This window comes from Phalacrocorax aristotelis, chromosome Z, assembly GCF_949628215.1.
Source record: "Phalacrocorax aristotelis chromosome Z, bGulAri2.1, whole genome shotgun sequence".
Taxonomy (NCBI): Eukaryota; Metazoa; Chordata; class Aves; order Suliformes; family Phalacrocoracidae; genus Phalacrocorax; species Phalacrocorax aristotelis.
The window spans coordinates 27307379-27437127 of NC_134311.1; the positions used below are offsets into that span (position 1 = coordinate 27307379).

Genomic DNA, 129749 nt, shown 5'->3' on the forward strand with positions numbered 1-129749 from the left:
CTGGCTTTCCCGGTAAAAAATAATTTCCTGGCTCCCTTCCAGGAGAACTGAACTTCCTTGGAGTCCCCAAGATCAGCCTGAGGGTGGATAAGGACCAGAGCAGTATGACCTCTCACTCAACACATTTTTCTGAGCAAGTGACAGAGATGCTGAGTGACTGATACTTGAGCATCTGTTTTCCTTTAGTGAAAACCTGTGGTAGGAGCACCTGTGGTTCTTCTTTTGCAGCAACTTACCCTGGAGAAGAATGACACCAGCCCCCACCTTGGGACTGCACTGGAGCACAGAGCCTCGACCTCAGAGCAGAGGCAGGGTGCAGCAGTATGCTGTGTGCCCAGCTTCTGCCTATTTATTAACTGTTGGTCATAACACCCACTGAGCTCCTGCTCAGTGCTCCAGATGGAGCTGGCTGGTTTGTCTCTGTGCAGAAGGGAAGGGAGAGCCAGGTCCCAGCAGGTCCTGAGCCATGAGATAATGCCTGAAGCCTAGTGGTGTCTCTCAGCAATAAAAGGCAGCAGCTACAGCAAGCTTACACTTCAGTCAAGCTCAGCAGGGAGCATGGGGTGCTACCCTTTCTCCTCTGGGGCCAGCAGGCAGTCAGCAGCTCTGAGCTCAGCAGGAGCCCTCTGCCCACTACACTCAGGTCCGGTTCAGGATCTGGCAGTGCATTCCACAGCTGAAAGACTCAGAGCAGCAACTGGGCTAAATTGCCCAAATCCAATCCAACAGAGTTATTCAAAACCAAAGCCTGTCTGAATTGCCTTTTCCAGCAGCCACTGTAAAAACTGGGCATATGCACAGAAAGGCAATTTCTTTGCTTCCAAGCTTTCCTCATTTCCTAACAAACATTTCATCCAGATCAGCAAGCAGGGCAGTAACAGCATCATGAAGGGAGACATGACTCCAGGCCCATGTGCAAATGAATTGAGAGAAACATACCAAGAAGTGCCCAGAAAGCATGCCAGAAATTGCCTAAGTGTGACTCTTCTCATTGCATCTTGCCTGCCTGACTTGTGACCTCACTCTCTGCTCAAATGACCCACAGCCCTGCCCTAAGCAAACTCAGAGAAAGCTGTGCAGCCATTTTGGGGGGGAGGACAACATACCACTAGCAGCATCCCGTCTTGCTGGTATCTGCTGCAGGAGCTGGGGAAAAGCATGTGGTTCTCACACATGCTCTGTCCTGGGACAAGGACATGAGGAGCTGAGAGAAACCGAAGGATGAGACTGCGCATGGAGCTTAACACATGCTGATGACAACATTCATCAGCCACTCCAGACCAAGGTAATTAATGGTGGAAAGCACTCTGCCATCAATACCTTGCTTCCGCAGGGCACCTGGGGCAGGAAAGGAGTCACCAGACCTCTGTCACAGTCAAATGTGTTTGAGGAGGCATTGCTGCCTCCTACATGTCAGAGAGAAACTAGCACTGAGTGCTTCCACTGTCCCCAGTTCCTCACCACACTAATCTGAGACACTTAGACAAACTGAAGACCCAAAGACACTGGCACACAATATCTTTGAAGTACCCAAACCATTTCCAGACCAGGCAGACTTAAATGCTAATCTTTGCCAGAGCTTCCCACTTCCACACAGAAGTGGAAGGGAAGAAAGTTCTCCAGAGGATCGCTGCTGCTGCCTGTAACTCAGCACCAGCTCATTCGGCTTCCCTTCAGCCAGATTCTTCCCAGAGAATTTGTTCTCCTCACTGTAACTCATACATACTCACAAGTGTAAATGAAGCAAGTAGAGCAGGACAAGATAGCTTATTTTGTGGCCACGGATGCCCTGTCATGCTGATAGGGCCCTTTTTTGTTAGGGTCTGTCCCTTTAGGTTATACCCACCACACTCACGACGTTCTTAATCTGTAGGGTGTGAATCAGCTCTGCCTCTTCCTAGGGCACCACCAGCAACAGTGCGACAAGCCATGCAGTTGCCTGTATTTGGCAAACCACACAACCCCAGCAAAGCCCAGCTTTTCACCAGCCACAAGCTGAGCTGCAAGGGATTATCTCAATGGACAGATACAAGATCCCCATCCTTTGTCATGCCCTTGCACCCAACCCTTGTGGATAATAATTTAAAATCACAAAAACGAAATCTATATCTGATGGCAATGTTCTGCATAAAAGATACTATCCTGGCACTGGTGAATTAACTGCTACATTTCATCTCTTCTCTTCACAGACCCTTGGAGGACAAAAAGGTGATGTCAGTTCATCCATTTCTTCTTCAAACACCATCTTCAGTGTTGTGATGGCAGAAAAAAAGGTTATCGTGAAAATAAACATGTTAGTTAAAAAAAAATCTGCACAATGAAGTGATTTTTTTACTTCCCCCAAAACAACCACTAAAGAAAATGGATCCTGAGAATACATCACCCACATTTTCCTGTAGAGAAAGAAACCCAGGCAGGTCTTTGTAAGCATGACTAACATGCATGTCAGCACCGCCCTGACCCTCTCTCCTTCTTTATGACCCTCAGGTTTACACAGCATCTCCCGCCCTATCTGCTCAGCTAGAGACACCCTTGATCTGCATTTCTGAGACAATGCTTTCCCACAAGGCCAGGAATACAGGGGTTAATTCCTGGACATGGACCAGGGGAAATCAGTGGTATATATACAGCATCACCTAACTGAAGCATGAGAGTTGGAAGCAGGTACGCCGCAGTCATTAGACAGAGACAAAGGCTCTTTCAAAGCACAAAGCAAGGCAGGAACCTAATCTAGTGCACTGAATTGCCCTCTGGAAAAGCATAAGGTGCTTGCTGATAAATCAGGAAGATAATCTCCCTAGATAGCTGACAATTTACCAAAGATACCCAAAATGATGTGCCATGCAAGCTCACAGGCACAGGGAACTCACCGAGTGCTGAAATGGAGACTGGCTGCTCTGTGCAAGGTTTGATGGGGAGCTCACCTGCAGGATGGGACACATCTCTGCCCAGGCATAGCTGCCATCTCCCAGCAATCGAGAGGGGAGGGCCATTTGCAGCCCCTGATGCCTCCCGTGCCCTGGGATGGCCAGCAGCATGCATGTGCCCATCCATGGCCATGTCCCTTAGCATTTTAATTTTCCTGAACTTCAGCTCAGAGGAGGTCTGCACTGCAGCATGTGCCACCACACAGTGCTCAGAAATCAGTCATACCTGCAGGCAAAGCACAGCCCTGGTCCTGCTCCATGGCTGCTCAGAGGGTGGCTTCCATTACTGCCTGACCCCTGTGGGCAGGGAAGTGGAGCTTGGCTAAAAATAGGAGGAGAGATTTCCCTTTCTCCCTTTGGCCTGTTCCATGAAAGCTCTCCACACTAATTCAAGCCACTTTAACAGCTGTCCGCCTCTTCCCTTCCATTCTCTGCCCCTACATTTCATACCCAGCTTCACCACCTCTTCTCTGCCCTGTCTACAAAAGGGAAGCCTTTGCTGTCTTCCCTTGCTTCTGCAGCTGCACCCTACCCCTGTGAGTTCCCATTCCCCATCAGGATTCGTACTGACATGTTTAGTGCATCACAGATGCAGGTAGAGGATATATGAACCCATCATTTTTGAGTATAGCCTTATTGCTACCATGTCTTCTGATGGCAACGGCTGGTAGGAACCTATGTCTGGTGTAGGCATCTGAGCCAGTGATTCCAACCTCTGCAAAGCTGCAGAGCAAACGAGGCACCATGGAGCATGAGCCCACACACAGCAACCGTCTCTCTGTGGCCAGCACATGGGGCTAGCATGCTGCCTGAGCATTGGAGAGGAAGGCTGAGGGGGATGGACTGAGGCATGTGGCAGATTGGAGCAAACTCAGGCTCTGCTTACAGGAGCTGTACATGAACTGATTTCAGTTCTGTCATACCAATCCACAGATCATGTAATGCTTGACGAGCAGATTCCTTTAATCTCCGACCCAAACAATCCTATGATAGGACCTGTACATTAAATTTACTTAGAAGTATGGCAGCGCTTGAAAACATATTCTGAATAGTAGCTGGACATAACCCTCAACTCTTTTCTTGAAGTACCAGTTTCTGAAGTATTAGGTTATCTATTAGTCAGACTTCTCACAAGAAACCCACAACCCGCTGCATATAATATACTACGCTACTAGCTTCAGGATCATTCATGCCCCCTACACCCCTAGCACAACTTGCGCTTTTGTGCCTCTGGTTCCTATTCGGGGCCATAACTTGGCTTTTCCCTACTTTCCCACTTTTCTCAGAGTCATCTGGTAGGCTATTTATCACCATTCTCCCTCTTAATCGTGACATTGGGTGGCCTCTCCTCTTTTGGTTCCCTCTTTTTTGGGGGCGTCTTCACAGGTTGCCCTTCCAAGTGAGGCAGAGAGAATACAATTTAGGTCTGAGCATACATGGTATTTGTCCTAATCCTTGCCCTTGAGAATTGATTAATGAGACGGTTGACGTATATGGGGGATCATTCTGACACTGATGCGCTTTGTTTTCCATTTGGTTATGGAGTAGTTTACACTAGCTGTACATGAACTAATTTTGCCTAAATTCATGGATTTGCTCCACATTAAAATTAACTCAAATGAGTTCAGAATCTGGCCCTATTTTCAGTTTTTGCCCTATATGTTATTACATCATCCCTTCCAAAAGTCTTTAATTGCACCTGTAAACACAGCATCTGAGATACTAGAAAACTCCGGTGGTGTATCCAGAATCAGCTGCTCCATGGAAAGACATGAAAGCCTATAGCATTGGGCTATTACCAGGTAACTGGCTTGTAGGTTGTTCCTTCCCAGCCTCCATTGAGGTTGAAGGTTGATCTATGCCTGAAAAAATACATGCAGCACTGAATGTGCTGATTACTTTTTTATAACTTACAATTTATAATCTATAAATTTTAAGTTATAACTCAAGGTGAATACCCATTTTGGTTCTGTTTACAAAAGTTGTGGGCACAACGCTAACGAACATTTGGGAATGCAGTCATCAGCTCAGTACATGTCCTGCTTGCCAGCTTTGTGCCAGAGTGGCACAAAGGAGTCATTGTGGTATTTCACTGTTATTAGAGTTCCTAACATAAAAATTCCTAAGTAGAGAGACATCTTCAGGAGCCATTTGTATTCTGGTCCCAACGCTGCCACATCATGCTTATATAAGATGTGGAGTGCTGACCACTTTTACAGAAATTAATCCACTCTTCTAATGTTTTCCAAAACACAATAGTGTCAGAACTGTGCTATTAAAAAAAAAAAAAAGACAAGTTTATTATAGTAACATGGCATAATGGAATTATTCTACTGAAAATATGAATCACTGCATATTTATTCTAGGTGAACATAGCAGAATCTGTCCCACTCCTTTGCAAAAAGTGCAGTGAAAAGCAGAATTTACACTAGCTGAAGCAAAGCATCCCTGCTGTAGGAGATGCATAATTACATTGAAAATGTATCTCCCAAAGGGAAAAATACCCTACAACTTCTCATTAGGTAATTCCAAATACTGTTATGAGACATGTTATCTACCCAATGACTAAATGGCATTCATCCTTCCCTGAGGTGTGAGGGTAGAGCTGCATCTTAGAGTAGCTTAATAGGTTACCAACTCTCAGGAGAAAATAAAAGGCTACCCCTATGTGGGCTGTACAGTACTGACTCATGAAGGCAATTTTCTGGAGTCTCCCATGCAAACTCTCCCACATGCGCAGCCTAACAGCCATACATGGGCTGGTGCCTGGACCCATGCTAAACATCTAACTACGCAACAGGTTTTTAGTGATGTTGGAAGGAGGGGGGTTTTCTGAGGGAGGGAGGAGTTGTTGGCTTTTTGTTCTTGTGAGAATGAATGTAAATGAAAATAGGACCTAAAAATTTGGTATCCAGATGCTTCATGTTGTTACACAAAAAGTACAGTGCTAACAGCAACAAACGCCAGTGTGGCACTCTCACAGGGATAGTGGTAGTCACACCTCCAGGCCCTGTTTTGTCCTTGTTTCTCTAATACACTGCCTCATTTGCATCAGGTGACATAGCCTGGGCAGCACAGGAAACTGGCCAGACATAAAAATAAAGAGTAATGTCCTCTTCTAACTGGAAAATCGGTAAAATCCAAGCAAGGCTTCTCTTGAACAATCAGAGTTTTATCAAGCAATGAGATACCAGCTGTCCCAGGACAGGAGTCTCTTCAGCTAGAAAACTACTGCATAAGAAAGCAAAGGAAATAACAAGGAAAAGATAGACAGCCCTGACCAAGGCAAAGGGGACTGGAACATAGTGGTAATGGGACAAGCAGGTTTTGTCTCCCACTTTGGACGTACGTTGCAGTGACTCTACAGTTGCAGGCTGACCATCTAATACCACCTCATAGGCAGCATAACCTGCAAAATTTCATGTCTCTGGCAGGTGAAAGCCAGAATTCTGCTTTGGGAAAGTTGTCAAACATCACCTCCAAGCTTCTAGTTCAATACGGGGAGCCTGGGTAAAAAAATAAATTAATGAAGGGTAGGTATTAACCTGAGGGTTATTTTAATTTCTTAGTTTCAGCCAAATAAAATGTTTTGGGAATTTGCAATATGATACCTACTGTGAAAAAGAAGCATTTTTACTGGCACCCCTATATATCCTGGGATTTTGTCGAGGGATTAAGTGTTTCTTTTTGATAGTTTGAAAATCAGGAATTACACAGGTATGTCTTTTGATCTCAAAGTTTCTAGCCTTTATGCTGTACATTAAAATTTTAAAACCTTTATAAATCTCTTTCCCTGTCCTCTCCCTGTCCCCAACCTCTCACCACACAAGACAAAAAAAAAAAAAAAAAAGAATCCCACTATGAGTTTTACATCTCTTTTGCAATATTTTGAACACCACGTTAACAATATTTCTAGATGGAAAATGTATAAAAAATTGTTTCTACTGCTAAACTTACATCCCTTGATAATAACCTAAGCTATTAAAAGAGATTTTTTCTTACGTGAAAGAGACTGGAGCATTTAAATTAGCCTTAAATATTAGATTGAGATAATTTTCTCTAATTAACCATTCCAATTTCTTCCTAAATGACTTCCCCAGTAAGCCAAAGATATTTCCCTTCTTAATTCTGCTACTACTGTGTCTAAAATAAGTCTACACTCAGTTTTATATTGCATTTTCTGCTACAGTGGATCTAATACAGCACCTGATTTACAGAACAGAAAGCACAGTGCTCTCAGGCCGCAGGGAGAGGTTGTCCAACGCATTGGAGTAATTAAAACTTACTCTCTCATGTCCAGCTCACAGCAAACCAGGGACACTTTGCAAGCTCCCTTGCCAAAGGTCAGCAAAGAGAGCCACAACTGGAAGTACCAAGAAGATGCTTGAGCTGCCATGCTATGGGGATCAGAGATTAAGAGCTGGGAAAGTGGGTGGGAGATGGTTGCAGTCACACAAAGCAACCTGCTGTCTAGTGCCACAGTGGTAGTGGTAAAGGGCAGAGGGACCAGAGGCAGATGGTGGGGCCGAGGAAAGGATAGATCCCCTGCGTGAGGACAGGTGACACAGACTTCAGCCAAGGAGGGACAACTAGGGGAGGTGAGGATAGTCATGGAGCAATGGTTAGGAAATCACTAATCTCACAGGACAGAATGAGAGCCGTCACTTAACTCCACAGCAGCTTACCTCCCAAACAGGAAAAAGTATTTTTCTCCACATAACTTAGCTGTCAGAGGTGTTGAGACCAGGATTTTAGATGAATTGTCAAACTGTCACCAAATGTTATCTCCTATATTGTGCTCGTCCAGTAGAGCATTTGTCACTGGTCATAGTCAGAGACTGGATACTGGAGCTGCATGGTCTGTCATCCCATCAAGTGCTCCTCTACTTATGTTTGTAGCTATCACCTGGAAAAGGGACGTCTCAGCTTTAAGGGGAAGATGATCTCCCTCATCTTGCCAAGCAGAGGTTTTCAGCAGCCTGCTAACCATGAAAACACTTTAATTATTCAGTCTCATACACCTCCCCTCCAAACAGGGCTGCCATGTTTCTCCCCATGGAGGGTTTTCCAGGACAGAAATCACACAAGTGCATCTCCAGCTCACTGCACAGCACAAGTCCCACCACAGATATGCCGATGCAATGATCCCCTGGCATCCTGAGCACATGACCCTCACCACATCATGTACAGAAAATTCAACACATCCATTTCAGTGTGTAGCAAATAGGTCACCAGCACAGGACACACCAGTTCATCTGCAGTTCCTGGACTCTAAATTTCTGCATAACAACTCTGACCAGGCCACTGAGCACCTGGAATTACAGGCAAGCATCCAAAGATGGCAGATTTCAGTGAAACACCACTTCCAACAAAGACAGCGTATCTGGAAGAGTTGGAAGCATAACAGTTTTATGAGCCCTGAGCCAGCCCCTAGTGTCAGAACTAGAATCTCCTACTCACTCATTATAAAATCAGTTTTCCTTACAACAGAAAACAAGCCTTTTTTGGCTTTTATTGCAGGATCTTATATAGAGGAGAAAAGAAGAGCAATCCTGCCTCTCTTTCTCTTCACCCTCTCCTGCTCAGGTACTAGCTCTCAGCTTTTCCTAGTTTTCATCACTGGCCTTTTCTCCTGTGCCTCATTCAGAACCGAAGGAGTCACTAAAACTTTTCTGCTGATTCAAGCCCTGAGCAGACATGCAGTCTCCAGAGAGTTTGGCAGGGAAGGATCTGCCTTTATCCAGACCAAAGCCATTTGGATTGCAAACTCAAGAGAGGCCTCTGGAGTCAACAAAAGGAAGCTGCAGGTGTCCCCCGAGGATCACTTTGTGGCATCACTTGCTGAGTCCTCCCTGCCTGCTGCGGAAGTACAGATGTGAGCAGGCCCCTGGGGAAAGCAGGCTGCCACCATGGGAAACACCAGGAGTCAAGAAAAACAAAGGAAATCACAAGAGCTGCAGCCAGGCTCCCCACAGCCCAGATCCCAAGAGAAACCTGGAAAACAGGGAACATGTCTGCCTCCAAAACACAAAGTTGGCACACACAGCTGTGGGGCCCCTGGAGGTGCACATGCAGAGGGGACATTGCTCAGGTCTGCAACCTTTAGTCCGAAATGTTTATGACAGAGTGAGAGCCAACGATAGACCTCTGGTTAGAAGAGCATTACAGCTTTGGGTAGTAAATAGTCCCTTCTTGTTATCTCAGTGGAATGTGTTAAGAAATGGAAGAAAAATTGGTATAAAAGCAATTCATATCAGGCATGCAGTACTCTTCTCACCTCCCTCCAAGGGAGGAAAGGTTGAATCCAACTGAATTTTAAAGCTTTTCCTTTGCAAGCAGATAATGTCCTCTTTAGAGGACTTCAGTATTACAATACATATTTCACCAAGAAGAGCAGAAAATGCTCTGCTAGGGAGAGGGGGTTTTCTATTAACAAATGCCATGTGTTACTGAGCAGTGGAGCAGAGCAGCTTGCAGAAAATCTCTGTGCTTTCCCTTTTCATTCAAGAAGTCCTATGGTCTCTCAGAGACAGTATCAGCTACTTCCATACCTAGGAGAGAAAACTGCGCAGCTGTCTGAGCACTAGAGTTAATCCATGTGATAACAATGGAAATTTGGGCATTCAGCTAGCAAGGAAAACCATTCTGAGCTTTCATACAAGGTCTTATAGAACATTAATATAGCCAGACATAGTGATAGCACTGAAGCAGTACTTCAATGCAGCAGTAGGCAAAGCCATGTCAACAGCTCAAGCCTAGCTTGAGCTGTTTCAATCCCAGACTCCAATCTCAGACTGATAGCAATGATTTCATGCATTCTAACTTCCTCTTGGAGGACACCTGTGCACAGCTGACAGGATGATTTTTCCGTTATCCTTTACAGATGGACAGACAGACAGACACTCTTGGGTGCCTAGTGCCTAGGCCAGTTCCCCATGATCATCCTCTGTATTTCCACCCCAAAAGGTTATCCTGTTCCAGGGCCACACAGACAGTGCATGGGATCCAGAGGGCATGAGAGTCACCTTACACAAAATGTGGATGTGCTAGTCCCGAGCAGGAGAAACACAAGTCCGTCCACCTAAGTTAGCTTAGAGATGCTGGGGTTTTTTTCTGCAGACCACCTAGAGTGGTGGCAACACAGACAGCCCAAAAGTATGTGCTACCAAAGCTAGGCTTTGACTTTATGTTGGTAATTACATGTGCCTTGCCCATGCTTCTTGTGTCCTTGGCCTTCCTTGCCTGGGCTAAGGAGATGTTCCTGCATGGCCTCTCCCTCCCTGAGGGAGAGAAGGAGAGAGGGGGCCAGGTATCCAGTTGTGGACCCTTCCCTACCCTCCCTTCCTCCCTCCCTCCCTTGCTGGATCACTCCAAGAAGAGACAATGCTGCTCCCACCAGCAAAACCAAAGTAAGACAGACTAGCCTTGCACTTGGATCAGCCAGGTTCAGGGGCCAAGGGGGAGTAGCAAAGGGCTGTGCTGTGATAAAGGAGTGAAGGGATATGGTGCTAGATCCTGAATTTCCACGTAGCCCCTACCCTAGTATCCAAGTGGCTGGGCACTCTGGGACCCTGTCAGCAGAGAGGCAGCACCTTCACTTTGGACCCCAGGAGAGCAACCTGTGCCGGGCAGTGAGTGCTTCCCACAGTGCCAATGCCATGGAGGGTGCCAGTGGTCTAGTCTGCCCCACAACCCCAGCGAGCAGTAAAGCAAGACCTGAGCTGAGCCAGCAGGGGAGAGGTACTGCTACTGTGTTCCAGTGTGATTCCTCCACTTTGGAGGATGCAACACCTGCAAGTCATTGTGGTGAAGAAGAATGAGCCCCAGTGGGACCATTCACAGAGCTGCACAGCTCTGAGGGTTAAAGCAAGCCCATGCCGCACCGCCAGCCTTCTCCCAGCTGAATTGCAAAGCAGGGATTGCTCCTCTGCTATCTCCCCCTTCCAGCTGGCAGAAGGTTCTAGGGCAACCTCTGGAGCGAGACTGAGACCCCACCACAGCCCTCAATTAACCCAGCTGGTAAAAGCTACTCTTTGCTTCTGCTTTGAATTTGTTTTGTTTTAACCTGCAGCAGCTAAGTCTTGTTATCCATCTGCCTGCTTGACCGAAGAGCCCTCTGTCATCACATCCCTGTACCCAGCAGGTACTTACAGATGTGGATCAAGTCAGCCCCTGGCCTCCTGGGTGATAAGTCAAATAAATTGAACTCGCAACTCTTTCATTACAAAGGCAAGTTTTCTGGTCTCCTAATTGTTCTCATTGCTCTTCTCAGAGCCTTCTCCAAATTAGCAGTGTATTTCTAAGCTGCAGGCTCAGGGCTGGACACAGCATTTCTGCTGCAGTCACTCCAGTAGCAAGCACAGATGTGACACTGTTGCTCCACTTCCACTCCGATGCTGCTGTTTATATCTGAGCCTTGCTCTGGGACATTCCTCCAGAGAAGTGTCCAGGATAAGTTCTCTCACACTGAATACGGACTCCATTCTTCACTGCCAGCAGAAAGACCCTTGTTTGTTCAAATGGTTTGTCTGCACTCAGCTCACATGGGTTCCAGGTTATTTCATAGACAAGTGACCTATCTCAATAATTATTTCCCTTTCCCATCTGTGTTCACCACAACCTTTGTACTGTAACTTCTTTTATGCCCCCCTAATGCCTCTATCCAATTCAGCAGTGTGCTCCCCAGTTGTCTGTCTCTTTACAGTGGACGGCAGGACTCCCTCTCTTCCTAGCAAGGGCATATCTATCCAGCAAGGGGCAATGGGTAGACATACATCCTCGGCCGTGTCAGCAACCTTTGTCCCATTAGTTGTCAGTCTGAGCAAGGCTCCCAAGGGGATGTAGCCAGCAAGGCCATGTCATGGTTGACTGAAACATACTGAACCGGCCTGAAGAATCTCCTGGAGGAGACAGGCTCTCCAGGGCAGCATGGTACTTCAGCCCCTAGCTCTGCGTCTCAAAGAAGTAAGCAAGGAAGATGGGCAGCATGCCATTGTCATGGCCTCACCACCACAGAGAAGCAGCACTGCAGGTAGGATCCATGCTCCTGTCCCCTTGCCATGTCTGTCGTGCTATTCTGTAGCCATTCACTGAGCACTGACACAGCCCAGCAATTTCAAATCATGTGAGTGCTGATGTCCACACAAGGACACAGCATATCCCAGCTCCCACGTTATTTTATGCTACTGCATCATGGCTAATGTATACTCCTGCTTTCATTTACATGAGCACCTGGGGAAACCAGGATTTGACCATGGTGGCAGGCTGCTGGTATCCAAACCTGTGCCATTCTTTCACCCAGCATCCATCTGCAGCAATGCCACTATCACTGCTGCCAAGTTCAGGGTGACCCCTTGCTGAGTGTGGGGAGAAGGATCATTCTCTCTCTGTGCCCAGCTGCTGGAACAAGCCTTGAAGGTATTTCCAGCTGTTTGTGAGTTTAATGTGTGAAAGGTTCTGCCCCAGCTCCGCCCCATACTGAAGATTTTGCCCATATTTGCGTCCTGCCAAGAGGAACAGGAGGGGGCCTCCATGTCAGTGAAGCTGGCTGGAAAGCTAGACTTAGCCACTTGGGCTGTCATCAGGGGCTGTTAAAAAAAAGGATGACTCCATGAGCCCAACCAGGGCTAAAGCTCCCACTATGCAGGTGCAGACCCCAGGTGACACCCCCTGAAGGGCTCAAATCCAGTTACTGTCTCACTTTTCTTCCTCATTATGTGTTTTCTCCAGGGTACTAATTTGAGCGGTTACTACAGATTTAGAGATTTTGATTAGCGCAAGTGTAAGCCCCAAATGTTCTGAGGCATAGGGCAGGAAGGGCACTGGGAAACATTTTTTAGACAAATATTTGTTTAGTGTCTCTTCATTTAGGAGACATTTTGATTAAAACTTCCATGGTGGTGTATTTAAACATCCTTTTGAAGTTCATTTAACATGGTCCAGGTAAGGCATGAGCGCCATGGGTTTCAATTTGATTTGAATTATTTTTACTGCCTTTCCAGCAGGTACCAACAACCAGTGCTTTTGTTTGTTAAGAAATCTCTGTTGTATGAATGCTTCAAATTAGAAAAGTATTTTGACACCAACCAGAGCTGTCTGGTTCCACTATTACTCAAGATACTCTGAAAAACCTATCATATCCTTTGATAAACAGTGGCATCATTGCAGGGCACCAAACACAACACAAAGGAGCTTGAAAAATTGCAGAGGCAATTTTGTGTAAGGAGAAAACCCCAAGTGCAGATATTACCCTTTGTTTCTAACAGCATAGCTGTTAGCAAATTGCATAACGAAGATAAATTATTAAATTCAGTAGACTAGGGGTTATTTTTTAGAATAAATGCAGACCAGACATGTTTTGGTTTTTGGATGAAGAGCCATGCAGAGTTATCAAATTTTGTGTGTGTGTGATGTGTGTTTGTGTTGAATTCCTTGGCTAAGTAGCAGCAACTTCAGTAATAAGGTGGGCTTAGAGCTGCAGCAGTCCAAGCAGCAGACAGTAACCTCTGTCCTTCAGAACTGTGTAGTTATGAGAGATATGCCTAAACTTCTGGCTCTAAGCAGCAGGATAAGCAAAAAGAAAGAGCACGACATTTTTACTATGCTGTGGCTCAAGCCAAATTTTTTGTCATGCACCATTTTCTGTTCTTTGGGGGGAATTTGCATCTTTATGAACGCACATTACAGAAAAAGTGCCAGAAATGGGGATGTGCTCACATAAATAGAGGAAGGTTCATTCTAGAAGCTGCAAGCAGAGCTGCAGGAATGGCCCTGGGACTTAGCAGAGAAAACGGGCACTAGTTTTATGATCCCTATAGGCTGTCCCTACTTTGTGGTACTTCTTTCTTTTCAGAAGAGCCCCCAGAAGCTTGCAAAAATACGCTTACAAACTGCTGCTGCTCCAGCCTGAAATACAACTGCCCCCTGCCTACCCCCCAAAACCATTTCACTCTGCCTTACCATGCTGGTCTGAGATGCCGGTCCCTCTTCCTCCCACCATTCTGTCTGCTCCATGGCCTGCTTCACCCTGGGGGGGAGGCAGGCATTTAGTTATCAGCTGCTTCGGCTGCCAGTCGCCCCACAGCATCACTGTTCTGCTTTCCACAGGGTCATGCAGTTGCCACCTCCTCATGACTGCAGGCAGAAAAATCATCTCAAAGCGTGAAGGTGTTACTGCAGTTGCTACCTGGAGCTCCGTTCCCAGATCAGCTGGGGATCCTGAAACTCCCTGAGTTTTCCAGAGAGAAATAAATATTAATGCTTCCAAAATTATGGGGGTCCTAAGGGGCAGCAGGATGGCCAAAGCCACACCCGACAGAAGCTCACCGCTGTGCATGCCAGCCTGGTGTCACGTGGCTTTCTCTGGCACATGCCTCTCTTTCCAAAATGAAGACATGGGCAAAAGGTTGTTCTCTCTGCTGTGGCAGCAGTGGTTATTTTCCCTTTGAAAAGAAAATGTCTTCCTGTGTACAAAAGAAGGAAACAATAAAAACATCTATACAATAACAAATAACAACATTATTTGCTTTAAATTGGCCAAGATTAGTAGCTCCATGTGAAGTTCTCAGATCACAGAAACAGGCTCTTAGAGTGAATAGCTTTTAAATCAATTATATATGGGTGGATATTAATAATGCTATAGCAATGGGCTGAAAGGGTGCACAAATAAACACTTAATCCTAATTCAGAACACATACACATTGCCAGCTCTCTATATTTCCTACTCTATGTCCTTCAACTGCAGAAATCACATTATGATCACTTCCAACTCTAGGTATCTTAATTTGGAAATAATCACTTCAAAATATGTTAACACTTTAAGCATCCCACACAGAATTGATTGCTCTGAGACCTCCATTTTTCTTTTTAGCATGGTGAATGCACACTTAATATTTCCTAATAGGTACTAAGGAGCTCAAGGCAGAAAAGTCTTCTAAAATAACTCATGCTATTTTAAGAGGATCCAATTTAAACAAGTGCCAGCTAAAATATTTCTGGATTGAAAAGTTTTCTATAGTAACTTGCAAGTGCAAAATCAGTCACCGGGACCAGTTCCAGCTGCCGTCTCTTCTTGTCACAGATCTACACTTCTGTCCAGTTAAAAATTCCTAGTTTGAAAATAAGAAGGGCTGAGAACATTTTGAGCACACACTAGGTTATCATCTAAACATTTAAAAAACATATTCATGTTTTTAAACCACAGCTTACAGAGAAGGTCAAATAATTATTATATTCAGGAGCTAGTAGAAGGTTTGCTCCAGCAGCTGCTGGGGGAAATTGAGATATAACTTCTGAACACAATATTGCTGGTCAGGCTTCTGCGACTGCAAGTTCAGGCCTATCACAGTCAAACACAGCCCTCTCCATGGATCTCACAGAGCTTATGTCAGGTTGCAGCATCCCAGATAAGTGCATTTGGAAGATCAAGACCGGAAGACCCAATGCACCTACTCTATTTTTCATCTTGGCTTCTCCTTTAAATTCCTACTGCAAAGCATGCAAAAGCTTCTTCGTAGTAAAAAAGGAGGAAAATGTGGACAGGGACATAAGAAGAAGGTGAAACTTGATGTCAGGCATACAGATGACAAATCTGTTGGGTAGTTTTGTTGTTTCCAAACAGTTCTATTAAAGCCTGTGGGAAGTGTCATATTCTCTGCCCATCTGAAAGTCAGGTTGTTGATGTTGGCCTCTACGTGCATTTTTAAGCAACTGCCTTTCAGCAGGTAATTTCTCCAGTGCAGCATCAGCTGTCATGGAGCAGAGCCCAGCACACACAAAGATTTGAAAGCCTACACCTTGATGCTAGAAACTCAGCGAGATCAATCCCACCAGGGATGGGGGAGCCAAGGCAGAGCAGCAAAGCACTGAATTTCAGGCTTCCACCCACAGGTGTCACTTCTTCCTCTGGCTGAGCTGGACAGACAGAGCACAAGCTGTTGTGGAAGTTCATACATTGCTGCTTTAAATAGCAGCTAATCCCCAAAGTCCACAAACTCAACAAAAAGCTGCCTGGGGAAAAACATTCGACAGCCTGAAAATCCCAAATTAATTCATTCTGATTGCTGCTGCCAAATTATCTCAAGTGGATTAATGGCAGCAGATAGCAGACAACCAAACATAAGGGCTGGTTTTTGGTTTGTTGTTTGGTTCACCAGAAGGCATGGGGCTGGGGCCCCGATTCAGCAACATGTGAGAGTATGAGCCTGTTTTCAAGGACGTGGTGGAAATCCACTGAAATCAGCCTGCGGAGAGACCTTGCTCACCCAGGGCAGAGTTTGACACCCTGCTCCAGCAGACACTTGCCCTCGTATAGGTGCAGTGTGGCTGCTTTGGCATAAGCACCGAAACTTGACTTAGGCCATCCATGCCTGCAGAATGTGGCCTTCTCACCAATTACCTCAGCAGTGTCCATGACCTGACTGCTACATTCAAGGTGAATTCTGCAGGGCTATGTGAGGCAGAAGCAACTGTGACATACAGGCAGTGCTAGTGCCCAGCATCATAGATCTGGGATTTCTGTCTTCTCTCACAACCCATCTGTGCCAAAACATCACACTCTGAAACATAAAATCTCTCAAACCAGCACTTACACACCTGGGAAAACAGTGGCGGCTTTCTGTACTGCAGAAGCCAGCTGCAGAAATTAAGAGTTCCCCATCTGCTATTTCAGATGGGAAGTCTCATCTTTTGGTATCTCTGGGATCCTCTAGCAATGTCCCCATCAACTCACCTCATTGACTGACTCCAGATAGAGAAAAATTTTTCCTTTTTCTCCATAAATCTGTTTTAAGTCATGAAAACACTTGCTCTTGAGGTCAGGAAAGTCTTCAGCAGTTGGAAGGAACGATTGAAATGTCATCTCTCACACATCAGAGGAGCAGACACACCAGAGAAATCATTCCCGTCTAGATACTTACATGAACAGGGACATTCACAAGTCTGATGGGACTGCTGAGCCCTATCTCAAAGGACAACAGTATCAAAGGACACCATCTGAAAGCTCCCTGCAGAGCTGCAGGGGCTGTGGAGCCCTTCCCTCCTGAACATCAGATGAAAGGGAGATGTTTCTAGGGCTTTGCCCAGCCCATCTGCAGTCAAGTAAGTTGGCTTCTGCCACAAGTCCTTGCAGAAGACCACACATCAGGAGACATCATTAGTCAGGGTTTCTGGAAGGTTGCACATGTTTTCCTTTGGCGCCCCCCTCCCCACACTTTTACCACCAGTATTTCCCTCACATGTATATCCTTTGTGTACACATGCATACAAGAAGAACTTGCCTGATTTTTACCTTAGCTGATAAAATTTGTTCTCTCTCCCTGCAAGCTTTGCCTCTCTTCTTCTAGCCACATTACAATAAGTCATGCTTTTTCCAGATCTGACCTGCAAAGGCTGTCCCTGTGCATGAGGATGTCTTGTCTGGATCTCTGCAGGTCACGCTGTGAGCTGCACTAAGGGCAGCTCTTCTTGATTTCCTATGAAGCTCTCCAGCTTGCATGACATGTAAATATTCATAACATGCAGAAGACAGCTCACTGTGGAGAGGGACCTCATGTCCAATGGACACTCAGCTGCCTCATACGAAGGAGAATGGGGTCAACAGAAGAGGGTAAAAATACATACCAGTCATACTGGCATAAGTGATCCTGACCTCCTGGGAGCTGGACAGACTCAAACAACTATGCCCTCATCTCCCCCATGTTGAGTGCTCTAACCAGAGAGCTCTTGCGAAAGAGCTGCCACTGCCACTTTTCAGACCCATTTTGTGACTGTTCTCCAGGTTCTCCGCTTCCACTCCAGCCATAAAATCAATGGCAAATTCAGCCTGAACTAGGGAAGCTAAGCCTGGCTAGAGGCTCATTTCCTGTGAATACATTACTCAGACATGGCAGAAGGAAGGATAGGCTAACTCTTCCCTTTCTGCCTTCATGCCTTCTCCTGCAGCACTAGTGCCTGGGCCAGCTACTGTTGCCAGGCAGTAGCGTGCCATTGGCCTCATCAGTTACTAAACTCAAATACTTGAGTTTTCCTAAGTGATGTCTCATACAACAGAAAGCAGTTATGAAGAAACATGCAGAAGGGGCTGAGTTTGAGCACTGGCATTTAATTTACTGGAACAGTATCCCAGACATACCCCCCACACTCAATGTGTGTACATACCAACAAGGCAGTAATTGCGATGTGGAGGTAGAGGCACAAGACTATTATCTAAAAGAGCTTTTTCTTCTCTTGAAACCTAGCTGTGTTTCTTTCAACATAGCTATGTGAAATGTTGGAGATGGACAAACAGATACACAGAAAGGCAAGGACAAAGTTGTCCTTGTACCCTGAAAGAGGCACATGATAGTGGTGCTGACACAAGCTGGCTTGTGTGCAGCTGAGTAGTGCAGGGACTCAGCAACTGCAATAGATATAGCAAGAGAGAGTAGAAGATGCGTGGGAGGTAGAGGGAATGTCAAAGAGATAGTCAAAACAAGCAAATACACATGCTGCCTTCCACGTGCAGTGATCTTGCATGAACCTGAAGAGGGCATGTCCAGAAAAGAAAGGATTTCCCAGTTATAATACCTCTTCATAGATTGCTGTGGGTTTTCTTTCACCAACAAAACCATCTGTCTTTAAAGCAAAAAAACTCTTAGCCAGTTTCAAGACTTTTGGCTTGGTCCTTCTTAAAACAAGCTTCCCGCTTTCATTCACAAGCTATGGGAGGGCCTTTCCTCAGACATTACCTTCAGGGAGCAAGCAGCTCAGTGAAGTAAGAGCCACCAAAAGAGTGTTTTGTAAAACATTTGTATATGAAAAAGAAATTTGTTCTGTGCTATCAACTCCAGCAATGCTCAGGCTGTAATGTCTATGGATATCTGTACATCACATTTAGAGCTTTCCAAACCCCTCCCAGTTTTTCATAGAATCACAGTATCATAAAATGATTTGGCTTGGAAGGGGCCTTTAGAGGTCATCTAGTCCAACCCCCCTGCAGTGAGCAGGGACACCTTCAACTAGATCAGGTTGCTCAGAGCCCTGTCCAACCTGACCTTGAATGTTTCCAGGGATGGGGCATCTACCACCTCTCTGGGCAACCTGTGCCAGCCTTTCACCACCTTCCTTGTAAAAAATGTCTCCCTTATATCTAGTCTGTCTCTACCCTCTTTTAGTTTAAAACTATGACCCCTTGTCCTGTCACTACAGGCCCTGTTAGAAAGTCTGGCCCCATCTTTCTTATAAGTCCCCTTTAAATACTGAAAGGCCAGAAGAAAGTCTCCCTGGAGCCTTCTGTTCTCCGGGCTGAACAACCCCAAATCTCAGCGTTTCTTCATAGAAGAACTGTTCCATCCCTCTGATCATTTTTGTGGCCCTCCTCTGGACCTGCTCCAGCAGGTCTGTGTCTTTCTTCTGCTATTTTTCTACCTCCACTACACAAAGACACAGTGGTCTGAATACATCTGTAGCTGCAAGGATGACCATGACAGGATCCCATGAAGTCCTGGCTAAGCCAGCAAATCAGGCTGAAGAATAATAGGCAACACAAAACACTATGGATTATGAGATCTCAACACCCGAAGTTTGTAATGTGAGTCACTGCTGATGAGAAATAATGCAATGTAGAACTGAATGAATGTTCTCAAAATGGAGAGGGAGGGTGCTCAGTAAAAGCAGGCAGTTTGAATTGGCAGCTGTTATAAATACTACTGGTCTTCAGATGGTCTCATTCCTCAGCACTGCTAACAATGCTCCAGACAATCTTTCCAATGTCCCCTTTGTTTTCTTGGTATTTCATTTCAGGAATACAGTGGAGTGAAGCCAGTCAGAACAAGCCCTCTACAAACACCTTGAAAATAGATTTCAACCTGACTTTTTCATGTTGCTACCAGTAAGTTGAAGGATCTGTGCCTGACCCTGTATTCACACATTTCCTAGTCTTCCTTTCTTTTTCTTCTGTTCGTTTGCCTTCCTGGTGTTTTCCTATGCCCCACCTGGCTACTTCCATTTGATTCCAAACACTCCATCCACACTGCTGTTCTCCTACCTGCACCTGTCCTCACCAGTCCTTATCCTTCTCTCCTGCCAAGTGTCTCCCTCCAGTGACCAGTACTACTCAGGGATAAGATGCTGTGTGTTTCTGCTGGCTTCAGTCTGCTCAGTGAAGACCCCAGCCTTGAACACAGGAGTAGCTGCATATCTGTGTCATCCCTTGAGAGGGCTTTCTCCACATGCTTAAGCATTTGCATGGTTTGGATCTTTGATTCTCAGACCCTTGAGTCAGCAAATGCATCATTCTCTTTGCACGATCAACAGCACTTAAGGCAATTACACTCAGAAAATAATACTCAATATGCATATGCCTACATAAAAGCAGCATGACACTGACATTTCAAATGCAGAATTAAACTGATTTGGCCTTTATTTTCTAAGAGTACTTAAGACATTTTAAACAATACAGCATCAGGCAAGCAAAAGATTTCAATGATGGGAACTGGAAATGATTTGCAAGTTAGGGCTCTCTTGGCAGTATGAGCAAAACTCCCCTGATTTCAGTGGGACTGGAGCAAGGCCATGAAACAATAATATTAACAAACCCATTCCAGGCAAACATTATCTTTACAGGGTTTGGGCGGAGCGGGGGGGGGAGTGTGTGTGTCACATGTAAGAATGTAAGAAAATCTAATTGTTCAGATGAACAGAATCCAGTAATTTGAGCACAGCATCCAAGAGCAGGTGAAACACTTCCGGAGAAGTTACATTTGCTCTGTATTCAGCTAAGACATTTTCAAACCATCACATGCAAAAATACGAACTAATTATAATCTTTGCATCAAAGAGGAAAACTGCCCAATCTCGGTGCTTTTGTTTCAGCTAATCTATGTTCACTGCACTCGTCATGCAAATGAACACATTTGTTGCAAATGGAGTAAAATTACTTTGCTAATCATCTAGTATTTTATCATCAGAATTTCAGGCTTTAAATAGCTTGTTTGTGCTATACCTGTCTGCTAGCCACGGTATAGTACATAGTATACTTTTGGCATCATCATGTTGGCTCTGCCAAATCCACCCTAGGGCAAGCGAGCAGGCTATACACAAGAATTTTCCAGGGAATGCAGAATGAAAGACTGACATTTCTTCAACTGTGTGTCTGTGCTGGTCTGCAAGCTAGGAGAGTACTGTGTGTCCCTTCTGCAGCAGACAGCCTGCAGGCATGTCCCCACAATATCTTGTGAAGAAGAAAAGGCTTCCACCCCCAAACCACAGTCCAAGTCCCAGGCAAGCTGCGTGGCACTTCTGGCTCCGTTTCTGTTGAGGTGAGAGTCCAGTGCAGCCAGTCTCACATACACTGACCGATGCAGCAGTGTGGAAAATGATGGAAAGTGTGTCTCATTTCTACCCTGCACCTGTAGTCAGGAGACAAAACAGGCCACAGCTGTCCAGACTCCACCACAAGGATGCTAAGGCAGAGCTGCAGGTGTTGACCATAGTCTGAGCTAAGAACCCTACATCAAAAGCCCAGTAAAACTCTGCTACTGAGACACATTTGCCAGGTGACTCCAGCTACTACTCTCTCTGGAGTGAATAAGAAGGAACTTGTAGGAGCTTCTTCAGTATGCACTGAAAGAAAGCTATTCCAGGACCAGGGGAACTAGCAAAGCCTGGTTTCAACATCCATCCTTTGCCCAAAGCACACCGCATGGACGGATCAGACAGCTGCTTTTATGTGGTCTTAACACTAGCTAAGTCCTGACTGCCCAGTCTTTAGTGGGGGCATGCCCTGAGATCCTTGTCCATGACACATTGCTGATGTGTAGCAGAGAGATACAGGAACTCAGGTTATCCTAAGACCTCTGCTTAGCTCCAGGTTTGTTTGAAACAGGTAAGCAGTATGGATAAGGTCACGGAAATTTTGTTTCCTTATGTCCCCTTCCCCCCCCCCCCCCCCCCCCCCCCCCCGTAAAACTCTTTCTCTAAGTAGGACGTTGAGATGAAAGCATACTGAAAGTCAGATATTGTGAGCTTATGTGTAGGTGAACTACCACTCTCAGTCAGACAGCTATCTTGATTTTGTGGGTTTTTTTCCCCATGGGATTTTCATAAAATGGCTTCATTTTGACTTGCTCAGAGACACCGCATGTTTCACAAGGGCAGATGGGGTTTACAGCACTCTCCCCTGGCCCTGTCAATCTTACAGAAACTATCTCACAGCAGGAAAATCCCTCCCAGTTGCCTCCAATAACTCTTATTTTGTTTTGCCCCTGTACCTCCTCACCACAGCCTTTACCTTCCCTGAAGTGTTCTTCCCATCCTACCTGGGAATCATCTCAGCCCTTTACTGAAAGCCTCAGAAAGGAGCCTCACAGGACTTCTCCAGACACCCCTCAGTTCAACCAGACCTGAAGAGGGTGAAGCTCCTAACCACCCTGCAGGGACCTGCTTCCAGGAGGCCAAATAGGCAAGTGAGAGGAGAGTGGTTCCACATGTTCATCTTTAGCATGCTTCACACTTCAGGCTGTGCTTTGTAAACCAAAGCTGTATCCCATGCTGCTGTTCACTGAAGGATTTATCACATGCAGGCATCTCAGTGCAAGTGCCTGCATGAAGTGCTGTGCTGTGGTCTCCTTGGCAGTACGCACATGTTTACCTCCTGTGGTGTATCTTCACAGGCTAGCTCAGTAAGTTTATAGGAAAGCAGGAGGGAAGCCTAGGATTTCTGTGCTGCAGCATACTGACTAGCAGGATTGAACAGGCAATGCTGGACACTTTCTGTCAACACCCACAGGCAGAAAGGAGGTGTTCACATCCCCACAAATATGTCACTGGCAGACCTGCAGACAGCAAAAACCCAGTCATAACTGCATTTCCAGCTGTGGCAGTCCTAACAGGCCTCTGCCTTTTCTCAGCAGCTGTCTCGTGTGTCCCAGTTGTGAAAGAGGGCCAAGGACTTTCCTCCATTGACAAGACACCTCCAGCATGGCTTTTGTGGAGGAACTAGGCTTTCAGTGCCACCGTCAAAGTCCTGAGTAGTGCAGAGGGAGTTCATGGACAGCCAAAATGCAAGAGGCTGCTCGCCCTCTCCTAAGCTGCTGCCCTGGGCTGTTGACTCCAGCCGAGAGAGCTGCACCAGTCATGTTAGTCTCTTTTTTAAGCATTTCTTAAAAAAAAAAAAAGCCACCCACAATACATGTAAATGTTGCATCCTAACCTCCCTTCGGTCCTCATGCCTTGTGTGTCTCATCAGTGAAGCACCTCTGGTAGTCTACAGCCAACTGTAGGAAGTACTACATACAGAGACCGAGGCAGAATTGGGGCCAGTGGATCTGTTTGTCATTTTCTCTTTTACAGCCCACTTTTAGAGAGTAAGCTGTTGATTTCTATGGGCCTAAGTATCATTCAGTGGCATGTTTTCTTTAATTTGGTCTTGTGCCCTGCCACCCAAAGGATCTACAGGGTAACTCTGCTCAGCAACTGCTGTACACAGATGGAGACAAACTAACTTGTGCCAAACCAGCAAATGTAAACAACTGCAGACCCTACGCTGCTCTCCGGTGCTCTCTCTGGGACCACAGACTCAGCTTTTATAGGGAACCACTGCACACAAAGAGCTTTTGCAGCTTGGCAAAAGCCTGGGACCAGGTGGGGCTATTTTGACCCACTGGAAAGTCCTACAGCCTCCAAAGACAACGCTCTTCAGGCAGCTCTCATTTTTTTGTATCAGGAAACGTTCAGCTCAAGTCTTCCTATCTCACAAGATATAACCACCTCTCAGGGTAACAGCTGCAGGGGATTTTGAGTATTCTGAACCTCATATCTTTCTGGTGGTGACTGATACACCAACCATGCAGTACTGGGTGCATATTTGCTGTGTGAGCTGTGCTGTGTCATGTTCTGCATCACCAGTGGTCTCAGCAGATACCGCACACAGCAGTGGTAAAATCAGAGGCATAAAAAAGTCACAGGTGATGAAAATTTTACCATGTATAGTCTTGAGTCTAAGCATTACGCTGAAGTCCCTCTCTAGTGGCTAGCAACCTCATTCTTAGGTTGACAACAACGTCATGCAAAAAAGGGCATGCTTTGAGCTATGGATAAAATTTGAGTCACACCTTAAGGTAGTATCACACTGAAAATGTGTCCTCAACACCCTGGTGGCAGGGAGGACAATGGTGTTACACTAAGTGGGGAGACAGCTGCTGAAGGAACAGGGCTACTCCTTAGAGCAACCCAAGATTTTTATCAGATATTGGGAGATAACGTGTCCTTTGAGGTGAACCTATGTCCCCCATTGGGAAAAATGCAGGAATTAATGTTCACAGGGCTAGTTCTCAGTCTGAAGCAGAAAGTAAGTCACCTCTGTGTAAGTGTCTTACCAAATGTACCCAGCATGGGCGTGCAGAGATCACAGCAAGGCCACAACTTTCACTTCAGGCCTGATAAGCAAGCTGAATGTTTTAGGGAATCATCTGAAGTATAACAGAAGTAATGGCAAAACAGGACCCTTTATCATCCAACCTGGAATCCTCAAGCTACGGTGGCACTGAAGCTTCCATGGCTGAGCGCAGATGGCATTAAACTTCTCCTTCCAGTGACACTTACTTTTTGTATCTAACATATAAATAAACAGCTACCTAAAGTAAAATAAAAATTAACAACAGATTTCAGCTCTGATATTAATCCCTTAAAAAAAAACAGTGACATGGCTTATTTCCTGTTGATTAATTTTCTTATTTGTGTTATGAAATCAATGGCAAAGCTTTGACTTCAGGAAATAGCCTGTGAAACAGTGAGTAAAAAAATGGCAGAGTTAACTTTAAACACAACAAAACCACAGAATCCTTGAAAAATGTTAGCTGGGAGACACCTCTGGAGCTCACCCAATACAACCTCCAGCCCACAACAAGGCCAGCTAAATGAGGTTGCTCCAAAGTGGGAAGATCGCCAAGGGTGGAGATCTTAGCCCCATCCCAGACAGTGAACACCCAGAGAAGAAAAAGCTCCTCTGACCTCCCAGCAATGTCCCATACTGCAAGTTGTGCCTGCTGCCTTTGGGGCAGTCACTGTGCCTCTCTGAGAAGAGTCTACCTTCAGCACCTCCATGCCCTCCCTCCTGTGAGCTGACTACAACCAAAAGGGCTCCCTGATGCTTTCTCATCCCCAAGTGAAACAAGGCACTAATCACTGTGAACTTACGTGATTAAAGACTATTCACGGTTAACACAAAGGTCTGGAAAGGGTCAGACGCATAAGGACATGCTGAGGATCCCTACTAACCTAATCGCTTAATCAGTAATTTATAGTAATTTATTTAGATGATAATCTAATCACTCACTAAGCAATTAGGCAATTGTCCCTGGTGTAAGCCCACCAGGATTAGACAACAAAAGAAACTCATCTCCTGGAAGACTATGAAAACTGAAGGAGCTTACTGCCTGAAGAAGCACTGGACTCATTATGGGATGAACAAGGAAGAGCACTTGGGGGCTCTGTAAAACAAAGGGGACATTTTTAAGGGGATTGATGGGACATGTGATGCTTAGGGAAGGGACCAAAGGAGGGGAAAAAGAAGGGTCAGGATGGATCAGGGAGGAACAAACACGGGAAAGCAGAGGAAAAAGTGGATAAAATGGGCTGGCTGAGTATAAACAGGCGGCCAGTTGGCATTATTTCTCTGATGGAGCGCTTCACTTCATGACTGCTGTGTGCCCCATCCTCTCATTAAATCCTACTCCTTCGAGTGCAGCCTCTACTCTTAGTAGGTACGTGTGAACACAAGTGAAATTCAGACTGGACTCACCAGTAAGATAAGAGGTCTGAATACCAGCACCCGGAGCATGGCTACAAACTTCTGGGGTTCCGCTGTCTGGGTGCCAGCGGCAGGGGAGGCCACTGGGGTTTTGGGCCAGGTGTTGAATAAACTATCTATGCAAGCACGTGTGTGTGTGTGTGTTTCTTGAATACTGATCAACTGGGGCACAGTATCAGGCTGTCAATGCTGCTCATGGTCCCCCTTGCTCTGCCCACTGTGGCTCCAGAGCTGTTCCCTGGCCCATGGGCCCCACCCTGAACCGCTACCAGGCTCTTCCCAGTGAGGGGCAGCAATCAATGTTTGCCCAGGCTGTAATCATTTCTTCAGCCTGCCAAGGTCCCTCCAAAGGTGGGCCTCCCCTCCAGCATATACATTGCTCCCCCAGTTTGGTACCTCCTCGCATGTCCAGACTTGACCTGGTCTTGCTATCCCCTCATCCAGCTTAAGATCTTAAATTGCCTTGCCCTAGCATGGCCTCCCAGGGGCACCACTGCTCACCAGCCAACCATGGGACCTCAGACCACTGAAGACAACCCTCAGAGCCCAGTGATCCAGTCCACCTTCAAGCCCACTGATATATTGCTTACCACTTAAATGCCAAGTACACCATGCTGAAGGCCTTGCTAAAGTGAAGTTGTCCGACACCTGGTGCTCATCCCTTCTCCACAGAGCCTGTCATCTCTTCACAAAAGGCAACTGGGCATCAATGGGCCAGGCACAAGTTGTTCTGGTAAATCTCTCTTGGTCATTTCCCCTCCATCCAGTTCTTAGGAAGTAGTCTCCCTCTCCATCGTCTGCCTAGGGACTGAGGAGAGGCTGATGGCCAGTCGTTCCCCAGAGCCTCCATACACTTCTGGAAGACAGTGCAGTGCTAGCCTCATGAATGTCTCCTGATCCCCCAACCACAGCCTTTCACAGTTAGAGAGTGCAGTGTACAATGAGATCAGCCACCTCCCTCTCCTGCCCACTCATCAGTGGGACCACAGTTTCTTTCCCCACTCTGTGCTGCTGAAGCACTCCGGGAAGTCTTGCTTTTTCTGAGGAAGCCTTTCACTGCAACTTGTATCTGTGGCCCCTCCTCCTCTAACTGTGCAGTTGAGGAGATAAATCTTGTCTAATTTGCAAATGTTTTACATGAGGAATTCCAAAAATTGCCCTGACCTTTACAGACAGCACCACACAGGATCAGCGGCTTAGCACACATTCATCACCTGCTGCAAAGGCTGGGGTGCGCAGTGTGGATGTTCTGCTGGCTTATGTAGAGCCAAGGAAAACTTGGAATTTTTTTTTTTTTCAGAGCAGAAATACAGATATATAGTATCTGAAATATTAATAGATTTTTTTTTTCTTAAACCTGAATTAAGTTACAAGAGTCTCTTCTTAGCTCAAGCTTCATTGCACTCTGGATCTTTAGGACCATACTGGACATGTTACAAGCTTTGAGTGGCAGTGAGCCACACTGACCAATAGTGATCTAGTGAAATCTAGTAGATGAAGCTATAGATGACTGTAACTGGCTGAACCTGGCTCTGACCAGCAGCAAAGATGTTGAATGGGAAAATTTTCCATGTGTCAAACCTTTACCCAAACAGAGAGGTACACAATATCCCTGCTACAGAACCTATTTAAGGAGGAGTCTTTGCCTGTGCACAGGGTACTCCTGAGGAAGCTGCAGCCCAGCCTGATACCACGCTGGCACAGGGACCACAGGGGACTTGGACAAAAGAAACCAGAATGCTCAGAACAGCAGAAACCATCCCATGTGGCATTCCTGCTTCCCACGGGGCTTTTCTCCTTGTCGGAGGATTTGGGACATGCTGAACGTGACAATGGGAGGGAAGGAGAGCAGCTAACTAGTGAGATGAGAGTTGGCATTCAGGCATTTGCTTTCTCTGTACATTCAGATCAATTGCCAAAACTTTGTGTTGATTTAAAATAAAATTATTTTTACATAATTCCCCAGTTCAAGTCTGTTTGCCTGCGGCAAGAACCAGCTGGTTTCTTCACTGTGTCACTTTGCATTGCCGTAACCCAAAAGCTGATGAAGTTAAAATAGTATTTCATTTGCCAATATGCAAAGAGAAAATGTGAAAAAGAATAAAAATGGCAAGCCTGAAATTGAAAGCACCAAGTTTTCTTGAGGTATCACCCAAACTCATGTGTTAACTTGAGACAGAGATGCAGTCTAAGTTCCTCCTTCTTCCTTCCTCTCCTGGTCTTGAAGACCTAAATAACAGAGTTTTTCCAAGCCATTTATTTTCTCCTGCAATCAATCTAGACATCTTTCAACTTCAGACGAGAAAGTGGACAGTATGATTATTTAACTAAGTAATCTGAAGAAATGCAACTTTAATATGCACACAATAGTTTAGATTCCACTATTTGATAAAATGTCCAAGAGATACACTAGAAGCAAAAAGTATCAGAAGGAAGGAATAAAAAAAATCTGACTGTCACCACGCATTGTCCCAGGATTCTGTATGCCAGAAGCAACTTCCCCTCCACCTTGTCTGTTTCTTTATTAGCACCCTTTCTCTCTGAGTCAAATCGCTTATAAACACATTCTGTATGAACGTTAGGGAGGATTGCTTAGGAATTAACCAAGTAAGCAAACAGAGGAGATATTGATAATCCCCATATGGTTGCTAGGCAACAGGTAACCAGAAAAATACCGAGAATGATGAAAATGGTAAACGTGTATGACACAAACTGTTTTAAATATTCCATAATTTGCAGCAAAACCCAATTTATTAAAAGTATATCATTTTCAAACTTCCAACAGATCACAGTGAACGACATTAACATCCAGTAGTTTCTTCTCCAGGTGAACAGCAATATGTGGCCAGAGTACTGAAAATTCTGTTTTACAGTCGAAAAAAATTTCATTACTAGTGATCAAGATGGCCTATTATTAATGTATGAAGACTAAAGGCTTACTTTTTGAGACTTGCTCTATCTGAAACATAAGATGAAAAGTGTATCAGTGTTCCTAACAAATGTGCTGTCAGCTACACAGGACTTAAAAGCTTTTTATTGTCAGATGTATAACAAAAGTTGAAGTTCCCTGTATGCTTCTCTCCTGCTACACCTCTAATACATTTAGATTAAATCCTATTGGCTGCTAACATGGACAAAAATATGAGGCAAAAACAACCACATAAAGAATACTGATACTCAAGATATCCAATGTATATCTTCTTGACAGAAACAAGGAAAACAACATTGTTCTGAATTAATTATAGCACATTCAAGTGAGGTGACTAGACAGGTCACTAAGGGCAAGGCAATACGAACACACCTTTTATTCTGCTGGTAACTTAGCCCATTAAACTATTTTCCTGCTCATGGCTCATAACTTTCCAACCTAGTGTAGAAAACATGATCAAATGTTCCGCACAGCTGCCACCAACCCGATTTAACATTTGTACATTAATAAAAAGAACCACAAAATTTTAACAGTGAATGGACTCCATGGAAGATTCATTACTTTGTTAGCCCATTAGCTTTTCTTATCCAGTGCCTGAAGTGCAGATCAGATTCCATTACAGGTAATGATTGCACTCGTCTTCCAAAGAAAATACTGCCTTTAAACAGAAGTGCTGCCTATGCAAAACAAACAAAAAATCTCTTACCTGGGATATTTGTACAATAATTCAATAATTTAATAATAATTTCAATGCACATGCTAGAAACAAAAACAAACACCACCACCACCCCAAGGCTAATGAATAGAAGATCATCTGGTTAGCACCAAGAAATCCTGCATATTTTTAGGATTCTGTATCCTAAGAAGGTAAAAAACTTGTATGTGCAAGAGATTTTTTCAGTGCCCATGAGGCACTGGTCTGTATTTATATTAAGATGTACATTTTTAAATTCAAATAATGTAATATTGCCATTCTGTTATTTCGAGAGTGCTATAACAACAGCTATCGAACAAAAGTTATCCATGAAAAAACAGTTTATTTCAAAGTCAACGTTTTTAAAACAAACTCAGTTTTAAAACAAGACAGGCCCTTCAAGTCCAATTTTGACTAAAATAAACAAGGTTACTCTTCAAATTCTGCACACCAGTTTAAAGCCATTATTTTCCTTTTTCCATTCCAGTGTCACACTGGACATTGCAATGCAGAAGTGCATACTGCACACTTATTTCCGATCTTGCACTTTTTGAGAGTAGTTCTGATCCATTGCTGTGAAGAACAGGCAGATAGCGGCTGTGATGAACACGTGCACTCCCTCATAAAGTAGTTTTGGTGAGAAGACGCTCCATATGAACAGGTGGTAACGCAGACCTGTTACCAAAACAATGTAGATGGCAACTGGAATTGAACGCATTAGAGCATAGCAGAAACAGCCGTGACCCACTGCCGCTGAATTCCTGGTAACAAAAACAGAGGTGTTCATTCTCAGGCAGACTTAGTACAGACATACAACTTCCTCCACTCTTTAGTGGAGTGTTATTTCACAACACAAAGAATACTCACAGATCTCCACCTTGTGCTAGAAAACTGATTATTGATGCAACAATATAACTAATAAAACTAGTCCTTATCACCGATATATATCCTACAGCATGTAAGTATGTTAAGTGTAAGCTGAAGTTACGTCACAGCACTAAGGCACCCAGTAGTTCACCCCAAACTTAGAGGGTTCAGTGCTTTAATATACTTTGTTTGAATAGTCAAAGTCTCCATTAAGCAGTTTCAAGATAGCTTTGTCTCTTGGCCTTCCAGTGCCTTTCCCCAGAGGCAGAGAAGACAGACTTTAGTACTCTTCACAAAGTTGCCTAACCTGTCTGCTCTCCTTGGAAAGGGCATAAAACTTGCCAGGGTCACTGGCCCATAGCCAGTGACACTGTACAAAGCAACATAAAAACTGAGCTATTAGAAAACTTTGCAAAGCTAGCTAACAACATTACCCAGAGAATACCATATTCTTAGGCTTACATGAGCAATACATTGCATTCTTGTCACAGCAGCTTAGCTCAGCTGGGCCCACTGTATTGCAAGAAATGTCTGCCCCATGTGTAACCTACATGGTCCAGATCTGCCACATTGAGGTATTCTGGTGGGTGACAGGAGTCAGATTAAAATGGAAGTGAAAAGGTTTTCTGCACTTCGATTTCTCTCCCTCCCCTGAGGTGCCAACTCACAGCAATGATGCTGGGTTGGCATGTGTCCACTTCCCCTAAACCATATCTGCAGAGACTAATTCACACCAAATTCAGATGCTTACACGTCCAGACAAAAGGAAAGAATAAAGCTATTTCACTGGAATAATAAGCAGAATGTTTTCCTCTCCCCATAAAAATACTTTACATCATCATTCCCGAAAGAACACATTGGCAAAAAGCGGAAGTGATTTACACTGAAATCTTGATCGGAGAATCTTTTCTCCTCCTCCTGGTCTTTAATTCTGATCTTGTTCCAAGTAATAAAAATTTAAGATGACTAGGAGTTCTGTGAGATGTAAATTAGTCACTTGTGGCTAAGTAAGCTACAGAATGCAGTATTTTACATAAACCATTAAGATTCTTATTCTTTAAATCAAAATAATTAGGATATAGTCCTGTTTTCCAGCAAAGTCAAGAGCAAAATTAACAAGACTTTCAGTGGAAGGAAGAACAGGCCATGAAAGCAGAGTTGAAAAAGTCACTTAAGAACAGTAAGTGTGAATGACTGCAAGCCACACATTCGGTTCACAGAAAACTATTTCCCTTGCTGCTTAGCCAAGGAAACTGTGACTTGGGAGTGAACTAGGAGCTCCCTGCTTCTGCCTAACTATCTTAGTCTTCAGTGAGCTTGTGTAAACAACCAGCTTTAAGTTTACTAACTGATTTTGTTGACAAAGATTAAACAAACTTCAGTTCATTCAGTCTTAGCTGTTTTAATGATGATATGAGTAAAAACAGTATCTGTAGTAGTTAGATGACACAACTGAATAAACAGAGGAAATGTTTTTTGAGTCAGATAGGCAAACAGGCAATTTTTAAACCATTTTCTAGAGTAAAAAAATGCACTTGACAGACCAGCTAGATGAAGGCTATCGGTGGTTGTGGCTATCACATTTATTAAGCTCAGTTACGGGATTTTCAAAGTAATCCTAAAAGACAGGAGTAAGAATGTCCACAAACTTCCAAGAGCCTTGCATTTTAAATTTAAATTTCAGTGCTTATCTTTTTCGCTAGTTCGTACCCATCTAACAACACATTTAGTAACCTATTGTGAGAAAGCTCCTAATCGTAAATAAATGGTGTTAAAAATTTTTAAAATGGTTGCATTTTCATTATGAAGAAACTGGCTGGAAGTTATTTTGAATCGAATCTCTGTGTGTTTACTGCTTTGGCTCAAAAATTAGGTAGAACATAATGTTTTAGATACTCACATTTTATACTGGAATGAGAGCACACAGTAAACTTTAGTAGTAACACTTAAATTCTTCATTTTCGTATTATGATTACTAGCAAAGAATCCCCAGTTCAGTAAGTAAATGGTACAATTTTTTCTGTATTCTGATATAGTAAAAATCATGAACTGTTTTCTGCTTACCTAATACTTTTACTTCCAAAAGGTCTCAGCACTTGCTTCATCTCTCAACAAAACATAGACACCTATCTCCAGAGGGAAATTTTGGATGGTTTCACAGTATAATGTGGTGGTGCAATTTAGAGAAGGCAACAGAAGCATACTACATCCACAAAACTAAACTGTTAGTGGGGTTCAATAGCAGGATAATTTGGTTTATTTTGGAGCTGGTATAAGAGTTCACACTGACGTTGTGGAAACAGCACCAGGATGACTTGAGCTCAAGCAGTTAGACCTACTTGGCTATTCTGATGTTAAGGATACAACTGAGTTCTTCGAGCAGAGCACCATTTTTCCCTCTTGCTGGGGACCCAATTTGCTGAATAGCTAAGAATCATGACTTTGTGCTCTCCTGCTCATTCTATGCACACAGAATGACCACAGGGTGCAGGGCTTTGCCAAGCCACAAGGAATGCAGTGGCCAGGGATCAGGTTGCTGCTGCTAACACGACCAAGACAATTCAGGTAGTTCAGCTGGTTCACAAGTTATTCCAAAAGCCACCAGGAGAGCACAGAAAGCTGGCTGTGGCATGCCACTCATGTATCTTACTGTTTATGAGCTGGATCAGCCAGTAATGAATAATCTGGCAACCTCTCAGTGCTGTTTCAATGAAAACAATGGAAGATTACAGGATGCCTCTAATGCATCAACCTGTAACTACTCCATACTGAACTGTTGCTGCAGCAGTTAATGCCTTTTCTTATTTGAAGGAGAAGAGCATAGAGGGATGTAAACTGCACACACTACCTCCATGTTCGGACAGAACCAGCCCAATATTAAGGCCTCCACATAATGCAGGAACAGAAAGATAAGTACTCAACTTCTAATACTGAGCTCATTTAGCAAGTTAGCTTCTGGGGACTTTAATGAGAAAAGCAAATGTGTTAAAGATGACAAAGCATATTCAAACTTCGTGAGAGATTGATGCTGAAGATTGCTAGATCCAGAGAAAATAATGCCTTTGGAGACTTTTGAAGTAAAGAACACTACAGACTCACATCACCGAACATGCCATATTTAGACAGCAAACATCAAGTATATCCTAGAGCACATATTGGCTTTCAAGAAAAATCCTCTCTTTTAACTGAATATTTAATCCACAGAAAAATATGGCTAAGAAATCATGCTATTAATAGGTTTTCTGCTTCTTTGGAACTCCTTAACCCTAACTGCCAATGCTTTGTCAACATATCTCTCACCACTCAATCCATCTCTAAGGTGCTATTAAAACAGGTAATACAAGGTTTGTAAAATGAAAAAATTATGATGCCAAAAACAGGAAAGAAAAACAACTCTTTTCTTGCAAAAGCATGTCTCCCAGCTATATAGAATAGTTGGCAGATGGTGGCACAAGTTTTGTAGTCTAAAAATCAAGCAAAAAACCTCCACAGACCGCCCTACAAATGCTTCCACAAGGAATTTTAAAATACACTACATTACATTGTTCCAAACCTTTTTCTAACCCACCAAATTAAATAAACATCTTAGAAATATGCAAGCATATGAGTGAGGAACACCCCAGGATTGTAATTTTTCTGGGATAGGAGAAGTGGAGGCCATGTCTGGAGAGTTTCAGTATGAATGTGCTGAATCCTTTCAACGTAAGTCATCCTCCAGCATTTCTGCCCTTACGGCTCCTCTTTTCTAGCTGAATATCACTGCCTAGGTTACCTCTTATTGGGGATACTGAATTTGCATATTTGAAGGCAATTTTTACTGTGCTAACATTTTTTACTATATTAGTGGCACTTTTGTTTCAAGGCTTTCTGCAGTTTCAGTTTGCAAGATCTCCCTGTTTAGTGCTCTCTGAAAAATAGTTGGCACTTTGTTAATCTGTCTGTTAATAAAGGGTTGCAGTCAGAAATGAACCCCATAGTTCTCCAAGTGTCTGTGACATCTTAGAGTATCTGCAATCTATAAAGAATTCATCTGATCGAAGCAAATATCAATTAGTTTAGCAACAAGGACAGATTTGCTCTCTCTCTCCCACATGCCCTATTCTCACCTAGTATAATTCTTACAGTGCTTTTTTAGATTACAGCATAAAATCCTCTATGGTCATGGAAAAACACTTTATATTTTTAGCAGATGCAAGGGAACCAAGAGTCCTTTGGAAATTTACATGATCAGATCCAGGGTAGACTATTAATCAGTACAGCATTAATTCTATAGAGCCACAATTTTTGACACCAGACCCTATCGGATGGACAGATGTCAAAAAGGACAGTTGCCAGCAGGCTAAAACGGTTGTCCAGTGTATGCTACAACCATGGAAATGAAGGAACTTGGGGATGACCACTGATTTTCCTGTACATCCTCTTTCCCAGTATGAAAGGCAGAGAAGCTACAACTACTTGAGCAAGTTCAAGTGTCCATGGCAGTGCACTGTAGTATAGGGTTCAGCAAGATCTCATAAAGACTTAGCTGTAAAAGGCTATTAAGACTTGAAACTTCAATTCTCTTCATTTCAGCATCAAGAGAAGGAAAAATAGGATCATATCAATGGTTTTGCCTGTTTTCACTGCTGGCATAATCAGATGTACTGGGACCTTGCTGTCAGAAAGAGTAGTCTCAGTCACCCGGCAGAGGTAACTTTTCTCATTGGCATCCACTACCAGCTAACCTGCTTAGAACAGAGCTCTGTCTAAAATACAGGGCATATACTGATTAAGTTTCAGATTCCTTCTTCCCTTCTTCCATCAGGCTTGGACCCTGAAAATAGTTCCAGAGGAACTCCCTAAATTGGATACCTAACAAAGATTTGTATTACATTGCAAGTAGGAATTCAATCATGCCGGCATTGGACCAGAAGGTCTGAACAGCCACTCTGAATGGCTACTATTATCATTTAACTACTAGGGCAAGAAGCCAATTGTACCTTTAGTAAAGGCCTCTAAAAATCTTGGCAACCGAACAGGAAAGATGTTCACTACATCCAATTCATCCCCTGCATGTGCTTATTTTCCCAAATACTGATCTGTGGCAATCAACCTACAACGGTCTGGAAACTCTCTCCTTTTCAGCTTCACTTGATCAGTCCTCACCTTCCGTTATAGAAAACACTTTACAAGCTCAAACATGTCTATTTCAGGATTGCAAGCAGAGATAGCTAAACTGCATGTAATCTTTGGATTTCTTCACCACAAGGAAGCTACTCCTTTTCAGCAGGTACCTTTGACCCAGGAAAGCGGCTTTCTCCATGTAAGCTACGATGGATGTTGATGAGTTCCAGCAATTCTTCAAAGACAGGATTTGCATGAAATCCCAAGTGCTCTGCTTGATATGTCTTTCCTCACTACTTCTGAGGCAGGCCATACTGGTATATATGCAGTGACTGTTCCTGTTTGTTATCACTGCCACAAGCTTTCCCATAAGGCTTTGTTCAGGTTAATTCTTAGCATGTGTTACTCTGTTCAGCTCCAAGAAAACCAAAAAAGTTAAATCAGTCTATTCCTGTTGACACTGGCCGAGACTTCAAAGGAATAAGATCATTAAAAACTTTAATTTTAAAAGCAACAAAATAATTAAAATTCCTAGCAAGCAAAACATGAATCATAATTATTTCAAAGCCCAGCATTAGTCAATTTTCTACAAGTATTTTTCCAAAATCCACGTAGAACTTCTGAAGACTTCAGGTAGAAAAAGGCCTGAAGCATTTTACATCAGCGTCATACAGGCAGGAAATAACAAGGAAGCTTATAGCTTGATTTTCTGTTAAGGTGTAACTACAGGCATTCCTGCCCACCTTTGTAAACAAACAGCTCTTCATCATCTTAGCTAAAGGTGTAAATAAAAATTGCATCCGACGATTGTTCTGGACAGGCAGGCTCTGAAGAGACTTAAATGAGACTGTTATACCATGTTATTTAATTAAATTCCGACTTACCAGTTTAGAATATACCAGTCTAACCTGATACATGAACAGTGTCACAAGGCATTTCTAGAGAGGTGAGGCTCAAATCATTTGAGTAATGGTAGGAAATTATTTAAGAATGGGTAGAAAACTGGCCAACAAGGCCACACTCAGAGGGCGGTGATCAATGGTTTTTACTCAGGCTGGCAGCCTGCCACCAGTAGGGTCCCCCAGGGACTGATACTGGGCCCCAAGCTCTTCAACACCTCCATAAATCGTCTGGATAACAGGATTCAAAGCACCCGCACCAACTTTGCTGATGACATTAAACAGAGTAGTGAGGTGGACATATCAGAAGGAAAAGCCATCTTACAGAGAAACCTGGACAGGCTGGAAGAGCATGCTAGCAAGAACTGTATGAGGTTAACAAAGACAAGTGCGAAGACCTACACCTGGGACAGAATAACCGAAAGGCCCAGTACAGGCTAGGATCTGTATGGCTGGGGAATAGTGCTGCTGAAATGGACCTAGGAGAGCTGGAGGACAAGGTGAACACGAATCAGCAGAGCTGCAGCAACAAAGGTAAATCAGGTCCTGGGCTCCATCCTCAGGGGCATTACTAGCAGAGATAGAGATGTGATCATCCCACTCTACTCAGTGCTTGTCAGACCACACCTCGAGTACTGTGTACAGTTCTAGGCCCCACGATTCAAAAAAGACACAGACAGACTGGAGAGAGTCCAAAGGAAGGCTAGAGATGATCAAAGGGCCAGAGAGCCTAGCCTACAAGGTAAGACTGTAGGCGTTAGGTCTCTTCTCCCTGAAGAAGAGAAGGCTCAGGGAGACCGCATCACAGTATTCCAATACTTAAAAGTGTCTACAAAGAGGACAGAGGTGCTCTCTTCAGCAGATACCACAGGGAAGAGACAAGAGGCAATGGGTACAAATTGACCAGGAGAGGTTTCATCTCAGCGTAAGAAAGGCTTTTTTTTTTTTTTTTTTTTACGATGAGAACAATCAATCACTGAAACAGTCTCCCCAGGGATGTGCCAGAGTCCCCATCACCGGAGGTTTTCAAGATGCGACTCAACAGGATGCTAGATGAGCTCATTGAGGCTCCTTTTCCCATGAAAGGTTAGACCAGATGATCTTTTGAGACCACTTCCAACCTGGGCTGTTCTATGGTTCTGTGAAGCAATGCTTGCTCTTCTGCACTGAGGGCAGAGTCAGTTCTTTCTTGTATTTTTCCATTACAGTAACTATTTTTAAACTTGTGACTTAACTAAAATAACAGCTCTCTCCTCAAATTACTCCTGCCACCTCAGTAACAAATGCATTTGAGAAGAACTTGTGTACTTCAAGAAAAGGTGTGAGAAAAGAAGATAGAAAAATCCTGGATAAATGCAGAAAGATGGCATCCCATGTACAGTCCTATCCACAGCTACCAGAACCAAGCTACCAACGGCATGTGTTATCCGCAGAACGAAAAAGGACAGAAAACTAACGGTGAACAAGAAAAAAGCCTGCAAGTAAGAACTGTAAGACAAGGCCATTAACAGCAAGAAGTACAGGTTACATCTAGAACATTTCTACAATAAAGAAGTATGTAAGCAAAAGTCTACAAATATGATCTCTCTTTCCAGAAGTGCCCTTCTGAACACCCCTGCTCCTGCTTAAGCAGTATTATAAGCCACTGAGAATCCAGCATCATCATGAAGCCCTTACTAATTGTAAAGAAGAAATAAAGTTGGTACTATGCTTCAATCTGAAGATTTCTGTTTCTGAATTAAGAGTAAGGAATATCTAAAGTACTGAAGAGAAAGTGGAGAGAATTCCTTCCGTGCACTGTGTATATACTTCCTGCAGTGTATCAGAATATTGCCCCCAACTTTTCTTCACAGCTTTTTCTGGTGCAGCAGATCAGTTTTCACAGATCCATTCCTTGTGGTGCAATGAGGTGAATTCTGGGACTATGCAAGGATACTCTTACAGACCCCAAGCATCAGACATACTTTTTACTTTGGCAAGTTTACAGGAACATTGGACTTCCAAATAATTTGATAAAGTTGAATAATTAAAAACAATACTCAATGATAGCATAAAGATTGAAGCGCTCCACACACTTTCTCTTGCGAGCAAAATGAATTACTGCAGGTCCTGTAAACCCATACCCTAGGATCTCTGCAAAGGATGAGACAATGCTAACACCATGAAGCACAAAAGGAACAGGAAAAATAGTTTCACCTTGGCAAGAAATTAAGTGCAAGACCAATTTGATTTTTGAGGCAGATACCTTAGTATACTAGCTGCAGACAGTCTTCCTCACCAGACTCCAGATGAGGAGAATGCAGAAAAATCAGCACAGGATTTTTCATGCCATAATTTTGGTGATACTGTAATGCTAACCTTGGCTCTGACACAGAAAATGTAAAGTAAACAGACAGGACACAATTTTTGGTGTTAATCTGCAGTTTGAGTATGTTCAGTGGCCAAGGAACATAAAACCACAGCTCTGAGGAAAATGTGGACATCACCTGCTGGACACAGAGAGGGGGAGAGAGAGAAAAGCAGACAAAGAATGAAGGCAATAGCAAGGAAAAGCAAGTGACTGGGAGCAAAATGGGGAAAGAGAAGAGCAGAGACAGTGGAGAGTGCAGGAGGGAGAAAGCAAGGGAGACAGAGGAAGCGGGAGTAGTGAGAGGGAGAAAATAAGTAACAGAAATGGAGTGTGAGTCAGGAGACGGGGTGCAAGATACAGGGAACAAGGAGAATGAAAGGGGATGAGAGAGAAGGACAGAGACAGAAAGGGAGGGAACACAAGAGAAAGGGAGAGGTGGAGCAAGATGGAGACACAGAGAGAAAGAAAGGGGGAAACAGCACATGGGGAGAGGAAAAGAGAGAAAGGGAGAGACAAAAGGAGAGAAACAAGACAGCGAGAGAGAAGTGGGAGGTAAAGCAAGAAACAGACAGAAAGGTAGCCTAAAGAGAGAGACAGACATGAAGGGAGACACACAAAGGGAGGGGGAGAGAAGAGGGTCGTGGGAGAACAGGAAAGAGGCAAAAGGCTGGGGGCTTTACAGAGAAAGAGAGTGTGAAAGCAGAGAAAGGAGAAAGAGATATGGGTGTGGAGTGAAAACCAGAGAAAAGGAGCAAGAGAGTGACAGGAAAGCGAAGAGACAGATTGGGATGGAAGGGAGAGAGAGTGACACGGAGAGAGACTCAAAAAGACTGGGAAAGAAATTGACAAAAAGGTGAGGAAAAAGAGAATGAGAAGGGTAAGAATGAGAAAAAAGAGGAAAGGGAGGAGAGAAAGCAGGAAGGTGGAGAGCAAGCAAAAGAGGGAAAGAAAGTAAGCAAGGCAAAGAACAAGGGGAAAGAGGAATGAATGAGACACCAGGACAGAGAGCTAGTGAGAAGGGCGGAGTGAGAGAAGACTAGAGAGGAAGTGAGAGGGAAAGCAAGTTGCAGGGGAATATAAGGAAAGTGTAAATAAGAGGGAAAGAGTAAGCATGAGAGAAAGAGGGAAAGCAATGAGAAAAGGGAAAGCGCGCACGAGAGAGCAAGCATCTACAAGGCAGAGAGCATGCTTTAATGAGAAAGCACACATAAGGGATAAAGACTGTAAGATAAAGAAAGTGGGGGAAACAGCAAGAAAACTCAAGAGATTGGGAAAAAGAAATGAGCAAGGAAAAGTGGATGTGCAGGAGAGGGAAACCATGTACAACAGAGGGACAGCACGTGACGGGGTAAGCATTCATGTGGAAAAAGGAAAGGGGATGTAAGAGGGCAAGAACATGCAAGAGAGGGGAAGAACACATGCAAGAAACTGCATGAGAAGGGAAGTACAAGAAAAGGAAAGCATGTCAGAAGGGGGAAAAGCATGTGCAAAAGAGGGAGATTCGAACAAGGGGGAAGAGTGCATGACAATGTACATGTGAGAAAGACGGAAAGCTCATTAGGGGAAAAAGCAAAAGGAAGGAAGCAGGAAAGCAAGATGAAAAGAGTGAATGACCAAGAGGGAAAGAGTGAGCAAAGGAGAATTTGCAAGAATAACAAAAAGCACATATGAGTGGGAGTGTGTGCAGAAGTGTGGAAAAACATGCACAGGAGCAGGGGGAGGTGCATGCAAGAGCAAGAAGGGACACACAAAAAGAGGGAAAGCCCATAAGAGGGAAAGCATGCAAGAGAAAAAGCACAAACAAGACGACGACAGCATGTGTATAAGAAGCATGAAACAGGGGGAAAGCGTAATACAGAGAGGGAAACTGTGTAAGACAGAGTGACAGAGAACAATCGTGTTCTCTAGAGAAGGAAAGAATTCTCAAGGCAGGAAAAAATGGGGAAAGCAAGAAGGAGCAGGGAAGCACATCTGTACATGGGAGAGGGAAGACACAAGACAGAGGTAAGGGACACAACAGAGAGAAAGAAAGCAAAATTGCCCACAAGGGAAAAAAGAAAGTGGGACAGAGCATGCAAGAGAGGGGACATGCCTGAGAAGACATGAGCAGACATGCAAGGAAGTTTGGCAGAAAGAAAGAGGGGAAGTCCATCACTGAGAGACGGGGAGAAACCACAAGATAGAGGGGGGAAGCATTGAGAGAGAGAGTACAAAAGAGCATGTACCAGAGGGGGAACGGGTGTGAAAAAGAGAACGCAGGCAAGACAGAGAAGGAAATTGTGCAAGACAGAGTAAGTGTTGGGGGGCATGGGGGTGTGGCGGGGAGAGACAGAAAGCACATCAGTGAGAAAGGAAAAGCACTAGAGGCAGAGGGAATACACAAGACAGTGAGAAGGAAAAGGCACGCAAGAGAGGGAAGGAGCACGTGAGGAGGAGAGATGGGAAACGCCCCCAAAAAAGGGAAAGCAAGTAAAAACAGAAAACAACACACGAGAAAAAGCAAGCAAGAGAAAATATGAATGAGTGAGATAAGCAAAGCATGTGTTACAAAGGGAAACCGTGAGAGAGAGACAGTGTGAGCAAGAAAGACACAGCATGAGATGGTGGGGGAGCCAAAGCACACAAAAGGCAGGTAAAGCTCACGACTCCAAGAAAGATGGAAGAGCAAGAGAGCAACAAGAAAAGAGTGACAGAATGAAAAGTGCGCAAGAGAGCGAGCTTGTGTGAGAATGAAAGCAAAAGAAAGAGAAATAAGAAAAAAGGCACATGAGATTGGGAAAGTAAGCAAGACAAAGTATGGGAGAGGGAAAGGTGCAAGCACGAGAGTGAAAAGTATGCAAGAGAAAGCGGGGAAGTTTGAGAAATTAAGAAGGGGAAAGCGCAAGGGAGAAGGAATGAGATGGTGAGAGTAAAACAGAGAGGGAAATTGAAAGGGAAAGTACATGAGATGGGAAAATCACGCACAAGAGAGGAAAAGAACACAGTAAGAAATAAGTGTGAGAGCAGTAAAGCCTGCAGAAGCATGAGAGCAAAAAAGACATAGAGCAAGCACACAAGAGAGGAAAAGGACATGGAAGAGCAGAAGTACATGGTGGGGGACCATGCAGGAGAGAAACCACAAGTAAGAGGGAAAGCACATGAGAGAGAGCGTGTGTGTGCAAGAAAGAGGAAAAGCGTGCATGAGAGTGAGAGGACACATGTCGCAGCATACTCACTACAAAAGGAAAGCGTGTGCAAGGAAGAGGCAAAGCACCTGGGAGACAGAAAGCCCAAGAACAGATAGCACATGTGAGATGGAAGTGCACAAAAGAGTAGAAGAGCACATGTGAAGAGAAAAAGCATGAGTGACAAGGGGACAGAGGGAAGGCGTAGACATGACAGAAAAAGGTCATATGCTAGACAGAGAGGACATACTAGAGGAAAGGGAGAATGTGCAAGGCAGGGGGAATGCATGAAACAGATGTAAAGAACAAAAGAGGGGTAGAGGAAAAGAGAGAGAGCGGGTAGCATGTCTGCAAGAGTGTCAAACAGCATTAAGAAGCATGAGACAGTGATCGGGAAAGGTGCTGCAGGAGAGCGGGGAAGAGTGCGTGAGAAGGGAAACACGAGAGAAAAACTGCATGCAAGGAAAAGAAGCTCCAGACCACAAGGAAAAGACAGAAAAGTGAGAGGGCATGAGGAAACAAGCCATAGAGAGGGAAAGCATAAGATGGCATAAGAAAGCATGCGAAGAGGGAAAGTGCACATCAGAATTCCTGAGAGCTAAAGCATGAGAGCGAGCATATACTGGGTCTGGCTGGGGTGGAGTCAACTTTCTTCATATCAGCTCGTATGGTGCTGGTTTGGATTTGTGATGAAAACAGCGTTGATAACACAGTGATATTTTAGTTATTGTTGAACATTGCTTGCATCATCAAGGCCTTCTGAGTTTCTCATGCTGCCCACCCAGTACGTAGGCTGAGGGTGTGCAAGAAGTTGGGAATGGACACAGCCATGACAGCTGACCCCAACTGCCCAGTGGGATATCCCATATGTTTTGCTCAGCACTGACAGTTGGAGGAAAAAAGGATGAAGGGCGTATGTTTGTGGTTACAGTGTGTCCTCCTAAGTAACTTAAGTATGCTGAGGCCCTGCTTTCCAGGGAAGTGCCAGTGGGTAGCAGTGAATAAATTCCTTATTTTGCTTTGCTTACACACAGAGCTTTGCTTCACTTATTAACCTGTCTTTATGTCAATCCACAAGTTTTCTCACATTTGCCTTCTGATTCTCAACCCCATCCCACTGGGAGGGGAACAAGTAAATGGCTGTGTGGTGCTTAACTGTAGACTGGGGTTAACCCAAACCAGAGGGAAAGTGCATGAGAGGGAAGGTCTACACACAGCCAAGAGGAAAAGGATGAGAGAGACTGAAACATGCAGGAGAAAAAGTACAAGCAAGTAAGAAGGAAGGCACACAACAGATATGGAAATGGCATGCACAAGGAGGAAAACATGGACTGGGGGAACAGCACATGAGAAAGGGCAAGAACGCCAAAAAAAAAAAAAAAAAGGCATGGGGAAGTGACAGAGAGGGAGAGAAAGAGTGCAAAAGAGGGGAAATTGCACACAAGAGACACAAAAAGCCCAGGACTGCAAGAAACAGCATGCAAGAGAGAACATGCACCAGTGAGAGGGAAAGCCCTCGCACACAAGAAAGAGGGAAAGAGCATGACAGAAACAGGAAATGGTCACAACAGAGGGGGAGCACAAGAAGGAGAAACAGAAAAAGTGCATGCAAGAGAAAGGGACAGTGTGCATATGCAAGAGATAGCAAATGCCTGAGATTGAGGGAAAGAGTACACAAGAGAGGGAATCCGTAAGGAAAGCAGACACATGAGAGAAAGAGCATGCATGAGCGGGGGAAGCATGCGAGATAAAGTGTGTGCAAGAGGTAAATATGAGATACAGGCAATGCCTGAGACAGAGGAACTGTGAAAGATAGGAGGGGAAAGTGAGAGTGTTAGCAAAAGAATGTGCAAGGCAGACAAAGCATAAGAGAGAGAGTCAAGCACATGTAAAATGTTACGTGCAGGAGGAAGTGCTAACAGAGCAGGAAAACAGGCAAGGGAGAAAGAGAATGGATGATGAGACAGAGGGATAGCACTTGTGATTAAGCGTGCAACAGAGAAAGGGTAAGTGTGCCGAAGAGAAAGAAAGCAAGGGAGAAACACAGCAGAAGTGCATCTGTGAGAGAGGGATGATGAAAGAGACAGGGGAACTGTACCAGGGAGGAAGAGAAATCACACACAGTAAAGGAATAGTGCATGGCAGAGAAGTAGTGCAGAAGAGAGAGACTGTGAAAGAGAAATCAAGAGAGAACTGAAAAGTGTAAAGGGTCTCTGAGAGGAACAGATGCATGGGACAGAGGTAAAGCATGTAAGAGAGGGAAGGAAGCCTTACACGATAGGGAGGAAGAGAAAGCCTGTGAGAGGGAGTGAAAGAGCATGAGGGAAGTTCATCCAAGAAGGGAAGTATGTGAGAGGGCAAGTGGGCACAAGAGGGAAACGTATGTTAAATGAGAGAGCTCAAGAGAGCATGAAAGTGAGAAACATTCACAACAGAGACAAGGAAAGCTTGAGCAAATGAGGGAAAACACATTCCAGAAAGTGAAAGAGCTTACAAGGGAGAGGAGACGCACATAATAGAGCAGGAAACTGAGAGAATGATAAAAAAACCTGAGACAAAAAGAGGGAAAGCATGCTAGAGACAGAGAAGGAAAGCAAATGGGGGGGGTGGGGGTGGGGGAAGGGAAGTGCGCATATAAGAAAGTAAGCATGCACAGAGGGGAAAGGTGCAACCAAAACAGCAAGGGAAAGGTACCAGAGGGGAAAGGCATGATAAAAAAGATGAAAGATATGATAGAGAGAACATATGGGAAAAGGAGGGATGTTCACCAGAGACAGAACATGCACATGAAAGAGGGAAAGCACGTAACAGAACAGGAAAGTGCACAAGTGAGAGGGAAAGCATGCAAGACAGCATATGGGGTGGGAGGAAAAGGGCTGCATGAGGGAGGGAAAGTGTGCCCAGCAGAGGGAAAGAACAAAGAAAGACAGAGGGAAAGCACAACCAATAGAGGGAAGTGCAAGAGAGTGAGAAGGGCGCAATGTGCAATAGAGGAAAAGCATGTGCAAAAGATGGGAAGCACACAACAGAGAGAGAAGGTAAGCAGCATGCATGCAAGAGAAGGAAAACTTGAGAGAGGCAAAAACAAGAGAGTGTGAAGGAAAGAGAGGGAAAGTGTATTCACACACGAGAGAAAAGTGTACAAGAAAGAGCAAGGAAAACTGCAATAAGCAAAAAGAAAAACACATGCACCAAAGTAAAAGCATGCATGACAGGGACAACAAGCTAGAAATCGACAGCGTGCATGAAAAGGGAAGTGCAAGATACAGAGAGGGAGGGAAAGTAAAAAAGGGACAGAAAACATGAGCAGGAGAGGAGAAAAGGGGAAGTGAAAGAGCAAGTGGAAGGGTGAGGAAAAGAGAGAGTGTCCATGAGGGAGGAAAAGTACAAGCAAGAGAGACTGGGAGACTGTTCAACAGAAACTACATGTGGTAAAGGGAAAGCATTAAAGGCAGTGAAGTACAGAAAAGAAAAAATGTTTGAAAGAGAACCCACAAGGAAAAAACGAGAGAGGGAAAGGACACATAAGAGAGGAAAACAGTGCAGTAGACATAGGGAAGAGCATATGCAGAACAGTAGCAGACAAGGAAAGCATGCTAGAAAGGGAAGCCATGTGAAGAAAGCATGAGAAAGCATGCAAGAAAGTGAGAGAGGGAAGTGTGTGTGAGAGAAAGAGAGAAAGGGGATAAGATAAGAGATAACAGGAAAGTAAGAACAAGTGACGGAAAGCACAAGCATGGGTGAGAGGAGAAGTGCATGATGTTGGGGGAGAGACAAAAAGTGCACAAGAGAGAGAGAGGGGGAATGTGTGAAAGATACAGAGGAAAAAGTATGGGCACAAGAGAGAAGGAATTAATATGTGAGGGATAATGGAGGGAAAAGTAAACCATACAAGCAAGAGGTAAAGCACACGCAGTAGAGGTGCACGTAGGAGGAGAAGCACATGCAAGAAAGAGAAAGTGCATGCATGCAAGAGAAGGAAAGCACACCTGTGGAGAGGGGAAGCACAAGAGAAAGCAAGCACTGGAGAGAAAGCAGAAGAAAGGGAAAGTACATGAGATCAATGCAGAAATGAGAGGGATAGCGTATAAGAGTGAAAGCACACAAGACAGGGCAAGTGTGACAGACAAGTAGCAGAAGTGAGTGAAAGTGTGTGAGAGAGCTCAAGCATGCCAGGTTGCACATAACAGCATGCACAAGAGAAGGAAAGCAGGAGATGGAGAAACTGAGACAGAAAGGATGTAACAGGGTGAATATGACTCAAAAAGCTCGTGAGGTACATGGAGGGAAAGCTTATTCAAGGAGGCAAAAAGTGTGCCAAAGAAGTAAAGACCATGCTGTGGAGCCACGAGCATGCCAGAGACACAAAGTATGTGCAAGACATACTTGCAAGGGAGAGTACTTGTGAGAGAGGCAAAGCTTCCAAGAAAGAAAAATATGCAAAAGGGGGAACATGAGAAACAGAGAAAGTGCAAGTGACAGATGAGAGGAAAAGTGTAAATGTATGGAAATTATAAGAAAGGGAGAGGGACAGAGAGCATGAAAGAAATGTAGGGGCAGTAAGAGAGAGACCAAGAGATGTAGGGATAAGACAGAGGGGGTGGGGAGCAAGACATCGAGAATGAAAGGAACCGTGGGACAGAGGGAGAGCAGTAGGGGTAGTGAGAGGGAATGAGAAGAACAGCAGGGGAGGGGAGAGAATGAAGGGGAGTGGGCGCACCGAGCAGGAACAGGGAGGCGAAAAAGACCAGGAGGGACAGTGGAAGCGTGGGGGGGATAGACAGCAAGAGTGGGGAAGGCTGGAAAGTGAGAGATGCAGAAGGAAGTACTCAGAGGGAGAGAGGAAAGGACAGAGAAAGAGGGAGAAGGGATAGCGCATGAGAGGAAGGAACAGCAAGGGCAGGGAGACAAAGGGACAGGGAGGGGTCAACAGTGAGAAAGATGGGGGCCATGAGACAGAGGGACAGCAAGAGAGACCAGGGGGAAGCAAGGAGGAGGGGAGACAGAGGGGAAGCAAGAGAGAGGGAGTGTTGGGGAGAGCAGAAATGAGGGATGCTCGAGAGGAAAGTGAGGGGGGCAGCAAGACAAATAAAATGAGGGACTGAAAGAGAAGGATGCTGAGAAAGAGACAGGGTGGGGGGGCACAATGAGTGGCAAGTAAGACAGTAAGATGATGAGTGCTAGTGAGCACAAGAGAGAAAGTACAAGAGAGAGACTGAAAGAGTGTGCAAGAAAAAGTGCAAGTGAAAGATGGAAAAGCATATGGGCAGAGATGAGAGAGAAAGGAGCGTGAGGAAGATGGGGAAGAATGTAATGTGAAAGAGATCAGGAAAGCATATGAGTGGGAAAGTGAGGGGAGAGGTGAAAGCAAGAGGGGGGAAGGGCAAGAGATGACAGCAACACTTGGGTATGAGGGAGGAACACTGGGAGGGGAGAGGGGGAGAGAGGGAGAGAATGCGATAGGAGGGACAGTGGCAGGGAGGGAACAAAGCAGAGAGGGGTAGCGAGCAAGAGACTGAAAGCATGTGCAGGAGGGAAAGCGCAAGCAAGAGAGGAAAAGGCGCGAGGGATAGAAAAGCATGCAACAAGGGGAAGGAAATCAAAATAGAGGAAAGCAAGAGAGAATGAGAGAGGGAAGAGCATGAGAAAGATGTGAGTGCAGGAAAGTGTGTGAGAACTGGAAAGCATGCAAGAGAGCTGGAAAGCAGAGAGGGGTGGAAGACTCAGGGAGAGGCTGGAACGGAGAGAGGTGGGGAGAACCGAGGCGTTGGGGTGAGAAAGCTCATTAGGGAGACAAAAAAGGGCACTGGTAGGTCCAGGTTTGAGACAGCGGAGACAGAAAGGAAATGGGGTGGGGAAGGCAAGGTGAGTGACAGAGAGATGGAGTATGTGAGGGAGAGGGGGGAAAGGGGACAGCAGAGAGGCAAAGCATGTGATTGAGGGGGGGAAAATGTGTGAGAAAGTGAAACCAACAGAGAAAATGTGTTCCTGAGAGAGAGGGGAAGCAAGGGAAAAGGAGAGACAGGGAAATATGGGGGGAAGCGGGGAAGAGAACACAAAAGACTGAGAACGGGAGCGAGAAAGAAAGTGTAAGCATGAGAGAGGAAAACTGTGCCTGGGAGAGCATGCAGGAGGGGGACAGCAGAAGAGCGAAGTGATACAGAGATGGGGCAATGTGCAAGAGAAAGAAGAAACACACACACGAGAGTGAAAGCACACAAAAGATACAGCACACAATGGAAAGCAAGAGAGGAGGCAAAGTGCATCTAGGAGAGAGGGAATGCACATTCAAGAGAGAGGGCAAAAACATCCAAGACAGTCAGAAAGGGCATATCACAGAGAGGGAAACATACAGTGAGAGAGGGAAAGCTAGAGAAAGTCTGAGGGGTAGCACGTGGGAGAGGGACAGAGAGTGGGATAGCAAGCACAACAGAGGGGGTAGTGAGAGAGTGAAAGCTTGACTAATTGCTAATAAGAGAGAAAAACTGAAAGACGGAAATGCATGAGAGGGCAGGAAAGAATGGTAAACACGAAAGCAAGGGAGAATGAGAGAGCAAAATGCCTACATTGACACAACAGCAGCAAAAGACATAAGACAAAGCAGCGAAGTGCTTCTGAGACAGGGAGAGAGAGTGGCAAATCATGTACATGAGAGGCAAAGCTTGCATATGCACAAGAGGTAAAGTATAAACACAAGATGCTGAGAAGTGAGAAAGCATACGTGAATGCAAGAAAGAATGGCAAAGCGCACGTGTGCAAGGGAGGCAAAGCACAAATGAGGGAAAAGCAAAGCACATGAAAAGTAAAGCACACAACAGGCAAGGTGTGTGAGAGGCAAAGTGTATGCAAGAAAGACAACATGCATGAGGGAGAGAAATGCATGTGATGGGGGGAAGTGTGCAAGAAGGGGAAAGTGCATGAAAGAGAAGGGGAAGTACGTGAGTGGAGGGAAGGGCACACAAGAGGCATCCAAGGGGCAAACTGACAGAATGAGATAGGGAAGTAGAAGAAAAAAGCACAGGAGAGAGGCACAGCATGTAAGACAGGTGAAATGCAGGAGAGGCAAAACATGCAGGAGAAAGCAAGCATCAAGGGCATTAAAAGCATAAGGGAGTGAACATACATGCAAGAGGCAAAGCACATAGAATAATTTAGGTTGGAAAAGACCCTTAAGGTCATAAAGTCCAACCATTAACCTAACACTGCCAAGTCTGCCACTAAACATGTCCTGAAGTACCACATCTACACATGTTTCAAATACCTCCAGGGACGGTGACTCAGTGACACTATCCTGGGCAGCCTGTTCCAATACTTTTCAACCCTGTAGGTGAAGAAATTTTTCCAAATATCCAACCTAAACCTCCTCTGACACAACTTGAGGCCATCTCCTCTTGTCATACCACTTGCTACTTGAGAGAAGGGACTGACACCCACCTCACTACAACCTCCTTTCTGGTAGCTGTAGAGAGCACTACAGTCTCCCCTCAGCCTCCCCTTCTCCAGGTTAAACAACCGCAGTTCCCTCAACCTCTCCTTGTAAGACTTGTGCTGTAGATGCTTCACCAGCTTTGTTGCTACTCCAGCAACTCAATGTCTTTCTTGTACTGAGGGGCCCAAAACTAAATGCAGTATTTTAGGTGTGGCCTCACCAGTGCCAAGTACAGGGACATGATAACTTCCCTGCTCCTGCTGGCCACACTATTCCTGATATGAACCAGGATGCCATTGGCCTTCTTGGCCACCTGAGCATGCTGCTGGCTCATGTTCAGCCAGCTGTCAACCAGCACCCCCAGGTCCTTTTCCACCAGGCAGCTCTCCAGCCACTCCTCCCCAAGCCTGTAGTGTTGCATGGGGTTGTTGTGACCCAAGTGCAGGACCTGGCACTTGGCCTTGTTGAATCTCATACAACTGGCCTTGGCCCATCAATCCAACCTGTCCAGGTCCCTCTGTAGAGCCTTTCTATCCTCAAGCAGATCAACACGCACACCCAACTTGGCGTCATCTGCAAACTTCTGAGGGTGCACTCAATCTCCTCATCCAGATCACTGATAAGGATATACATGAGAAACAGGCAAAGCACATCAGAGAGAAAGGCAAAAGGCATAAAGGAAAAGGGCGTCAGAGAGAGGGAAATACAGGTGCAGAGAGAAAGACAGAAAGAGAGGGAATGTGTGAGGGGGAGGGAGGGGAAAAGGGGCAAAATAGAGAGGGAAGAGAAACAAAAGGAAAGAATGAGCAGGGGAGAGAGGAGGGAGAACCACTGCATGTGGGGAGGGGCTCAAGAAGACAGAGGCAAAGTGTATGCAAGAGATGGGAAATGCCCAAGAGAGGGGAAATGCAAATCTAAGAGGGAGGGAAAGCAGGTCTGAGACAAGCAGGAGGCAGGGTATGACTGGGGGAAGCTCTACAGATTGAGAGGAAAAACTGTACAGACAGAAGGGGCAGAGAGCAAGTGAGAAGGAGGAAAGCACAAGCGAGAGACTTCAGGCTTAAGAGAGTGCATGCAAGAAAGGAAAAGTCTGTCAGAGACAGGAAAGCACATAAAGAAGAAGGAAAGTGAGAGACTAAGAGGCAAAGACAGAATACAGAATGTTAGAGGGAAGTGCAAAAGAAAGAAAAGGCATGTGGGAGAGGGTAGATGGCAGAGAGAAGGGGGACCCAGGTAAGAGATTGAACGTGTGACAGATGGAAAGTGCAAGCAATTTGAATTTTTAAGAATCTGAGTGTTTGTGAGAGAGATGGGAAAAGTGTGAGACATGGGAGGGCATGCAAGAACAGAGACAATCTAAGGAAGCAAAAGGAAGATAGAAAAGGGAAAAGGAAGAGACAGAAGGATGCAAAAGATTAAGACACACAAGGGAGCAAAAGTGCACAAGAAAAAGAACACAAGGGAGAGACAAAGCACGTTCAAGTGAGAAAGGGAGTGCATGCATGAGAAGCACACATGTGAGAGGAAAGAAGAGCATACAGAAGGAAGACAATGCCTGTGTGACAGAGAGAAGCATGCAGGGTGGAAACACACAAAGTAGGGGAGCACCACACAGAAGAGATGGAAGCGCGCCAGCCAGGGGAAGAGCACAAAGGGGAGGAAAGCAAGCATGAAAGAGGGAGAGAGGCATATGAGAAAATGTGGAAGCGCATGCAAGAAGGGGAGAAGTGCATGAGAGAAGGTGGGAGTGTGTATGAGAGGGGGACAAGTGTGTAAAAGAAGATGAAGTGTATGGTGGGCAGGGGGAAGTGCACAAAAGGCAGGGAGAATGCATGTATGAGAGGGAGAAAGCACAAGGAGAGAGTGAAAGTGTATGTGAGAGAGAGGAAAAAGCATGGTGACAGTCATGAGAGGGGAAGTGTGAGAGAAAGTGTGTGAGGAGGAAAAAGCATGGGGAAGCACAAGAGGGGGAAGCATCTGTGAAAGAGTGGGAAAGCAAGAGAGGAACATCTTGGAGCGGGGAGACAGGTATATAGCAGGACAGACATACAGGGATGGTGAGAGAGAAACATGAACAAAGGTACAAGAATCCTGTGTAAAACTACATTCGGGGTGCCCCAGTTTAGCTGGGACGTCTTACATCCATGAATAAATATTTACTCTTGTATTCTTTATTGTGCTTCCTTGCCTCTCCTCAGTCAGCAGTTGCAAATTTTTGTGACAAGACAGAAAATGCACAAGGGAGAAGGCAGGTGTGAGAGGGAGAGGCACAAAACACAAAGAGGTGTAAAGTGTGTCCAACAGAAAAGAGAGGCTTGGGGTCGTGGGGGGATAGCAAGAGAAAGAGAGGGATGGGGAGTATTTCAAGCAAGGTAAAGCAAAGGATGCCAAGTGAGTGAGAGAGAAGGAGAGCAAGCAAGAGAATGAGTGACAGTGAGTCAGAGACAGAGGAGAAGAACATAGGAAAGTATAACTTAACTTTATAGCAGCACTAAGCTTCAGGGTCCTTCCTCTACTAACAGCCATGCATGCTAATCAAAGAAATCTTCTTAGATGTCAGTATAGAAAAACCTAATCCCTTTCATCAGAATTTACTAAAATTCCTTTTATTTCACCCCAGTGCCTATGATTTTTGAAAATAACATGCCACATGACCACTCACTATCCTGCAACTCTGATGCAAGTTAGCTTTCCTCTATTAAGTTCCAACAGCCATAGTTCACTAACAATAGGAAGGACTACTGGAAGTTCTTTTGCAGACACAAAACTTAACCAACCTCCCTTTCCTTATTTTTTTCATATTTTCAGGGGCTCCTGAAGTCTTTCTAGAGTCCTGCTAACAGATCCTGTCTAGATGGTCATTATTCTTTGAAGAAATTCTGGTTGCTTACTGTTGGGTCCCAATATTTCTCCCTGAAATTTATGTCCCCACAGCTACTCATGCCCAATGTCATTAATGTTGATCTCCTAACAGATTCAATAAGCTTATGTGTGTATTAAATTTAATTAACTCTTATGTAAGCAGCACTGGTACATCTAGCCATTCGGGATTGCAGAAAACTATTGTCTCACAATGCAGAGGTCCAAACAACAATAAAGGTCAAATACTGCACCCTTTTGTACAGCAAAGTGATACTGCATACCTGCACTCTGGTAGAGTATGAAGAAACTTGTGGCTCTACAGATACACTGAGAACTAGAAGGCTATACAGCCAACTCAGCTGTATGCCTTTAAGTATACTTCTGTAAGTCAGATGAACACCAGAAGAGTAAGAAGAGGAAGACAATGTAACTACAAAAACCTCAAATTAGAGCTTGTGCAGAAATAAAAAATAATTTCAGAACCCTTTCCTTTCAATTCAAGACTACCCACAAATAAAAAGTGATGGACCACTTAAAAATGAAAAGGCATATCTAACATGCTTACTTAAAGTGGCCTCTACCTAAGCCAGCAATTCTGCCAATGAAAACAATCTCACAGCAATGGCAGTACACAGCATCTCTAAGACCATTTAAAAGCTGTGTAGCCAGCCCTGCAATGCATTTGGGAAGTAACTAGCACGCTGCAGCACGAGTTCTTTTTAGGGTCATCAGTCATTACTAGAAAACAAACCTTATACCGGATATGCCAAACCTACCACAAATTAGATAATAATTTTTAAAGTTCTAAATCTTAGATAGATGCTTCTATCTGTCTACACAAATCAAAAATAACATAACCGACTCCAAATCTGTGATTTCATAAATTCCGTGAGTGCAACTTTCCTTAACATTTACCCAGAAAGTGTTTCAGCTCCGAAAACACAGCTGCATAGCTGGTCCATGGAGCAGGAGGATGACATTTATTTTGCAAATGGCTTTGAAGCAATTTGTCATTTTTTTATAACACAGAGGCAACTGCAGGTAAGTCTACTTTGCTGGATCACTTTTCACTACTAAGGAAACACTTTTCAATACTAAGAGCCATGGCGGCTTGAAGGAAACCTCATAGGAAAAGTCAGTGTCTCACTACCGTGATAAAGGAATGAACGAAGAAGTATCAATCAGAGCACTAATGATGTCTAAGAGAAATCTCCAGTCATCACTGCAATGACATTATGTCAGGAGATACCTAAGTGAGTACAGTATCTTCTGGCTTCTGGCAGTAAAACCCCATTCCCATTTTATCAGATCAATTCCAGTTTTCCATACACATCAACTAACAAGTAAATACCATCTTCTATGAATTTTATTTATTTGTTAGTGGCAAACAAGTAGTTAACAGGTATTACTGTTCCAGAGAAATACAGCAGCAGTATATTCTTAGTTGCAAACACTTTTTCAGCTTTAACTAACTTAAGGACGAGAGAATTGAGTGAAACCAGAAGAATTAAAAATTATTTATGTAAAACACTGAAGGGTTCAGAGCAAAATGTTTGGATTGTTCCTTTGTCTTTAAAGAGGACTGTACTTTCTATCTGTGACTCAAAAAAAAAAGTATATTGACAAACTTATTGCACGTCCAGTTTATGTCAGAAGGAAAAAGGATTAATGTATTAACATGGATTGTGAATGGGGGACTTAATGAATCAAACACATTAGGCTGAAGATGGCAAAAGCTGATGTTAACTGCTGAAATTCATTTAGCTAGGATACCTTCCTAATTCTGTTTAGATCAGCCTTATAAAAGAACTCACAGCAAAACTTGTTTGCTGTGCTGCCATTCTACATTAACAAAGTCATGGCATAATGTTAAAAGTTTTGCAACTATTAACACTCTCCTGTTGGGCATAACTTCCATTTTCAATACCTGAAAGCCATTTGCTAATGTGAAAGCACTGTTTTATCTTTTGATCACTCAGGAAGAAAAGCCAAGACCCATGCAGCTGTCTAATGCTAGGAAATGTCCACCAGTTCACCCTGATACCTGACTCATTAAACCAATTAACACACAGATTCCAATGTGCAAGTAATCTGAAAACTATCACGATGCCTAGCTAAGGAGTGGTAATTACACAACACTGAACAACACCCACATGACAATTTTGTTTGGGTAGGAGCTTGGAAACTGAATCCATCTGTAGTGTACTGCACATTGAGGTCATATAATATAGGTCAAATTATCCAAGAGCATAGTCCTTTTCCCAATCACAGGGTCCCAAAATCCAAAGTTCTACTTCAGATCAGAGCAATACAGCGGTCACTGTAAAAACTACCCTTTGACTGACCCAGATGCTCTCTGGAATTTGTACAGGCCACACAGAGAATACTTGGTTCAGTTTAGGCATCAGCTTAGTCACTACTCTCTGTCTCAAAAATAGTTTCAGTATTGCACAGTTTCCGTGGAGACTGAACTAACGAGCTCTTCTTACTATTTCAGTCTTTGAAAATCCCATCACATTTAAGATGCCAAGTTTCTTACAAGAGCCTGAAGGACTAAAAATGGCAGTAATATCTACATGACTGTCTATCACATGCCACTTAATTATTTTAGAAACATATTTACCTTTCTATATGAGGATAATATTTTATAGTTCCACATGTCTGATCAGATGGGAGCAAATTGTTTAAGGAGTTCCAGTCACAGCAAATGTATTATTTCAGAAAGCCCTCGTTTTCTGTTCCATCATACCGTACTGGCCTGAACATACATGGGCTACATGTACCTCATGCACTTCACCTCACAAGGAGGCTTTTAACACCATCTCTCATAACATCTTCACCAGCAAACTGATGCAGCCCAGGCTAGCAAAGCAGACAGTGAGGTGAACTGAAAAGTGGCTCAGCTGCTGGTCTCACAGGGTTGCAATCAGCAGCACAAAGTCAACCTGGAGGCCAGTAACTAGTGATCAATGCCAGGGCTTGACACCAGGGCTGATACTGTTTGGCATCTTCATTAATGACCTGGACAACGGGGCAGAGTGCCCCTTCTTCATGTCTGCACACAATACAGAAGTGGGAGGAGTGGTTGATACAGCAGATGGGTCTGCTGCTACTCACAGGCACCTCGGCAGACTGCAGAAATGGGCTAACAAGAAACTGAAGAAGTTTGACAAAGGAAGATGCCAAATCCTGCACCTGGGGAAGAATAAACCCATGCATGTTCTGGGCTCCCCAGGAGAAGATAGACACAGGTGTACTGCAGCAAGTCCACTGAAAGGTCACAAAGATGTTGAGGGCATCAGAACATCTGACATAAAATGGGAGGCTGAGAAAGCTGGGATTTTTTAGCCTTGATTAGAGAAGGCTCAGCAGGCATTTCACCAATGTTCATAAATATCTGATGGGCAGAAGTAAAGAAGATTTATCCAGACTCTTTTCAGTAGTGCCCACTGAAAGAAAGCAATGGACACAAACTGGAACACAACTAATTCCACTACATCAGAAAACAACTATTTTAACTGTGAGGGTTGTCACACACTGGAACAGGTTGCCCAGGGAGACCCTGGAGTGTTCATCCTTGGAGATACTCAAAAACCAACTGGACATGCCCCGAGGAACCTGCTTTGGTGGACCCTCCTTTGAACAGGAGGGTTGGACTCCTGACTCAAGTATTCTGTGATTTCATAAATGCAAAGTACAGAGAGGGAAGGATATGCATATGTACTTGCCCTAGAAAGTGATGCCCCAGTGGAGCTCAGCTTCTAAGAACTCCAGCAAGAAGCTCTGGTAAGCCAGTAACCCAACTCATGCAGCTACAAATTACATGGGATCTGCTAAGTGGCTGGAACAAAGAAAGATAGCTAGCACTGAAGTCAGGCTTCCCTGTCCAGATCAACTTCCTCAGATGCAACAGCTCTGAAGGAGGTTGCAGGACTTTGCTAAGAACGGCACTGCTGAGCAGTGCACATCATTCAGCTGAGACTGTACCAGGATGGGTCAGGAAACCTGACGACATCCTGTGGCAATCTAACAGGACTCACTCAACATAATCCAAAAAAACAGGGCAGCTGGATTCTTTTAGACCTTACTATCTGGAGGAAACTGGGAAAGGATCTTCATCTTGCACTCAGGACCACATAAAAAAACGAAAGGGTTTGAATTTCACTGACCAAGCCATATTGCTTATAAAACAGTAGCAAACCTTTATAAAGCATCCAGCAGTTTTTTTTAAATGCTCAGTCTCCCATACATTTAAGGAAACACATGAAGCAGCTGGCCTCTGCCTTCTGCAGTTTCAGCTTTGACTCCAAAGAATAACAACAAAGTAATGAGATAACCATTTGGTCAGCAACAGCGAAACACAAGAGTAAAACAAAAAGCGTACCAACCAAGTTCCAAGGACCATAATATACCAATTTAAACTAGTCCCGGCAGCTACTAAGTTTCCAGTCCAGAATTATTTACTGTTCTGTAGAGCAAACAACCTTACCAGTTGATCCGAATGAACCTTAAAATGGCTACCGACACAAGCTGCTGGATTGAATCTACTTACATAAGTGATGTGGGTATTACAGGTCACAGCTACCCACTTGAGAGCAGTTTAAACCAGCACTGTACCTGGCAACACTACTAGCTGAACTTTTAATCTGCAAAAATTCAACCAAGAAAACATCAGAACAACCAACACTACTAAAGAGGCACATTATTTGAAACAATACTAAACAAGTATAGATCCTCAAAGACTTTGTTACAGAAAGTTTTTTATTATTTTGTTAGAAGAGCTTTCAAAAAACATGCTATATGGTATCATTTTCTCTTCATTGTATGTTAGTGTTCATCACAGTCTGCAGTCTAGGGTTTAAACATTAAAACTTCAGCTTTTTAAAAACATTATGGGAGCTCTTGTTTTTTCCCTCTCCCTCCCCAGACAATGGCACTGAGGCATTTTTACTCCACTGTGTTCAGAGTCCTCCAAGCACAAGCAAAAAGGTCCAGTTCCAAAGAACATACAGCATAATAATGAAGAATGGAAAGTCGGACTGCTGAAAAACCAACAACACAGGAACATGGATGTGACCAGTGAAACTGTCTAACGCTATTTTAAACAAAGCATGGCAGAGGTATAAAGGAATTGGGAAAAACAGTAGATTAATGGAATGTAAGTAATACCCAGGGTCATGGGTCAAATACTTACTAAGACAAGAGGCAGGGCTTCTTATATGTACATGGTAACTCTTTTTAAAGAGAGCTGAAAGAATGAAGAAATCATGAAGAGCTTGGATATTGGGAAGATGTATTGATGGAGCAAAGCAGTAACTAAAGCTAAACTGAGGGGCATCACAGAGAGTTAAAACTGAGTTTGGTGTCAAAATACCAGGTAGTAAGGAAAATTCAAGACAGGGATTTCTGTGATTATACGAATCGAGACATCAGCAATTGGTGTATTCCACATCTACTCCTGAAGCAAAATAAATTATCAGAATGAACAGAGAAAAAGCTGGTTTTCAAGGGCATTATACATAAAAACCAGTACTTAGACAGTATTAATCTATGTAAGACCAGAGATGACTTCAAGGTAGCTGGCCTCAGTCTAAGAGGTAATGTTCTACAGTAAGTCTCAATCTACACTAATGAGTGCATTACTAGAGCAATACAATGGCCCAGCATCTGGCTGCGTAATTCCACTGCAATAAAGCAGAGAGAGGTAACATCTTTAGAAAGTAATATGGCAGACAGGCAAGTCAGTGAATAAGTTCAATAATAATTCTACCTGTTAAAGGTGCCTGTTAATACAGAGCAATGGACACAACGGCTGTGCATGAATTTAGCCTGTTAAAAAAGGTCCTTCCTGGTTCAAAAACCCCCACTAGCCTATGCAGCTTGATCAGCTGGGGATCCTGTCTCCTTACACCTTTGATGAACACACACAAGCCCACACAAGTTCACAGTGTAGGTATAGTCCAAAACAAACAAGAGAAAGAAGAGAGAAGCCAGAAGACAAAAAGCACCAAGAGGATGAGACCATATGAGACTCTGTAGATAAAGGGAAGTCAGAGGTTTACAGAGGATGACAATGCATACGGCAAAGACTTGTGATAAACTAAATTCTGTCTAAAATCCCACCTGCTGAGCCTGCTGCAACACTTTGTTCCCCATTTTTTAAAAAAAGTGTACATTTAAATTCCATAGATAACAGAGAAAAGACTTTGGGACAGTAAGAATTTTGTAACATCAAGTGTTATTTCTGTGAAAATATATCAAGTTTTTGCATTTGTGCATTGGTATTACACAATATGAAATTTACAGCTCCTCTCTTTTTTTTAACATACTGCACTTCTCAGTTTGAACGCCCTGGATTAGTTAAATGCAACTTAGAGAGATCAACTGGATTTTACACTCTAAATTACATACACATTTTCCAACTATTTCTTCTTAAAATGCAATAATTCCAAATGACTAATTCATTTTACATTAACCCGTCTGCTACCCAAGACACCCAAAAGTACAAATATTTTAGCTACAGATGACTGCAATAACCAGTAACATACAATAAAATAAATCTGTTTTTATTTATACAGCGTTGTATGTCACTATGGAAACAAGGACAGACATTCAAAGAATAGCACGTTAGTTAAGTTTTAATTCTATTCTATTACTTTAAAAAGCCCTTCTCAGGTTTCCTACTTAATAGGTTCCAAGAAGAATGTTTTTAGGCAGCACATGCTGTTAAAACAAAATGTAATAAAATTTTAAGTAATTTAGCACTGCAAACTGAGAACTCATTAAGAAACAAAATTAGTAAAACATACAGATATGTTCCCAGTGCAAAACTTCTGCAGCAAAAATGAAACTGGAAGAGTGAGGTGATACAAACTCATACCAAAAAACAAACATGCATTTTCTTAATAGAAAACTAATTTCCAAGGAAAAAAACAATATGAACAAAACTATTTGTTTGGAAAGGTATACACTATGTGGATGGTGTTTCTATCTGCAGTACGTTGAGGAACAATTCTTTAGTCCAAAACATAATTACCTGCTAACTTCAGAACTCAAGTAGCACAGCAGATGAATGGCCCAAAGTAAAGGTCCTGCATATGTTGCAAACGCTGTAAGGAAGATAGCTGGTATCTCCACATAGCTTTCTAGTCCCACAAAACCTGCTGAAACATCCACAGTAGCAATGCCATTTGAATTTCCCTGAAAACAGGAACAGAAAAGTAAAGATCCAAATATCTCCAGAGAAACATTTAGAATACATTAGAATAATATAATTATTGCATCAGTTAAAGACTTACTCTTTAAGTCTCTTCACAGTATAGCGATATTCTTTATGTCATAATTTCAATAAAGCAGTTTACCAAACAAGAGCTTCTATTTAGGATTTGGAGACTAATGAAGGCATAAGCAGCATGATCTTTTGCTTGTCTTACTTTGTCTGCAAATTAACATGCCTGTTTAATAAATTACGTTTTTTAAAAAAAGAGTTTAAAGCAAGCAGCTACCCATGCCGATTTCAGTCACAGTAATGGAAAAAATGCATTTTTCATCACATGTGGTTCGAACCCAAGATTTTAGGCCTGTTGCCTAAAATTACATCAGGAAATAAACATTTCTTGCCCTTAGAGACAACAGGGCTCTACTTTAGAGCTGTAGTGGAACACTACACCACCCACCTGCCTGCCCCACGACACAAGTTGCTGTATGTAACTGGATTAAGACAGACAAATTCAGAGAGATTTCTGCTTCCTAAGTCTTTATAACACAATACATTGTATTGAAACAGACCGAAAGTCAGCCTAGATAGCCTGAATAATTAATAAAATGCATTTTAAACCTAGAAGAAAAAAAATATAAGGAACATACAGTAATGACAGTGTCAAGATCTGTCCAAGACTTGTATGTTTTACCTAGTTTTCAGTGACTAAGACCTCTAAATAACAAGGGATAATATAAAATTGAAGGAAGTATTTTCCATTGAAAATGCCCAAGTATTTAACTTTACTCAAATACCTAAAGCAGCAAACACACCCTGTCATTAAAGCAGAATATTTCTTAGCTTAGCAGGTCACAGATAGGTTTCCTCAGACTACTGTGAAAGCTCTCAGATGTTCTTACCGTATCTGCAGAAACTGATCTGTTTCTACAGCACTGGTATTCTAACAGCAATCAAACACCCCTTTCCCAGATACATAACCCCAGAAGAACCCAAATGCAAGGGCTGTCACCACTGATAGCCTCAGACCCAGTCCCAGCAAAGCATGAGGAGTGGTGCCTCCCCCTTTCCTTCTGAGCTCATCTCCTCTCACCTCAGTGACCGCAGTCTTATTGAACCATAAGCTACCCCAGTGAGGAAGTGCCATCATCAAATACACATGTCTGGGTTGCCCACAAAATCCCGAGCACGCAGGGTGTATTGGTTTTATGTGGCAAGGTTTTGGTAGCGGGGAGGCTACAAGGGTGTCTTCTGTGAGAAGGTGCTAGAAGCTTCCCCTATGTCTGATAGAGCCAATGCCAGCTGGCTCCAAGACGGACCTGCTGCTGGCCAAGGCTGAGCCCATAGGTGAAGGTGGTAGTGCCTTTGTGATCATATATCTAAGAAAGTGGGGCGGGGGGTAGAACCCACGCAACAGCAACTGCAGCCAGAGAAAGGAGTGAGAATATGTGAAAGAACAGCCTGCTGACACCAAGGTCAGTGAAGAAGGAAGGGGAGGAGGTGCTCCAGGCACCGGACCAAAGATTCCCCTGCAGCCCATGGTAAAGACCATGGTGCGGCAGGCTGTCCCCCAGCAGCTCACTAAGGTCCATGGTGGAGGAGTTATCTACCTGCAGCCTGCGGAGGACCCCATGCTGGAGCAGGTGGATGCCCAAAGGAGGCTGTGACTCCATGGAAAGCCCACACTGGAGCAGGCTCCTGGCAGGACCTGTGGACCCATGGAGATGAGCCCACACTGGAGCAGGTTTTCTGGCAGGACTTGTTACCCTGTGGGCGACCCACACTGGAGCAGCCTGTTCCTGAAGCACTGCGTCCCATGGGAGGGACGCACACTGCAGCAGTTCGTGAAGAACTGCAGCATGTGGGAGGGGCTCACGCTGGAGAAGTTCATGGAGGTCCCTGAAGTACTGTCTCCCGTGGGAGAGATCACACACTGGAGCAGGGGAAGAGTGTGAGGAGTCCTTCCTCTGAGGAGGAAGGAGCACCAGAGACAACATGTGATGAACTAAGCACAGCCCTCATTCCTCATCCCCCTGCACCACTGGGAGAGGGGAGGAAGCAGAAAACATCAGGAGTAAATTTAAGCCTAGTAAGAAGGGATGGGTGGGGGAAAAGCATTTTAAGATTTAGTTTTTATTTCTCATTATCCTACTCTGGTTTGGTTGGTAATACATTCATTTTCTCCAAGGTGAGCCTGTTTTGCCTGTAACAATAACTGCTGAATGACCTCTCCCTGTCTTTATCTCAACCCACGAGCCTTTTATTAGATTTTCTCTCCCCTGTGCAGCTGAGGATGGGGAGTGATAGAGCAGCTTTAGTGGGCACCTGGCATCCAGGCAGGGTCAACCCACCAGCATGAAAAATAGGTAGCATTTTCAGGTATATAAGTAACTAAGCAATAGGGACAGCAAAAAGCCTGTTCCTGAAACAACTCTAAAACCTAATGGAAAAAAAGCCATTCATCTTGACAGAACCATTCAGAGCTCACCATCAGTAGTCACTGTCCCCCCAGATCCTACTATGAAGACATCCCCAGAATGTACAGGGAGCCTGAAGCTGTAAGAGAGCAGTAAGGTATGGATTTTACCAAGGCATCATACAGCAGAAAAATCTTGACTTATGACTGTCAGTCTTCCTCATTTTGACCTTCACCATGCACCACTGTAGTAAATTTTTGTTACGCTGCACCAGTGTAATAAATTATTGCTATGCATTTAGCGTAATGTTCGGCAATGACAGGAGCAGAGAAAAGAATAACTAATGATGAGCAGCTAAAGAAAAAGCTTATCTGTGCCCCAGAACATGTAAAATGAAACTGGAAAAGAAAGCTGTAGAAGAAGGCTTCTCCTCAGGTTTAAGGGGTACAGACTGAGGACATGGCAAGAGCAGAAATGTCAGGTGCAGCACTTTGAGAACAGGGTAGGGTGCAGCTCCTCAACAAGCAAAAGCTTGGCAGGGACAGGTAAGAGAGAATCTGCTCTCTTTTTCCCCAGTCCCTGTCCACAGCAATAGGTCTTTTCCCCACCACATTACTTATTTTCTCTCCCCTCCTTCTCCTCTCTGTGAAGCATGCAAAGTAGAAAAACTGAGACATCAGGCAATCCTGACCATCTCATGAAGAGCTGAGAGGTCTCCTTCGCACTGTTTGCTCCACCTGCACACACACATAGTTGATCTTTGGCACCTTGGGGCAGCTCCCCATCCCACTGCATGTGAGAAGGGGCAAGAATAAATGCAGCACCTGGGAGTGCATGTCACTGGTCCTGCACAACAGGGTAAAAAGATATACTCTCTGCTGGAAGGTAGTGAGGGCAGAAGGAACCTGGAGGGAGGAACAGTGTTTTCTACCTTCTCCACAACTCCCTGTGGTTCCTTTCACACAGAGCTCACTCCAGCTACCTTTGAATTTGTTTACGGTGATGTAGCTGTAGAACAATGAGAGCAAGGATGCACACGCTTGGATCTACACACTTAGAACTCCAACCGCACTGGATGTTAAGTGTCCAAACACCCCACTCTCACCAGGAATCTGCTGAGCCTCAAGATGGCTCCACAGCTACTGTTGCAAGGGCCCTGCTGAGCAGTAAGCAGCAATTTTTCTTCACATTAGATATCCTTCTCCAAGACTAATTCATATATTTGAACTGAATTTTCATAGCTTATAACTTCTAATACTCCATACAATACATTAAATCACTCTGAATTGTCAGTTATTTTTTTAAAGTATTACTCAAGTATTTCAAACAGTGCAATAGCTTATTGTGGTAAGGGCAAAAACCGACAGGAGACAATGCACTATTGCATAAAAGCGTTCCACAATAATCTGTCATGATCTAGATCAATGAAGCACAAGTGTAAGAGCACTGGCTAGAGAAGCTAACTAGCATATTTACGACAGTTACAGAGGAGAATCCCTCCATAGACAGTAACGAAAACAATCTAAAACCCTCTTCACAGCTGCAATGATTTTTCTGAAAACTTCAGATACCACATCACTCGCTGAATGTGAGCTATTACCTGCAGTATCTCAATGAGAGTCACTGTACTGAGAAGCACAAAGGTGCAAGACAAAACTGGCATGCTTCTGGCTTGTCTAACAACTGACTTAGCACAATAGACTGCTCCTGCATTTCCACTGAGCCCTTCACGTAATTTTATGCCTTTCTAGTAACTGGAATTCTATAAACAAACATAGAATGAGGAATTTATTTTAATTATTTGACGCAAATAATTTAAGGTGAAAAAATTAAGTCATTGGAAAATGTTGGCCAGAAAGCTTCTGCTGTCTCCACCCTTGGAGGTTTCAAGACCCTCAGCAAGCTTGTCTGGCCTCACAGCTGACACTGCTCAGAGAAGAGTGTTGAACCGTGGGCCTTCTGAGGTCTTCTCCAACATCCTGCAATGCTCTGAAATCATAACAATAGAAAGCTATAAGCCACTTTAAAATGTCACTCAGTCCATCCCTCTACCTAAAGGCAAGATGAATTTGATATAAATGATTCTGAAAATATACAAACCTATACTGTTCTCCTCCCATGATAAAAAAACCACCAGAAAATATAAACAAGTCCTAAAGGTTTTGAGACTGTATTTTCTTCCTCCTTTTCTGCAGATATACTGCTCAAAGAGTGGGAAAAAAACCCACAAGACTAATAAATACCTACATGGAATTTTTGTTTATTTATGAGCTTTCATCCAAGGTAACTAAAATATTTTGCAACATATTTACAGCAACAAACTTTTTAGGAGCTGCTATAGTTAAGCGAAATAACCGAGATATTTATTTTTATTTTCAGCACAGCTGAAGGGCAAGTAGCACTTCTGAGAAGTGACTGATGAGTTATGAGATGTGGACAACTCAAGGTTTAGGAGAAAACAATCAATCATCCAAGCTTGTTGAAAAATTCATCAGGAGGTTCTCAAGCTTGCAATAATATCCTGACAAATAAGTAACGATCTGACTAAATGTATTAATTTCATATCTGTTTGACAATACTGGAGTATTCTAACTTTGTTTCTCTTCATCAATTTACACAAAGCAATAAATAAAGCAAAGATCCTTACTACTAAAACAAGACTAAAAACCAAAGTGGTTTTACCCAGCTCCACATAAATAACACAGCACTTTATCTAGCCAAGCTCTGAAAACCTCCAAGCATGAATACTGCACAACCTGTGTTAGCGACCTTTTCCACTGCTTACTATTCACAAAAATCCTGCTAAAGGGCTGGAAAAACAAGTTAATGTGTAGTCATCCCATGTAAGTTACAACTGTTTAATAAATTTCCCTTCTAGGTTCACATCATCAGAATGCAGCGAGGACCAGATGGTTCGCAAGGGAAGGTCAGCTGGGAAATGAGTGTGAAAACAAGGCAGGTGAGAGCAGTAAGTCAGGAGGACTGGGAATGCTCCATGGCTTATCCAGGTCAGGACTGGATCCGGAGACAGTGATCAGTGCCAGACACAGTCCAGGGATCACACAGCAAGACTGTAGTGACAAAGCAGGCCCAAGATTAGGCCAGGAAACCCAGCCAGCAGGTCCGTGTCCAGATCAGGATCAAGAAGGTATGAAACAGGCGCAGGCACACCTGCTTACACAGCTGTGACACAGCACAGGCAGTTAAGCATCTCCTTCTACCTTTTCTCCCAACAGCTCCTCTCAGTGAAGGAGATGACCTCAAACTCTGCTAAACTGAATTCCTAGATAGGAGATGCACCAAGAGCCCCAGCACAGAAAAAGTGTAGAATGCAAAATGAAGTATAAGCTCAAGACATTTGTTTTCAACTATACTTAATTTGTTGGTGGTTTTTTTTCTACTTCTACTTAATACCAAAATATTAGCTTCCACACTCAGGCACTTCATTTTTTTCCCTCACTTTCATAAACTATACCAACTGATTAATGAAAAACAGTATCAGTTCCTATGAACCTTGCTTACTCTGTTCATTTAGGATTTTCACAGCTATACCTCCATGAAGTCTTTAAGGACTCTACAATATTTTTTGAAAGAACCCCACCCCATTCATTAAATATGCTACCCAGAACAAGGCTATTTTTACTATCATATTCAAAAGGCTATCATTTACATTCCACACTTAGTGAGACAGAGTTACTGCTTTTGTCATTATGTACCCTCTTCCCTACCAAGATTTAATTAAAGGCTCAGCAACATGGGCAAGAAGTCTCATTCTCCTGATAATCATAGCACGACATGTGCAAAAAGTAGTTCTCCAAATCTCTCTCCTATTTCCAGATGGAAGGGTTTTATATTTAGTTTATATTTCTCTTCTCCTGCCTCATTTAGCTAGCACAGTTTAAATTTAGTATCCAATCTGATCTACATCAACAACAAATTTCAGTGTTTTTCAACTGCTGTATTTCAACCATAAACCTGCTATCAATTTTGTATGCTACATTAGATCTTTATGCCTGTCAGGAAATTAAAAACCTAGCACTTCTCTGAACCCAGCCAGTTTAATAGTGGTAGCTCTAGTAACCGCAAACCTTGAGGAAAGGAAGTCAGGGAAGACATTTTAATCTATGCCAGCAGTGCACATCACACCTAATAATACAGTTGTCCTTCCTTCACATCTCTCCCCTAGCATGCAAGCACAGATATTGCTCGCTCCAGATGTAGTAAATGAATGACTAGCTGGTACCAAGGCAGGCTAAACAGAGGTCAATACTGAAGTTGAGAATTTGATGGACTCCTCCAGCAGAAACAGCCCAGCTGCACTTCCCTAATGTTTATTCAGTATTTGAGAACAAATGATACATACTCTGTCTGAAATACAACCCTTTCCTAAGTCAGTCAAAATGTAAGACATCTCTGTTGATGGTCATGGCTGAGACAGGTAGTTACTATAACTGGGACACTTGCAATTTACTCAGTAAGAATGGTGTATCTTCACTGGAAGGCATAGAAGTAAGGAGGGGATCTGAAAGCTGTCACCAAGCAAAGACCTTCCTGTTCTTCCCACAAGGTAAAGGAAAAAGATTAAGTGGTTTATTCAAACAATTGAAATCTGTTACTATACCAGAAAGCTACATCATGAAAAGTATGTGTACTTTCAGAGTTCCACCTTCCATCGCTCAGATAAGGAAGATCTGGGAAGTTTACATAACCACCTAACATAACCTATGGCTTCTCCTGAGGTCACTCGTCTATGGTACCCTTGGGATATACAAACACCTAAAGCTTGGGTGCCTGCATCTGTCACAAGACGTGTGAGGGAACAGGAGAACTTGCATTGCCATGAGAAAAGACTGTCTGTAACACACCTTAAAGTGGGGGTTACCTCTGTGTGTTTGGAAGAAGGATCCTGGTGCAGGGGTGGAGCCTAGATCTTATTCAAATTAGGTATACAAAATGGTATAGAAATTGGTGAGTGTTCACCTGTTGTGTATCTAGTATGGATCCTGCATCTACAGTCCAGTGACTGCCAGCTCATTAAGTGCCATTAATACATGATTGCCAGTTAATTATGTGCGACTAATAAATCAAGAAAACACTTCAATCCTGATTTTAAGCTACACAAACAGCAGTTCTTCCCTTGCAACAAGTCACTTGTACTCTAGAGTCTGAATGCAAAGGAAAGGAAAGGAAGAAGTTAAATATATCCAAGAAAAATAATTAATGAAGAAGTGGGTTTTGTAGGTTGTCAGGTTTTTTATTTTCCCTGGTGATGCAGATCAGAATGCTGCATACTGAGCAAACCTGCATACAAAGCATATGAAATTAAACATAATATCTGGAAGAAGTTTCTTCCATTTTTGGATCTAGAGTCCCAGACAGGAAAACCTATTCTCAGAACACAATGGGAGAAATCTACCGATTGAAGAGAGAACATTAACTAGATTTTGAGGGACCTCTGTAGCATCAGTAATTTTATGAGCTATCAGCTTGACCATTCTACTTTTCTACACTACTATTTTGCACATCAGATAATTGATTTCAATTGTGAAGGGAAAAAAAACCACCTGCTTTTGGCATTGTACGACTCAATTCATTCCTTTCCCTACCTGCAGTTTTTTCATCAGAGAACAAATGAACAAAGCTAACATCTGAAGAGTGGTATTTTGGTCAAACTCTTAATCTCTGTTCTAGGAAGGGCATCTAATGTAAATGTACTTACAGCATTTTTAAAAGACAACTGAAAACTTGTTCTCTAAGGAGTGGGGGGTAGAGGAAAATTCCATCTGTCTTGACTCTTAAAAGCACTTTTTCCCTTAGCAGAATTGATTTCTTCATTTTTGAAACATCTCTAGGATGTTTCGAAAAATAGAAAAATAGAGAAATAAATAGAGAAAACTAGAGAAAATAGAGAAATAGGCCACAACCAATTTCTAAAATCCATCCTGTTCTATTATAATACATTCATCATTTTATTCTGTCTTGGGCATGCTCAATAGGCACGCACCTTGGTTTTGCAAGTAGACAGCCAAAAAAATTCTGCAAAAGACTGTTGGCCAGTTCTTCAGAAATTGATACATTTTTTAAACAGCCCTGTGCTAAAGAGAGTAAGAATTTGTCAGAATTTTTGCTAAGCTGTTGCTAAATTCAGAAGAATCTCTGGAGTTTACAGACATGTGATGGGACATAAAAACGCAGCTCCTTATCTGGATCTCCTCTGTTTCGTATCTCGGACTTAATAATAAACCAGCATGGGAAACAACACGCAGGGAAAAAAGCTTTGGTCTGCTTCTACCAGAAGTTCTGATAAGTAATTATCACCCTTCATTCTCCAGATTTTAGAGTGACAGGAGATGCACAAAGACCAACCAAGCAATCCAGCTCACAACAAAGAGATGGAGAATTTCTCCTTTCTGAGCTTTGGATGCTGTGATTCAGCAGCATGCCTATGTGCAAGAGGCTCCCTTGTCAGAGCTAATTTTACAATATCGTGAAGTTTGCTGAAATCTGTATCATGCTGGAAGTTATTACTTCCAAAGGAAACACATCGAGAACAAATGTCAAAATTGCCAGCAGGGTGTGATGGGGTGTGGGTGGATGCCCTGAAAATGCAGGATATCCAACGACACAATATGCAGCCAATTAAAATGGAAATCACTTCTTCCAGTCTTGTAAAAATTGCAAGGATGGTTGAAAGTCCAAAAAATTAGTCATTAAGAAGAAAAAGAAAAAAACTTAAAACATATTTCTATCTTCCCACAGGCACCAGTATAAAACCACTAAAAAAACCTGACACATGCTATCAGATATAACTGTTACCTTTTACTGGTCTTGAATAACTATATTTTTATTGGTATAGAAAAAAAAGTTTAGCATAGCGTAAATAAATGGAAAAAGGTATCATGCTCTTTATAGCCTCTGATAGCTTATTTCTGAAGCAGGTAAACACATTCTCCAAAGTTCATGGAAGTTCTTCCAGAAAAGTTATTCCCCAATTTTTTGCAGCACCCAGATTAGAGAAGACACCAATTTTAACCTGCCTCATGATACTTTCACAGCAAATTATTTCAGAAAGCCCTCATTTTCTGTTCCATCATACCGTACTGGCCTGAACATACATGGGCTACATGTACCTCATGCACTTCACCTCACAAGGAAGCTTTTAACACTACCTCTCATAACATCTTCACCGGCAAACTGATGCAGCCCAGGCTAGCAAAGCGGACAGTGAGGTGAACTGAAAAGTGGCTCAGCTGCTGGTCTCACAGGGTTGCAATCAGCAGCACAAAGTCAACCTGGAGGCCAGTAACTAGTGATCAATGCCAGGGCTTGACACTGGGACTGAGGCTGTTTAACAGTATCCTCCCCAGGTGTGAAATCCATCACCTGGGGAGGAATAAAACCATGACCTCGGTCAGCCTGGGGGCTAACCATATGGAAAGCAGTCTGACAGAGATGGTCATGGGGATCTTGGTGGACACCATGTTGTCTATCAGCCAGCCATTTGTCTTTTGTGCAAACAGCAACAGCACCTGGGACTGCATGATGGGAAGCATCTCTAGTTGGTTGAGGGAGATGCTCCATTCCCTCCACTAAGCGTGGTGAGATCACATCTAGGCTCCTGGGTCCAGTCCTGGGCTCCTCAGCACAAGACAGACATGGATGTACTGGAGAAAGTCTGCTGAAGCACCATAGAGGTGATAATGAGATCAAAGCATCTGTCATACAAACATCTATCTGAAGGAGCCGGGTCTGTTTACTCTCAAGACCAGAAAGCTCAGCAGGGATCACAATGTGTATAAATACCTGATGAGGGGGGGTAAAGAAGACAGTCAGACTCTGACTTTCTCAGTCATTCAGTAGTGACTAGTGAAAAGATGCAAAGCAATGCACACACAAAATGAAATACAAGATGTTCTTAAACATCAGAAAAAGCTTTTTTTTTTTACTGGCTGGGGTGGTCAAGCACTGAGGCCACCTGCCCAGAGAGGTTGCAGAGTCTTGCAGGTATTTAAGATCAGACTGGACATGGTCCAGACCAACCTGATCTAGTTGACCTGCCATTGGACAGGGGGAGGTTGGAATGAATGATCTCCAGAGGTGCCTTCCAGCCTCAACTCTTCTGTGATTTGGTGGTTCTGTGAAATTCTCAGCCAACTGTACTAAGAATTCGTTGTCACTGAATATGGGTGCTTTATGAAAACATTCAAACCATTCTTTATTAGTCCTTTTTCCATAACTAGGATTTTCTTGCCAGCCTACCCACCATTAAATTTCTGGCAGCTGCTTTTGCTTGGTACCTCAGTACTGAAAGTGCCTGGCTTCAGCCTCTTACCAACTCCCCTAAGGCCTGCTCTCAGAAGGCCGTAATCAGAGCTGATTGCCTGAACGGTAACATTCAAGACATGCAAAAGCCATTCAACCAAGAAATGTTATGTCCTCTGAGCAGGAAAACTGGCTAGGAAGGGATGAATCATGACAATCTTATCCCCATCAGCAATTCCCTATCCTGACATGTACTCTCAGAGCAAAGTTAAGCCAATCCTCAGTCAGTACTAACCATAGGAAGAATCCTAAGCTTGACCACAGTTTTAACATCCTCAGCCATCCTCAAAAGTAAAGCCAAAGCAGATCTCACCTTGAAATTTTGCAGCAGAAAGCCTCTCCTAAATCAGAACTAACCTGATTCCCAACTTAATAAATGCCCTCTTAAGACAGTCTGCTACACTAAGTTTCCAACATTATTAAAAGTAGAAAGAACCTCTCCAGCTTCAACGCTGAGGAGAGTTTTGAAATTAGTAAGGCTCATCAGAAAAGAAGATACCATTCGATACAATAAGAATGGCGATTAGTTCTGATTCTCATAGGAGACATTAACTTGTCACAGAACTTCCCTTCAGTCTTAAACTACTGTAGACCTACTGTGATGCTGCTAAAGGTTTTGTAAACCTCAAGAATCAGGGACAAAAAGCTGGCTGTCTTATTTGTATTAACCAACTCGTCTGAAATTTTTAAATTTGTTATCACCAGAACAGTACTTAGGAGGCCCCCTAACAACCAAAAATCACCCCTAGTAGAGGTATCCAATATTTGGACACTTTCAGAAATCTAGATTGAGGATAAGTTATCAAGGTATGCATCTTTCCCTGATTCTGAAAACAAAACATTAATAATACAGTTAAGAAAATAAACCCTTCTGAGAAGTCAGTAAACTATTCCTCTCTGAGATTTAGTTGGCATTTTACTCACAATGGACAATATTTCTTTCAAAAACTATTCCCCAGGCCAACCCTGTAGCAAGGAAAGTATTCAGCTTACCTGAAAATAGAAGAAAGCTTGGCCAAACCAGTAGTGCATGATAGTAATCTGTGCTGCATCTGATTTCAAAGGTCTCCAGATATATTTTGTCATCATTGTCTGAATCAGCAGACAAAACACCAAGACTGGTAAATTGTGCGGTCTAAATAGAAGGGCTGCTAGTAGAACCAATCCGCTATACACTTCCCACAATCCTGTACTCTTCACACTGGAGTCTGTAGAAATAACCTGTGACTTTAGTAAATCTTTAGTGCCAGTGAAGACTATGCCAAGAACAAAGACATAAACAAAACGAGCTTCAGTAATCCCCCTAAAGAGGAAATTAAAAAAAAAGTAATAGTAATTAATAAATAAAACAAAAATATGAGCTACTTACTAATATCTATTTCACAGGTCAAAAAGTCTTTCTAGAGGGATGCAAGACCAATGTAGTTCTTCCAAACAGGTTAAATTTTAAGGCTAGTACAGGGCCAATTTCATGAGAGCGCTTTCTCAAATAAAAAAAACTTCTAAAAATGGTTCATACTTAAATTACAGCACCTCCAAATCAACGTTACCAAAGAAAACAGATTGTGCTAAAAACTAATCTAAAACACAAAAATAAAATTACATGTCAACTAATGTAACATAAATAAATGTTATTACTATTTAAGGTCCAGATCCATAAATATAGTAATATAAATATGCTATTTATATAGCATAATGAATTTCTCAAAAAATACTCCCCAGAGTGATATGGAAACTTTATTTCAGGAATTAAATTTACTTTAAAACTACTATTCCCTTTAAGCTGTTCCGTGATTTTTCTCAACTCATTCACACAAACATACATTTCGGTTTTGCCAACCAAAACGACAGTGACAGTATTTTAAGTTCCTTATTTCAGTCTGAAATTTCTGCATACTTCAGACATTTTCTCACCTTACACAGCTGCACAGATATATAGATATGCTTGTTTATACCAGCATATTTTGTCCTTGTAACTGTACACATTTTTCAAATCCCTAAGCAATCCCATTACAAAAAAAAAAAAGAGAATGTTTTAAGTAGTAAGTGTAATTAGCATCTGCTGCTATGTTTATTACACCTACAAATTCAGTGGCCTCTTCATTTCCAGTTAAGGTCAGTTTCTGAAGAAAGAACAGCATCTCATCCAAAAACCTGACAAGAACAAGGGCCAGTAATCTTAAAAACTGTGACTTGCTATTCTAGAAGTGCAAGGCCCAAGGAACAAAGAAAGTGAAAGCAGGTATCAGTCAGAATGCAGTGATATTCTTACGTTTACTGTGCAAAAAATGTCACAGATCACATTAGTGTGCGCTAAGTTTAGTAATAGTCCAGTGAATTGACCAAATGAGCATAATAAAAATTTTGTGGTTTAAAATCTGTTTTTTAAATCTTGGAAAAGATAAAAAACACATTATCTACACACTTTATCCATAATTTAATATGCACTATCCTTAGGGTTTACCAGTCACTTTATACATGAGTGTTGAATGAACACGGTCTCCTACAGTTAATATAATTCACCCAGAAGTGAGGATTCTTGAGTCATGTGGACTTAATAACATATGGAAGATTAGACCATCATACTAAAAATAGTAAAGTGCAGTTACACTTGGTGTAACTAGTGTAACTAGCTGACCACAGAACACACCACTAGTCAAGATAATAATAAATTTCTCCTTTTAAATTTATATATTTTATCTGTCTTTGAAAGGTCACCTTTCTTTTCAAACAATTACTAACAAATGAGCTTGAATTCAGTCTTTCTTTTCCACATACAGGAAAGAGAATCAAAAAGCAAGAGGAGAAATAATAAGTACCAGTGTTCAGTGTTCAGTTTTCTTTTTGTACCCACAGAACCAAGAAAAAAGGCAAAACCACCACGATAGTGATGTGGCCTTGGTAAACATGAATACAGTGTTCTGTTCTGTGGTTTAGCTTTCAAAAGTTCAAACTCATACCTAATGGTCTATGCAAAGGGACTTGACTTTTGTAAATTCCCGGTAAGGACCGCTGGCCTTTTCCTTTAGGGAGCGGGAAACAAAACACAACACAACAACCACCAACCCAGTAAAGTTTAGTGTTCCCATGTTTCTGGCTAATGCAGAAACTCCATACCCTATTTCAGTATCTCTGGTAATTCTGATGTAATTATTACCATAAAATATTCAAATTATTCAAATAGATTCATGAAACTTAGAGGTAAAACTTCAGGAAATAGCTTTGGGTATTTGTCACTATTAAATAAGTTAAGTGAAAACTGAAATTAACTGGTTGATGGAAATTCAAACTAAAAAACCAGTTTCTCAGAAAATGGACTACTATTATTTTGTTTGTGTCAGCATGGTATATACTCATCTTTTTCACTGCACAAACTACCACTTTTTAAAAGAACTTTGATGAAAATGGAAAGCCAAATTACTTCCTTGCATTTTTTAATTTAGAGGTTATCTTAGTGAAAGCCATAGAAGACAGGACACACTTCAATTGTCTCTTCTCCCTCATTCACCCACCTCCCAGCAGTTCTCGCATTCAGAGAAAATATTTATCTTCAGTAAAGGGTACAGAGAGGGGGCATTTCACAGCAAAGATTCCCCATCTTACAGAAGAAAGCGTTATGCATGAAAAATGCAGTGGCTGCCTACAACTTTTTCTCATATTACACAAAACTACCTCTACTTTGCACCTGTATCTGGAGCTTTTCCATGTCATGAATACACTAAAGATACCTCTAGACACATTTAAAAGAAAGTCCTGGTTTTGTTCCTTGTGGCATTTTAAATTGGCTTTCACCATTTATCCCATCAGCCATCTAATAAAGATGTGGTAGGGTCACTATGTCAACCCATCAGCTCACATAAAATCTACTAACATGCCTGCCATCTTTTTTGACATGCTGTATTGGGAGCCTTGCCAAAGATACTGTGTTTGAGGAGATAGCGATCTAGGGCAAACCACACCTTCTCAATAGAGGCCTTGTATTTTAGGCTTGAGAGGCCCACATGTTAGCATGAATAGCCACTGCAAGGGACCATACTGGAACCCCTGTGCTGGCCTGTGTTGTGTGCTGGTGGCCATTACGACAGAAACAATGTTCTGACCTGCCAGGGTTAGACACATGGGTTTGTTTTTGGTTGGTTGGGGTTTTTCTGGTTGTTGTTGTTTTGTTTTTGTGGCAGGGCAGAGGTTTGGTGGGTTTGGGGGTTTTTTTGGTTGGTTGGGTCGTGGTTTGGGGTTTTTTTTGTTGCTTGCGTGGGGTTTTTTGGGTTTGGTGTTGGTGGGTTTTTTTTGTTTACACAAAATAGAAGGCATCATGGTATAGGATCAGTGTGCCACAGGAAGATTCATCTGGGGTTTGTCTGATGCTGCATGAAAGCAGGGTTCCCAGCATCTGAAGGCACCCACTACTTATATTCCTCTGTGTACTCTTATTAGAACAGCTATTTTGTTACACGTTTGTTGTTGGTCCTTTCTTACTGATATCGGGAAAGAGCCCTGCACCACACTTTCTGCCCCAGGTGAGGAATACATGTCAACACAAAGGTCAGAGCCTGCATTTGCTAACCCTACGAGCTATCACCAAACAGCTTACAGAGAGGATCTAAAGGGTTTAAAGCTTTGAAAAGTAACAGTAACTTTTAAACCACTCTATAATCAGAGATATATAAAAGTCTGACATACTTTAAGCAAAATACCATGTTTGCTATTTAAGGTGAAATAACACAAAAAGCCCATATCCTTCTTGTTGTAACTGTGATCAATATGATGACTATAGAACAAACAAGTTCCCAGCAAATGCTTTGCCTTTTGTATTTAAGTACTCCACTTAGTTCTCTAATCACATTTTATTTGCAGCTCAATTGCTGTATTTAATGTTCTGTCCCACACTGCAATATTTTTCTTCATATTGCAAGGACAATATTCTTCTGCAAGGTTTTTACTCAAACACAAAGCAAAACTAGAGGCCACACTCAGAAATCAGGCATGTTTCAAACAGCCAAATCCTGCAGACTAAGTAAAGATTACAATTACTTGCACGTCCAGCAGAACTAGCACACAATGTTAACACTAGTATACAACTAGAATAATCTTCAATACTTGAGGAGATCGAACGTATGTAAATATATCTAGATATACATATAGAAAAATATTTGTTGTAAAACATGCCTCGTTAGCAAATCTGATCTTCTACATGTCCTAAGATCATCTCCTGCAGGGTTTTTCCATCTCTGCATATCTTGTGAATCTCTGGCCCCCAATTACGAAGCTCCATCAGAAACCATTTGTATCCAATCATATTCAAAATTACTGTGAGAGAAAGTTTATTACATCCAGAAGACAACTCTTTTACTACTTGTCTTCCATGACCCCTTATCTGACTGGTTTCTGATCTGTCACAGTTGAAAGATCTTTCATGGGGCTCAAAATTATGTATACACCACAAAAACTGAGTGCTGGCCACCTACAAAATAGTTTTATTCATAAAAATGTGATTCCAGCCCCCTCCCACCTCATCCCCTGATATCCAAAGTGTTAACAACTCACTAGAAATAGATTTACGTATCTGTTGATTAACTTACTTTGAAATATCCTTGCTGTCACGTTGCCATGGAAATATGACATTTCCAATAGCTGCCCGGTAACTGTAGACTCCCAGGAGCCCAAGTGCCATAGCAATTTTTGAAACCAGGGAGCATCTTCTTTGAACCAGAAAGAAGATCGTAAGTAGGGAGACTGCAGCCAAGAAGGAGAGTTCAGGTTTATGTTCTGAGCTGGGGCGGGGGAACAGAAACAAGAAAAACAAAGCAAAAACCAAACCTTCAAATCACTGTAATTACTGCTGAACACATTTGACAGAGCCTTAGCTACAGCACTGTATTTCAAAATTAATCACTGCACTGACATCTGTTATGAACTTTCCATGAGGTATGGTAAAATAGTTTAGTATTTTTAGAAAAGTGGTTTTATTAATGAGGTTTTCTATTCAAGCATGCATGTTTAAAAGTGTAATTATTGTGTTCCACTGTAAGCTCATTATTCTGTTAATTATATAAAAACTGAGCTGCGTATTGCATAATGGAAAAGGATCTAATGCTTTTAAATTAGGGTTTTGTTACTTATGCATTTTGAAACAGTGCGTTTTACTTATACTACAGCATTTCATTTTCTAGCATAAGGCAGAAAAGATTTTTGCACTATAGAATTTTCCATTTTTAAATAACTGCACATGTACTTGATTTGTTTAATTTTAGACATAAAAAACACTACCTAGCCAAAATGGCCAGAAATACATAGTTTAAAACAAACACACAAACACATTAGCACAATATGTTCCCCTTAACACAACTACAGCACCTTGTACTGGATCAATACATATAAGAGATAAATACCCAAAATCTGCATCATGGCCAAGAAGATTACAAAGACTGTTTGTTCCCCGACATCCTAAATAGGTAACACTTATTCCAGAATCAAGGGCATTTCACTGAGCATGTTGCCAACATTATGTATTTAAATCTACAGCGATATCAATTAGCACTGCAAAATCTAATAGGGTAAGATAAAGATCTGTACCCATACCATAACTAGCTATGCAATTTCAAGAAAGTCCACTGTAAACCAAGAACTGCTAACTCTTGCTTACTGCAAATATTCACAGTATCCCAAATTACCTAAACCCACTAATTTTATGAGATTTACCTTCCGTTAAGAACATCATGTATGGTGTAAGAGCCAAGGGCTCCGTCTTCTGCCTCCCACACTTCAAAATGGCACGCTAAAAGGTCACTAACTTCAGCAAACTGACAGTGAGCCTGGGGTGTTATCTGCATTAACTCAGATCGCACTTAGCAAACTCCAGTTTTAACTCTGATTTAATTAAAATTATAGTACTTCAAACAGGTTTACTTTCCTGTTCTCTAGTATATGCTTTTTCAGGAGTTTGACCAATAGCTGTTGTGCTTGGAAAGTCACAGAGGAAATTATATGGGGCAGAAAAATTGTCCTGTTAGTCACCCCTGCAGGACCCAGTCAAGCACTTCATACAACTTAACAAGAATGCCAAGAGATGCGTTGCTTTCTGCAGACCAGTAGAGGAATGTGAGAGAAATAAGAACTAGAACTCTATGGGAGAGAAAACGTAGTCTTGATGCTTCTCCTCACTATTGTTCTTCCTCTACAGGAGAAAACAGTAGAAGCAGTGGATGGATTGCTGCACCAACCTGTGAAGATAGTGCATGCACCATCTCCTCCAACCAACACATAAAGAACTAATTTAGTAGCCACTGCATCTCAAATGAACCTGTGTGGAAAATTTTGAAAGCTTTCAGGCCAAGTTCTCCTTGGTTGCTCATTGTATGAAAGTGAGATAAAAGAAACCAGGGATAAATAACAGCACGTCACCATCACCTTTGTCTCTAGCTTAAAAAGTCAATGCACTCCTGTTAAGACACACTTGCAGGCAAATCTAACACAGCAGCACAAGAAATTAAAAAAAACATTCCTACCTCTAAGAAGTAATTGCTAGCGCTATACAAAGCAAGACACTCACTAACAGCTGCTATTTCCCATGGTGAACATCTGAAATCATCCTCTAACCCACCCAAAAAGAAAAAAAATTATCAGGGAAATCCTAGTGGATGGCAAGGGTATGTTCAAAGTCACGTGCAGATCAGTCATCAATGGTGCATTCTCGACTGCTAGCACAAGGATTTATATCCAGCTTGTGTCCCAGTTTTCAATAACAGTCCTCTGTGATTTCTGGTTTGAATTTTTTTGAACCATGTAAATCTGTTGAAAAAAAACTACTCCAGTGTTTCATAGAGTTTGCTGAAGAAACAATACAAGCAAGTGAAGTCAGGTCAGCATAAATCACCTACAGTTTCAAGATTTTCCAGCCAAGGTTCCTCCAGTCAGGCAGCTAAGTGCATATTAAATTAGCATGTATTTTGAAAGGGGATTGTAGTTGCTCAGAGTCCAGCCATTTAGCAAAGTTCTAAATTTTTTATATATTCTACTCAGAAATACAAGCATGAATGTACTACTCTGATCTCAGCTGAAATGTAGTGGGGTTTGCCCAAACCACAAAATCGAAAGTGAAGAACCAATAGTTTCCTGAGAGAGACCCTGAGTAGGAAGGAAGGAAAAGAGAGCTTTAGCTGTATGCTCTCACTTCAACAGCTTGTGGTCTACACTTCCATATTTCTGGTATCAGAACGAAGACTGAATCTATTTCCTTCCACTGCTTTGACCTCACCTGATCGCTGCTTTGACCTCGCCTCGTTACTGCAAATCCAGGTAGAGTGAAAGAATTATAAATGGACACAATTCATATTTTGTGTGGATAAAGCCTTTTTTGATTGTTTACTTTCATTCTACTAAGTGCAATAAAATACACAGGAGACATGCGGTATGCTAGCTTGGGGGGGAAGGGCATTTGGGGGTGGTTAAGTACATTATTAAAAGATTTTTTACCATCTTCCCATGCTGTTGCTTCTCATCACTTCTCCTCAAGCTGATGCTGTCATTGACAGCTTCACCCCTTCCACAGTGTGTCATGTTGCAGATCTGACACTTCCCAAGCTCTGACCAAGATTAACAGCCAAATGAAGCTAACTGAATAGCAACTAATTAAAAAGAAAACCTGACTTCCAGGCAAATTTAGGGATTGCACATTCTCTTCTGCTTCATTTGTTGTCTAATTTTCTTTTGGCTTTTTTCCCACCGAAGTATTTTTTTTTTTTTTTTTTGGTAGCAGGTTTCACATAGTCTTTCTGCAAATAACAAAGAACATTTTCCTAATTTCAACAATGTTGACTGCATCCCTAATAACCAAATTCAACACAATACAGGTAGACTGATTTTCTGTGGTTTGCTGCTTACGTTTCTCCATGCACAAACCTGCACAATAGTCTCTTTGCCTCAAATGCTGAACCCCTTAAGCACTGTCTGGATAAGCAAAATATTAGTCTGAGCATGAACACAGATGTCCAAAAGGTCAGTTCGGGGTGGCAGGCGGAAGAAAACGGTAGTTTGTCCGTTAGTTTATCTTAGAGACAAAATAGAAGGTTGGCTACAAAAAGCCTAAGCAGCTTTAACTCAAACTAACAAGGGTACACACGATCCAAGTAAGGTTCTAATTTCTTATTACTAAAATATGTGCCATTAAGACATAACTATGCAAATTAAACACATACTAAAAATAGAGTAATAATCAACCTTACCGACCAGCAATGCATTTTGGGAAGAGGAATAAGTGCTTTATGCCACTCAGCTTATTACCAACTTTTAATTTATGCTATAAGGACCTAACACATCGTCTCAATCCTGATCAAAACACTAGGGAAACAGACATCTCTACCACCCTGTTCTCTTGTGAAGGAGAGGCAAAGATGTTAAAGTCTCCAACCAAAGAAAATGAAAGCATGCTTGCCAAATAGGAATTCACAGATATTCTACAAACCACAGGATGTGCAAAGACTGAGTTGCATCGACTCATCTTTCTGAAGCTTGTTCAGTGAACCAAGAACTCACCTATATCCCATCTCTCAAGTCCAAAAACTGTGCACTTCAAATGCTTCTATTTGGCAACTGAAGTTGCTTCCTTGCACAACAGTGTGCCCTGGCAACCAAGAGGGCCAACCAAGTCGAGGGAGGTGATTGTCCCACTCTACTTTGCGCTGGTGCAGCCTCACCTTAAGTACTGTGTGCAGGTTTGGGCACCACAGTACATTAAGGATATAAACCCTACTAGAGACTGTCCAGAGAAGAGCCACGAAGTTGGTGGAAGATTTAGAGGGGAAACCATATGAGAAACAGCTAAATTCACTTGTTTGTTCAGCCTGGAGAAGAGGAGACTGAGGGGAGACCTCATCACGGTCCACAGCTTCCTCACAAGGGAGGAGGAGGGGCAGGTGCTGATCCCTCCTCTCGGGTTACCAACAGTAGGACCCAAGGGAATGGCTGGAAGATGTGCCAGGGGAGGTTGGATATTAAGAAAAGGTTCTTCACCCAGAGGGTGGTGGAACACTGGAACAGGCTCCCCAGGGAGGTAGTCAAGGCACCAAGCCTGACAATATTGAAGAAGTACTTGGACAATGCCCTCAGAGATACGGTATGAATTTTAGGGTTGCCCTGTGCAGTGACAGGAGTTGGACTTGGTCCTTGTGGGTCCCTTCCAGCTCAGGACGTTCTATGATTCTAAGTATATGTTAGCATGGTAGACATACTCTATTCTCCTATTATGCTAAAAACTACTCCATTGATTTAAGTCAGAATGTAGCTCCACAGCAGCCCAAGCCAATGTGTGCCAGAGCTGCCAGGGTTCTGCTCTTTCACCTGGCTCCCTAAACACAGCAGGAAGTAGTTACATCAATGAAGGAAGAAAGCAGAACTCAGTTTGCCATGGCATAGCACTCTGGACTGTTCCACAATCTTTTTAAAGCCCCCAAAAGTAGAAGTTTGTGGATCGCTACTTCTTTCTCAATGAGATTTGAAAGGCAAGTGGGTTTTTGTAAGGAACGCTTGACAATGGCAGAAAACAAAAACTGTTTATGTCCACAGCACTTCAAAAGACAGAGATACTTCCATGTTTTGTTCCTCCAGGAATTTCAACAGCAGCAGTGCTGTCTTGCACACTCTTCTCTTCCTGCATTCCTGTTACTAAGCCAGACCATTTACCTGTGAAGCTGGATGGTAAATCAGTTTGGGAAGTGATCCATCAGAAAGTCAAGAGCTTCTCTCCCCGATCTTGGGTTATTTTTCCAGCCACATCTATTCAATGAATTAGTTCACCATACTGACAAATGAACAGCTGTGCTGGTAAAATACAAGGCTGGTGAGGGGAGGAGAAAGGCAGCAGGTACCTTACCTTGTAAGGCAAGAGCTCCTGTAACATACCATTATAGCCAAAAAAGCAGTCATAGACTAAGACTATATGTGTAGGACCTTTTCTCTTCTACTTGCTTCAAGACCCAAGCAAATATATCCAACATGAGGCTATAATTTGGTGGGGAAGCACAGGGAGCAATTCACCTGTAAAATTCTGAAGTTTTGGTTTTGATATCTAGCTGCTGTACTTGAGCCTTACTGAAGGGGGAGGCAGACACCTTTAATAATAGGTTGTGATCGCTTTGTGAAGGGGAAGTAACAGTTGATCAACCTGACAGACTTCTGTGATGAGATGACTAGCTTGGTGGAAGGGCAGAGAGCAGGCAGTGTTGCTTATCTAGAATTTAACAATGTTTTTAACACCATTTCCCATAACATCCTCACAGGCAAACTGATGCAGTCCAGGCTAGCAAAGCAGACAGCTGAGGGGGACTGAAAACTGGCTTAACTGCCATGCTCACAGGGTTGCAGCCTGCAGCACAATGTCCACCTGGAAGCCAGTCACTAACGATCAACCCCAAGGCTTGGTACTGAGGCCAATACTGTTTGACATCTTCATTAATGGATGATGGGTCAGAGTGCTCCCTCAGCAAGTCAGCACAGAATACAGAACTGGGAGGAGCAATTGATACAGATGGGTCTTCTGCCACTCAGAGGCACCTCAACAGGCTGGAGAAATGGCCCAAAATGAACCTTATGAAGTTCAACAAGGGGAACAGGCAAGTGCTGCACCTTGGAACAAATAGCTCCACACACATCAGGACAGAGTGGGGGCTGATTATCTTTTCAGAGATGGCTCTGAGCACCCTGGTGGACACTGAGTTGATCATCAGCCAGCAATGTGCCCTTGCAGCAAAGATGACCAACAGCATTATGAAAAACATTACTGGCAGGCTGAGGAAGGTGCTTCTTTCTCTGTGCTCAGCCTTGGGACCAGCTGGGACCGAATACAGAGAAACATATGGACATACTGGAGCAAGTGCAGTGAAGGACTAGGAAAACGATGATGGGACTGGAGCAGCTGACATACAAGGAGAAGCCCAAAGCACTGGTACTGTTTAGCCTTTAGACGAGAAGGCTCAGTATGGATCTTACCAGCCTGATTGGAGGTGGACGGTGTTAAAAAAGATAAAGCCATATTCTTCTCAGTGGTGCCCAGCAAAGAACAAGAGGCAATGGACAAAAAATAAATTAAATTCTGTTTAATTAGAAGGAAATTTTTGGGGGGGGGGGGGGGGGGTGGTGTAGAAAATAAGTTGTCCAGAATAGTCATGCAGTCTCCATGCTTGGAGATATCAAGACCCAACTGGGCAAGGATCTGAGCAATCTGCCCATATCACTCTGCTCTGAGTAGGGGGATTGAAGCAAATAACTTCCAGAGGCCCCCTCCAACCTTAACTACCCTGTGACTCTGTTGTTTTCAAAGATGGATAGGAATTCTGCAAAACACACCAATTCTAATTCACAGGAGAAAAAAAATGAAACACAGAAATAGCCTCCTTCCTCTCTTCTACACCCTCCCTCCCCATCCTGCACCCACCCACCCCCCAAAAAAAATAAAAAGACTAAGCCAGAACAGGTGTAAACAATCTTGGCTTACCTGAGTGGGTTGCTTGAAAGCTCCTGACAGGCAATAGTGTTAGAGCTGGACATAGAGGACTTCCCAGTTTTTGTTATAAATCAGGAAGCCCTAGAAGCACCTACTTTAGCTGCAGACTACATTCTACCCATGCCATCTCCCTGAGTCCCCACAGCCCAAGGCTAGAACAGGTTTTGCTGCTCTATATGCATAACTAGCACCACAAAATCAGAGGTGGAAGCACGCTTAGCAAAAGCACCCTCTGAAACAAACTCAATTTTAAAGCTGAAAGAATATCCTTGTTTCACAGCATTGTGGCAGTAGTACATTCCAAAGAAAAGGGCTGATAGTCTGAAGAAGACATCTGGCTCAGGAAGTTATTGGGCAAATAAATGTTTGGAAGATGCTCGGGATTAATTCTAAAAATTCTCCCAGTGACACCAAATCACACCTGATCCTGCTCACACGCTGGCTTAGCTCATAACGAAAGAGTTCTCTATTATGTGGACTTAACGTTGGGAATATGACATTCCTTCCTCAGTCCCTCACCTCATCTCAAGAGGGCAAATGCACGGCAAAAGCTTTAGTATACAACAACTGCTATAATGTGATAAATTCCTTCATAACTAATGTATCTCAACACTCATGCCTGTCACAGCAATTAGCATTTTATCTGTGAGGCTGCCAGTAAGTAACAAGTCTCATATTTGTTCATTTGCTCAAGTCGCTATTAATGAATGATGAATGACGTTTCATCCACGCGTTGTAAGATACTGGCAAGAAATCTCTATCTTACACAGCACAGCCTCCCCATCTGCTGTCTGCAAAACCTTGACTGGTCAGTCACAGGGTATTGCTTCTCTGTCCACCAGCTGAAGTACAGAAGACAGTTCAAATATCAAGTACTTTTTATGACTGAATAATGGATGTAGTTCTTACAATACTAAAAGGTAGCAGAAGTAGAAGCCCTTCTCTGGTGTACTTCAAGTTGCAAAAAATTCCCTTTCTTGTTTATCATACTACACTTGAAAAATTCCTTCAGTTTTCTACCCACACCATATGTCTGTGATAGACAAGGAAGAATTCTATGTGCAGCATCTCCTCCTGCAACTTCATAGAGTTTGGAATTGAGCAGAACCTTCTGCCTTAATTTCAAGGGTTTAATTCTATTAAGTAATTTTTAATTTCGCAAACCAGACACTGTTGACTTTCACATGGAAAATATTTACTTTTTGCCTCTGATAAACTTATCATGTATAATTGGCATTAATTAGATAAGTCATGGTGCAGGGCAAAGATTATAAACTACTGACAGTACACAAGGAATTACTCCTGTGTCAAACAGCAGTAAAAAATTCCTTATGTTGTTTTACTGTTTACCTGCTTTGCATGTTTACAGCACTTTCTAAACAGCAACTGTATAGAAATGTATACATATTTTACCAAATATTCATTTTTAAATAAGACCGGAAGTATGACAATAAATCAGATACCCACCTTGTCAGCCAATGTCCAAAGTCTGGCCGATGAGCCCACTGGACGCCTGTCTGATTCAAGGATCGAAGTAGCCGGCAGCAAATAAGGATGATCCAGGGACTTGCTAAGCTTATCCACTTATCTGATCCTTTTATGAAGTCAGCTGAAGAGGTGGCCTTGCCCAATTTTGAACTTTCTGCTGCCGGAATGTCTATATTCTTGCATTCAGAGGCTTCCCCAATACTATCAACATTTTGTTTCACAGTGGTGCCACACTGAGGGTCACATTCTTTCAGAAGAAAATTATTTCTACACAGTTCCTGACACAGCACCAAACAAAGTGTATTGATAAGAAAATACCAGGTTTGATGTTCCTCTTCTATAAAACTGCTTGCCCCCAAACTCAAAACATGGCCAATTGTTCCAGCCAGAATCAGCACATCTATTTCTGACCAGCTGGAACTGGACACAACAGGATTCTGCAAACAAAACAAAATACAGCACTGGTGAAAGTATATAAAAATTTCACTTGTTAAAGCATTCATAGTGTGCTTACTGCAATTTCCTCTAAGAAAACAAAATTAACAGTGAGATGTTATTTCTATCTTGACAAATCCCAAAAATTTCTAAAAGAATCATTTTAGTGTAGCCTATTTAGCTAGCATTGCAACATAATCACACTGTTTAAAATGACATTCTGTTTAAGGGAAAAAACTTCTTTATGAATAATCAACACAACAGTAGATTCCCTACCACCCTGTGACAGAAGGTTTGAAACAAGCTCTTTCCCCATTGCACATTCATAGAAGTAAAAATAGAAATCTTGCAGAAATAAGAGATACAGATAATAGGTAACTTTCCAATAGTTTAAACCTGTCCTACCCTCAACTCAAGTATAGCAACAGCCTTCACTACTCAAATTAACAAAAGTTACTTGCAGACTGTCTGAAGGGTGATGAAGAGATTGAGGGCAGCCCTGCAGAGAAGGAATTAGGGTTACTGGTGAACAAAACGCCGGTCATGAGCCAACAATGTGTGTGTGCAGCCAGAAGGCCAACCGTATCCTAGGCTGCATCAAAAGAAGTGTGGCCAGCAGGTCGAGGGAGGTGATTCTGCCCCTCTACTCTGCTCTGGTGAGACCCCACCTGCAGTGCTGCGTCCAGCTCTGGAGCCCTCAGCACAGGAAGGACATGGAGCTGTTGGAGCAGGTCCCGAGGAGGGCCATGAAAATGATCAGAGGGCTGGAGCACCTCTCCTGTGAGGACAGGCTGAGAGAGTTGGGGTTGTTCAGCCTGGAGAAGAGAAGGCTGCAGGGAGACCTCACTGCAGCCTTTCAGTACTTGAAGGGGAGCTATAGGAGAGATAAGGACAGGTTTTTTTGCACGGCCTATTGTGACAGGACAAAGGTAATGATTTTAAACTAAAGGAGGGTAGATTTAGACCGGATATAAGAAAGAAATTTTTTGCTATGAGGGTGGTGAAACACTGGAACAGATTGCCCAGAGAGGTGGGAGGTTCCCCTTCCCTGGAAACATTCCAGCTCAGGTTGGATGGGGCCTTGAGCAACCTGATCTAGTTGAAGATGTCCCTGCTCACTGCAGGAGGGTTGGACTAGATGACCTCTAAAGGTCCCTTCCAACCTAAACCATTCTATGATTCTGTGGTGGCACCCGTTAACCTTGCTTAGCTTCAACTGTGTGTCTTTCATCATAAAATCTACTTTAAACCTTATCGATCTATTATTTACTTCATAAGCTGTGCCTATCTAAAACCATAATATTCTTTGTCTAATGCTTCTATTAGTTCAATTTCCTGTTTGCAGCAGCTACTTGGGATTGCCTCATCATCACTGCCCTTGATGATATGTCTAAAAAGAGAGTGCAAGGACATGTGGAAGGTGAAAGCATTTGGTTCATTGACGTTATCAGGTAAAGGACCTTTTCAGCTCACAGGGAATACAAACTAACAGGGAAAGCCATAAAAAGACCACACAGAGACACAAACCTGATAAGTAAGCACTATGGGAGGTCATAAAGATGACCAAAACTCTTCATCCATTAATTGACAGGCCATTAAGAAACCACAGGCATAGCTCTGAAGAGCATCAGCCTGGACTTTGTAACAGATAAGAAGGAAGTGACAGAACGTGAGTATTATGGGTATCTGAGGGCGCCTGTGGATCTATGCAAACTCACTAGGCAATGCTTCAGGACAGCGTCAAAGGTGCAGGAGAGAGGGTGGTGAGGAACAGGCTGGAGGCAGAGGGCAAAGCGAGAGGAGGAAGGATAAAGGGGCCAGTCACATACAAACAGGCGCCAGTTAGCACACTTCTCTGTGCCTGATCACTGTGGTCTATCCCATCCTATTAAATCCTCTCCTATCTAACCTTCTGTGCAACTCCACTCTCTGCAGCACCTATGGGTGCTGCAAGGCCTCACTACAATAAATGGGAACAAGCCCGCATGCCCGCAACTTGAGAGCAGAGTGAGTGAAAACAAATGCCTGCAACTTGAGTGGGAATGCGCACCATTGGGCCCACATCCCTACTGTGCCAGTGACTGCACCGCATGAGAGTCCACACACCAGAGTCCGGAGTGGGGACCAGAGGCCATGGGAACCGTGTGCCCAAGGTGCCAGCAGCTAGAGGGATCAGAGTGCAGAGGTCATGGTGTCAGCAAGGGGAAAAACTACCATAGATCACCAAGCCTGTAGATCTGCATCAGAAACTGGAGGACCCAGACTGTGCACGTGTGTGTGAGAGGTCACAATGCCACTGACTGGAGGGACCTCGGTCTGTTTAACTTCTCCTCAAAATCTGAGTGGTCTCCATATGGGAATGCACAGCTGGGCTCCAGCAGCAAGGCAGGACAAACGTCCAGGCCACCAGAGGCTCCCTAACATATCCTAACAAGTGGGGCAACATACTTCTGAAGCATTTTGGGAAACACACTGTCAAAAATCATCCTTTACAATTTTACCTCCTCATTAATTTTTCCTCTATTAAAGAATATCAAAGAGTATCTCCCAAACTCGTACTTCAAACACCTGATAAACAACTTAAAAGCCAAATCAAAACTACTACGTGCCATTTTTACTTCAGAACAAATATCTCTGAACCTATTTTCACGTTAATTGCTTTAACTGCACACTTCAACCACATCATCCTCCTACATTTGAACTTATAAACAAACTTTTAAAAAGTCTTGAATATTCATACAGATAAATCTCACAGAGTATGTACCCACATTCAAAGATGCACAGCGTACTGACTCCTGAACAGTTTAAAATATTTGTTAGAAGAATATAGAAACTCACTAATCTTAGAGCAAGTAAGACTAAAGTGGGTGTAAACAATACCATTGTCCCTGAGCATCTTAGATGCAAGTCTTACTTATGCTTAAGATTTACTGACAGCAGCATATATATTTTTGTTCAATAAGCATGATTACTGAATTATTCAATAACAATTTTGTTCAATAAATATGGAGAAGATAACAAACGGAGTTGATGCAAGAAGCTAGTAAACGCTATCTGGAATTTTGCTTTGAGCAAAACAACTTTTACAAAACGAAGATTTTAGAGATGTATGTGAAAGAATGAAGGAAGTATAGTTTAAACCATCACCTATTCACATCACATCCATTTCTTGTGTTGTTAAAGAAATATATTACACCAAAGTCACTTCACTTAAAAAAACCCACAAACAAAAACAAAACCAACAAAAATTCCTCATGAGGTTATACACAATGAGGGGAAAAAAATAAAACCACACCACTAGAAGTTTAGTGCAAGAACAGTCATAATCTGAAAAACTGCCCAGGCTCAATCTAAATCTACTGGCATTTGAAATGTCTTTGGTGCTCTGAAGACTATTCCTTTTTGTTTAGTGTTCAATTCTGGAAATCAAATACCAAGAGTTACATTCTGGAACAAAAGGACAACGTAGAAGTGTAGTCTGTGCAGAGACCAAAGCTGATGAAATTCACAAAGCTGAGACAAGAACAGTATATGACTAAGCTATAGAAAGTTTAAATTCCAATAATTCCATCATGCTGACTTTAAAGATCTTAGCTAACTAAATAATGCATGTAAGCACCATCTGCTTGCAGAGACCAAGGAATCCAAGATCCTCAACAAATAAGAATTAACCAGTCTACAATACAATTCATTTGTCTTCTTTATAAGACACAACATAAAATCTATATATGGATTGCTCTCTTGTATCTGGCTGCTGTCAGCACCGATATGAAAACTGAAGAAGTGACATATTGTCAATGGGGAACATGCAAAAGCCTCATGAAAATGATGGCATTAGGGTGAAGTGTCCCAGTGTCAGAAATCCATATTTCTTGCCTGCTTGCCTGACTCTCACAACTCCAGTGAAAAGAGAAAAAATTTACTCTTATACTCACATCAAAGGGTTAAAGTCCAATGGCATTTATTGATAAACCACATTTCAGACCAGAGTTAATCACTATGCAAAATGAAAAATTATCCTGCATATTATAACCTCCTGAGCCTTCATGATCCAAAAAATACTGAAAATAGCTTCATCAAGTTTTTCTAAATTTACTGGTAATCCCTGATATATGAACTGTGCCCTATTAGGAATGCCATCATTAAAGTCTTTAATATAACCTGACCTTATATTACTTAGATTGTACTTAGTTTTTAGATCTGTTTTACAGACACAGAAATATAGGTCCTACTCTGATATTCACAGCTCTGTCTTTCTAGCTGCTGAACACATCCAATCCTCAGGAACTCACTAGGCACTCCAGACACTAAAACACTCATATGACTCACACCAATATCTTGGCAAACAAGCTTCATACAGAATCTTTGGTTTATACATTTGTAAATGCCAGGCATTCAATTTAAGCCTATAATCTGCCGAGCCAAGGTAGCTTTAACATCTGATGTATCAGCATTAGTAATTGCATAACACAGAAACTGACCTCTTTGCCCTATCTTTGAACATATCTTGCTAACTTGCAGAAGTGCCAGTACATAAACAATGGAACATATGCAACTCTGCCCATGAAACTTATATTTTCTTCAGTTTAAAATGAAACCTCCTGTAGTCTATCTTCTGGGTCCAATTCAAGTTATGTGGCGTCTGTGTATTTGAGAGTAGAGCTCTTTTTCACAAAAGTTAACCAACCGTAGTGAATGCCTGAAGAATTTTACAATCACTTTTCAGATGAGAAACATTTTACTTTTCATGCTCACCACCACCCAAAATTTAAATACTTATCCTTCTGTTCCCTTCTGATACCTGAGCTCACAGCACTCAGTCTTGATTCCCAATGATAACTTTCCTATGACAGTGTACTACAGACCACACTTGCTCCTATATTTTCACAGCAATTTGTGATCATTTTGGAAAGCTACCCAGTAAAGGCACCATCTAAACATCTTTTTTTTTTCCCTCCAAATCAAAAAATGCAAAAAATGTTTAGGTACAATTGCATAAAAATGTTTTATTGTTCAATTCAGCAAAGAATACTACACAGAGGAGGAAAAAGAAAATTATTTTTAAATGAACAGGGTATTTTAAAGTAAGCAGAAAGAGTGACATTTTGTTTACATAACAAAAAACCCACTATAATTCTGCACAATTAAACTTTCAAAAGCTGTTATTTGACAGGCTTTAACTTTGGTGCTCTATTTTCAAAAAACTATTGGCTTCAATGTCTATCAGAAATAGGAAAAAATACAACTAATAGTAGTAAATACCATACTTAAGTCAACTACCAGGTTACCAGTGAAGCTACGAACACGAAGCTAAAATTTTTGACAATTTTCTGGAATTTGTAAAGGGCTGCAGAACTATTTAAATCCTGAAGTGTCATTAAAAGAAGGGACTGGTGCTGTTAGAAACATAGTAATCAGAATCTATAAATAACAGTCAGGAAGCAGATGCTAACACTGCCTGCACTGGTCTTCAGAAAATTCATGAACTTGGTAATCAGTTTCTATATTCAGCCACAGTGGAAAAAAAAGCATTACAAATGAGAAGCACTTCAGAGAAATCTTTAGATGTGAACGGAAACAATTTGAAGAAAAAAAAAAAAGCTGTGAAGCCATTAGCAGGAGAGCTTATCTTAATTACTTTTAAAATACCTACATTTTATCGTATAGCATGAGCTTAGAAAAGACTTTTTAGCTTTTTTTTAACTGGCAAGACCCCGATTCAGGATTCTAACTCCTGCCATCAGAAGAGCAGGGCTTCCGAGCTCTTTCAGAAGTGGAGCCCATATGCAGATTTGCACTGTGGAGATGCACACGTCACAGACACTTGGATTCAGAGATACTTTAGCCTCAGTAATACTCCTAACTCACACAGAAGGCCCCCCAAGACAAACCAACAGCACATACAGACAACCAGTTTTTCCCCCAAAATCTAGGTATTCTGTTGGAAAAGGAGCTGGAAGGTGGAATATTGACGTTTGTAAATTATAATGTACCAGTAAATAATCTGTCACATCCACACTGCAAGCAACACCAGATTACCCACTGCTCCTCTCTCATTCTCCAGGCTCTACCTTTGCACAAGCAGCCACCTGCAAAAAATCCCACCATATCATTTTGCAACAGCCCTGAGACTGGTAAAAATGTAAATCAAGTACAGGTCACTACTTCTATACATATCTGAAATGGAGGAACTTATTAACCAGACCCACAATACTGTTCAAGTTCCAAAGGAAGCTTGAAATAAGACAGCAAAGCCTATCTGACTGATGAGAAGTGATATATATCCAGCAATCCAGCCCCTATAGAACAGGACTGAAGACAGGATGACAAAAATGCTTTTCTACAGGTCTGGATACAAAGCTATGTTTGCCCCAACCAGAATTACTATTGCCTACACTTCTAAGACATACTCCAACTTCCCATGCTTTCAGATATGTCTCACATAGGAATATGACCACAGATAGACCTGGAATGCATAATCAAGAATGTTTTATTTCTATCTACCCCTGCCTTGGAAAAACAAACATACAAACCTTCAGGAAAACATTGCTGAAAACCTCCTCGTTCACATATCATCAGCTTGAAGTAGATAATCTGATCATCTGCAGGTATGTTCTAAGGTCCTAGCTAGGTAAAACTACAGAAAACGTGAATGTACCAATTCCAGACATTCCCACACCTTTCTAGTTCAAACAGGAAATGCTTGAATTGATGACTGTTCCATTACAGCCAAATGGAGATATTTTCAAAGGTGACATGAAAATAAGCATCTTCATGTCCAAGAAACACTAACTGATCCCTGTCCTAAAATGACAGAAGTGTTATTGCCAGTGATACCAAATTTCACCTGTGAATAAAAAGGAGTTTTTCCACTTCTTGAATTCCAGAAGGTCTCATAATTGGTACCAAAGATGAAAAGGAGACAAGGTACTGCTGAAATATCCTTCTTCAAGAAACAGGGAATTGAACCTAACGCCCCAACATCAACCAGGCAGAAAGCTCCAACTGCTGTGGTTTCTCATACGGAGAATGTGGGGTGCTGGCAGCAAAGATATGAAACTGGATACAGTATCCTGGGTATAATTTCTAACCAGTTTGACTGCTTTTGCTCAGTTTGTTCTCAAAGGCAGATGTACAGACAAAGCAGAGCTAGGGCAGCAAGACAACTGAACCAGAAGGGATAGATAAAGACTTCTCACACATACTCTTGTCCATGCTCCCTAGGCATAATTGACTAGGTGGAATCATCAGAAATGGCCACACGTTATGGGTATTGAAATGGAACTTCCTCCTCTAAACTTCCTCAGAAAGATTCATTCTAGAAGTGGAACGGCATGGATTATATGGGTGCTTCTTTTTATGTGTTCCTTGAGGAATTTATTTGCCTCTGGCAGGGAGCTAGCAATTCCTTACATAAGAAAAGGCTTTCCACCCAACTCAAGTTTTGAATACCAGGCGACATTTTACAATTGCTGCTGTGATCATTGACAGAGCAGCTATATTAGCAATATATGGCATCTGCAGGAAGTTGTTCATGTCAGCAGCTGTCTCTCACCAACAAGGATGAAAACATGCCAAGAACAGATTGGAATGAAACCCTAAAACTCAGGCCAAACTAAAAAGTCAGAGCTTTTACTTGTCAACCAATACTCGGTTACAGCCTATTCTAAATTTAGTAACAGCCAAGGCATAGCAGCATCTTCCTAGATCCCACTCTTTGACCTAGTAGGGAAGCATTTTTCCTGGGTCATATAAAGTTACTTTGAAGTAATTCCTACATTAATGGGTGTCACAAGGAGTTAACTCTTCTCTAGCCATATAAGATCGATCCCTGGTCACAGACAGACTGAATTGCATTGAGACTATTAACCTGGAGGAGAAAGCTATAATCCGTTGTCATTGCTCTCAATCCTACTGAAGTGGAGCATCTGTAGATTTTACACAGGTCTAGACAGTCATAATTTTTAGGTTCTTACTGTTCACTAGAATTAGAAAAACTGATAACAATTAAGATGAAACATGAGCTTGTCTTCGATGGTTGTGGTTTTTTATTATTGCACGTAAACATTAAGTTTATCCGGACTACACTGGATAATTAATTATTATTCCAAGACCATATTCTTTTACTTCTGCTAAGAATAATTTCTACCTCATTTATAATAAAACACAGAAAGATAATGAAGGCCATAAGTAGAACAACTCAGACATGGCAGAAGTGAACCGAGTCCATTTAAAGACCAACAACTCCCTAAGTACCAATAGTATTAACAAACTGTACAACCAGGTATTTCTTTCAGCAGATTTCTCCATTCACATTGATTAAAATTACTTTCTTCTTTCATTTGCCTTAAAAAACCCCAACACACTAGCATCACAAGCTTTGGCAGCAAAACAGCTAGACACTGATTTTATAGTGTGACTGACAGTTCTTGGCATACTAAGTTTCACAGTGAAAGAAGAGTAAGACATCTCAAATTCTATTTCCTTGGAATTACCTGAATTCTGTTCAATACACAAATAAAACTCATCAGGTGCTTTACTCCCACAACTGAGAACATTTCTGAGCAATCCAAAGATTGTAATAAACTCCATTTCTTAAACATAGAAAACTTAAATAGTGTAACTTAAGGAGTAGAAGAGAGATTAATTTTGCTCCCTCTATTAGCATTTCAAAACTATTTTTTAAAAAGCATTAAGAATACAATATAAGAAAGGGTACTGGCAAAGTATTTTGCCAATATTAGTATTAGAGCATTAATGTCTGTGGTAATTGGGAAAGGACAGGTCATCACCAGTGCACGTTGTTGCAAAATATCATAAATCTTGTTTTAACGGCAATTGTAAAATATCACTGTGTAACAGTATAAAATTAGTACACAGTGTAACTGTTTCTGATCTCATAAAATCAACTGTAAAATAGCTTACACTAATTAGAGCGTTTCTTAGAGTAATGTGAAAATAAGCACTTCTATGATCTTCATTATAGCAATCGGTGTCATGCCACAGTGAACACACCACATTTCAATTACAATTTTAAATTATTCAAATTACATTGCAAATAACAATTTCTTTAGGTACACACAGAGAAGAGTTTTGTAAAACTTTATCTGAAAGCAAAACATTCTGAACCATAATTAACGCATGCTCTCACCTTCAGTGGAAGTCTGGAATTCTCAAAGGTCTTTGCAATAGCAGACAAAATACCACACATAAGTGCAGAAATCAGCATCATTACTCCAGCTGCTGTTAACCAGGACATACTGCAGAAATAGCATAAGCTTTCTGCCGATGTGCATACAATGACATGAACTGCACACAGCATCAGACACATCAAGTAAAACAGCAGAGAGAACAATGGAGGGGAGAGGGGCACTTCAAATTCTGCCTGGCTGCTCAGGGCTTTTGGTACGCTGAGCAAAAGCAGCAGCAGAACCTAGGAAAAAGTAGAGAATTAATACTTAAAGAATTGGGATTTGCTAAAACATACAGTGAAAATTCACACAAAAAAATCATACTGTTGTCACCCATGTCACTCTGCTAGTATACCTCATCAAAAAAAACCTGTGAAGAACTATGCTGGATTTTTTGACCCCAGTAAAACATTACCATATAAATGGGAGAATCAAAGATTGTGTTTTCATTTATTAAGAGCTTGGACACACAAGTTAACAGAGTTTAATAAATTACCATGTGCCTCCTCACCTGTGGTAACTGATCACATGCATGATCTTCACTCACTGCAGAAGTAAGAGTTTTTAAGTGCTGGTATCAAAATACTTTGTAAGCGAACAAATTTGACCCAATATTTGTCACCTGCAAATACCTAAAAGTATCATACATGCTGTACCAAAGCCCATTTATCTCAACGTGTGAGATAGCAGGGTCTCTGTATGTGTGAGTTAAATAGCTTCCCAGACCAGAGAAAGTTCTAATACTACCACATAAGCATATGCTGCATTTCAAGCTCATCAATTCTCCCAGTATTTATTTTTGTACCTCTCCTCATCTTAATTGAATTTATTGCTTTTACTTTTGCTTTGCTGTAAGCTGCACACATATCATGCAGAATTCCAAGTTTCCTCTCAGGTAACCGTAGCTGTGGAGATGAATAACATAATGAAAAATTTCTGCTACCCACGTACAAACCTTTACAAATAAAGAGAAAATTCAGCCATGTGCTAAAATAGTTTCCAAGGGGCACAGATGGAGCTAGGACTAGACTGAGCTCAATCAGCTTGTGCTAGGGCAAGATTAAAACAAATCAAGATAGAAACAACTGTACCAGACCACTGCCAACCTGTAATCTTTCACTGTCACTTGTGAAGACCTCTGCTTAAAGCTTTTTCCCCACAATACAGTAAGGTAAAGTAGACCAAAAAAATCCTATGCATTGCAGTAGTCTTCCTTCTTCTTCATATTCTACTTCACACTGTTCACTTGGTTATGAAAATACGAGGTTTCACAGTATCAAACTGGCTCAGGTCTTACCTTTTAACACAGCACTTAAAATTAAAACAAAGATAGCACTCATGATAGGAAAATACTTGAGTTGTAGTTATCTACAAATCTTAATGTAGCTCTTTTGAGCAAATGCACTGTTATCAATTCCTGTCCCAGAGGTATTCTCCTCATCTGAAATACAGGATAAATGGCATTTATAGCATGGTGTAGTGTGAAGTCACCTGTGAGATTCCCTATCCTTATTTAATTCAATGAGGGTGGAAAATTCTTATCAAGACAAAAAGATTTTTGGAAAGCAAAGCCGTTTCTTGAGCACTGTACTGGAGAAAAGAACAAACTCCAGCAGTTTTGCACCAAGTCTTACAGTCACGCTGACCAGTTCCTTGTCAACCAAAATTTTCACAGTTAGTAGCTACATGTTTCTTTTGATGAAGGCCCATTGAGGCACTTGACATTTGTTGTGTAGAAAAAGTAAGCACCTACAACCATGTTCCAGGAAAAAAAAAATCCAATGCTTCAGGTCCAAAGGCAATGAAGTGAAAAATAAAAAACCAAGCACTTCTACTTTGGGCTGAGCTTTGTCCACCTCTGGATTTGCCATCTGCAGAGTGGGAACAGAACCTTCCATCTCATCTCTCAAAGGCCCTGTGGAACTAAGTCTTGTGAAGCAGTCAGCAGGGTGATAAACCCCACTGAGGAGTCCACCAGAAAGCCATCTCAGATGTACTCTGTACACAGAGAACAGTGCATATGAGGCAAGGCATACAGTCCTGCCAGGACAAAGGAGACTCAAACACTGAATAGCTGCTCAGGTACTGTTACCCATTCCAGGCTTTGAACGGTATCAGTGCTACAGCAGTTACGCAGTCTTGTACGGCACCACACATATGCAGGGACTAAATTAAGTTTGGAGAGGTATTTCCATCCTAGGGTATTTCCATCCAATGCTTATTCTTATAAAAGTTGACCCTTGTGACATCTAAAAGGTCAGTGCAAGCTTCTGTATGTAAATGCTCATTGGCTAGGCATGGTATCCCTTCAGCAGGGTTCTCAAAGCATTACCACAGAGGCTATTTCCAGCATTTGAGATTTGCCCAAAATATTGATCGCAGAGAACTACTTAAAATTCCAGACCTGGGATATCTTATCTTTACTCTGACAGTATGAGATATGAAGTGGCAACACAGCACCTTACAGCAAGTATTTGTTTCAGGGCTGTACACCTATCAGTACAAAGAACAATTCTTGGAACTGTGAAAATTGTCCCCCCAAGGTATTGCCTGCTCTGAACAGCTACACTCATTGTTAGACAAAGAGGAACAAGTAGGAACTTACTTGCCAGGCCTTCTTTTTTTTTTAATGCAGTAAGGCTTCTCGAAAAGTAGGCGGCTAGCTAATAGGGAAGTAATTTAAGTTGTAGCATATCTGCATATTTACTGTAACTAGTTACACCAAAACATAAGTATCTTATGTCAAAAGCTCTCTGGAATAATTTTAAAGGCTAAGTTATACTTCAAAAAGAATATTAACCTCATCCAAGCAGAAAGTGAGCCAACTCCAAGAGTTCACACTCAGTAATTTTAAAAGACCAGTAAAAGTATACACTAAGTAGTCAGAAACCAGGAACTTTTATGTTTGTGCACTAAGCATTTTCACAGAAAGATGTATTTTTTTGTACCTCCATAATGATCACAGTCCCCACCATCATCGAATACATGTCATATTGTGCCACTTGTTTGCTTAGTGAAGAACTCAGAGTCTTCAGGGCCTCCAAATATTGCTTCAGGACCTTTTTGCCAAGATTTAAGAGTATTTCTGAATTATTCCCCTCTAAATACAGTTTGATCCAATTACCATGGGACTTTTCTGCTTTCTTGAAATGTTCATATCCAGGATCTATGGAGGGGAAAAAAAAAAGAAACAAGAAAAGAGGTAAGAGGATACATGAACAAAGGAGGATTAATTAGAGATGTGATAATATTTTTATATTTGCTTGTAGAGTGTAAAAAAAAATTGCTACGGGGGTTGAAACTTTTTTTTACACCTAGAAAGTTACATTATCTTCCTGCAGCAAGACCATAATGAACCAGTTACTCAGAATAAAAGCAATTAATCCCTAACCTGATAAAATGTCAAGACCTCTAAAAGTGACAAATGTGTTAAAACATTAATTTGCTCTTACAAAAAGTTTCTAAGACAAACTTATTCAAATGCTTCAAATCCTGAAAAAAGTCGTGTTTTCCACTGGAGCCACTCATTATTCAGGCCATATTGTACAAGCGCAGTGGGAAATGATCAAATAGATGATCTCTGGAGGAAACATCAAAGGACACACACACCATATTAGGGGACCTCAATTTTGCTGCAAAGCTAATGAGAGTCAGTTGGTAACACAAAGTTAAACACACAGGATATGAGATTGTGAAGCAGTAGTAGCAAAGTTAACAGCTGAAGTGCACAGTATGGCTTCAGGCATTTGGACTATGAAGCTGCTGCAAAGCAGTCCCTGGCACTGAAACTTAGTAATTCTGTTACAGTGTAAGGATGGCCTGCAGTCAAACTTGATTAAAAAAGAGAAAACCTGATGCTGCCACCAATCTATGGAAGCAAGTCTCTTGTGGCAGAAGGTGATTTCAGGATGGCCTATCTACATCTAAAAAAATTCTGACCTGAAGAAAAACAAATAAAAACCAAAAGCAAACCCAAACAAATAATAAATTAAGAAAAAACTCAGAAAAAAAAAAAACTCCAGCACACAGATCTGTTGTCCATACCTAGGTATGATTTTCTTCTAGAAATGTAGTCTTTATCAAGTCTCCTGATAAATATATGTGTAAACAGGACTGTGGGTAAATACAACACATATGAAGACTGTAGTCCGCTTTCAGAACTGGGGGTGAGGACAAGGCTAGCACCAGACTCTGTCCCTGAAGGAAGTAATTTTAAATCAACTCACTACATTTCCTTAATAAGGAACCACTGAATTCCGTAGGTTCAGGCTTTAATGTAAGTATGCTTTTTAACATGGGTACAGAGACATCACGCTTTTCTTTCTCTCTTATACTGTACAAACACGTCTGTACTACCCTATTCTCTTTAAATTTATTTTAAAAGCTTGAGTGAGGACAACAGGAGACACAGGAAGGAAGGAAACAGCCAAATCCTACATTTTAGAGGTCTTTTGCAAGTACAGGAGCAGTAGCTTTTGTCCTACATGTATTTCCCCTCACTGGTTATTCCACAGAATCCTTACTTTACACCAACAATTCTGGTTGATAGATGCCAGAGGGTAGGTGTGGAGACGCAATGATTCAAGTCAATTCAAAGGACACATGAAACTACTATTTTATTCTCCCATCAACTACTGTTGATTTTCACCATCAACTTGCCCATTATTAAACATTTACTCAAAAAGCTGCAGCACAGAAAGCCAAGTCTTGATAGCCTTTTTACTTCCCAAGAAGGTATATTCAGCAGTGACAATAACCAGATTTTGCAGATGAAAACAAAAGAGCGTCATTCTGTTCACATGTGAAAAAAAAATGTAAACACTCAGTACAAGCATAAATGTAAAAAAATTAAAACAATTTCTGCCAAAATTATTAGTATGGGTCCTACATGCACCTGAAGAGCATTCTATTCACTTCTTGTAATTTTAATTTCAATAGCATTTATTTAAAATAAAACAATTAGGACAGTTTCTGCATTTTGTTGTAAACGTGGAAAACAGTGCTGTTCCTGAAAGCACTTAAGACATGTTTTCTCTCTCCATTTTATAGGTACATCACCCCAGTTTCCAACATGCCATATGATACTTAAAATATTAGTCATTGAGTATCGTATGCAATCACACATAAATTCTGTCAACAACACAAGGAAAGCAAAAGCATAACTTTCAGAAACTTTCATCTCACTGGACATTACACTATGTACTGACGTTCCCATATATCTGTATTTTTTGCAAGAAACAGATGTTTAGTTTCACTTCACATTAATGAATCCTTGCTATTTTCCTGAAATTTCACTTGAAAGTTAGTGACAACGTAAGGTCAAAAAGGCCAATTTGAAAATTTTTATGTAATTAGCCTATCAATATCTTCCAGTCCTTACCTTCTTAGCTAAAAGTAGGACAAAACATTTGTTGTACAGTTTCAGACAACAAGGATTAAAGCAATGACTAAAATAAGTCTGCTGTCACAAACACTTAAGTTACAGCTCATTTTAACTCACGGAAGATCAACAATGTATCAGCCTTGGAAAAAACCCAGCATGCTCTTTGTTAAGCCTTTTCAGCAAAAGTACATTATTAAACTCAGAAACATTTTTAATTTTATTTCAGGGGAAAGAAGATGAATTAAGTATTTCTATTCACAATTCTTTTTCAGTTATGAAAGAACTGTGCGTACCATTTGTAAGTCTCTTATCACTACAAGACCCTTTGTGTTCTACTACAGGCTGAATTCGAAGTGAGAATTTTAGAAAGCAATGTTTAACTCAGAATGTCCAGTCTGGTCTCTCAAGACTTCTAATGGACTCCTAAGCATGCTGATCCTACTATGCAGGAGGCTTGCAGGTATCTGCTAGAAAGTACAATTCAGCCAGCAGCAAACACTTGTACATCAAGACAGCTGCCAGTGCGTGTGGAGACTTCCCTTTCCCTACCATAGTTCTTTGAACAGTGAATTCCCTAGAAAGTTCCTCTTCCAGTACATTTGAAACAAGAGTTAAATATTCATACTTTTAAGGAAATCCAGAAATCTAGAAAGAATTCTCTCAAATGATCTCTAATCAAACTGATATTGACATGACACTATTTCATTAAACAGAACATTGAAATGAGTTCAAATTATATTTTTAAATCTAAATAAATTCTCTCCACATCTGCTGCTGCTGTTCTGCTCCCTTTTCAGGCTTTTTGCCCAACCTCCCTCTTCATTCCTTTTAGCATTTTTATTTCGCTCTCATCTACCTCTTTCCACGCTACTGCCCACCAAACCTATTCTGTCCATGTTGTGGAAGATGACTGCTCTAGTCAAACCGACATTTATATCTTAATATATATTTAAGTGAATGATTTAAAGATCCTGCAGAAAGGAATAAAGGACCACGGTTACCAAAGTTCCTTTGAGAACTTCAGTAATATCTGTTCAATGGCACATTTGTATGCACTAAGTACAAAATGAGAAGGGTCAGAGACTCTGGGTTGTTGGGAGAAATATCTTCATAACTGGTGGGTAACATCTGCAAGTCACTCCTGCATGGGATACTCACAAGACAAGTTAAACTTGAGGCAAAATCCCAAGTGAGCTTGCCCTGTTACCGGTTTCCCAAAGAACTGGCAATGGTTTACTTGCCTAGTATCATATTAGCATTCTCTACTTCAGCCTCCCTCCAATGTTATCACAAGCAAATGGCTATGCTTCCCAAGCATCTGTTTGATAACAGTTTCTCTCAGTTCCAGGCACAGGCAGTAACCATTAAAAAAAAAAAAAACAAACAAATGCCAAACATTATAAATACAGGAAAAGAATGGATAATGTAAAGTGACCTCTCCAGTTTCAGTATATAAATCTTCCAGTAACAATCAAATTACTTCAGTCAACACACGCATCTAATACAAGTTCCAGATTAGTTCCACATTGAAAAGTGGACACTCGTTTTAATAACAACATTCAACTGGCTCTCAAGCCTGACTCTTCATTCCACTGTGAAGAGCCTCTCAAAGAAACAATCCTAGTTCATCATTCAGATGAATGTTCAGAAGCTCAGAACACGAGGGAAGCATTACTAGATACCTACAGCTGCCTACCTTACACTGAGGTATGAACTCACTCAGAAATCCAAAGTGTGTTTCTAGATACTTCTCCTTTCAGCTTCTTCATTTCTACCAACTGTTTTTACTCCCCTTTGCCAGACTTTTTTCTTTAGCTTCATGTGTCCATCTCAGTCAGAAGAAAACCTAATGCCTCACATTAGCATTTATTAGTATGCTTTAAAAGGTCTTTTTCAAAATAATCAAGCCCTTAGTCAAGATTCAAGTTTCTCTTTTAAAATTTAATTTACCTGAAGATAGGTTTAACTGTGAAGATTCCTTTGTACCTCAGTAAATCAAAACCCAAGCCTCATGAAATGCTGTACCACCTCTTGGTTTGAAAACCCATGTTTGTACGAACAAACATTGTGGGAGGCAGAGAAAAAAGTGACTGAGCTGCCTCCATTCTGCTCTTTGTTAACAGATATACTTAAAACACACTTGAAGTCCAAGATATTTTTGTGTACTGTTCCAGTTTGTTCTTAACATTAGAGTGGCTGAATCCAAGCAACTCCATGATATCCTTCATGAAACAGCATGTAAATGTCATTCTGCCACCCCATCTGACTGATTCATCTTAACTGACAGCTGACTTCACCTTTCTGCATTAGAAAGGAAATTAATATTGCACCAAAAATTAATGTACACATTATGCAATAGCTTACAATGGGTGAATCTTTTCTTACCATGACTCAGTCATCATATCGAAGGTACTAATAGCTGGTGCCCTGTCTCTGTGCTGCAAATTACAATACCCTCCACAGGAATCCCATGTTTTCCCCTTCAGAAGAACCTACTCCTTTTGAGCTGAAGAGTTGAAAATAATAATAATTTTTTTAAAAGCCTCAGGACTTAGGCTACCCCTGCAATTATCTTTCACTGAAGATAACTGAAGCTCCAGTCATGGGCATTTCTCTTAGCATTCAACTGAAATGTTGCTAGCTGAGAATCTGCATTGGAAAGCTTGAACCTACAGCAGCAAATGTGAGATAGTTGTCTAACTGGGTTATCTTCTGGGGTTTCTCTCCCTCAAAAACCTGGAAGCACATCTGCTTTGTGGAATTCTGAAATGGTATGGCCCAAGACTTGTCAGCACAACTCTGATGAGTGTCCAGATGGTCCACAAATAAAAGTCAAAGGCTCAGCGCAGGGTAAGCTAGGGCAGATTTTTCAGAACTGTGTCCAGTCAGGTCCTGAATATCTTCAGGTACAGAGACTCCACAACCTCTCTCGGCAATTCATTCCAGTGTTTGATAACCCTTACAAAAAAAAGTTTTCTTTCATTTAAACAAGATTTCCTGTATATCAATTTACGCCCACTGCCTCTTACCTATTCACTGGGCACCACCAAGAAGACCCCGGTTCAATCTTCTTTACTCCCTCCCATTACGCATTACCTACATTGATAAGGTCCCTGCCGAGTCTTCTTCTATGCCAGCTGAAAAGTCCTAGCATCCCCAGCCTCTCCTTGCATGACAGATGTTTCAATCCCTTCATCACTTTTTTGACCATTTGCTGTACTCGCTACATTGTCTTGCCTTTCTTATACTGCGGAGCCCAGAACTGGACCCAGGAACACAGATGTGGTCTCACTAAAGCTGAGGAAAGAGGAAGGATTGACCCCTTGATGACTGTCCTCCTAATGCAGCCTTGGATGCTGGTCATTTTCCTTCCACAAAGGTGTATTGCAGGCTGATGTTCACCTTGGTGTCCCCAAGGACCCCTTGTCCTTCTCCTCCAAGCTGCTTTCCAGCCAGTCCGTACCAGATTTGCATTAGTGTATTACTTTGGATTTTTGGGTATGGTGGATTTGCACTGCATCAGATTATTTCTTCCTGGGTGTAGGATTCAGCATTTCCCTTTGCTAAATCTTAGGAGGTCCTGTCAGCCCATTTCTCTAGCCTTTTGAAGTGCCTCTGAACCTACTGCAGCACACCCACCTCCTGTACCAACCACTCCTCCCAGTGTTGTATGGTGTGCAGACTTGCCAACAGGGCGCTCTGTCCCATCACCCAGGTCATTAATGAAGCTGTCAAACAGTATCAACATGTGTCAAGCCCTGGGGTTGATCACTAGTGTCTGGCCTCCAGGTGGACTTTGTGGGCTCACAACTATGTCAGCCCAGCAGCTGAGCCACTTTTCAGTCCACCTCACTGTCCAGTTATCTAGCCTGAACTGCCACAGAATGGCTAAAGCACCATATGAGCACCACAGGTGGAGAACAAGAGGCTTCCTCAAGTTCTCTGAAGACCTACTAATTCTTCCCAATCAGACTGTCTGTAGCAAACACCCATAAAAGTACTGTCCATGTTGGTCATGACCCAGAAGTTCTCAACAGCATTATCATCCAGCCCCAGGCAGAACTCCATGCACTGCCACTGCTCTCTCACATAAAGGGCATCTCCCTCACCTTCCCAACTTACAACACAGAATCATAGAATGGTTCAGGCTGGAAGGGCAGGTACCTTTAAAGATCATCTAGTCCACCGCTACCACCATGGGTAGGGATATCTTTCACTAGATCACCACTCATTACTAGTTTCCACTTGGATATTGAGACATTGACTATAACTCTTTGGACATGGCCATCAAACAACTTCTTATTCATCTAAAAGTCTATCTGTCAAACCCATATCTCTCTAATACAGCAGTAAGAACGCTGGCGGAGGCCATATCAAAGGCCTTAGAGAAGTCTAAGTAGATGACATCGATAGCTTTTCTCTTGTCCACTGATGCAGTTACTCCAAGGTAGAAGGCCACTAGATCAGTCAGGCCCTTGGTGAAGAATGTTGGATGCCTCTAATCATCTTCCGGTCATTCACATGTTTTAATGTGTCTTCCAGGAGGATCAGTTTCATGATCTTACCAGGCAGAGAGGTGAGGCTCACTGGTCAGTAGTTCCCAGGGTCCTCTTTTTTACCCTTTTTAAAAATGGGCATCCTTCTTGACGATAAATCTGATTACTGAATATAATGACTTCTTCGCGAGATAATCCCTTTCCTGTAGGAATCACAACAGACTGCATACATGTGTATGTGCCTGTAGTAGGATAGGTGGGATGGTATTTATCTTCACATAGAAGTCACCCAAAATAAAGGGCCATACATGCATGCTTTTAAACTACATGCAGCATTAGTCACTGAATTTTTTTTTTTTTAGTATTTCTAGGGCCTGAAGCATCCACATCAATCAAACACTAAACAAACAGGACATCATTTTCCCTGCCAATCTTAATCGTCCCGACCAAAGCATTAAGATACAGCCTTGCACATCTAGGACACCAAGAAAAACAAGACCCTCTAAGAAGCTTACAGCAACAGGAAGAATTCACCTTAAGACTCTTAAAAAAAAGGTACCATGACTTGGACCTAGTTCCATGTTACTGAGACTATCCATTACTGAAAGGAGAGAAGCTCATCACGGATGCTTTGCCCCCAACCCCTTTTCAGTAGGGCAGCACCTCTAACAGCAGTTTGCAGTCACAAGCAAGTAGCATGAAAATTTCTCACATTTCCATCCTCCGCAATTTTGATTTTATTTCTCAGGTGAAAACTAAAATTTGAAATTAAGCTGTCCCCAGACAAAAACAAAGAGAAGGTGAAAATATAAACCAGAAGCTGGTAGAAACTTCAGTCTGTTTCACCAGTGCTTGCAGAAATACTGTCAGAGGGTCACTTATGTTGGAGTTTTCAGTAACAGCCGTATCCTGAACTCCACCAACAGGGCAAGTTTCCTCACTTGACACAAATGGTTTAAGTGAGGAAATCTGTGCAAAAAAAATATCAGAGTAGATGAAGCATAGGTCCTGCTATTAACATGTTGCTACCTTAAGCAGCATTTGTTTTGTTAGACTCCTGGACAGGGTTTAATTAGGATTAGAAGCCGTGATGTTGAAAGATAATTAATTCTTGACCTACAATGATCATCTTGCTAAACTTTACATTGTTATCTGCTTTAATTATTCATAGCTGTAACACAGCGCTGCATTCTCATGGAGTTATTTTAATGATTCAACAGGCTATAAATCAAGTGTCAACGACTTCAAGCTTCAGAGTCATTTAAAGACAACAACATCTTCTAACATCCATGTGAAAATATTCTCTCTTCATCCTCTGACTCAAATTTTTTTCACATATTTATCATATTACCTTGCTTGCTTATATTGCAGTTTGTATCATGCTTCCAAACAAAATACTATATTTTGCTACGTTTTGGGTTTTTCCACTTGTTTTTTATTCTTTCCTCCAAATACACACACACATATATGCACACCTATTTTTAATAAGCAACTTTGCAGTTTGAGGTTCTCTCACCAAGTAAATTCGTACATAAGAATGAAATATGAAAATAACTTACCTTAAATTATTTCCCAGCTTTACTTGAAGCATCTTTTTGTTTAAACTAGAAATTTCACTCCATTGTGCTATTCCTCCAAAAAGCTCAGAATCAGTTTCCTCTATGTAGGATACCTCACAAACAGCAGATATGAAACCACTGAGATTTAAGTGGCAGTTTGACTTTAATTTTACGCTTTCACCATTATTTCTGCTCTTTTGCCTACTTGGAGTAGTATTGGTCATTAAAAAACTGTATTCAGAGGCAGTGTGCCAGAGTGCGTTACACTAAAGACTGAACTCAGAATCATTTCTCTGAACACTGCTCTCAACTGAATTGCTAATTCGTAGTGCCACACTACACTCTTGAAACCTAAAAGCCCAAACCATGTTATAAACAATTTCCTTTTGTATATGTAACATTTTTTTTAGCTGACTTACCTTTTTCATATGCAGGTGTATTCTGTTGCAGCAGTCTGCTGAGCTGAAACCCATTCAAGTGCACAAAACGTAGCTGTTCTCTCATTGTCTTGCCTCCCACAACTGGCAATATAAGGTTCCCAACACTGTTTCTTGAAATTGGTAGACCAAGACCCACTGCCAGTGTGCTAGCTAAATCAGTTTGTTGCACGAGTTCAGGTTGGGTTAGAGGACCTAGAATCAACAAAAAAAGGGGAAAAAAAAAAAGAGGGGAAAAAAGTACTACAGTATTCAATTACAGGCCCATTCTATTTCTCTGGACACAGCTGGCAACTTGTTAGTTTGAAATTCTTTTTATTGGTGTTAGATCAGGTATTTCAATTTATCTAGAGAGAGCTGACTGATCTTTTTCAGCTGCTGTCCTCTGCTGTTGCAAAATCAAAATTTATTCAATTCTCAGCCAGCATCACTCTTCAATGCTAGCAACTACTCTAAATACAACATAAATGTTATACAAGCACAAGTAAGGAAAAATACGGTCCAGGAGATCACCTTAATATCAAGTTGCAGCATACAGCTGAAGAGGGTTTGATAACTTTTACACTAGAAAGAATAGAAAGCACTACAGTAGATTAATTTAATGGATGAACAAAAAATGAGAATCTAAAATAATGCCGACAGTATTCTAGAAGCCTCTCAATATAATGACAACAGCTCTAGATTTAATTAATATCAGGTTGCTAGGCAAACAGAATTAGAGGTCATGTGAGGCCCAAATCCATGGCTCCATGCAGCCAAACCCTACGATTTTTAAATGGTTCTGTGCAGGATCCTATCACCTTACTGCAGTTATCAGGATTAGCCTTCAGTCACGGACATCTACATATGCGAATGATTTCACTAATGTATGTAACCTTTTGTTTGAAATTGTCTTGCCAATTGTTTCTTTGTGTGCTTTACTAGTTACACAACCGTGTTTTTCTATTATGTTTTATTTCGTTGTCTTTGTAACTCCAGGCATTGAGTGTTTTGACTTAAGCACAGTACAGAACAGAATTCTATATACACTGTTATTACTCTCAAGGCTTCCTTTAAGTACATTAGAACTTCTCATTTACATCTAGCTCAGATTAATCCCATACTTGTACAGAATGCCATCTATAATCCCTAAAGCCTCTTTGCATGAGTGCCTGTATGTCAGCAGTTTTCAGATTTCATCTTTAAAGGTAGGTTCTTAACTGGTTTAAAAAAGCCAAACTACCAAATGCATCTAGGCAATCATGGGTGACACATCCCTGTAGAAGACTACACAAGTAATATTCTGACAGCACACTAAATGCAAAAGCCCACAGGATTACTATTTTGAGGTCTACCAAATTAACCACAGCACATTTTGTTTACAGTAGGATCATAGGGAGCAGTCACTAGAATTCTGATTACTGAGGCAGTGAGAAGCAAGCTGCTGGATATTTACATGGGCATAATTAGAAATCACAAACTTGATCCCAAAAGACAGGTGGATAGATATATTTCACTGTATTGTAAAAACTGCACATTCAGTTTAAACCTAACAGAAACTAATCCCCATGAACAAGAGATTGCATTTACAGAATCTGCACTCATGTGGCCTGGTTGTCAACACATACTAGTGAAATTTATAAAGCAAAACCTTACCCAAGAGCTTTGGTCAGCTCTTGCCTTTGTTTTGGTTTTATATCTGAAAAGAGTTCAATGACTCCTCAAGCAATGCTTTCTACTGCAGCTGGATAACAGCTTTATAAATGACAGACGGATAAATGTACTTCCACTGTGCTGCAGGAACCTCCAGCAAGATAAACAAAGCAAGGTTCTGCAGAGGCTTTAAAAGCAAGGAAATCAGATGGAAATGAGCAAGAGGCAGAACGGAGGCAGAGGGAAGAACTATTCTGAAGAAAATATTCTCTCTTGGTATAACTACATTTCACCAATGCACTCAGTCAACGAGTTTATGTAAGCAAGACTATAATTTAAGACTAAATATTTTCTACCACACCACTCCCTTCTTGCCTGTTACCTTAAGCTATATTATACAAGTAGAAAATGAGTTTCAGAAACAGTTAAACTCACAGCTATGATTTAAAATCAACTGCCTGGCTAATACAGTAAATAGACACATGCTCCAGATTCTTTCCTTAATGCTTAGCAATCAATAGTGACGTTTTCACTGCTGACATCTCTCACCCTTTCACAGGAGCAATTCTTCCTCTTTCCTGTTACTTTCAGTATGAGAAATTATCATTCATTCCTTCCTCCTAGCTGTCTGAGAGGGAAGAATGGAGGCCAGGGAAACATTCTGGCCAAGAAAGGCAAAGCTTAGAACTCACTTCAAATAGGATTTCCCTTCTAGTCCTATTTATTTACCCGTATCCCAGGATCCTGACAATAGATCTCATTAGCTCTCAACTCTCAAGTAGGACAGTGCTGCAAAAGGTTATCATCTGAGGAATATCCAATTCTCTCAACAGGTACAAAGCTTAAGTCACAATTTCACCATGACACAGACTCTGGCTTAAACCAGAGTTTTAGGTCACACAGAATGGGCCTTGCCAGATATTTGTAGAATAAACCAAAGCATTTTTCAGGAAGAATTCTAGAGGTAGTATAAATTAAGAGATGGCAATATGTTCTGAAAAAGGTCAAACTTCTTTGATCTTACCACTTCTCTTTTCAAAAGCAGAGCTGATAAACAGCAGTGGTGTGTGCACTTCTCCTTCAGAAGAACCACCATGACTACCTGTTTCAGACATCCCATGATCCCCACAAACAACTAGCAAATTGGGCAGAGAAGCTTCTTCCTGCAAGTCACAGAAATAAACTTAAGCTACTGTACAAACAAGATGCATATATATAATGCTTCACTATCTTTATAATTTTCACACAATAATATTTCTCAAAATAAATTCCCTTTTTAAATTGGCTCACAGAACCTGGGACAGATTAAAAGAGATGCCTGCAACTAATTAATATGCAGTAATATTCATTTTTAATAGTTAAGGCACGCATACGTATCTAACATACTTGTCAGTATGTTACAAAAAATAAAAAAAAGCTTTAAAAAAAACCCTCAGAGTCACAAGAAACTGACTGAAGGATTAAATAAAGGTCATCATACCATACGAAGAAAATCAGGAGTCCAGGAGCGGTAGCATTAAGAGAAGTACTCCCCACCCCCTCCATTTCTTCAGCTTCACTGAGCTTTTAATATAAATGCTAAATTAATAATATTGTAAATATTAATATAATAGAAATGTAATATAAAAATATAGTCCTATTTGTAAGAATTTCTAGTCTCTCAAGTACTTTGGGGTAGAAATCTGACATGATTGATGTCAAATGATGTTTACTTTTCTGAAGAAAGAGAAACAGAAGCATAAGTGAGGACTGTCCAACAATTTTAAGCTAACAAATCAAAGATGGCAGAAAATAAATATTGTCATTCCATATCAAAACAGCTTCTTCCCATCTCTAGTTATTACCAGTACCTGTTGTATCCAAAAGTAAAGTGGTTTTATCATTTCTGTATTCTAAAACTGAGATAAAGGCTTGCATACAGTTGGCAAAAGCATAACATACTAACAAACTGCAGCAAAACCACTGCAATGCTCATGAGATTTTAACTTCCTCATGCAGGACTTAACCTCTCTTTCCACACAATAGTATCCATTTGTCTAAAAATACTGTTGAAATTTTATGAGCAGCTGTTCTCAATTGCAGTTGCCAAAATCAAACAAGGTTTGGACGACTTGGAATCAGAACTTGGTATTTCATCATCCAGACTATTTAGATAAGTGACATCCTATATTTCCAAATCTAAAACTAAATTCAGATTTGGTAATTTACATGCTACATTTAGTATAAGGAAAATGCTGTTTACAACCACCATTTCCATTTGAATCTTTTCAACATCTAAGAATTAGGTATGCCTTCACAATTATAGAAATCAGAGCCATTAGCTATACATGCCCATCATTCCTTCTGCTGAATTTCATTACTAGAAAGCACACCAACCACCACTTTAATTCATGAGTGATAATAAAATATTGGCATGCATTCCTCTCCTCTTCCTGCACACCGAGGGAGATTTATTTCCCACAGCTGTTCAGAAAGGGCTGTTAACCAATGTTACCAAGGTCAGCCAGTAAATTCTGAAAAATGCTACACTATCCTGCTAACTGGGAAATGGCATGGGAAGAAAAAGAACAGAATACCCAGTTTGGTCTAGGAATAAACAAGCTACCACCCACAAACAAGCAAGCATTTTAAAGTTATTCCACAACTAACAGACACTGATCAAAGAAGGAACTATATGACCTTAGAAAGAAGAGAAATATGAATCTTCTTCAGGATGTTATCCATTTCATGAAGTTTTGGTCCCACTAATGGGCTGTTTGGCCCAGTCATATGTCCAATATGGTCCAACCCCAGGTAATGTAGTATTAGGAGATCCCAGTCTTCTCTCTTTAACACTCTGTCCAAATGCCTGGTAACATTATTATCAACCTCAGAAATAAGAACAAAACAATTAAAAATTAAAAATAATTTCCCTCTTGTAAAAAGCATAGAAAAATGAGATCACACTACCCATGAGAATTCTGTAGAAGCTAATGAGAATTACAGTCACTCACAATGCTAACAAGAAAGAAAAATCAGATTGATTAGTTCAATGCCAGGCAGTCAAAAAATCTATCTTAAGCAGATTCTTCACCCCCTTTCACTCTTCTCAGATTATGAGGCATCAGATTACATACAAACAGAGAAAATGGGTTGCCATGCTTCCACAGATACTTTTAAAACCTGTTTCAAGAAATCTTCAGTCACTTTCATCCTTCACACTCCTGATCTATCACTTCACAAGAAGTAGATACAGGAAAAAGCCTCTCTTCGGTGCTTGGAAGCACAGCAGAAAAAAAACCACCCCTGCTCTTTCAACTCAATTTTTCCTACTGTGCAAACACAAAAAGATTGTACTTGCTGTGGGAAAAAAAAAAGAAGTGACAACATAGCAAGAAAGAAAAATTATTTGAAAAGTGCTATTTGGGGCCTAACTCACATATTCTCTTGCTTAGGTTGACAAGCTATTTTTAGTTGCATATATTTCGCCCTCAATATTAAAAATCTTTACAAAATTTCACATGCAATGCTACTTTGTTGACTCTGGATATATCTATCTAAAAAACTATAAAAAGCTTTCTGTTTAATGGACTATATTCAGAAAGCACAAAGACTGCATAAAGAGCTTGAGAGCAATTTAATTGCAGACCCAGCAGCATGCTTGCGTTTTTTCCACCCCATGGTGACTCTTCTGCAAGTCTTGTTAGAGTAACCAAGTACAAGTGTCTTTTGATTCACGTTAGACCTATCTAACTTCCTAAATGTGATAATAAAATACATCAGTAGCAGCGGGTCAAGGGCCTGAGGTTTTACAAATCATAAAGGTTTACAATATGAACTAAAATGCCAAACCGTTTACTTTTTTAGTGTGCCCAGCATAAGAATTTCCACAATTTGTTTAATTTACTTTCTACGCTCCCTCCCTGATAACATACTGAAATGCTACTCATACGGCAACTACAAAAGCGATACGGTTCTATAGAAAGTACGCCTCTAAGAGACCAAAATTATACATTAAGGGACCTTCTAAAGGTGGCACACACCAAAATAAATGTGACGGCAAACTGGAAACATGGGTAGAGGAATCTTTAAACAAAGCATGGAGTCTAACTTCCTACCACAGCAAGTATTGCGGGAATACAATATGTTTAGGAAAGTTATACAGTAACACACTGTTTGTTACTGTATCATCCAAATATTTCCTACAGCATATGCAGGAGGGACTGAAATGCTTACCTCCACATTGCCAATACTGAACACACACATAAATCCAATTTCTATTTAATTACCAGGTTCGTATTTCAGAACAAGGATAGTTTTACTCATTCATTCTCAGGAGTTGCAACTATGTGTTTGTACTCACATTATTTAATTTGGGATTATACAAAGCCCCTCACCTCTGTAAAGTCTGACACAAAGAAGGATGTTGTTCCATCATATTCCACGAAATGCTTTGGAAACAATTTAACCCAAGTATCATCACCGTAAAAGATTATTCTTTTCCCAGCTGCTTTTGCCTGCCATATCAGATTGTCATCCAACAGAGCTGGAGAGTTGAGATTCACAATAACATCAATGAAACCTGGTATGCTACCTGTCATCAAAGCCTACAAAAAACAAGAAAAGAAAAGACACATTAATAGAAAACAAAAAGTTTAAAAGTTTCCAGTACTCAGAAGGCAGTATTAGTGTGAGAAAGCAATGAAGCAGAGGGCAGAGAAATTATTCTTTCAATAAAGAAACATAATAAAGTAAAAAAAAAAACACACGAGCTGCCACACTACATCACATCACTGCCACAAAACAGTGCCAGCTGATGTCAGAGATAATAACTGCTTTACAGAAAGGTAAAAATAGTATTTTCTTAATTAGCAGACAGCAAATGACTTTGCATGCCAGTTGAAATTTGCTTCATTTACTGGTCATTAAATCACCAAAAAGACAGTTTAGAAGGCCTACGTAAACTGTCTTAACACAACAATAACAATAGTAGCACATTCAAAGCAGTAATTAAGATTCTTTCTGGAAAATGCAGTGAAGTCCACCTGTCAATAGTTACCTCTTCACTCTCACTGGCCTTCTAGCTGGCCTACCAAAGCTCACTCTCTTAGCTTCCTCAATGCAAGCAACATCACTCAGATCCATCACTGAGAAGTATTTTGATGACACAGCCATAACTCATCTTTTAGTCACCTGGAAGTTGGCACAATTTTCTTACTAAGCTCTGCAAAAATACACGATGGCAAAACAAATTCACACTAAACTGGATTTCCTACCAGATGTTAAAAGAACACAGAGAAATACCAACAAAAATGTACCTGGATAGAAGACAACTGGAAAATTTTAAAACTGAGAGGCTACTGCCTTCCTGTGATCACAAATGAAAAGACTATGTCAATCATTTAAGCCGGCACTAGGGCCTTAACTGCCCTTCACTGATTCTCACAGCCCTTCCCACCACCAAGCTAACAAATAAAGCAACTGAACAAGGCAAAGTGACTTAAGCGGAAGCTGCCACCTCTTCCTCTTACTCAGCCTCTCAACTTTGCTTTAATCCCTGAGCTTACCTTTCCTGCAGGAAGAACTTCTGGGCCACGGCAAATCAGGACTGTATAACAGGAACTACTACAACCAAGCGAGTTTCAGCCATAAATCACAGTAACACAGCAAACCTGCCCTTTACGCCAACTCCGAGGATATGGTACAACCCAGCCTTCAAAACTTTCTCAAATAAAACAAACCTAAGTGGAAAAAAACACTTACCTTAATCCGAGGCATAGTCACAGTGGGTGGCTTCGCTTCAGCAATGAAACTGTAGGATGTCCCTTTTTCAACAACTTGTGTAGTATATGGCATGAACTGTTTACCTTTGGATCCAAAGACAAAGTCATCTCTCAAAGCATCGATCAGCACAATGACAACTTTTTTGAAAAGCGGTGGTGGAATTTTGGTCCAGTTAGAACGCATTCCTAAAAAACAAAAAAGGGCATATAAAAGTCACCAACAAATTTTAACAACAGCCAGACAGAAGTTAAGGGTCAAATTCACCGCAGAAATTAGTGCTTCCTGTTCCTTTATTAACTTTACATTCAGAAGTGAGAAGTTGCAAACAATAGCAAACATGAGAAGTATTCAAAGGAAGCTGAGTTTTCAGGGCATCCAGCACAGGAATGACACAACAACAACAACAAAAAAAATCCAATACAGCATCTATGAAGGAAAACAAAATGTGAATGGAATGCATGATGTGCAATTGAGAGATCTAAGAAAAAACTACAAAAAGGAGAATGTTTGAAGGAATAAGAAGGGATGGCTGCTACCTTCTCTCTGGTTAATTTAGCAAAGCTGAACTACATATATCTGACACCTGTTGTTAGAAAAAAGCTGCAGCATTCACCTGTGCTAATACCCAATTTTGCACACCAGAACATATTTCAAGCAATGCCCCTCAGTCAAATCCCACCATAAGAAAACAGGAAAATTACAAAGAAATAGACAGTTTCACTGAAATTTGAAGGGAAGAGATTTGTGCACAGTTGCGCCCTTCAAGGTAGAAGGTTTTATGCCAGGATAGTTCAGTGATGGAAGCTGCAGGGCCAAAATCCAATTCCAGAATCCCCTGAAAATGCTACGTGGGCGGGCAGTGAAAAATGCTGTTATGCTTCAGGCAGCAGGCAGTATCATGCCTTCATGCCCACCTCTTTCTCTTTTATGGACTTAATGCTGGCTGAAGCAATGCATTTCCTTTGAGCTTAGTCCACACGATGACATTTAGCTTTCACAGCAGCAGTTTTTGGCCCAACCTCTACAGGTCCTATATCTCTACCAGGACAAAAAAAAAAAAAAAACAGAACAACAAAATGGAAGCAAAATGGATCTTACCCACAGATCTCTACTCCGACAACATTGTGGTGAATTAACGTCTCAGTACATGCATTGAAGTTCGGATTTTCACACTTTGTAAAGTAAAACGTGGTTCTGAATAAGTGGTTGACAATTTGGAAGGGTCACAGATAACGTGTCTAACAAGAGAACCTCAAAAAACAACCTCAGAAACCGTGTGTTTGGGTACGAAGCTAAGCATCAGTAAACTGACATTCACAGACTCTTTACTGCCAGTGATCTTTCACCATAAGGAAACCGGGGAGGGGATAACAGCGAGGGGGAAGAAGGAAATCTTAACAACAAAATGCTAAGTGCCAGCAACCCTGATTAAAATTATAATGCTGTTTTTCCAGGACTCGAATTATCAACTTAGCAGGAATGCTTTGGCTCTCAACAGAAAACAAGGTGGCACAACTGGATATACAATACTGTTAGTCGGATCTTTCTCATAGTTTACTCCTAGCCACTTTCTTAGGGAAACAAAACTTGCTGGACACCAAAACCGTTCTGATCACAAACATGTACACGCTACACTACTCGCAACTCCTTCCTAAAGTGTTATTCATCAGTAAAGTGGAAGTATTGAGAAGTGCAAAGGAATTAAGAGTCAATTATAAGCCATCTGAAACTATTTATTGTAAGATACCTAAAGCAACACCTTGTGCAACTCTTGGCATGGAACATGCTTATTCATCCGTGCCATGCTTATTTAGAAAACAGTTAGTTTAAATGAATGTGAACTTCTGTAAGCAGCGAACAAAACCATAGGTTCTACCAAAAACTTACCACAACATTGTGCTGCTACAATTCGCTATTATACAAGCAGCTACACAATTTTATCAGTTATCCCACAGGCAAGATAGCATGGATTCAATGGCAGTCAGGGCTCACAAAGTGAAACATTCAGGAAATACAGAAGCACTGAAGAAATACCCTTTTCTGAACAGATCTAAAGTTGGTTGAAAGCCTTCTGTATCACGGCTAGGTAAGCAATTCCCTGCCTTTAGAGCTTATCATCCAGACCAAGAGATCACTCTACAAGCAAATTGTAACCCAAGAACTACAGAAAGGAAGTATTCTTCCACTGCCACTCCACTTTTGCCTACCTATACCTAGGATTACTAGAGACATGCCTAAATTTAAACTCTTTGTAGAGCCCTGTGGTACACATTCATACTTTTCAACTCAAACCAGTCTTTTCAAACCTCTATAGTCCAACGCTTCCCTCCCACCATGTTAGTCTCCTGTTAATAATCACAAGTGAATGCGACATTTCACTCACAGGAGCCTATCTAACATCTCTGTCAGTCTTGGTAATTGCCAGCTAAAAAGAAACCTGCCATTTGGCAGCATCCACTGAGGTCTGTTTACAGATTAGGTTCTTCCTGTGTTCCTGCTTAACTGATAGCAAAACACCACACTCTACATTAGACAACCTTCCCTTCCCTCCACCGTTTCTCACTATTTAAGTAAGCCTGTCCCAACACGCATGTACGTATCATATATTTTAGAAAAATTAACAATAACAAGCAGCTAAAGACTCAGTTTGACAGTTAGAGATCCACCTAGTCCTGCTGTTCCACCAAGTTAACCAAAAGTAGATGTCCTATGCAAGTTTTGTATGAGCAAAATACTACTCAATTCAGCTGTCCACTGAACCTGAAGTTTCACCCCACAAACTTCAAACATTAGCGAAGAACACTCCTTCAGGTAGACATTCCTCTAGTTCACATTATTTTAATATAACTTGTAATATAAGACAGCTAATATAATAATGTGTCCTACTTATATAGGACACGTAAGACAGCTACATATCAGCACGTCCTCTATGGACTCTTCATTAAAAAGATACTTGCAGACTCTGCAGCTAAGGAATATAGCTAGACCTTGATTTCAGAGAAACAATAACGGACAGCAATATTGTGCATTTTGCAAACTCAGTGGACTGTGAAAGAAACCCATATTACTGCAGTTGCTTTCCTCACTACTTAAGTGTTAAAAGTCTCACTAAAGTGGCATTAAGACTCACCAGTGAGCATCACAGAAACAGCAACTCTCAAGCACAACACGAGTAAGCTAACAGAGCAAGCATGTGAGGCACTGTAACTTAAATGGCATTATTTAACACAAACAACTTACCGTTAAAGAGCATGGGTATGCCACTGCATCAGAGACAGGGAAAGGGGAATAAAAACCACAGAAAAGCACACCCTCCAAAAATGTGACAGCTGACGCTGAAGGCTTTTTGCCACCGTGAGCAGATGCTGCTGGCAGCGATCGATAACTATATGAAAAATTAGTTAAGTTCTAAACTACTTCGGGAACAGGCCTGGAAACACGACGGTGCTACGGAAAGCTGCCCTGCAGCACCGAGGGGCCTCAGGGCAGGGGCTCGCGCCGGCTGCTCCCGCCGCGGCACCCTCGCCGCCCCGGAGGCCCAACGCAGACCGCCGGCGGGCGGCCAGGCACCCGGCCCGCGGGGCTCCGCCGCCGCGACCCTCACCCCGCCGGCCTCTGGCCGAGGAGCGGGGCGCAGCCGGGGCCAGCACCGCCGGGGCGCGGCGGGGAGGGCCTGGGCGCTACCGCGACAGCCGCGGGCCGGGGCTAAGGGCGGGGGGCAGAGAGAGCCGTTGCCCCGGTGACCAGGCACCACCCATGGTCGGGCCGTGGCGGGGGGGTGCGCCCCGGGGCAGGGGCGGGCTGCGCGGGTTACCTGGGCCGGGCGGGGCCGGTTCGGCGGGAGGGTCCCCGCGGGCCTCTCTGCGGGGCAGAGACCGGACGGGCACCGGGAAGAAGCCGCGGAGGAAGAGCGCGACCCCCAGGGCCTCCACCAGGAGGCAGGACGCGGCGAAGACACCCGAGCGCAGCCGCATCCTCCTCCGCCTCCTCCCCCGGCGCCGTTGCCGCCGACCTCCTCCGGGCCCGGCTCCGCTAGCGCTCCACCCCTTCCCTCTCTCCCCGCCCCTACCCCGACAGCAGCCTACCAGCGCCCACGGTACCCGTCCGCCGAACCCTACTATTGGTTAGCGGCCAGCCAACCCCTACGCGAGAGGGAAAACACCGAACCGGAAGTAGACGCCCGCACTCGCCCCGCATGTGGGGGGCGGAGCTACGCTCCGCTGCAGCCCCGCTCTGGGGCGGGGCGGGGCCGGGCCGGAGCTGGCGGGGCGGGCCGGGGCGGGGCCGGGCCTCCGGTGGAGGAGGGGTCGCCGGGGCCGGGTGCCAAAGGCCGGAGCGGTGAGGGGTGGGTTCGGGAGACGACGCCGGGCCTGTGCGTCTTTGCCGGGCTGCTTGGCCATACAGCCCGGCCGTACTGCCCTGTCCCGCTGTGCGGCCTTCCGCCGCCCCGCAGCAGTGGTGTCGGGCCGCCCCGTGCCCGAGCCGCGGTGCTGAAGGAGGCGGTGTCAGGGCCGCGGCTCCCCAGGGATGACCTGCCGCCGCCTGCGCTGAGAGCTGGCGCTTGCTCCAGAAACGGGCGGGGCCGTGAGCCGCTCCCTCGGAAAGGCGGGTGTGGCGCCCGAGCTGCGGTGAGAGGCAGATCTTAGGTAAAGCTGCACCACGGGTGTCGTGGCAGGTGAGGAAGGAAGCTGAGTCGGTGACTGTTGCAGGTGTTCGGGAAGCAGAATATGTTTGGGGTTTTTCCCCCCTTTTTAATAATATTGAATAGTAATAACCTGTTAACCTTTTCTTTCTGTTGGAGGTATGCTGTAGCATGCAGGTCATGGCAGATGAAAGAGGATAAATGAGGTTTTAAGGATTTATTTTTCTGAAAAAGGAAATAAAAGACGTTGTGCCAATTGAAGCAGAGTCAATAATAGCTTTTGGTGTGCTCATTGATACAGGACGATAGCCGCAAAGCTCAAGATTTCATTCCCCCAAGCAAAACTGCTTCTCTGTGTCAGAAAGATGTGGATGTTTTGTTGTGGCATACATAACAACTCAGCTTTACCTGTGAGCGACACATTTTCCCTAGTCTGACAAGTACAGTGCCCTACCAGCCACGGACTGCCTGTGCCCGTCGCCTTGCTGGGCTTAGCTCACTGTGCCCTGTTACTGGACAAAGCTGCCTTGCAACAGCTTCATGCTAGTGTGGCACTTCAGCTGTTGACAGCCATCATCCCATAGCTACATATATGTTGATGTCACTCTACAAGAACCATATAACTGGGTTCCAGAGCAGATTTCCCATTGGGCCGTTTCTCTCAACATTAAGTAAGATCTGTTTTGAGTAAAGACAGGTCAGATGCATTGTACCATGCTTTTAAGAGTGTTTTCCCACTTAGGCTGGTCAGTTTGTGCTTTTGCTGCCAGTTTTCACTTGCCAGCTGTTCATACTGAGCTTTGCAACAGCTGTCACTAGGCAAAGGTGCGTTGACGTGAGAGGCATGTACAAGTGGGTTTGTATAACTTCATATCCCTCCAAGCCTTTCCCGGGACTTCCAAATACAGAGACAAAATCAAGGAGTCCATACCCTGCGGGCTCACACTGGTTGCACAGCAGATTGTGTAATACAGCCCTGAGCACTGTGTTACGCTAAGGTCCCTCTTAACCACCTTATGTTCCTCCCAAACTGCTTCTAACATTTCAGTTTCCTAAGACAATGCAAAGCCATTATGTTAAAAAGAAAATTGCATTCTATTATGTTAAAAAGAAAATGCATTTTTGTATCACAGTAGTTATGGTTCAGTTGTTTCTTTCCAGGAGCACAGCTTCCAAGGCCCGTGAAAGTTAGTACTTCAAGCCCTCTCTGCAGGGCTGCTCTCCTGCCTCTTGTTCCCCAGTCTGTATGTACATTCACGGTTGCTGTCCCCTTTTTAAACTTCATACGGTTGCTAATTGCCCAGCTCTCCAGTCTGTCTAGATCTCTCTGCAGGGCCTCTCTGCCCTCGAGAGTGTCAACAGCTCCTCCTAAATTTGTGTCATCAGCAAACTTAATTAGTATTCCTTCCAGTCCTGCATCCAAGTAATTTATGAAGAGATTAGAGAGAACTGGTCCTAAGATAGATCCCAGCAGAGCCCCACTAGTGATTGGCTATAACCAGTCAATGGGCTGTATCCCCATTTAGTATGACCCGTTGAGCCTGACCCGTCAGCCAATTGCTCACTCACTGCATTACGTGTTTATTATATCCACAAGGATACTGTGAGAGACAGTATCGAAAGCTTTACTGAAATCTGAAAAGATTACGTCAACTGGCTTCCCTTGGTCAGCTAGGTGGGTAAGCTCGTAGTAAGAAACTAAGTCTGTTAAGCAGCACTTTCCTGTGCTGGCTGGGACAGATGACTGTGTTGACTTTCAGGTGTTTTTCAATAACCGCCAGAATAACCTTCTCCATAATTTTACCAGACACAAAAAGGAGACTGACAGGCCTGTAGTTACTGGGGTCATCCCTGTTGCCCTTCTTGAAGACTGGGACAACATTTGCCAGCTTCCAGTCAACTGGGACCTCTCCAGATTCCCAGGAGCACTGAAAAATCATTGAGAGTGGTCTTGCTATGACATCAGCCAGCTCTCTAAGTACCCTCAGATGAATCTTATCAGGCCCATTGACTTATAGGGATCCAGTTGCAGCAGCAAGTCACACGCAAGGTTGGGGCTGATTGAGAGTTCATCATTCCCACAGTCATGGTTCTCTAGTCCAGGGCGCTGGGGGTCTGGAGCCCATCATCGGTGTTGAAGACCAAGGTGAAGGAAGCATTAAACGTCTCTGCTTTGTCTGTGTCCCTGTTTGTAAGGTGGCCATGCTCACAAACACGTAATGGGCCAATGTTATTTCTGGCCTGCCTTTTGCCATTAACATATTTTTTAAAGCCCTTTTTATCATCCCTCATAGTACTGGCCAGCTTCCACTGGAGGAAAATGTTTATGTGTTCCCCAGTTAGTAAGCACATGACCAGCATTATGTGTGCCAACTTATGTGATGGGGTGCTGACTAACTTAAATAGCCTAACCTACTTTAAATGTTCATGTCAGAATGTAAGGAAAGGTTGTGCAGTGAAGTGCAATTCATGCCACTCAGAAAGCTGTTGTTTCATCAGAGCCAGCAAGCATTTTAGAGCACAGTGCAACTCATCCACCTGGGAGATGACTCTGCACTTTCTCAGCAGGAGCTACTGCCCCTGTTGTGAAGAGCCACTCAAGCAAACTTACCTCTCCTGTCTTGAGGAAGAAGAAGGATGTTAAGGCCCTGTGCCCAGCTCTCAACAGAGGCATTGCAGCAAACCTGCTAGCAAATTGGCAGACAGAAAGCCACCCAAGCCTTGTCTTTACCAGGCCTGCCACTGGTTCCACTAAACCAGCACAAACACATTTTGGTGAAGCTCTTTGCAACTAACACTTAAAGCAGTCAGGTTGTTAATCTTTCTGGCATCCCTCAAGGCTTTTCTGTAGTAGGGCAACAATTAGAAAGCAAGTAAGACAAAAAGTTGGTGTATCCCATGAGGGAGGAACGCATCACAATCCAAGAATCTGTGTGTCCTCTGCCAGCTCTTAATGACATACTGCACATGTTAGTCAGTACCCAGCATGTCTGCTTCCCCAGCTCCTTTCCTCCTGGTTCTTTCACTTCTTACATTCCACATTTTGACCAGGAAAAAATGCCCAAACCTTCCCTCTCCTCTAGTTTCAAATACAGCCAATATGCAGCCAGATTCTTCAATTTCTTTTTCTTCTTTCTTCTTCTCTTACTTAATCTTATTTTGACTGATTTCCATGCAGCCTTGCTCTCAGGTCTCTTTATCTGTTATTAAGTTAATAACTTCTGGGGATCTGCAGCTCACCACCTTGCTCTTTGAACGGCCTAAGGTATTCTCCCTCTCTAGTCCTAATTTAACAGGATTTCACATGTGAGCGTGTGTGTGTGATTATGTGAAATGTGCACATTTCTTCCAGACTTGACAAGGTCAGGTGTGTGAACATCTCATGCTGGTGCTTTAAACAAGCATCCTTTTTCTGTAATCAGAGTGATACTTCTTAAGCTTGTCCCTAATACATTCAATACTGTACTGGGGAGAATACAGGAGGAGCAGGAATGGGCACAGTGCCAAAATTGACAAGTCACTGTTTTTAAGTAGAAGGGGTGTGTAGCATATCAGTTAAGAGAAGTTGTAATACAAAAAAAAAAAAAAAAAAAAGACTTTCCAAGGTTATCTGACACTCTGAGTGCACTGCTAGGTAGTTAGAAATCCAGAAGGACACATAATAATTTTTTTCTCTCCTATCATTTCTCCGTTCTTCAGTACCTGGCAATTTGAATGTATGTCAGGTCTCTGCGGGTTTCAAGCCATGGTAAAACACCAGAAAAGGTTATCGAAGACTGTCTACTGACATGTGAATCTCCCTCCTCCATCTGGTGCACTGCAAAGTCTCCAGAGGTTTGTAGTTGCTGAGGCAAAAGACAATGCAGAAGCACTGTAATTGTAAACCCTGCTTCTCAAATCTGAGACTGAATGGGAAATTTGGCACATACCATATAATTAAACAGCTAATATATATTAAAAATAATTCAATAGCTTTATCCACATCAAATAATTGGTTGTCTGTCTTTACATACACACACGCACACGTGCACGCGTGCACAGAGTCTACCTTCAGATTTAGATACTTTAGAGACCATGATTGCAGAGCTTAAGGGGATTTGAGATTGAGGCAGCCAGGGATCACTGAAGAATATAACCCAGATAACCCCTGAAGTGGTGAGCTATAGGAAGTAAAAGTCTGTTTTGTTTCTGTAGACTGCAGGCTAGCTTCTTGCTGCAGTATGAAATTACTTCCTTTCAAAGGGGAAGAAAAGCTGCAGAGCAAGAACTAATTGAAGAAGACGCTGCTTGTTAGTTTTCCCCAGAGCCCTGCACTCACAGCTTTTACTACTTCATAGCATTATCTCTATCCCCCTTTCTCTACGCAGGGTTTTACAGAGATGTAAACAGTCATTCCTGCTTAAGAAACGCTGGCTTTAGAATTGCATCTCTGCTCCCATTCACGCATGTTCTCTGCAAGCTGCAAGCATAGGCGGGGGTCGCTGAGCCCAGTCCTCCATGTGCTGCTGGTTAGAACAGATCTTGGGATGCTCTGACCCAGTGTTAGTTTTTCATTCAGTCTAAATGTGCTGGATAAAACATGAATGAAAAAGAATAAGTCTTCAAGGAAAACTTCTAAAACCATGTAAGTAGATGGACTAATTCTGGTGGTATAGGTGTTGGAAACCCCCCCAAACATCACAAGGCTCCAACAGCTAGAATAAATCTCAGCCATCTAGACCGTGGGGTGGATGCAGAGAGGAGGAGCCAAATCAGGGTGCAGCTGAAGTAACAGCTTTGTTTTACACATGAAAACTGACCAAAATCCCTCCTCCCTCTAATTTTGCCTGCTTTTCTTACTGTCTCCTTCTTTAATCTCATTTTCTTTCCCACTCTGCTTCCTGTTCCTAAGGAAAAACTTGTGCAGCCATGCTCTATGTTTGACAGTCTTGCCTCCTGCTTTTCCTGACAGCCCTAGCTTATTTCTAGAGAGGCAGTGAACAAGACGCCCAGTGACACTATATTCTTACAGGCTTAATGAAAACCTGGAAACAGTAAACAGACTCTGTCAGTGCCCTCACAAGAAAACCCTCCATGGTGTAATCTAACCCCTTAGGAGGTGCCAAAGAACCCACAGGACAGTGGGAGAAAAGGGGTATGATATGAGCATCCCAACCAGAACACATCCAACAACCACGTTTGCATCTTGGTCGCCAGGGAATCCAGCAAGTGCACCCCATAGCTGCAAAGAACAGGACTGCACCTTTTCCTGCTTAGCTACTTCCTCTCCACGACTTTAGTACATCTGTCCCCAGCACGCAAGTGACAACTTCAGTCCCCTCCAGCCCTCCCTGTTTGCCTGACCTGCCTAGTGCTATGGGTCTTTCTTCAGTCACATGGTCTTTGTCCTACTGAGAATTTCTCATGGTGCAGAAATCCTCTTTTCTTGGGTCCCTATGAACAATAGTGATAAAGAATTGCAATGATGAAGAGGAAATTTAGTTACATTCTTCCATGACATATGAATTTACTGAAAGGACCTTCCTAAGCAAGAAATCTTAGCCAAGCTTTTTTTAAATCTTAATAATCATTTTGCCCCACATCTCTCTCTGAATCCAAGTCTGCATTTTAAAATGAACTTACTTCAAAATTTACCTGCAGGTGCCAGATGTTCAGTAGCACTGTCTTTGATTTACTCTAAGCCCATATATTTATTAATAGATAATCAGCACATTCTTTATGTTAGAAAACACCAATGTGCAATGTAAGCACTTCTTACCACGAGTAATCATTTCCAGGAGAGAGGTCATTATGTGTTGCTTTTCACTGCTGGCAAATGCCATGCTGTACCGAGCTAGCATCATAAACCTGCTTATCTTAATGCTCAGGCACTATTCAACTGTTTAGCTTAAGAAAGAAGAAAATGAGAAAGGCTAGCAGGCATTAAGAATGCAGGCTGTTTGCCCATTTGCTAACTGAAGCGTGCATTTTTTTTGTCAAATCTGATGCCAAATAGCCAAGCCATTACCAAGGGAGAAGCTGAACCTATACAGGGGTCCTTAATAAGATGTCTCAGTGGCTGTAGTGAGGTCAAGAAACACTGCTTGTTACTGTGCAGGCACAGGAAAGAAGAACGTGTCAGGGAGCAAATTATTAAAAGCTAAAGTGTGAGGGGGGAAGAAACAGTAACTTAGCCATCTTTAGTCATCTAAGATAATGAATCAGCAAAACTGAATCATCAAACTGTGGCATCAGTAAATTCTCAAATAGGTTTTCAAGTGCTTATATTTTCAGGATATGTCTCTTCCAGTGTCCTGGTTTGATAGCTTTGTCGCCAGTTAACAGCCTGCCAGGCAGAGGTACTCACTTCCTCCGCCGTGGGGCAGGGCTAGCCGCTCCTGTGTGGGCCAGAGTCGTTCTGTGTCATGCCTGGGCTGACTCTTCTCCATGCACCGAATCAATTAGAGCTCCAAGACCACTGCGGTGGGGGTTTTCCCAGGCGGTTCTGCAGTGGCAGAGTGCTGCGTTTTCAGTGGGGTGAAGCTGAGTGTCAGTTGTTGTGTGACCTGAGAAGGAGGTGGAAGAGTAGCAGAGGGAACTCAGCCTGACTAGATGGATGCAGGGAGACAAGACTGGTGCTGTGTCAGCCAATGGAAGTTGGTCCCTGAAACAGACTATCTGCATCACCACATCTGAGTTACCTACTTCAGTTCCAGAGTGAACATGAGAACAAATCAAAATACGTGTAAGTGTAGAATGACCAAGACCCAGGACGTGGGGATTTTGTCAGTATGGACATTCCTGAGCATGTTACGTGGGCAAGGACACTGCCTGGGTTTTGTCCCTGTGTTCACACCTGCACACCACAGCTGGGCCACGAAAATGGCGATTTGCCAAGCAGGAAAAAAAAAACCCATCTAGGTTTTCTAGTTTCGTTTCTTGAGATGGCTGGATCTCTTGCTTCCCCTGCCGTTGAGGCATTTATGAAGTCTCATGGATTCCCAAGGTCTATTAAGACAGAAGTTTGCTTTACTGCTTCCAGCCTTTCATAGATCTTCCCCACTTTACTCAGCTACCTGTTTCCTCAAGTCATGCAGCATTGCTGCTTCTCTGCCATGTTTCGTTGTACTTGACATGGGGTCATTAAGATGGACTGACGCTGACGTATAGAGACATTATGAGCCTGTAAGTCCTATTTCTAGAGGAAATCAGGCAACGAGTTCTTACATCGGATTGCAGGCTGTTAAGCTGACTTGCACTAGTAAACTGACAAAGTTTCCTTGTCTGAGCTTTCTTTTCAGTTCCAAAGCAGTTTCTGGCACATCCATCATGTGAAACAAGGCTTAAGCAAGATCTCTCCCTTACTTTAACCATTCTCAGTGCCTGTTTTCTCAAAGTGTAGATGGAGAATGAGGTTTGGGTCACAGCAACACTGAAATTTGCTGAGCTTTTGGAAGACTTTCAAAGGTCACCAGTGTTCCTGGTAGAAAAAAAAAGTTAGGAATATTTTTTGTCCATTTTAATGACTTTTGAAAGCTTTCAATGAGCACAAGAATCACTGTAACTAAGAATCAAGAACCATGAAGAAGATGAGATTTTTATATAGCCCTTAGTAAGAATGGTTTTCCATTCCTTGAATGCCTTTACTGTTAAGACAGGCAACCAAGCATTTTCTTTTCTTGAAAAAGAAGTCTTCCATTCCACGCTCCATTTTAAACTGCAGCATACGGAACTGTGAGTTTAATTATCGCCATACCCAGAACACCAAAACCACAGACTGTAATAGCTACAGCAGGAGGTCAAGAATTTTCCCTTTGTTTTTCTCTCTGTTTTGTGTGGGTTTTTCCTTGTAATAGTGGTTAAGCTCAGTCCCAAAAACATGTCTGGTACAACTGTACAAGGAAGAACTAATTACGACAAATCACATCTCTTTTTTCAAGAAAAGGGCACCAGAAAGTAGAAAAGGGCACTGCTCAGCCATTGAAACCATCCCATTTCTATCATCTTATACGCTATCTTCCATAAACCTGTCACACTCCATCTTGCAGTTATTCAGGCTTCTTAGGCTGTTCCAGAAAGATGACATTCAGTTGCTAGAAAGCTGCTAATTTCCACCCTCAGCATGTTGGTGATCTGTTGTTCATGTGCCAGCACAGGGTGTCATCCAGCTTAGCGCCTCTCAGTCCTATCTGGTTCTCCTTCCCCCAGCACTGATGACTTTGTAGAGGACACTGTCGTTGCACCTCAGCCCCTTTTGGCTGTGCTGCACCTGCCAAGATTATAATTTGTCACACTGGGCCTCATTCCAATACTGCAAGTGACCAGCACTGCACATGGTGTTTCAAAGGAGGCCTCACTTGTGACTCTGAGAGTCTCTTGCCTGTCTGCTGGCAATGGCCACGACATAGCTGAAGAGATTCTCCACAGTTATGCCCCACCAGAACTCTGATCATCTTGTAACTGACATACCCTCACATTTTCATTTCTCCTACATCACCTCTGAGGTATTTCCAGCTGATAAAGATTCTGGCTGCAGCTTCTCAAGAGCATAATCGTATCACTTTAGGTTACTGAAACTCATGCTGTATCATCACTCCTATCTCCTTAAATAATCCAGTTCTAATTTTTGTGCCAAAAATCATTAGTGAAAAATATAAACAAGTTACAACTCATAGGACATCACAGAATAGGCTACTGCAGTCAGCACCTACCGCCTCTGTCCTTCCTTCTCTACATCAGCAATTCCTCAGCATCCCAAACCAAGTAACAGTAAGTCTGCCTTCCTCGTTTTGTTGTCGCAATGTGACTTTACTGAACAGACATTTCCCTTCTTCCTGAACCTCACCATTTCCCTTACTGGGTGAGGAACATAAGCCTGTCCACCTAAGAGCAGGTTTCACCGCCAATATGCTTTTCTCCCTAAACATTTCTAACCATTGTGTTACCCTGTTTTTATCTGGTTCTGTATCCCTTTCCAGAGTACTGAATGCAATAACAAAAAATTACTCTTTGGCTTTTCCTCAAACTGTAGCAGTAGCAATTTAGTAGTTATTAACAGCTTAGAGGCCCTTTATTAGCTTGCAACTCTGTCTGGAGAAAAATGTATCAAAGTCATCTTGGTATTCTTTATGTAGTTGAAGTATGAGTTAACAATAGAAGAAGTCATAAAAAAAAGACATCAAAAAAGGGAAAGAAATACAAACACCCATGACAGCAGCAGTGCAGAAATTTAGCGCTGCAAAGAAAGATACCAGGTTGTGAGTATGATGATTCAGCATATACCATCTATCCAGGTGCAGCAGCATCTTACTATCAGCTTCTTGCTGCCTGCAATACTTGAAGAATATTTGAAGGTGAGAGAGGAGAAGAACTGCTATGGGAGGAAGGGGTTTGGGGAGAGCAGAGCACTGTGAAAAACTGAGAGTCAAAAAGAACAAAGCCATTTCTATGGGAGAGGCTCCGAAACCACAAAGAAATAATCATTCCCGTCACCAAGTTATGGTTCCTAGGAAGCAGCCGTTCCTTCTATATGGAAGAATATAGCATTTCTTCAAAGACTGTACACTGCCTATGAACTTTAAAGGAAAAAAGCAAACCAGAAAAAAAAACACATTAAATGGCCAAACAGTGCCACCTGGGGACTGCTGCTGTAAGAGTAGGATAAGAAGGCGGCAGTGAAGTTAACCAAGGGCCTGATTTTCCCACTCAGAATGAGCAGAAAGTTATTCTGTGGGAGGTTTCTGTTATTTGCATGGGGCCAGTCTTGGTGTTGGGCACTGGCTGGTGTATACTGCTGCATTAACATCCAGGACTGCTCCAGGAAAGGAACACCAACACAGCTCTAAATGTAAAAGCAGTAGTCAAGCAGCAGCTTTGTTATGTTTTTGCAATCCAAAGAATTTTTTCATTTGAAATTTGTAGGGAACAGAAGACTACATGGAAATCAAGGAAAGGACCATATGACATAGCACTAAGGGAGAAATGCTTTCAGGCCTTCCTGTTCCATTATGCTACCAAATAGTTTATTTTACAAAGCCTCCAGAGCACAGTGTTCCCCCATTTAAACCAAATATTTTCAAATGAGTCCCTGAGATTTTGCTTAAGGGCTGCAGTGAAATGGCAGCAGCTGACAGAAACCTTTTTTGATGAGAGCAAGCTTCCGCTAGAAATCCTGCACTCTTTTACCACTGCTGGGAGTCACTGCAATGAAGGTGGTCCACTTCTTGGACAAGTCATAGGTGTTTAGACTGGTGTCTCACCCTATACAGAGATGGGACACAACAAGCACCACCATGTGGCTGTTCATTCAAGCAGCAGGAATATGCTTGTTTTCCAGGCAGACACAGCTGATGAGAATGGGAGTGGAGATCTCTTGGAAGGACAGTTGCGTCATTTCAGAACTAGCACGGGGCAAAGGAGCGTGTGGGAGCAAGGCACCTGGTAGTGCCTTCAGTCAGCTGGATATCCAGTGTGGGCTCTTGCAGGAACAGAAGCTTGATGGCTGCCTGGAGAATGCAGGGAAGGTTTGCAGGCTTTTTTGGCAGAACATAGAAACCCCAGAGATGGACCAGATCTGCTGAGCTTGGTGTTGTGCAAACACCAGACAAAGTGGCTCCTTTTATCCTGAAGTTATATATACAAAAAGAAGTAGGAAAGTAACAAAGGCAATAAATTCTTACATTTCTTCAGGGGCCTTAGATTTCTTTGAGGGATTATGAATTGGACTCAATGATCTTAAAGGTCTTTTCCAACCTAAATGATTCTGTGGTTCTATTACGTTAAGACTGTCAGCTTAAGTCTGGATCAAAGAGAAAAGAGAAACCAGAGAATGTGGTCTTCAGCAAGAAGATGTAGGAGTAATGCAGACTTTCTTTTTTTTGTTTTACTATCTAGTAGTGCAAAATCACTACAAGATAGCAAGCCAGGCTAGTTCTTATAAAACTGAAGTAAAAAAACAAGGCCGCATCAGAAGTCTGTGCAATGTTTGGCTACCCATCTGTGATATTTTAACATCTTCAAGCTTTCAAGATATTCGGTACAAGTATTCCCTTCTGTTTTATTTATAGAATTTATATCACAAGCTACTTATTCTGTTTAATATTTATATTGCATTCATTTCAATTCACCTGCTGCAAGACACAGTTAATTTTCAGTACATTACTTCTAATTTCAGTTCTTTGCAAAGTCGTCCTTCTCTTGAGCTAACCCCTGGAGCTCAGTTCTCATCTAGAAACTAGGAGCTGGGAAATCTGCCTAAACAATAGCACATGCTCTGCATCTGCATGAACGTGCCTGACAAAGAGCTCATGTTATGTCTGCTGAGTCTGGAGGGAGAACAGGAGGCATCAACCTCCTTCCCTCTTACATATGCAAGGAAAGCAGAACAAGTCACCCAACCATAACTGCTGGAGCAAACCCCACTTCTCCACCTTCCCACTCAGTCTGAACAAACAAATATAAGTGAAGTCCTGGCCATCTCTCTGTTGTGGCCACACTGGCCATGGTGCAGCCCTGAAGATATCAGGAGCCTTACTGGGGACAGCTTTTTGCAGGAACCGGCAATAGATTACCTGCTCTTGAGGAAAGTCATTGTCAGTGAGACTGTAATAAAGGCACAGTATATGAACTGTCTCCAGCTCGCAGCTCTTTTCAGGCAGGGCAGGCACACATGTCCTCCCAGCACTCAGTAATTCCCCTCTGCTGCAGGCAGAGCCTCCCTAGGTCCTTGATGAAAGTGTCTCTCAGCATCCTCTCTAAGGCACAGCTGTGGGTCTGTTCACAGTTGCTTTAAAGCCCATGCCTGAGTTTTCTTGCACAGTCTGTCACTCTCCCTTCTTGCACCCATCTCCCTGGACAGCTTGACTCCCCCCAAAGTGCGTTTGGCTGTTGTCACATAGATGCTGCATCCTCTGTTTCACAAAACAGTATTCTTTAAAAGGTGCGCTACCACAGACAAGATCCATGCTATACGCTAACAGGCAAAAGATATCTTTTGCTTGTAGAGCTTCTTTGCTTGCTGGAGTTGCAAAGTCCATGCAATGCAGGTATACCAGGGGAACCAGACTAACAAGGAAGTTTTAGGTGGGGCCCAAACTAGAGTGTCAAAAAATTCACCATCTCTTTCATTCAGTTCTTCAGATACAAACAAAATATGTATTCAGTTCATTTAGGGATTAGACCATTGACCTTTCTGAAGCAAGGGAGCCAAGAAGTAGGGCAGAGGGAGTAGGGATTATCATATTCAAACAGCACAACTACCAAATCTAGTTACTGTTGGACCTGA

The 129749-nt window shown here is 42.3% G+C and overlaps 1 protein-coding gene across 17 annotated transcripts; it reads right to left on the reverse strand.

Annotated features, from left to right (window-relative positions):
• Nucleotides 1-28445: 28445 nt before the first annotated feature.
• Nucleotides 28446-116911, reverse strand: PIGG (phosphatidylinositol glycan anchor biosynthesis class G (EMM blood group)). 17 transcript variants are annotated; one of them, XR_012658104.1, is made up of 14 exons: nucleotides 116660-116911; nucleotides 112825-113030; nucleotides 111459-111668; nucleotides 109762-109950; nucleotides 108107-108245; nucleotides 105433-105645; nucleotides 96524-96741; nucleotides 94415-94480; nucleotides 93536-93817; nucleotides 83929-84386; nucleotides 75545-75736; nucleotides 70959-71173; nucleotides 59047-59210; nucleotides 28446-30097 (listed from the first exon to the last, which is right to left on the reverse strand). XR_012658104.1 is itself a non-coding variant. In XM_075079723.1 (14 exons), the coding sequence occupies exons 1-14, from the start codon at nucleotides 116817-116819 to the stop codon at nucleotides 29866-29868; spliced, it is 3039 nt and encodes a 1012-aa protein (XP_074935824.1). In that variant the 5' UTR covers nucleotides 116820-116911; the 3' UTR covers nucleotides 28446-29865. The 17 variants fall into 17 exon arrangements, 9 of the variants coding, with proteins under 9 accessions (XP_074935824.1, XP_074935826.1, XP_074935825.1 ...); XR_012658105.1 differs by having other exon boundaries at nucleotides 70959-71186; XM_075079723.1 differs by having other exon boundaries at nucleotides 70959-71268.
• Between the last annotated feature and the right edge of the window lie 12838 nt (nucleotides 116912-129749).

What these genes read in the sequence shown, in the direction of transcription:
- PIGG (XM_075079723.1), bottom strand. Translation starts at nt 116,819, where the DNA reads ATGCGGCTGCGCTCGGGTGTCTTCGCCGCGTCCTGCCTCCTGGTGGAG. An exon ending in ATATTTCTCTTCTTTCTAAG is followed by an intron (nt 108,246 to 109,761) that starts GTCATATAGTTC and finishes TGTGACTTGCAG; the next exon opens with GAAGAAGCTTCTCTGCCCAA. An exon ending in TGCTTTTGAAAAGAGAAGTG is followed by an intron (nt 105,646 to 108,106) that starts GTAAGATCAAAG and finishes TGTTGATTCTAG; the next exon opens with GTCCTCTAACCCAACCTGAA.